At 35.6% G+C, this 144179-nt stretch overlaps 1 protein-coding gene across 1 annotated transcript; it reads left to right on the top strand.

Moving 5' to 3' along the window:
• Positions 1 to 99113: 99113 nt before the first annotated feature.
• LOC149187741 (uncharacterized) lies at positions 99114 to 99611 on the top strand. Its single transcript, XM_089409749.1, has one exon. It carries the CDS (start codon positions 99114 to 99116, stop codon positions 99609 to 99611), a length of 498 nt encoding a protein of 165 aa, XP_089265875.1.
• The last annotated feature ends 44568 nt before the right edge of the window (positions 99612 to 144179 follow it).

Below are 144179 nucleotides of genomic sequence, written 5' to 3'. Positions count from 1 at the left end.
CATTATAGATTTTACTTCTGATGCAAGAGCAAGAGGATCATTATTTTGTAATTCAAGGGTGAAGAGTTTAATCATGAGTTGAACAAGTTCAAGTGCAAAGTGTGAGTCATAGAGTTCCTTTAGTTTTTGTAAGGCTTCGAAAGCATTTGAAAATGATGAAATATGTTGACTCACCTCTTCACTTACTGATGTTGCAATCAATGCATAGGCCTTGTTGTTATTATTTTCCCAAATGGCGAACTCCTTGTCTGAGGTAGGTTATTCTGGCTCTTTGTCTCCGTCTCCAACACACACTCCTTTCCACAACTCATTGAAAATGAGGGTGTGTTTTATCTTCTGGAACCACTCAGGATAGTTCTCCTTGTCAGTGAGAACTACTCCCACAATAGATATGATTGAATGCATTGTAAAATCTGTGTACTGTGGGAAACAATACTTCTGTTGCAAAATTTTACTCCTAAAAAAATCAGATTGTGATATATGAAGACAAAGGTTTTTTTTATGTGGGGGAGGGAGGCCCCATGGTTATGACTGTCAAAAGACTTTATACCACAACAAACAGTGATATAAATACCACAAAAAATTCAAATTTCAATACACATTAAACCAGACAATGTTAAAGTATGGAATATATGTTGGAAGTTGGGTGTGGCAGTGTAAATATATGCAGACAAAGTATGTGGACAACATTATTGTGACAACGTTCTGTGTATGTAGCCTTTGGAAGCCGAGTAGTGAGGAGCAACGCTATGGGAGGAGGGACATGGAGGAGGGCCATGGAGGAGGGCCATGGAGTTGTATGGGAGCAAGGTATGCGTCACTGTGGGAGGAGGCTGAGTGCAGTTCAAAGGATAGCATTACAACCTATGGTGTCTTTCTATAATGGCATGTTATAATTGTGATTGTTACAATCAAAACTGAAATGCTTTCAGAGGATACCAATATTACAACCTGAATAGCGTTACAATGTAGGAGCAGCAATTCGTGACCAGGATTGAAAGGTATGGAGAGCAGATGGAACGCACAACGAAAGGGTATATACCACTGCGTAATTTAATCACACATCAGACTCTATTTAGTGCCTGAAAATAACAAGGTTCTAACATAATACCATTCACGTAGGAGGAAATCCAAGTCACCACAACACCTCCAGGCAGCAATTACGCCGCAACACCTCTAGGCAGGAACTACACCACAACACTTTCGGCTTCAATGCACCATTTGACTCCATCAACAGTAATGTTACTGTTGATTATGACATGTAGTAATGCACTTCAACGAATGTATTAAACAATGAATGAGATTTCGCAGGGATTTGACAAAGATGTCAGCCTGTAAAAGATGCAAAACATAGGCAGAATAGGGAGTTACAAAGTAGAGGGAAGCCAAAAATGGTGCTAGCTCTGATACCATGTAAGACTAGGAGGTAACTCCTCAAATCAAATCATGTTATTCATTCAGGTTGTTCATTATTATATACAAGAGGGAGTGACCGTTCACTTCATCTCCTGGTGACTCTCCATCTTTTCTATTATTTATTTACATTAATTACAGTTTTTCATGCAATCCCTATGATTAGGTGTCAACATTGCTGATACACAAGAACTGACAGCTGAAACGGAGTATCGCATAGAGAGTAACTTGGAAGTTAATACACCAGAACATTTGGATGACATTGATGTTACACTAGGACTAGCAGTGGAAGCAGAAGCTAACCAAGGGGCAAAAAAAGAAGATGATACACAAGAACCTTTGGATGACACTACTATTACACACGAACCAGTAGTGGAAGTAGAAGATAACCAAGGGGAAAAAGAAGAGGATGATAGACAATAACCTGTCGATGACACTGCTATTACACAAGAATTATTAGTGGAAGTGGAAGCTAACCAAGGAGAAAAGGAAGTTGTTACACAAGAACCCATTGATGATGCTGTTGTTACACAAGAACCAATAGCTGAAATGGAGCAGCTCCACCCTCGGGAGGCTATTACACCTTTAGTTTTTAGTGCATGTGAGAGAACACAGGGAACCGATGAAGGATGGTGTTCGGTAAGAATATTGTTGATACAAGAAGTACAAAAATGGAAACAACAGGAACTCTCTCTGCAAGAGGGAGCAATCTCGCTCAAGGAACATAAAAAATTGATGGATTCACTCTGGGAGAAGTGGTTAAAGAAAAATTTGGCGAAAGAATGGGAAGAGCAGAGGAGTAAATAAGCTTTGAAGAAGAAAGAGGAATAACTACAACTGTTACAACGCTAGGTTCTAGACCTAACAAAAGATAGGAAATTTTTTTATGAACTTTCCTTGAAGTTGCTAGGCCGCAAAAGGCCTTCCCCATCATATCCAATTTTCCTATGGGAATGATATTATTTGTTTCAATTAAAAGCAATTTTTGAAAACATATCATATCTGGGTACTTCTACCCACACTTTTCTAGAAGTTTTTCGTGCTTGTGAATTTGATGAACAAAGCTTACTTTGTGAGATGCTTTTACATAATATGATGTGTGAATATGTTAGTACAAAGATGGTGGCAACTATTTTATCTTATATGGGGGATTTGCAGTTGCGAGCCTTCATTTCTTTTATGAGGAATCAAATCGAATGGCACTTGGCCATGAAGTCGATTGAAACTAATGAGGAAAAAGCAACATTGTGGATTAGGGAAGAACGAGAATGGTCATTGAATTGAGACGTGAGTTCAAATTGTTCTTAAGTACCCCAGAAGTTAGGGAACAGTCAGCCACTTACAGAAAGAGGATTGTGGGGTTTTTCCTTAATCTTTATGCACAAATGAAAAACCGAGCACTAACAGGATTCCTCAACCACATAAAAGCTAGTAGTGCTGGATTACAAGAAGGGGATCCTTTCGGGTTCTAGAATTTTGTGACTACTGTTACATGAGTACCAGAATATGCCCAAGTGGTGAAAACACTAGGAGCCTTTTGGATTGGGTTTAGGTTCAGATATCCTCTGATTTGGTTACCAATGGAGAAGTACCAGTCGCATTACCACTTGTGTGATTATGAAGCGGAGTCCTTTCCATGATAGCTGATGGCTACTCAGGGATACAGGTATATTGATGAAGACACTGTTGGTGCTTATAATTTTACGAAATTACAACGAAGATATAGCAGTGGCAACTGAGGTTTTTCATGAGGAAATGCAATTTTTCAGTTGTGGGGAATGCTGGTTGTAGTTTTTGTACCTATCTTCTGTACTTTCTTTCCCCGTTTTTGACCTTTTTCCCTCTAGACGAAGAAAACTTTACATGTTAACTGCCCTTTTCCTTATTATAAACAACATATTTTTCCATCATGTTATTTTTCCATTTTTGCTAGATATAATGATGCAATATTCATTTTTATGGCTAACTGGGGTAAGCATTGGAGAAGTATTTTGAATCCTTTCCTCTTTTTTGGGTGTTACCTGCTAGAACAAGGTTATGGAATGAACAACTGCACCGATCGATCTAAGAGAAGGATGAAACAAATTGTTGTTACACTCTGTGTGCTATTACAGACCTTGATGTTACACCGCGTTGTTGTTACAGATCATTGTTGTTACACCCAGGGTGACGTTACAAGGTTGTTGTTATCCAGTGTTCCTGTTACATCCCAAACCGTTACTTTACTGCAGGGTACTATTACACCGTAGCTGTCAAAGCTGTGGGTACTATTCCACACAAAAACTATTGGAATTTACAAATTGTCTATTTAGAAAGTGATAGATCCAAGCGGTTATGATTTCAACCGATGTATTTGAATAGAATTCATATTTAGGAAATGGTTATAGCAATTTCTATTTTATGATCAACATGATAATCGTGAGATTCTCATGACTGATCTACTCTTAATTATTGGGTATGTAATTTCTATAAGAGAAACTTAATCCCTTAGGCACGAGGGACGACATAGAGAGTACTGTTATTTTGATCTTGTAACTTTTAATTATTCTTAATATTAAAGACATTGATGTTGTTGTTGTTTCCAAGTTGAATTCTTAACTAATCTCATGTTCATTCCCGCGCCCTTGCTAGGGAGGAAGGGCCCTCCTATTTAGCAGGGATTGCAGTGGTAGAGTAGTTGTATATTATTGTTCCTTTCTTTTAGTATTTGTATGGTTTTCTGTTGTCACTATATAATTTGTCGAATATCTCTGCTTCAATTCCAAATTTATGATATTCTGTTATACAAGTTTGGTTAGCAGTATGGTATTTTACCAACTGGTGTAGTTATCAGTACAGTGTGTGATGTGCCTTTGTTCTGGTAAATGTGAAGTGTGATTCCATTCCCGTAGAGTGTTTTTTATTTCTACATGAATGTTAGCTTATGCAATTTATTCAACAACATTCTTTACTATTTTCTATTTTCACTCTTGGATGTAGTGTATCAACATAAATAGTGCAGACTCCATTGAAATAACATACCTACCTTGGGTTGACAATTAAATGGTTGCAATATTGGTCAATTAGGATTGAATAATACAACACTACAGTTTTTGGGCCTTGCCCTAGGTCATTCTCAGGACTTTGGATGAGGTCGAGGGTTAGTCTAAATCACATTTGTAGAAAAAATAAAAAAGGGGGTTGACCACCGAACCGCCAACTAGAAGTGGGGCCCAATTAGTTGGTCAACTTCTTGGTCTTCTTGGCGTGAAAATTGGTAAGATGACTTTGACCCCCCACTAGTAGTTAGTCAGGCCAAATAAACTTGGTAGCTGCTCGACACAGGGCATGGTATTATAAATGCCCAAAGAACTTGAAGGAAGTGAATTCTCCAATGTAACATTTGGGATTACATAGTGATTTTTTTTCCAAAACAGGGGATTAATTCTACATAAGCTGGATTAGACTACAAATAGAGAAAGGATAAAATGAGGATATCCTTCCTTAGAAGTAAGGCAGAAGGTAATTGCACATCACAATAGAATGCAGTGGAAGAATAAAAGAACGGACCACCTTCATAGATTTGGGTAATCCTGGGAAAATTAAGAGGGCCTCTAGTGGGCCTACATTAAGTGGTATCAGAGTTATCTCATCTAGTTACTGCGAGAGCTACTTAATTCAGACTATAAACTATTATTTTAAATTTCCCATAGGTTTGGAAAATATCCTAACAAAAACATCATATGGGACATCTCTCCTAACACCAATGCCTAAATGGCCAAAACACCAATTCATCCAAATATCCTAATAATTGAATGATACATATTCTTTCTAGAATCTAGACACATGGCTCTATATCAAATTGTTGGCATTATGAATTATGTGTTATCCTTGATGGAAACCTACCTAATGAGTTGTCCTTAATGGAAACCTACTTGATGAGTTGTTCTTTGATGGAAACCAACTTGATACATATTTCAATAGGATGTGTCTACATATGTGACAGAGAGTTTTGACAAAGGCATAACAGTTACGAGGCAGAGGAATGGCAAAGCTGAAATTTCAAGAAGTATACGTTGGTTCTGTTAAGAAAACCGCGTACAAATGTGTGTATGAAGAAGCAAAGACGTGTACAGTTTCCTCACCATGGTAATCTAGATACCAAGGGTAGTTACCATGGTATTTCCATGTCGTATTGAGCCCAATAACAAAATTTTTGATCCTGTCTAAGAAAACCATCAGCTGGAGTATGGTTTTGACCTGTGGTATTGGATAAGGGCTCGACCATATAAGGAGATGAAGATCAAAGTGGTCTTAAGGTGTGTAGTGATGCATATCTTATGAATAATTATATTTGAATCAAATATGCATGTAATGGGCTAATTATGTTTTTCTTGCTATAAAAGTAAGTAATGCACCCAAGAATTTTATGATGGATTAGATCCAATAGATATGAGATGACAATCTTGATTATGAGGTGATTTGATCTGTGTTGATAGTGTGTTGATGCGTAATTTTTCTGTGTATGCCGAGATATGGGTATTTTTGAAGTTTTGTATTGCAACGAAGGTCTAAATAAGAAATTGTAGATATGTACGCGAGTTTTATAGCCTACAAGGAAATACACACACGAGTGTGATACTGGTAAGTCAACGTGGGTTTGTTTCCTGAAAAGCGCATATACACGTGGGTTTTCTTTTAGGAAAGCAAGTACATAAAGTAGGGTTTTGATGAAAATAATGTCTGATAAGCCTTGATGTGTTTCTGTTGTCTGTCAGTGGTCTTCTTGATGATTTGGGCTTAAATAATGATGTTTTGATTAAGGATTGATTGATTGAAGAATGATGATGATACTTATTATTTATAAGTTGATGTTCAATGAAGGTTTTGTGGTTGTTTCAAAATGATGAAGTAGATCTGAGTATGATTCAATATTTATTTCAGAATGGCAGTAGTTCAGTTTTCAGAAACTGGTGATTCAAGATCTTTACGCGGGTATGCTTCATGGAAAGTGCATACACACGCGGGTTTGCTACTATAGAGTAGCGTATATATTTTGATATATGGTTGATCAGGGTTTTCATTAACAAAATCTGGTTTCTGTGATATGCAGTATGTTGATTGATATTCTAGTTACTATGATATGATTGTTCTGGTTGTTTAATTTGATTGATTTGGGTTTCAGTTGATTGGTTGAGTTTTAATTGATGGTTCATTCAGTTGGGGTAGAGATTGATGATTGAGTACAAATATTAGTTTTAGTTTTGATATTTGATTTTGAGCTTAAATGTTGGTAGTGGGTCCAGTATGAAAATTTGATGAAACGTGGCCTATAAGTTGTGATGTGTTGTAGCAAAGGGTCCAATATGAAAATTTATGAAATGTGGTCTTAGAAGGTGTTAAAGGTTGGATCCTTAAATGAGGTAGTTGAATCTTCCTTCTAGTGGTAGCTAGTAGATCATATCAGGGGGTTGGAGCTCCCTTCTGGTGGGTGTCGGTAAATGAGATCAGGGGATTGGTGCTCCGTTCTAGTGGGTGTTGGAGAACGAGCGAAGGTTGTAGCCTTTTGTAGGCGAGTGCCTGCGTGCTGGTATGAGTCTACACTAGTACAAGATTTTAAGAAGTTTTTCATTATATTAAAAATAAGAAAGAGATGACAATGGTGGTGGTTTTTTTCCACATTGGGTTTCCACCTTAAATCTTGGTGTTCATGTGTGTTGATTATGTGTGATGGTTTATGTTGTTCTTATTGCACATGGTTATTTTTTATATAATGTTTAATGAAGTAACGATGCACTGGCTTAAGATAAACATAAGTCGAATTAACAAAAAATATGTTTTACAAGATATATGCTAGTTGTATGAATAACAGTCACGTACATAAGTGGGTTCCCTTCAGTAAAGCCGCGTACAAAAATTAGATTTCAAATTGAGAATTTTAATGATTTGAAAATATTGTCTCATTGCCACCTCCTCTCAGTGTTTTTCCCAATAAATGGTATTAGATCAGGTCCATCAGAAGAGGCTTGATCGCTTGAAGAAGATCTGTAAAGATGATTGGAAAGAAGAAGATTTATCGAAGAAGGGATTCAAAAAACTTTATAGATGTCAACAAATTATCAAGTTTGGGAGCACCCTGCTTTCTATTGATCAAGAATGAAGAAGACGAAGAATCACCAGGTATGGATTTTTGTTCAAAATGTGATCCATTTTCTTGTCTATGCAACAATGATAATGATGATGATAGTGAAAAAAATGAGCTCGTACTTATGGGTAAAAGTGAAAGTAAGCACTCTAAAGAGAAAACATATTAAAAAATGATGCCTCTAGAAGCAGCAGATCAAGGCAAGTTAGAATCAATGGACAATACAAATGTGCCTATGCTAAGCAAAGATAATTATCAACAATGGAAAGAAAAGATGAAGTATAATCTAATGAATCTCGATGTCTGGCATCTAGTGTGCAATGGTTACACCAAGTTTCCTCCATCAGACAAGGAAGTACAAAAGAACAATAAGTCTTTGAGTAACATCTTTTGTAGAATATCCTATTCAATATTGAATAAGGTTATGCATTATACTACTACAAAGAAAGTGTGGGATAAGCTACAAGTAACACATGAAGAATTCCCAAAGGAATATTTCTCAGGTAATATTATATCTAACAATGTGTCCAAAATGACAGATGGAGTTGCTAATTCAAAAGAAGACATGTTAGAAGAAATTTTTGATCTTAGAACAAAACTTGATCTTGCTTTGAAAAATATTGTTAATCTTAACGATAAGTTGCAGGCTTATGATAACAAGGATCATGCTGGTATGGTATCTAACCAATATTGTGAAGGTCTTGAAGCTGAGGTCATATTTTTAAGAGAATATCTTGAAAAATTAGATAAGCGGAATGAAGAACTACTTCAAGCATTTGAAGAACAAGAAAATGGGTTGAAGGAAGAGATTCTCAAATTAAAATAGAAAATGGAGGAAGGAAGAAAGGTTGAAGAAATTATGAAGAAGCAATATCTAGAAAAGGAAAAGCAATATCAGGTTGAGGTAAATATCCTAAAAGGTAAATTAGAAGAAAAGGATAAACATTTGTGATTTCAAGATAGTACTAAGATTTTGGATAATATTCGTAGTAGTCAAAGGCCTCCTGCCATCAAACCTAGTCTTGGTTTTCACGAATTTGTTGAAGGAGAATCTAGTTCACAAGCTAAAGCAAGGAATTCTAATGAAAAATATGAAATGATCAACAAAGAGATAAGAATTCAACCTCATCAACAACCAAGGAAATAAAATCTTCAAAGGAAATCATTTACTCCTAAATATAGAAGTGTTAATCATTTTTCTCCTCTGATCAATAATGTTGAACGTTCTATATGTCATAATTATGAAGATGTTGCAACCAATGTAGAAGTAGAATGTTTCAAGCTAATAACCATCTCACAGAAACATCATCAGCTTCTAGGTACTTTAAGGGATATTGTTTTTGTTGCAATATGTTTTGGTCACAAAGCCATTGAATGCAATAGAAGGAATATGAAACATATAAGGTGTTATGCTTGTAACAAGTTTGGGCATGTAGAAAAAGAATGCAGGAACAAGTCTATGGATCACCGCAAACAACATGGTAAGAAACAAAATAATAACATTAATGTCAGAAGACCTAAAAAAGATGGATCCACCAACTTTTCTCATAATAAGCAAGAAAAAGAAGAACATATAAGGTGTGGTCTTACAGATGAAGATGGATGGTACATAGACAGTCGATGTTCTCATAAAATGATTGGATATAAGAGTAAAATGGAGTCTCTCAGGAAGAACCAACATGGTAATGTTATTCTTGGAACTAATGTTTCAGCAAAAGTTCTAGGACACGGTAAAGCCAGAATTAATAAAACTAGAGTAGCTACTGATGTTTTATTAGTTCACGGGATAAAGCAAAATATTCTAAGTGTAGGTCAAATGGCAGATAAGGGAAATATAATTGTGTTTACATCAACCAAGTGTAAGGTTATGAATGAAGTAACCAAAAAAGCCATAACAAGAGGATATAGAATTCCAGAAAAACTATATGTGTTTGAAGAACGAAATTCTCATAGATATGAGAAAGATTTAGACTCAGAGTAAAAGAATATGGTGCCCATTGCAGTCCAATTTTATTAAATAAATACTTCTAATAGTGACTACAGAAGTTGTTAGAGGTACTTGACCTCATGAAAAGCAAAAGATAATTATCAGGTCCTCATGATCAATGATATGTAATCTCAGGGGAAATAATACATGTTTTGTCTTGACGATGAATCCCATGTTTTTTTTTTTATTTCTATGCTGCTTATACTACTGACAGTGCCTCTGGTGTAGTAACAATAAACATGGATAGACATAACAGACTCAGGGGGAGCTAAAGGTGTGAAATTTCAGTATTTCATTTTATGTATGTAGATCCTATAAAGAAAATTTGTGTGTGTACACGAGTTTTGAACTAAACAGTCACGCATATCTTGGTACGAGGAAGAAACTATGGGAGAGACTCAGGAAAAGGTCCTGATAGAATTCAGACAATTATCATTTGGCTTTCTGATTCTAATGGTTGATGATTACAATTTGTTGATGTTATTTGAAAGTTATTTTGGCTTGTATACGTTTTTTATGGCTTGATGGCTAACTGATTGAAGAAGATACTTTGATGTCCTAACTGATGGATGAGTTGATGTGATCAGATCTGATAGTGAACAATTGACGCAGGTTTAGGGGGAGCATTTTCTATGCCTCTAATAATGCATTTTTGGCGTTATGTTTACTTGGTACGTAATAATTCTTATCAATGGTGCATCATGCCATGATGAGGTCATGGATTTCCTATGATGAAATCATGCATGATACTTATGTATTGCTTGAGCCACATAGTTGTTATGATGCTACTGATCATATTTATGAATTATTCTTTTGATGATGCATATGGGACATATGTTATGTTGCTTACATGGTAATCTTCATAAGTTCAAGGAGATAAACAAAGTTTGATTATACAACCTCATTATTTGATGATAAGTGTCACTCATTACTTTTAGGATGTTGTCATTATGCCTTCAAAGATGCATAATTTGCACATGGCGCATTTATGGATGATTACTCCTATAGTATAGTGTTTTTTTCTCACATGGTATATTGTTTCTTTTGATGATACGCGTTACTAAAAAAGTTTGACAAATGATGGTGAGATCATGGTTTTCTTTTCTCATTGATGAGAAGAGAGATGGATACTTCTATCTCTGTGATGGATGAAATACAAATAAGGATCTTATGGATGATTACTTAAGTTGCATGTTGATGAAGTGATGTTGGTGTGATAGTTCTTCTTGTATGAGTAAAATGGGCCAAGAGAATGGTGTTACTGCAGGTTTCATGAAGACATGGCTATTTAGAGACGTGACATACTTAGTCACATATTGATGATGTTAAGGAATGATGATACTTATCCCTATCTTACTTTATGATGATATGCTTGTTGATTAATGCATGAGTTGCTAGTCATGGTTGATCCTTATCAGATGATGGATGTTAGAAAAATCTCTAGTGATGATACATGCATGATATGTTGGGGGTTGTTGTGGAAAGAACATGTACTAATTATTGCTATGATTATTTGATGAGGATTTTGTTGTCACAAATGATGACTATGGTGCTTACACATGTACATGATATGATGCAAATGGTTTTTGTGAAGATATGATTATTACTGCTATATCTATTGGATGATACTTGGAGACATGGCATATGCTTGGTTGATGCATGAAAGTTTATGCTTTGATGAACATGGATTAAGGATTTTTCTATTAAGGGAAAGAACAAGTTGGCCTTGATGAGGTCAAGAGAATGAGTTGATAGTAGACCTCTATGGAAATTTTATGTTGTATATCTTGTGAATTGATGATGGAAATGAAGAGGTTGTTTTTCCTGATGTTGCTGATAGATGCTTATGGTGCAGATCATATATGGTGTATGATAGTTGCTAATAACTATCATGGTCTTCTGTGTCTTGGTTATAAATTCCATATCTATCATTTGATGTAAAGGTCATGCAAAGATATATGATGTACTCATTGTAAAATTTAGTCATGTATGGACTATTACGATCAAGTCCTTTTGGACATATGATGTAATTTATAACCCCACTATGTTTGGGAAGTTGATGTAATATTGAAATAAAATATGTAAAACCACTGTGATTGGGTGATTAATGTAAGTTTGAGTCCTTGGTGATAGGACAAGTCATATGAGTCATAGGGTCATTATACATCCTTCAGAAATTTAGGCATGTGCTTAGGGGGAGCATGGTCAGTATTCAGAGTATTCAGTTCTCAATAGTTCAGATCTACAACACTCAAGAGAGAAGCCTTCATTCAACATTAGTCAGTCCTTTGCCCTTGATGTCAAAGGGGGAGAGTAACTTGGTGTTTGAAAAGAACTTGGTGCTTGTCTTGATGTATTTTACATGTATCTACAGGTTGTGGTGACCAAACACCAAAGTGGTTGCCATCAAGTCCAAAGGGGGAGATTTTTGACATTATGAATTGTGTGGTGTCCTTGATGGAAACCTACCTGATGAGTTTCCCTTAATGGAAACCTACTTGATGAGTGGTTCTTTGATGGAAACCAACTTGTTACAAATGTCAATAGGATGCGTCTACAGATGTGACAAAAAGGTTTTACAAAGGCATAACAGTTAAGAGGTAGAGGAAAGACAAAGTTGAAATTTCAAGAAGTATACATAGGTTCTGTTCAGAAAAGCCACGTACACACTATTGGAAATACTGAGGGGGGGGGGGGTGAATCAATATTCATTTTCAGTTTTTACTTTTACTAGTTATATCACTTATATTTAGAACACAAAATTAATAACAATAAGAATACATTCTTTTATTAATTTCTTCAATAAATCAAGTACAATATATGTAGGGCTCCAACCCTAGATGAAGACACCGATCTTCAATCTCCCAAGATCCAACCTGTATTTTCCAAGCACTGACTTTGACTTCCAAAGCTCCAACCTTGTCAATTCTGAGGCACCAACCCCAAGGTCTCCAAGCCTATATTTGGTTCAGGGTCCGACCTGGTTTCTTGAGGACTCTAATCCTCTAGGGCTTCAACTCTATCCTCCATAGCACCAACCTTGTCTTTTCTAGGCTCCAACCCTTAGCTTAACTTTGTCAAGATATGTTTGGCTATACTTCACGATTCCCAATGTCTTCTTCAACGATCCCTGTCAATATTCAGCTATGCCTTCCCTTAGTCTCCACGTCATGTCATCAATGCCAACCTTGTTCATCACATGAAGGTGTCTTTGTTGTTCTTCATGGAATACAATCAAATCCTTCAAGTCACCTCATGATGTCATCAATGATGCATCCTGGTATTCAACATTATCATCACAAGGTCTTCAAAGCATTTATCTAAGAATGCCTTCAACAAATGTCTTCAATAGTGTCTTCAAGGAATGGCTTCAATATGCTGCTCAGAGATAAGCTCCAAATAACCGCACTCTAAAAGGTATTCAATAAGTTATTTAATGAGACTACTTGAAGATCTTTATTGATTGCTCCAAAGATCTCCTTCACAAGTTCAGATTTGCATTATTAACAATTCTCCACAAGCCGAGCTACTCACAGGTTTGAGGCACTAATAGGCTTCCATTATTGTTGGTGTCGAGGAGGAGATTCAACAATGTCACTGTCCAAGATCTCTTCACAAATCTTAGTAGTGAAACTTCACCACATAGATATCCGAGCCTTAGTCACAATCAATAATGTTACACTTAAGCCAAGATAATGTACCCATTATTGAGTGTAGTCACATCACCGGGCCACTAAGGTTGTACCTTAGTTCGAGATTTTTCACATCATAGTCCAAGGTCCTGTTGCAACCCAATCAAATTTCTGCGTATTAATTCGAGCTTTTAGGCTATGTGATTGTTCACATTTTTTGAGCCTTCCTCGAGCCTTCCACAAGTTAACTTTGAGCTAAGATAATTGTCCAAGAATGTCATAGAACCGAGTTTATAAACTTGAGCCTTCACAAATTGTTGTCCATAGTTCTAACATATCACATGCTTGCAACTCTGAGGCACCACCACAAGTTTGAGCCACTCGGTGAATGTTCTTTGTAGTTCGAGCTTTTGCTTTGACACAGACCGAAGCTACAACAAGGGTTCCGAAAGGCAAGATGATGATGACACAATTTTAATGAGAAAAGAAACGAGCCACTGAAAAGAATTTGCTACACCAATCGAGTTATTGTCCAAGAATCCAAGGTTGCTTCCTTGTCACTTGTTCAAGAGTCTCTTGCTGTCACAGGTCTGAAGGCTTTGTTAGAAAGTTTAACCCAAACAAAAGAAAACAACCTTCAAGTGCTCCTCGGTGGTCTAGTTCACGAGTTGTGAACTGTTATTTATGTTTCTTGTTTTTCTCAACGAATTAATAATTCAAATTGAATTGTTCAAACTTGTATTTATACGAATTTGGGCTATAGAACGAAAGGAAACATCTTATGAAGAGTGACTGACTTACATAGCTAAGCTTAGGTCGACTAGATTAAAAAATAGGATATATAAACTTAAAAAATGGGGTAGCAAGCTAAGTGAGCTTGATTGTGGGGAAAACTTCACAATTAAGCGCGCTTGAGCTAGAGGCGATCTAGGATGGGTGACCTCCCGAGAAGTCCTGGTTACGACTACCTCTCATGGATATGGTCATAAATGAAGGAGTTACTCTCATGAATATGGTTATAAATGAATGACTATGGTCATAAATGAATGCCTTACTCTCATGGATACCTCTCATGGATATGGTCATAAATGAAGGACTTACTCTCATGAATATGGTTATAAATGAATGACTTACTTAACACACTAGATGAATGACTTTCATGAATATGGTCATAAATGAATGACTTACTTAACTCACTCGATAAATGACTTAATTACAATTACCTCTTATGGATATGATCATAAATAAATGACAATTAAAATTATTAAACTTATTAATATTAATCTTAATATTAATATTAATATTAAAATTATTAAATATTAATATTAATATAACTTTATTAATTTTTATCTTAATAAACTTTAAACCTATTAAAATTAAAATAGGATGAGATTAAACTATTAAAAAAAAATTTAATTTTTTATTAAAAATAAAAATAAAACACGAAAACAAAAAAAATCTTTTGAAAAATGACTCCTTTAAGTCACCATTTAATATCATCCTTAAAATTGTAATTAACTATGGGCAAAAGAGGATTACATTGAAAAATTTAAGGAATGAACTGATTTCAGTGTGTCGATATGTCAGTGAACTCGACTAATTGGAAAGGCTCACCGACAGGTGAGTTATTGATACTGAGGAGGAAATGATCCATCTATATTATGATTAATGGAAAACGTGGTCGGTTATTTTTGTCTTGTATTAAGTTTATAAATGGCCTTGGTACCAACATTACAGTTGAAATTATGGTTTTTTTTGGGGCTGCTTTGGTTAGCCAAAGGAAAACAGCTCAATATTATCAATATCTATGGAAACTCGAAAATTCTTATGGAAGGTATTTTGGGATACTTTGCATTCGACTCATTTTCACATGATCAAACAGGTGCTGGTCTTTGTCACTTCCTATTCCGGGACATATCTATTCAGAGAAGACAATAAGGAAGCAGAAAAGTTGTCAAAAGCAGGTTTTCAGCGGCCATATGTGATCATGCATTACAAATTTATAATAGATAATGACAATTTTAATAATATCAATTATTTTTTTTTTTTTTTTTTTTTTCTTATCATGAGTAACATTTCTGAAAGGCAATTAGATTTTCAATTTATTTTTGATCTATAATGCCATTAGAATTAGTATATATGGATTTCTAGCAACATTTAAGCACTCCTTTTTTTATATATTTGCTTTAATGTATGGATCGAGATATTTATAACATTGTTGCAGGTACTAGATTTTTAATATATATAATATATATATAAGCTAGTGTTCTTTCCTTCTTAGAAAAAAAGTTTTTTTCACTGTGAAAAGTGTTATTTTACATATTTCTGGTTTTGAGTTTTTACATTTTCAATTTATTGTTTTTTTAGCGATTTATTGTTTTTTAGCGATTTATTTATGTTAGTATTCCTTTTGGTTTTGGTTGGAATTTAAAGATTTAACCCATTAAATTTCTTATCAGAATTTTCACAGATATTCTTAATCGATTAAATTACGAGAAACAAGGTTTTTAACCACATATAGCCTTGATAAAAAAGAAACCTGACACTACTTGTGAAAATCTAACCAAATTCATCCAATTTCGTATCAAAAAGAAAGTATGTTCCTGTCATTTGTTATTTAATAACATACTGGGAAAATATTGGATGGTACACTGAACAATATTAGACCACAAACTCTTGTTGTCTGAAAACAACCACTTCACGAGGACAGAGGGTAGAATTTGCATACGTAGATCTTTCTTTTGAATCGCTATTGGAGGATTACGTAAGTGAGAAGGCAATCTCAGAGAGGCCGCTGCAGAACCCATGATGGGCTCCAGTGGAAAGTTGTCGCAATCAGAGATCTCAACCATGAAGCCATCGGGGTCATGGATGAATAGTTGATCCACATATATCCCTCCTTCCTCCACAATTCGTTTTACGTATTTGACGTTCATTTCTTTGAAGGTTTTTCTGCACTGCATGCAATTCCAAAGAAGTGGAAATGCTAACTACTGTATAGTAACTAGTGGAGATGTGAATACGTTAGAAATGATAAGTTAATATACCTGAAAATGTGATTATCTCTGGGATTGATTTCACTTTTCTTGGGTAGACTCTCTAGATCTGCCAAATGGATCTTATTCCGTAGTCAAACAGCCTGCACTAAAACAAAATACAAAAAAATTGTTCATTGACATTAAATTAGCAATATACAGAGTTGAATATGCTTTCAGAATCAGAATCATAGCCGTTAATAAATAAAGGGTCAACGAATGATGGATTTGAAGCAGAGGATATATATAGTTTATGAGGCTCCATCAAAGTTAAATTATTTTGGTTTTTTTTAATGTGTATAAATTTATTTTAAGAATGGAAAAGGACCAAATTGTTTTAAGTTTAAATTTTTTAGAGTGTAAAATATGTTATTTTTCATTTTTTAAATTATATTTTTGAATGTTAAATAAAGTATATATAAGATCAAATAAAAAATTTAATCATAAAAATACACATATATATGATATTAATATAAATTAGTTAACATAGATTTTTAAATAATTTATTAAAATCTATTATTTAATTTTTAACTTATAATTACTTCACAACATATTTATATTCAATATCATTTTTTATTTAAAACATTATTTTTGCTTGTTATTTTTATTTTAAAAAATATAAACAAACTTACAAACATACACATCTCCTCGTATTAAGTCACAAGTTCAAGCTTCTTCATAAAATAATTGTTTTCTCCCTCAGTTCAAGTTTCTTCCTTGTTCATAACTTCATTATGCACACAGGATTATGTCTTTTACCAACCTGAACTCCGTGGATGTGTTGGAACCAATTTATATCAATCTGCTTGAAATGGTCATATACTTAAAGTGAACCCTCCTATCTCCAAATGGAAATTGGAGTGTCTCGTTATTATTCCATTCCTTATATTCTATCCAAAGATTCCATATTCAGAACCTAAAAATCCATGGTTTAACTCTCTACACGCTCATTGCTTTAGGTTCCATATTCAGAACCTAACAATCCATGGTTTAACTGTCTATAAGCTCATTCCTCTCTCTGCCCAAAGATGGTGAAGAGATTTGGAACCAGTTTGACCTGGCAGCTAATTTACAAATTCATAGTATCATTTGGTTAAGGAAGATTGCAGGAAATGACCTTAAAACGTTCTCTGTACGGAATGCATTTTGTTACTGAGGATGATGCTAATTTAACACCATGTAAAAGCGTCCATAGTCTAATTTGTACAACAGTCAAATATCGATGTGATAATTTAACACCATGTAAAAGCGTCCATAGTCTAATTTGTACAACAGTCAAATATCGATGTGAGAATGATTGGTCACTCACGTAACTGAGTGCGCTAAGAAACACCGCTTATGGAAGCCGCCGTTTGACCCAATACACACATCGTTTCACGATGATCTTTATCTATTTATTTCCTTCGCCGCCATTGAAATTTCATTTATGGACTAACCTATAACTGTCTGCGTTGTCTGGTTTTACCGCTTTTGGTTAGAATTGGATGGGTGAAATTTTAATGTGTAGAGTTTAATTTGAGTTTTTGATTATTTTTTCTTGTAGAGTTTAATTTGAGTTTTTGATTATATATATATGGATTTAGTATTTTAAAATTTTTTATTTTTAATATATTTGAATTGTTTTAACAGGTAAAATTTAAATTTAAATTTAAATTTAAATTAATCCCTACTGAATTATAAACCAATTAAATTAAAAAATAAACCAAAACTTCCAAATAAACTACGGGTTAAAAATCACTCTTTCCCAACTGTACAAACATTTGAATCTTACATACATCTAGCTAAATAGCAAAATCACATTAACAATCCAATTGGTGGCAATTAAAAGAAAAAAGGTTATTGGATGATTAAAATAATATTCAATTATTGCAGATATCACTGTCTTCAAATCGCGCCCTTGATTTCTTTTTAAAACAAGAACATGGATAAATAAGAAAGCCTATTGATATATTAATTATTACATTAAGTTTGTTTTAGTAAATAAATTATTAAATGTAAATTTTAGTAAATTATTAAGTTTGATTTTTTTATTTTTATTTTTTATATATAATTGTAAAAGGATATAAAAAAAGATATGATAAATTTTAAAAATTAGAAAGGCTTAAAATTTTATAATACCTTAGAGGGAGGTAAGTGTGGAAAAAAAAATGTTATATATAATTGTAAAAGGATTTATGATTAAGAAATTAGAAAGATTAAAAAAAAAAATGTGATAAATCTTAAAAATGAGAAAGGTTTAAAATTTTATAATATTTTTGAGGGGAGGTAAGTGTGGATTAATAATTGAAAAATATATATAATAATTATTAGTTAATTAAGGTATATATTATTTTGTAGATTTTATTTAAAGTGTTTTTTTAATTATAAGAAACTTATTTATAATTTTGAAATATTTGTAATTTGGAACAACAATTAAATATGTCATATTTGAAGTTATTTTTAGTAATAATTTTTTTTTGCAAAAATAAATAATTTCATGTAATATCACATAATAACATATTGGGTCACTCTCAAGCAAATCTGACTACGCAAATTAAAAAAAAAACAAAAAACAAATGATTATTTTTAATTAATGAAAAACTTGCAGCTTAACCAATTTCCAAATTCTAAAGATGTCAATCTTTTTGTATCTCATAAATCTATATATAATTTTTTTTAAATGATTTTGGAATAGTAAACTATAAATTAAAAACTATTACAACTTCCTTACATTATAAAAGTGACTCTTCCCTTATATACATTTACTATTATTTTTTAAATAAATAAAATTTACCAAATTAGATAAATAAAATTTACTAAATTTTTATAAATAAATAAGATAACTTATCTAACTATATTGTATAAAATAAATCTCTTAAAAATACAATCAAATATTAATCACATTTAAAAAATGTTTCTTCAACGTACAATACTCAATACCCATGCAAGGATACCATGTTACATGAAAATTGTTTTTTAAATACAAAATTGAAGGCATTCTCCAACTAAAAAACGGACGGGTCCAAGGACATCGATGTCTTTTTTTTAAGAGTAATGGAAACAAGGACACTACTTCGACGACTTCTGCAGAACACACAAACCCCTTATACATCAACATTAACATAATATGTGGAGTACATCCAACACTTGCAATAATGAAATCGAAACCAAGGTCACCATGTCCACATAAGTCTCCAGCTGAGCTTCTAGTAACATTAAAAGCAATGGATGATTTCATTGGCCGCTTATCCCCTTTTATTAATGTCCCACTCGAAATTATGCTACCTCCAACCTGGCTTTTGCGAAATATGAGTAGAAAAGCGTTAAAATATTCGAGCTCTTTCTTTTTATAAAATAAGTAGATGAAATTTGACGTGAATATTATTTTTTTTTATTTTTATTTTATACACATAGTTGTTACATGTAATTACTTTCGAGAGGTGGGAAACCTGTTTGTATGAGAATTTTTCAGCGGAGTTGTAATGGGAGTTGGAGAAAGTTTTTTTAGCAGTTAGTGAAAGGTTTTTTTAGCGGGAGCTGCAATGGGAGCTAGGGAAAGTTTTGGGAGCTTTGAACACTGTTTTTTTGGCGCTGCAATGGGCCCTGGGGAATACAAACTCTAAGAAATATGTTGAGATGCCCACAAAACATGAGCCTATGTTGAAACCTTGACATGAAGAAAGACCAAATACATCCTTAACACCGATATCCTTAATTGAGAAACTTGAATGTCATGCTGATGAGTATTTCTTTTGCTACTTATATATATATATATATATATATATATATATATATATATATATATAGATAGCATAAGATTGTCTGTGCACATTGTACGCCACATCCCATAAGATTGTGTGCGCATATTGTATGTGGTAGTCAATGTTTAAACATTAGAGTTGCTTTACTTTTTCTCTTAAGAATAATTAGAGAGAGACCTTAGGGAGAGAGGCACCCATTAAATATATTTATATATAAGAGAGATTATATATTTAAATTGATTTTAATATTTGAATACTTTGATGGGGATGGAAAGAAGTTCCTCTTTGAAACTTTAGTCACTCCTGTTATCTTATATGGATGTGAGGTTTGGGGTTGCAACATCTCTAGAGAATCCTCGAGAAAGATTGAGCAAATCCAAAAGCGTGTTTTATAACGTATAACCTCAACCTATTCTCCTTATAGAATGGGTCTTTCCCCTATGGAGAGCCTAGCTATGACTAGGCTTGTGTTGTACAAGCACAAACTCAATGACATAGGAGACCATAGACTTCCTAACCTAGCTTTAAATTCCAGCCAAAACCACCTTAGGCTCAAACAAGGTTGGTATAAAGACAAGAGGGCATGGTTAAACCATTGGGAGAGACTAGAATGTTGCATTACAAAACATTAATAACATTAAAAATATTGTTACTTCTAAGTTCAAAGAAAAAATGTGGTGTGAGAAAGATTTAGCAACTAAAAGAAAATTAAGATTTTATAAGGAGGTCATCAACCCCACCCTAGAAAATCAAAAGTATCTCTCGGTTTTAACTAGCTCAAAGAAGAAAATTAATATAGCCAAGATTAGAACGAACTCTCATGAGCTGCATAGTGAAACGAGCCATTCAGCAGTTCCTAAAACACCATGGATGGAAAGGATCTGCCACCTTTGTGACAATATGAATATCGAGGATGAAAATGACTTCCTCTTAGAGTGCCTTGCCTACAACCACGTTCGATCTCAGTTTCATCTTTGCTGCAATACTGATCTTCGTAGCCTTATTGGAATGCTTCTTTTGCTGCTCTTTGATCACAGAAACAAGATTTTGAAGAATGACTTAATCATCATCATCATCATTAAATAATAATATAAATTAATATATAAAATAAATATATTTAAAAAAATAACTTTAAACATAGAATCTTCTTAATTTTTAAATTATATATATATATATATATATAATAATAATAAAATAAAATAAAATGATTACCTTTTAAATAATATAAATATTTTGTTTAAAAAAATTAATATAAAAATTTTAATTTCACAATAATTAAATTAAGTATCATTATGATAATTGTGTTTATTTTAAAATATATTTTTTAATTTATAATTTAAATAATATTAATTAATAGATAAATGATAGAAATTTAATTTCTATAAAATTTATGAAATATTTAAAATAAAAAAGTTTGAGAATTTTATCTTAAAATGATTATATTTTTTTGCTTTTCAATTATATATATATATATAACAAAACATCTATATAACTAAATATCAATCAATATATATAACACCTTAATTTTTTATATAACTAAATATCAATCGATATATATAACACCTTAATTTTTTATAATTAGTAAAATTAAATATATATATATATATATATATATATATATATATATATAAATATATATATATATATAAATACAATTGAGAAATGAAGTATTTATAGAGAATATAGTCGACCCAGAAGGATCCTTCCTATTTTTGTGTTGCCTATTCAACATTCGCTTGGTTAATCCATATCTGAAAAATAATTGGAGGACAACTCTGTTTCTAAATACTATTCAACGTTCCTGGTTAATGCCAAGTCAATACTCTGAAAAACTATGCACACCAAGCTTATAATATGACTGAATGGGTATTCATATTATTTGCGTAACCGAGTGCAACACGTAGAAGCTGTCATTCGACCCAGTAAACAATCGCTATCTATTCTATAGCTTTCGTCGCCACTAAGATTTCATTCCCATCTCTACCTATTTATAACGTTCGTGGCCATTAAGATTTCATTCCGGGACATACATATAACTGCGCGCACAACTCTCACTGACAGGCAGAGCGCCGTAAATAAACTTTTCGTGAGCACCACCAATCGTTAAACGTTATCAATCGCTTCTGCGTTATAATATGCAATCTGAAAGGCAATTCCTTTCTTCAATGTCGGCCTCGATGTCGTCTTCTTCGTGGGTAAAAGCAGACCTAATTACAGTTGGTCAATCAGCGGTGCAGAGAACAGAAGAAGCTGGAGATGTAAATAAAGAGACCACTGTTGGCGTTGGTAATAACGCAGGACAAATTAGTAACGCAGATAATGTGAGAAAACACACGGATCAATTTGCGGATGCGGATGTTGACAAATTAGCGGAAGAATTCATTGCCAAGATCCATCAGAAATGGGAAATAGAGCGACTACGATCGCTGGAGCGCTACCAGGAAATGCTTATGAGAGGAGTCTGATTATTTCTGTATAGTATTGCGATATATCATATGCAATATATTTCTTTGGAAAAAACCCATACAACATATTTATATCATTCTTCAGAGCCCATGTCAGCTCTATCTGTGTTGTGAAACATTGAAATAGCATGAAGTCGTCGTCTTCTACCATTAAATGTAAATATATAGTAAATTAATGGAGGGTTTAGTCTTCGTTTAATCATTGGTTCAACCCCTGTAAATTTCTTAAGCTCTATCTTTGTGAACATCAACATCTTGGCTGATGGTTGATTATTTGTGTAAAGTTGGCATATGGAGTGTTTGGATCTATCCAGATTTAGACTTCCCTCCAATACAAACTTCTGCTATAAAAATTCAACTAAGTTGAGATAGATAATTCTGTAACTATGTCTTGGTATTATTCTCTTTGCACAAGGCTATATTTTAGTGTCTTTAATATTATCAATTTTTGCATTTTGAGATAGACAATTTTGAATTCTTACTTGTCATAAACCATTTGCTTATGTATCCCCATTTAGATCTAAATCCTTTTCCTCTTCACTCCGCGTAGCATTGTGAAATATTAGAGTTCATGTGTTATATGGAGGAAACTGCGTGTGACATTATGAAATATTAGAGTTCACGTATTATACAGAGGAATAAGGCAATGTGGGACTCCCATGGTTAGCCCTCGGTGAGTTCATATTTATTCATGTATAAACTTTTAATTCCATATTTGTGTTGAACTTATGCTTTGATGGTAACATCTTTCTTGCTGGTGTAAATATTGTTATTTATTTTACTATGCAGAAATTTGGTAAGTTTTAGTAGTAAAAGATAAAATCAAGAAAAAAACACAAACTCTAGGAAGTTAAAGCCTAAGCCTATGTTTGTTTTCTTAAAAAATAAATAAATGTTATACACAATTTTGGATTTACGAAAAAAGGCCTTCAAATAAAATCTTTAATTTTTCCAAGTAGTTGAGACAATTCTATCCTCCTCCCATAGAGATGAAAAGATCTCACTTTGGGAAAAATGACCAAGGTAGAACGAGGAGGAAGCATGAGGCTAGAAGGAGGAAAGAAATAAAATAAACCTTGAGCACGAAGCTGCCAAGGTGAAGAGGGTGTTCTTGAGCTGGTCAGGAACTAGTGGAAACCCTTAGTTTACCCTGAAGCTAAGAGTTCTAAGAGTTCTTGACTTGACAAAGAGTCTTGAGGTCTAAAAATAGATATTGCCTATGATACAACTCTCGAAAATTGAAGAAGCTCACGGGGAGATTTGGACGTAATTGCCAATCTCACTAATGGGATGGAAGAGTTTCTATCCCTGTTAATTCTCTAATAATTTGAGTATGAAGATAAGTACACAATTTTGTATACATTTTATTTCTGCTATGAAAATCTTGAAAGTATTAAATCTTTGCATGTAACTCTGTTAAGGAAATGTGCCACAATTACTGTGTTGGAGATGTGTTTTCTAGTTATGAAAATACTAATTGTATTAAAGAAATGTGCTACAGATACTGTGTTGGAAATGTTTATATAAGTTACATTTTTTGTCCTCATTGTAATAGTCCTCTTGTGTATAAAAGGAGTAAGTGATCCGTGGATTGAAAGGGTCTGAAATAGTTTTTCCCTTTCTTGTCAAAAGGAATAGCGTAGAATAAATTAATGATGTGCTTTGTAAACAAAATAACTAACTAAAGTAGGTTAGCCTTAAAATTAAGCCAAAGGCCCGTTTTGAGGACATTCCCACTTCTATGCATAAGTGTATTATATCCAGAGTTGGTATGGACAAAAACTAGTGGTGGGTCGGGGTCTTGTCTATCTTACTTGGTACAATTGTAATTGTTGAGACTAAGTTTTAGGAAGGAAATACAGAAAACACATTAACATGAATAAATTAATAATAAAAAATAGACAACCATGTTGTTATCTAGTCAATCATCATAGAATTAACCCTTGGTAAGGTCCAAGGGATTACAATTTAAAGATTTGATTAAAATGCCTGTAAATGTGGACAATAGTGAAAACTCAAGTTGAACATTGGAACCATGATAATTAACTAAGAAAATTCTTGAACTATCCTTTAATACATATATACCAATTGGGAAAAGCAACATCTGTAAGAGACACATTCACACAATATACATGAATTCAAATTGCTTTGGCTCATAACCTCAAACAATATTTTATATCAGATTCAGTACAATAAGCTCATAGTAGAGCAAAACAAGCCCCCTCCTCTATCCAAGACTCTCTTAAAATACTGTAACTACTTAAATGTAGCATGACCTTTAACAATTAAACAAATGAGATAAGAAAAAAAAAACCCTCTAAGGGTATTTCGATTCTACAGGCATAAGACTCGACCAAAATTGATTTAGATTATTAACCGACTAGGGCCTTAAGCATGGGCCTGACAAACTAGAGAGTGGAATCACAACCCTTAACAAAAAAAGATTTAGTATTTGACATAGAACAATACCTAGAACATAATAAAATACTAGTTAAGGGTTGATTGCCGCAGAGTCATGTGTAACAATATTCAGAATGACTGTGAAGTAAAGCAATATGGAATCCCCTCATACCTGTAGGTGGCAGCGTGAAAATTAGCCATAATATTTCTGAATTGATAATAAAGACAACAATAGTGGATTTACCTAGGTAAGCAAGAGGAACAACATAAATTCTTCTCACATGAAGAATATAAGTTTGGCATAGCCAAACGACTTACCTGCTCTAGAAGAGAACCATTCCAAGCTTGTAGGAAAATAAACAATCTAAAAGAAACAAGAGATGGGCAAGGAATGAAGAACTTGGTTGTTACCTATAAGGTTGACATGGCACAAGAGTGAAAAGAAAATAAGAACCCTTTGACGGACCACTCTTTGAGTATCCTATCACCTGTGGCAGTAAAAACCCTCGGTAAATCTTCTAGAATGAGAAAAACAATGATACCAAAGAACAATAATCATTCTACAAGAGGGATGACAAAAAAAGCTTTAGAGAGTACCAAATTGTGGTATCAGTCCAGACATTGGAACCCTCGTTGCCTCAGGGTTTGATAGCTAAACTGCAGTTGCAAGATGGTGGAGCGAAAACGTGGGAGGGGAGCTCGAAAACAAAGCGGTTACGCTTAACTAGATCTGAAAAATGAAAATCGTCTGATTTTCACCAGGGATCATCAAGGGATGCCATGGAACCAGGTGTCCCATATAGAGTAAGCTGAAGTTAATGCTGAGTTCATTGAGAGGAAAATTAGAGAACCCATATGTCACAATAAACCCGAGGTACAAGTATGAATACATCATAATCTTAAAAGGTATCATAACAATAAATTCGGGTGTGATCTGACTGTCATCAAAGACTATACACATATGTTGCTATGTTCACCGCAATTTACTACAAAATGTTATATTCCAAGTAAAGAGTCATATAATTCTAAGAAATTGATAAGGCATATAGTGAAATAGACTGAATCATAATAGTTATTAAATGGTAAAATTAAAAATAATTTTTTATGTGTGATGGTATCTGGTTTTTACAAGTGGTATCAAAGCCAAGTTGCAAAATTGTGGCCTATTTGGGTAATCAAATAACAATTTTGAATATGTTGTGTTCACAAAGAAGGCACCATGAAGAGAGGAGTTGTGGGTGCTTAACTGGTAAGACCAACAATAGACACTGGTCCTAACCCATTGCAGGAGTTAACCCAGATTTGGGTACAATTAAGAGGAGAATACCAAAACCCCACTACCATGCTTTTGGAAATACTTCAACAGCTAAAAGTTGAAATGGTTCATCTATGGGAAGATAATGAGAGATTGATGCAAGATCATGAAATAATCCCAAGGAGCCTCTCTGATTGATAGAACCATAGACAATCCATACCAAGTTCAGGTAATGAAAACAGAGAGGAAGAGTAGAGGTTGGGAGATGAGAATATACATGTGAGGAGTCACACTTAGTGACCAGGAGGAGATAAGAATGAAGACTATGCAAACGAAGAAGAATATGATAATCCCTCCACCCCTAAGAAAAATAAAAAGTAGAAAGTGGAATTACAAGGAGAATTAAAAAAAAATAAACCCCCAACCTTTGATGGGGAGGTAGAGGAAGTCGTTGAAGCTTGATTGATTAACATGAACAAGTATTTTCAGATATATGAGTATAATGACAACATAAAGGCAAGATTAGTTTTTACCAGCTCTAACGGAAAGCCTGTAGGTTTTAGCCTTGTGCAGAAATTACCTGCATACGAATTCTAAAACATAGAAAATAAACAATGAGAGAGCATAACACATAAAACACATATACACAGAGATTTTCCCCTGGATCCCAAAACCGAGACTACCAGCTTGATTTTTCATTATGTTCCTTTCAATGTTATAATACATATTTATACATGCCGAAGCATCCAATACCATGGATCGAAAACCATTGTATCCAAAACCATGGACCGAAAACCATCGCGTCCAAAACCGTGTGCGAAAAATCATGCACAAAACCATAGGTAGGTTCGCCCAACTTAATATAGGGTCCAAAAACAAAATTTTTCGGGGCGCTGCCCCAGATCCCATAGAGTGGGGTTACCTACACCCCTCAAACCCCTTGTGACTCCCCCCACTATGCAATTGGCGCAACGAAGGGGGGGCTACGCCCCACTTCTAACCCCTTGGTTAACTATGTGGGCTAGTCGTGGAAAGAATATAACACAACCCAACATTATCCCACTTGTTTTTTTTCTTTCCATAGGGGGCCACAAGATACCTTAGTCATTTATCCAGCCCTACAATGCCCATTGTTTCTCTACACCAAGAGAACTTCTCAGAGCTCATAGATTTTGTCAATGCATCTGCAGTATTCTTCAAAGTGTCCACATTTACCAGCAACACCTTTTTGTATTCTATCATATCCCTCACAAAGTGATACTGAACATCAATGTGCTTTGTCTTTGAATGATATGCAGGGTTCTTTGCTAAGAAATTGCACTTTGGTTGTCACACTCTATCCTTATAGCTCCCTGTACTAACCCCATACTTGAACACATTCTCTGAAGCCAAACTTCTTCCTTGCTTGCATGAGTGGCTACCATGTATTTGGCCTCTGTATTTGATAGTGCCACTACATATTGTTTCTTACTCATCCAACTGACTGCACCCTCAAATAGGTTAAACACATACCCACTTGTAGATCTTATCCGATCCAGATCTCAAGCCCAGTCTGCATCAACAAAGCCATGAATATCTAACACTCTGTCCAATCTTGGTCTTCCTTGGTAGCACAAACCATAATCACTAGTGCCACGCAAATACCTGAAAACCCGTTTCACTGTTGTCCCGTGCTCCTTCCCTGGTTTTGACATAAACCTACTTAATACTCCCACTGCATGTGCAATTTTTGGTCTAGTACAAACCATCTCATACATCAAGCTACCGACTGCACTTGCAAATGGAACACGTGACATGTCCTCTTCCTCTTCTTGTGTCTTGGGACACTATTCAGCGGATAACTTTACACCTACAGGAATAGGAACCTTCACCAGTTTACTATCCTGCATATTAAACCTCTGCAATATTGTCTCGACATACTTCCTCTGGTTTAACCAGAGCTTCCTCTTTGTTCGATCTCTTTTAATTTCTATGCCCAAAATATAGTTTGCAGCACTAAGATCTTTCATGTTGAATTTGGAGGAAAAATGGCTATTCAAATCCTGGATAATTTCTTTGTCATTTCCAACCAGCAACATATCATCCACATACAAGACGAGATAAATAACAAGGTCACTAATTAATTTAAAATACACACAGTGATATGCTTTTCTTCTGGTGAATCCAAGTCCTCGTATAATGAATCAAATTTCTGATACCACATCCTTGGCGACTGTTTTAATCCATACAGAGACTTCTTTAACTTGCATACCAATTATTTCTTACCTTTCACTGCAAAGCCTTCAGGTTGCTTCATGTAGATCTCCTCTTCTAGATCCCCGTGAAGAAATGTTGTCTTCACATCCATCTGTCCTACCTCAAAATCAAAAGCAGTAGCAAGAGATAAAAGTAATCTAATAGAAGTTACCTTGGCAACATGAGAAAAAATATCACCAAAATCAATTCCTGGCACCTGGGAATAACCTTTTGCTACCAATCGAGCTTTGTATTTCTCCACCTTTCCTTCTGCATTTGTCTTCTTCTTGAACACCCATTTGCTACCAATGGGTTTCCTTCCTACTGGAAACTCCACCAGATACCAAGCCTTATTTTTGTGCAAAGATGCCATTTCATCAATCATGGCATCTTTCCAGAGTTTTCCATCCTCTAAATCTACTACTTCATTCACAGTTCTGGGATCATTATCAGTAATAGATAAAGCAAAATTTGAACAGAAAGCATATGGACTATACCTTTCTATCTGCCTTCTTTCTTGAACTGATCTTCTCACACCTCGAGTTTGTGGCTCTTCATCTTCTGATTCCTCCTCTGCCGTAGAGTCTTATTCTTCCTCCTTTAGCTCAAACACTATCTTTTCAGGTTCCTTTGGATGGACTTCATGTTTAATAACATCTTTCACCTCTCTAAACACCACATCTCGGCTATACACAACCTTCCTTGTTATTGGGTTCCAAAGCTTATAACCCTTTAAACCATCCTTATACCCAATAAAGATGAGCTTTTTAGATTTACTATCCAACTTGGTTCATTTCTTCTTTGGAACATGTACATATGCATCACATCCAAATACCCTCAAATGTGAAAGAAAGGGTTTCTTACCAGTCCATACCTCTTGTGGAGTCTTATCCTCCAACATTGATGAAGGTGATCTATTGACCAGGTAACATGTTGTCTCCAACGCCTCTGCGCAGAATTCCTATCCTAACTTGGCACCACTGAGCATGCTTCTTGCCCTTTCCATCAACATCTTGTTCATTCTTTCTGCACTCCATTTTGCTGAGGTGTATATGGAGTAGTCTTCTGTCATTTTATACCACACTTCTTATAGAATTCTTCAAATTCCTTATTGCAAAACTCTCCACTGTTATCTGTCTTCGACACCTTTATTTTCTTCTCTGTCTGGTTTTCCACCGGAGCCTTAAATTCTTTAAATCTGTCAAAGACCTTAGATTTCTTCTTAAGGAAATATATCCATGAATTCCTTGAGAAGTCATCTATAAATGATACATAGTATGCAGGCTTACCCAGTGATGGAACCTTCATAGGTCCAAACACATCACTGTGCACAAACTCTAATATCTGTTTCTTCCTCTTACCACTAGAGGGGAAACTCACCTCATTCTACTTCCCATATACACAATTTTCACATAAATAAAAATCCAGAGAGCTATTACTCATACCTTCTACCATACCTTTACCATGAAGTATTCAAAGGCCCTTCTCTCCAATATGTCCAAGCCTTTGATGCCATTGCATGGTCTTCTCTCCAGAGACCACTAGATTTTTTGCTCCACTTTCAGGAACCACATAACTTTTACGCCCATCAATAACAGTGATACCTTGCAGCTTGTACAAAGTTGCAATTCGAACTCCCCGCATTAATACCAGTACCCCTCGAACCATCTTGCAAGTATCCTTCTCGAACATTGTTTTTACATCTACATCATCCAGCTTGCTTACAAAAATCAGATTTCTGGCTAATGCAGGAATATGCAAAACACTTGGAAGTGTTCTAACCCTTCCACCTTGTAACTTCAACTTTACTTTTCTGCAACCAACGATTCTAGCCTTCTTGTCATCCCCCAAGAAGACATTACCACCATCTTATTTCTCATACTTGTAGAACTACTCTCTATGTAGAGTGAAGTGAAATGTTGCATCTGACTCAATCAGCCATGCCTCATGATCTACATGTGTACTTGACGAAGCCAAGTACACATCCCCACCTTTTTCTGAGGTGGTTTTCACCTCTGCAGAAAGAGAATCATCAAACCCCTTTCCTTTATCAGGAGCTTTATATTTACAGTCCCTTTTGTAGTGCCCTTCCTTTTCGCATTTCCAGCACACCACCTTTATAGGTTTTCCTGGAGATTCAGATCTCCCTCTAGATTTATATCTCCCACTCAATGAATTATTTTTGTTTTTGCTCTTGGACTATCCTCGTACAGACAAGGCATCACCATTCTGCCTCTCCATATTTTTCCATCTCATCTCCTCCGTCAGCAAGGATGAGACTATTTCATCAAACTGCAAGGCAAATGTATTGCTACCTATTGTAATAACTATACTATCCCACGAAGCTGGTATAGAACACAATAAGCTGATGCACTTATTTTCATCTGAAATTTTAATATCAACAGATAATAACTCACTTACCATAGTATTAAATGCATTCAGATGCTCTGTCACCGAGTCTCCATCTTTCTTCTTCAAGTTATACAACTTTTTCCACAGGAACAATTTATTCACTAGAGACTTAGATTGGTACAAAGTCCCTAACTTGTCCCACAAAGCCTTAGCCATAGCTTCCCCTAATACGTTCAACAATACTGAATCTGAAACACACAATCATATTGTGCTCTTTGCCTTCCGATCTAACTTCTTCCATTCTTCATCGGGCACTCACATTGGTTTAGTACCTGGATCTACCACGATCAATTGATCTTTATCCACCAACATATCCTCCATCTTGAGTTTCCACAACTCAAAACTCTGACCATTAACTTTATCGATCTCTATCTTTCCACTGCTCACCATCTTCTTTCACCGCTAGAATCGATCTCGTAGATCTCCCGCTGAACAAGGTCTACCACAGGCTCAAACGAAACCCTCAGCAACAAAGGCGTCCCCTTAAAGCCAAAACAAATTTGATACCAAATGTAGGTTTTAACCCCGTACAAAAATTACCTTCATATGAATTCTAAAACATAGAAAATGAACAATGCGAGAGCATAACACATAAACCATATATACACAGAGATTTCCCCTAGATCCCAAAACTGGGACTACCAGCTTGATTTTTCATTATGTTCCTTTCAATGTTACAATACATATTTATACATGCCAAAGCATCCAATACCATGGACCGAAAACCATCACGTCCAAAACCATGGACCGAAAACCATCGCATCCAAAACCATGGACCGAAAACCATTGCGTCCAAAGCCATGTGCGAAAAATCATGCACAAAACCATAGGTAGGTCCGCCCAACCTAATATAGGGTCCAAAAACAAAATTTTCTGGGGAGATGCCCTGGACCCCATAGAGTGGGGTTACCTGCACCCCTCAAACCCCCCGTGACTCCCCTCGCTACACAATCAACACAATGAGGGAGGGCTCCGACCCCCTTCTAACCCCCGAGGTAACTACGTGGCCTAGTCGTGGAAAGAATATAACACAACCCAACAAAGCCACACTATGGTGGTAAGAGATCAAAACAGTCCATGCAGTTGATGAGTAGAGAGTGAATTGGAGTGAGTTTCAAAAATACTTTAAGGAGAAGTACTTGATTAAATAGTTTTATGATGATAAGGCGAAGGAATCCCATGACCTTCAACTGGGACAATTGTCCATGGACGACTTTGTGACAAAGGTTACATATTTATTGAGATATGTGCCTTATATACATGAGGAAAAGGGTAAGGTACAACATTCTATGAGTAGTTTACCAGTATATATGAAAGAGCGCCTAGAATTCAATAATCCTAAGACCATGGAGGAAATAATTTGAAAGGAATGGATTTGTGACTAGAAGATGAAACAGAAAGGGGAAGGAAGTGAGAATTGGCCCAATAAGAAAGGGAAGAAAAACTCCCCTTGCATAAAAAAATGCTAAAGCGTAAATAATAAAAATGAATTTAGGGGACAGTTTAAAAAATCTGTGAGGAGGAGTCAATAGAAAATCAAGCCACATAACGAAACTAAAAAAATAGAAGTATCTAGAAAACCTAGGGAAAATCAATCTCAGCAACCTCCATTGCATGTTGGGGCTGAGGGAAACCTCATTACTACAAAAAATTCCCCTATCGCGCTAAGACAAAACAAACTTCTAATATTCAGGAGGATTCTACCATGGGTGAGGTGGCCAAAAGTATAACATGAATTAACACTGCTTTGGATGACCATCAACTTGAGTATCAGTCGGCCATGATTGAGTTCAAAGGAAATATGTATAACCATGTTGTCTCTAATATGATAGATCCAAGAGCAAGCTTGAGTTATATCCATCCAAAAATTGTAGAACTTTTCCATTTACAAACTCATAAATTTAAAAACCCTTGGCTGGTACAATTGGCCACTGGGGAAAAAGGAAGGGTGTCAGTGAAATTAGATGAACGCCCTGTAGAAATAACTAGCCATCAAATAAATGCAAATCTAAATATGTTAATCTTAGGATCATACTATATCTTGATTGGCATGGATTGGTCAGAAGAGCATTATTCCCTAGTAAACTACAAGGATAAAACCACCAGTTACCTTACTGAGGAGGGTATGAGACAAGAGATCCAAGGGGTCAAGAGACCCATCAGGTTGCAACCATTCACTACCTCCCATTTAGGCAAGTGTATTTGAAAATGATGTCAAATATATGTTGTGCAAGTAGGGTATTCCAACTCAAAATGTATGACTATTACTTTAGGAAACTTGCCAATTGTTCAAGATTTTGTGGATGTGTTTTTGGAAGAGATTCTTGGATTACCTCCCAAGTGGGACAAAGATGTTACCATAGAATTACTTTCAAGGGTTTCACTTGCATCAAAGACTCCTTATCGAATAAGCATACTTGAATTAACCGAGTTGAAAATGCAGCGGCAAGAGCTGCTTGAAAAAGGATATATTCACCCGAGTGTACCACTCTAGGGCGCTCTTATGTTGTTTATAAGGAAAAAGGATGGTACTATGAGACAGTGTATTTAATAAGTTAACTATTAAGAATAAATACCTATTGCCAAGGATTGATGATTTATTCGATCAAGTCAAAGGTGCCATGGTATTTTCCAATACTGATCTACGATCAAGTTATCATCAAATAAGGGTATGAGAAGAAGATATTCCTAAGGAAACTTTTAATACGCAGTATGGGAATTATGAATTTGTGGTTCTACCCTTTGGGATTACCAATGACCCCGCAAAATTTGTGAGCCTCACGAATGGAATTTTCCATCCTTATCTTGATAACTTTTTTCTCATTTTTATTGATGACATACTCAATATTCAAGGGTTTTGGAGGAGCACAAGAAACATTTGCAAATAGTTTTGCAAATATTGTGAGGGAATCAGCTATACACCAAGTACAATAAATGTGACTTTGATAAGAATTAAATACAATATTGGAGCATATAATTTCTGTGGAAGGGATAGTTGTTGATCTTGAGAAAATCAAAACCATTATGGAGTGGTCTATTCCCAGTAATGTCACCGATATTTGATATTTTATAGGCTTGTCTTGATATTACCATTGTTTCATTGAGGTGTTCTCTAGAATAGCATATCCTATCACTTCTTTGTAGAAGAAAGGAAGAGATTGTAGGTTTTAACCCCATATAGAAATTACTTGCATACGAATTCTAAAACACAAAAAAAAAACAACGTGAGAGCATAACACATAAAACACATATACACAAATATTTTCCCCTGGATCCCAAAATTGGGACTACCAGATTGATTTTTCATTATATTCCTTTCAATGTTATAATACATATATACACATGCCGAAGCATCCAATACCATGGACCAAAAACCATCGCACCCAAAACCATGTACGAAAACCATGCACAAAACCATAGGTAGGTTTGCCCAACCTAATATAGGGTCCAAACCAATTTTCCCCGGGGTGCTGCCCTGGACCCCATAGAGGGGGACTACCTGCCCCCTTCAAACCCCCTGGACATGGGGACTACTGGCCCCCCTGTGACCCTCTCGTTGCGCAATTGGCACAACAAAGGGGGTGCTCTTCCCCCACTCTAACCCTCCGATTAACTAGGTGGGCTAGTCATGGAAAAAATATAATACAACTCAATAGATATTTTAGGTGGATTATTGAGTGTTAGCATAGATTTGAACAACTAAAACATTTTCTAACTTCAGCCCTGGTATTGAAGATTGCAGATCCAAAGAAGGAGTTTTTCGTTTGCACTGATGCATGTCAAGAAGGAGTGGGAGGAGTATTAATTCAAGAAGGCAAGGTAATTTCTTATGAATCCCAAAAATTAAAAGAACATGAGCAAATATATTCTGCTTATGATATGGAATAAATTGTTGTGGTGCATGCCCTGAAAGTATGAAGACATTATTCATTGGGTAAACAGTTTGTGTTAATGACTAACCATAGAAGCCTAACTAGTTTCTTCCAACAACCTAATCTTGATGCATGACAAGCCAGGTGGATAAACTTTGTAAGTGAATTTGATTTTGATATCAAATATATAAAAGGAAAGGAAAACTGGCTGTTTGATGCATTAAGCAGAAAGCTACATTATATATATGAAATTTCATATAGTAAGGTGGAATTTGATTTTTCAAATCAGATCAAGGAAGCTGCGATTTGATACCCATAATATATGTTTATGTGAAAGCAAGCTAACCAAGCTAATAGCCTTGAAAATCAGTCAAATTTTGGTATAAATAATGACGAACTATTGACCTTTATAGGAATGATATATGTACCTAACCAAATGACTATAAGGAAACTAATTTTGGACGAATTCCATAGAAGCCCCTATGCTTCCCATCCTAGATATCATAAATTATTTTCTACTATAAAAATAAATTATTTTTGGCATGGAATGAGAAAGGACATCACTGAGTATTTAGCTAAATGCCTGGAATTTTAACAAGTTAAAGCGGAACACCAACACTCAATTGGTTTGCTCCACCCATTACCGATTCTGGAATGGAAATGAGAGGTTATTACTTTATATTTTATAACCAGTTTACAAAAAACTAAAAGGCAAAACGATTTAATTATGGTGGTAATTGATAAATTAAGAAAATAAACTCATTTCATTCCTCTACAATCCACATATAAAACTATACTAATTGCAAATATATTTATGCAAGGAATCTTTAGGCTGCATGGAATGTCGAAGTAGTGATTTCGGATAGATATGTCAAGTTTACATCAGTATTTTGGAAGACCCTTTTCACTGGTTTGGGAACACAAGTTCATTTTAGTACCGCGTACCAGTCGTAGACACATGGAAAAACTGAGTGGATGAATCAAGTGTTGGAATATATGCTACAGATACATATAATGCAACAACCAAGTAAATTGGAGGAATACATACATTTGGTGGTGTTCGCTTACAACAATAGCTATCATGAATCACTTAAGGTGATTCCTTTTAAGGTTCTATACAGAATAAGTTGTAAAACATAGGTTAATTGGAACAATATAGAGGATAAACTACTTTTGGGACCAGACATGCTCGCAGAAATGGAGCAAATTGTGATAAAAGTCTAGTAGAATCTGAAGGTTGCTCAAGATAGACAAAAATATTATGCAGATAGGAAGAGGACCTAAAAGGAATATCAAGTATGGGACCATGTATACATTTGAGTAAAACCCAGAAAGAGCACTTTACAATGGGATGGGTGTGCAAAATTAGACCCTTGATATTGTGGACCCTTCCAAATTTTGGAAAGAATTGGACCTGTTGCATACCAGATGATGTTACCCAACCATATACGAGTCAATAATGTGTTTCTTGTCTCTTTATTAAATAAATATGTGTATGACTCTATACATTTTATAAATTGGTAAGATGTACAGGTGAGAAAAAATAATGGAATTGTATATTATCTGATAATAATTACTGAAATTCATATGTATTAATGACATTGTATAATGTTGAATAGGTCAAGATGAACAAAGATTTCCTGGTATAACCCCTGAGAATCCTCGATCGGAGATAAACAAAATTACGGAAGTGAGCTATTCGAGTAAGGCCACCTGGGACGATGATAGCTTCATGTGAGAAGTTTACCCAGACCTGTTCAAAGGGAAAGAAGGAACACTGAGGATGGTGTTTCACTCAAGGGTGGGGGGGAAGATGTAACACCCTCCCTAGCTGTATAAATATTTTCATTTACTTTACTATGCAAAAACTTGGTAAGTTTTAGTAGTAAAAGATAAAATAAAGAAAAAAACTCAAACTCTAAGAAGTTAAAGCCTATGTTTATTTTCTTAAAAAAATAAATGTTATACTCAATTATGGGATTATGGGGAAATACCTTACAAAGAAAATATTTAAAATTTTCAAGTAGTTTGGATAGTTATATCATACACCCATAGAGATAAAAAGATATCACTTTGGGAAAAAGGGCCAAGGAAGGTAGAACAATAAGGAAGCTTGTGTCTAGAAGGAAGAAAGAAAGAAACCTTGAGCAGGACTCTTCCAAGGTGAAGTGAGGGTGTTATTGAGCTAGTTTGGAACCAACTCTGAAGCTAAGAGTTTTGGGTTGGACAAAGAGTATTGAGGTCCAATAATCAATATTGTTTGTGGTACAACTCTGGAAAATTGAAGAGGCTCAGGGGGAGATTTGGACGTAATTTCTAATATCATTGATTGGGTTGAAGAGGATTCTACCCCTGTTAATTCCCTAATAATTTGAGTATGTGGATAAGTACACTAAATTTCGAATTGATAATCTTTTTACTAGCAATGTTGTATACATTTTGTTTTTGCTATGAAAATCTTGAAAGTATTAAAGCTTTGCATGTAACTGTGTTAAGGAAATGTGCCACGGTTACTAGGTTGGAAAAATGTTTTCATGCTATGAAAATACTAACTGTATTAAGGAAATGTGTTATGGATACTATGTTGAAATTTTTATTTAAGTTACATTTTTTTCCTTACTATAATATTCCTCCTATGTATAAAAGGAGTAAGTGATCCATGGGTTGAAAGAGTCTGACCTGGAATAGTTTTTCCCTTTCTTGTCAAAAGAAAAGGTAAAGAGAAAACGTACCCTTATTCTTAATAAGATAATAAAAGGGGATTGGTGGGGGTGGGGGGGGGGGGGGGGAGGGGAGGGGTGGTATGGGTTACTTGGAACCCTAGGGAGTGGGAAGGAACACTATGAATCTAGTCTCTCAAAATTATTCTTGCATATTAGTCAAATAAAGGGATTGGGTGGGTTAGAGAAGGCCCTGATGTATGTAAAGGAATTAGTTCTTTAAACTGGAATAGCACATAAAACAGGAAAAAATAAAACAAAACTGCAATGAGAACCAACCTTTAAATACACCTCGGTAAATTCTAGAACAAATTGATGATGTTCATTGTAAACAAAATAACTAACTAAAGTGGTTTAGCCTCATACTTGAGTGAGAGCCTTGTTTTGAGGAGAACCCCTCTTCTAGGCATAAGTGTATTCTATCCAAAGATGGTATGGACAAAACCCGATGGGGTTGGGTCCCATCTATTATGCTGGTTACAATTGTAATTGTTGAGACTAAGTTTTTAGAAGGAAATATAGGCAAGACAAAAGCATGAACATATTAATGATAGAAATTTGAAAATGGTACCATTATGCAGTCAACCATCATGGAATTAACCCTTGGTAAGGTCCAAGGGATTATGGTTCAAATATCTGTTTAAAATTCCTATAATCATGGACAATAGTGAAAACCCAAATTGAAAATTGGAACCATGATAATTAACCAAGAAAAATCATGAACTATTCCTTTAATACATATATACCAATTGGGAAAAACAACATCTGTAAGAGACACATTTGCACAATATACATGAATTCAAATAGCCTTGGCTCATAAACTCAAACAATATTTTATAGTAGATTCAGTACAATAAACTCATAGTAGGGATGAAAAGACCCCCTCCTCTATCAAACACTCTCTTAAAATATTGTAACTACTTAAATGTAGCATGACCTTTGAAAGTTAAACAAAAGATATAAGGAAAAAAAAAACCCTCTAAGGGTATTTCGACTCTACAGGCATAAGACTCTACAAAACTTGATTTGGACTATTAACCAACCAGAGCCTTAAGCATGGGCGTGACAAACTAGAGGGTGGACTCACAACCCTTAACAAACAAAGATTTAGTATTCGACATAGAATAACACCTGGAATATAATAAAATGTTGGGTAAGGGTTGAATGTTGTAGAGTCATGCATAACAATATTCAAAATGACTATGAAGTAAAACAATATGGAACCTCCTCATGCTTGCAAGTGGCAGTGTGAAAATTAGCCATAGTCTTTATGATTTAATAACAAAGACAATTGTAGTGGAATTACTTAGGTAAGCAAGAGGAACAAAAAAAATGCACATGACATGAAGAATAGAGGTTTGCTGCAGCCAAATGATTTAGTTGCTCTAGAAGAGAACCGTTATGAGCTTGTAAGAAAATATACAATCTAAAATAAATGAGGTATGGGTGAGGAATGAAGAACTTGGGTGTAAACTATAAGGTTGTCATGGCGTCGTAGTGCAGAGAACAACATAAACTTTTAATGGACCACCCTCTTAGTATCCTATCACTTGTGGCAGTAGAAACCCTATTTAAGTGTTCCATAATGAGAAAAAAGTGATACCAAAGACAAATGCCATAAAAAATAATCATTTTGCAAGAGGGATGACAATCAAAGATTTAGAGAGTACCAAATTGCAGTATCAGTCCACGAATTGGAACCCTCATTACCTTAGGTTTTGGTAGTCAAATCACGGCTGCAAGATGGTGGAGCAATAATGCAAGAGGGGAGACCGAGAATAGAGCAGTTACCCTTAACCACATCTGAAAAACAAGAATCTTCTAGTTTGGACCAACGATCATCAAGGACTGCCATGGAACCATGGGTCCCATATTGAGTAAGCTAGAGTTAATGGTGAGTTCATTGAGTGGAAAATTCGAGATCCCAACTGTTACAATAAACCCGAGGTACATATATGCTTACATCATAATCTTAAAAGGTATCATAACAATTAATTCGGGTGTGATTCGACTATCATCAAATACTGTAAACCTATGTTTCTATGTTTTCCGCCATTTACTACAAAATGTTATATTCCAAGTAAAGAGTCATATAGTTTTGAGCAATTTTTAGGGCATATAGTGAATTAGACTGAATTGTAATAATTATTAAATGATAAAAAATGATTTATTTTATATTATTTCTACGGGTGATGGTTTATGGTTGTTACATTGATTAAGCTTGTTTATATTTTTATCTGATGGAAGTTTTGTATGTCTTCCTACAATGTTGACTTTGTCTACCAAAAAATTTATGAAGTTATCCATTTTCTGGTTGACCCCACATTGATTATTTGACTTTGTTATTTACATATATAAAACCAAATCTATGGGTTCATCCTATATAGTTCTGGGGTAAAATTATCACCATCTACTATTTCATTTAAATCTTGGGTGTACATATCATTATCGTGATTGTCTCCATCATGCGGACTTGGTTTATGGTATCAATACTTCAAATGGGAGTTTGAAACAAAAAAAAATAATGGTCGAAGATAATGTATAATGTCTGTAAGGTCTAAAATCATGGTTGAAGATAATGTATAATGTTAGCTGTTAAAATCATTCATCATCTCGACTTTGCAATCTACAAAACACATTTTTGATTATTTGTGTACAAAACAAACATGTATTATCATTTCCTAATTACAATTTTTTCATGTTGTAAGGAAGAGAAATGAGGTTGCTTCCTTCTTGTGCCTTTTTGGTAGGGAGGCTTTGAATATAGTTGTTTGAGTTTTTTTTCATTGTATGGAATTAGAAAAACGTGACTTGAAAGGAGTTTTCTAGATTTTCACAATACATTTTCTTGTCGATATTTGGTTTATTAACTTTACGATACAAAGTGCAGACAAGTTATTTTTTTTTTTTTGTGTGTTTTCCACATCGGAGTCATCACAACATCCAAACAGATATTTCTCGATTATCTAATGAGTCGTGCGAGCTTTGTTTGAATGCAAGGAATGTTTGCCAACAGCGCATTTAGAAATATAATGTTAGTTAGTTAGATAGAAATATAATGTTTGTTAGTTAGATAGATAGATATATAGATACGATTATATTATATAAGATTAGATTATATTTTATGAATATTTTGTTTCATCAATCTAAATACTAGCATATTCCCAAAGTGGGAAAAAGAAACACTAGCATATTCACAAAGTTGGTGAAAGAAAACGTCCAATTATTTTTTCGAATAGAATGCTTAAATATAAGAAGTGTTTATTTTAGATGATATGTGAATATTATTACAATAATTAAATAATAATAGGTGCTTATTTTAAATGATCGGTGAATACTAGGATAAGTTACAAAAAGAAAAACCTAGTATTCTGATTTTACAGGAAACAAAGATTTTGATTCACCAACTTGAAGACATCATAGAAAAAAGTAGGTTACCATATCAGGTGATGGGGCAAGATGCAACGGGCTTTGCAAGAGGACTCGCAATCCTGTGGAACCCAAATGACATTTCTATAGATAATTGGGTGAGTATGAGGGGAATCCTTTCTGGACTGGGAAGGGTTGTGGGAACCAAACATCAGGTAGTTATCTCAGGAGTTTATGGCCCCCCGACCCCTGGGAATAAGGAACAGTTCATTAACGGTGTTAAAGCGATCCGCAATCTGTACCCTGAAGCTGCTTGGATTATTGGTGGAGATTTCAATCTGATCAGATCCATGGAAGAGAAAAAAGGAGGGATTAGAAGGAGGGATCACTTTATGGACAGATTTAATGAGATGATAGAAGAGCTCCGGCTAGTGGATATCCAAACCATTAACGGGATATACACTTGGAACAATAGAAGGGGGGGCAAAAAGCAAATTGCCTCCAGGTTAGATAGATTTTTAGTGTCTGAAGCCATAATGAATAAAGATGTTTTTGTGGAAGCCAAGATCATTCCAGCTCTGGGATCTGACCATTGGCCGATTCGATTAGAGATTGACATCAAAAAGATTCAGGGAAAAAGGCCTTTCCGATTCGAAGCCTTCTGGCTAAGGGACCCAGAGTTCATCAAGAGAATCGAGAAATGGTGGAAACAAAGTAATAGTCAGGGCAGATGCAAAATGCAAACGTTCCAGCTAAAATTGAGAGAGTTGAAAGGCAAAATCAAGAAATGGAACAAAGAGGAATTTGGCAACATTTTGGAGGATAAACAGAAGCTGGAAGGGGAAATGACTGATCTCCAACAGAAGATAATTCTAGAAGGAAGAACGGAAGAAAGCGCTCTCAAGGAAGGGGTAATCCTTGGTAGATTGGAAGAGAGGAGGAAGCAAGAGGAGATCCTATGGCGCCAAAAATCTAGGATAAAATGGCTGAGGGAGGGAGAACGAAACACTAAATTCTTTCATCAGGCCATGGTCAAGCACAGGCAGGGAAACAGAATACTATCAATCAAGGACAGAAATGGGGAAAGAGTGGTTGAACAGAATGAAATTGAACAAGTATTGACAGATCACCATAAAGAAATTTTAACCGAACCTCCTGGTGACAGGACGAGAGCCATACAAGAGATCTGCTCTGCTATCCCTAGATTGGTCACAGAGGACCAAAATAAAGCGCTCATGAGGGCCGCGACCCTAGAGGAGCTGGACGAAGTTGTGAAGACAATGAAGAAAGGGACAGCCCCTGGACCGGACGGCTTCACTGTGGACTTTTACCAGGCTGGTTGGCACTTCTTGGGACAAGAAATTCTGGAGCTTGTTGAGGAATCAAGAATAAATCAAAAGGTATGGCCAGCTCTTAACTCTACCTTTTATGCTCTTATTCCTAAGGGAGACAACCTGGAGGAGGCTAATGGCTTTAGACCTATAGCTCTGTGCAATGTCATTTACAAAATAATCACATCCTTGATTGCCAAACGATTAAAACCTCTTTTAAACAACTTAATCTCGGCTGAACAAACGGGTTTCGTTGAGGGCAGGCAGATACTTGATGGTCTTGTTGTAACTCAGGAGGTGATCCACTCCTTGAAAGCTAAAAAGCAAAAAGGTATGATGGTAAAATTAGATTTATCCAAAGCTTATGATAGACTAAACTGGAAATACCTTGCTACAGTCCTGGAAAGATTTGGTTTTCACCAAAGATGGATTGCTTGGATCCACAATCTGATATCCACTCCTCATTTCTCTATCCTGGTTAATGGAAGCCCCTCAAAAACTTTCAATGCCTCCAGAGGGATTCGTCAAGGTGATCCGCTGTCCCCTTTTTTATTTATCCTAGCTGCTGAAGGACTAGGGAGATTCATCAAACAAGAAAGAACAGCAAATAGAATTAAAGGTTTGCAAATTTGGGGAAACAATTTGCCCCTGACCCATCAACAATTTGTTGATGACATTATGCTGTTCGGGGAGCCAACGGTAAGAGAAGTCCAAAATTTAAAGAGGATCCTTGATCTATTTTCAGCTGCCTCGGGATTAGAAATCAACAAAGAGAAATCCTGCGTTTTCATCTTCAACACAATAGAACAGGTCAGATCCCACCTAATCAGAATTCTGGGATTCAAAAGGGGGGAATTACCCACTAAATACTTGGGTAATATTCTTGACTTCACTTCTAAAAAGTTGAAAAACTGGCAGGGAGTGTTGGACAAGCTTAACAACAAAATTGCCAATTGGACGTTCAGAGTCCTGAATATTGCTGGAAGAGTTATTCTTGCTAAGTCGGTTCTTCAGGCTATCCCTATCTATCCTCTCTCGATTATGGCTGCCCCTGCTGGGGTTTGTGCAAAAATCAGAGAAATTATCCGAAAATTCATATGGAGTGGAGCTGATAAAAAGAAAAAGTGGGCTCTGGTCTCATGGAATCAACTCATCGAAAGAAAAGAACAAGGAGGGTTAGGATTAAGAGACCCAGAAATTCTAAACAAGGTCCTGGGAGCCAAGCTATGGTGGAGATGGCTTAGTGGAGGAAGCGATCTTTGGAAAACTATTTGGAGGACTAAATACAGAATGCCCAACTCTCCGGTTGATATCTTAAGACTACAAGAAATTCCCCGAGGCTCCACTATTTGGGAATTAGCCTCTCAAAACAGAGATCTGATTGACAAGCACACTTTCTGGGAAATCAGAGGAGGGTCAGAGGCAAACTTCTGGGAAGATAGCTGGCAACAACGAGAAAGGCTAAACAACATTCAAATCCTTCTCCAAGTCCGTGACAAAACTGCAGGGAACAGACCGAAAGTAAAGGATTATTGGAAAGAAAATGATACGCCGGAAGGTTGGAGGGTCTGGGAGGAGCCGACAAAATGGGATCAGGGTTTTAATTCTGATATCCAAGATGCTTACCGAAAAGAAATGGGATCAAGGAAACTCAGAGTTCGCCAGGGGCAAGATATTCTTCGGTGGGGGAGTTCAATGAAGGGGACTTTCTCTACCAAAGAGGCCTATTTTCTAATGGGGTCTCAAAATGGAGAAGTCAGGAATTGGGATTGGAAGTCTATATGGGAATCCAATTGGTGGCCTAAGGTGTCTATTTTTGTCTGGCTAGCCACAAAGAATAAAATTTTGACATGGGATCGTATCCGCAAGAAGGGGTTCAATGGCCCCTCACAATGCCATCTATGCAACAATGACGAGGAGGATAGAGATCATCTGCTGATTCGATGTCCATATACTGAACGACTATGGATATCGACTAAACAATTGTTCAACAAACCAGGGTTCAACATTAGAGAATTTAAGGATACAATCTTTCAGTGGAATAAGGAAACTTTCCATTGCCGGGTTGTCCAGAGGGCTTGGAACCTGATATCTACTTTCATTCTCTGGACGGTTTGGAAAGAACGGAATAGGAGGATATTCCAGAATGGGGCTAAACCTTCAGAAGTTGTTTGGACACAGGTGGTAGAGTATACAAGGGAGACCATCCTAGTTGATAAATGGGAAAGTGATGACTGGAAGACTACTCCGGAAGAACAAGGTATTCTGAACAAACTTAATTTAAAACTGGAAATGGTTCACTACAAATGCTCGGCCAGCAATGATATGAGAACTCAGAGTCCAGAGAAATTCTCGTACCCAAGGGATCAATTTATGAAGCTCAACTTTGACGGGGCCTCGAAGGGCAACCCGGGAGACGCTGGATTTGGAGGGATCTTTAGAGACAGTAACAATCAAGTGAGGTGGATCTATGCCGAATGGGGGGGACAAATGACCAATAATGAGGCTGAGTTTTGGGCCCTGCACCAAGGTTTACGAATTGCCATTAGGAATGGCTATACCAACCTAGAAATTACAGGGGATTCGCAGTTGGCTGTGGACATGTTGAGGAGACTCAACAATGGACAAGGATGGGAGAAAGTAACCAAAAGTTGGAGGACTGCAGGCATCGTCCAAGAAATAGCCAGTTTGATTAAACGCATAAACTACAGCATCATAAGTCATGTGCGGCGAAAAGGGAATCAGGTTGCAGACTGGTTGGCGAATCGAGGCTGCAATGGACGTGGTAGTTCAATTGATAGTCAGTGGAGAGCCATTGAAAATAATCAGGAGTGGAAGGAGCTGGCAGACCTCATCAAGATGGATCATGCTCAAGCCACGGAGGATAATGCGCGGTCCAGCGGATCGGACTAATAGGGATTCGTGGAGAGTCAGATGTAAGATTAGGATGAAATCAGGTTTTATCGAAATCATCATGCCAGACAGCAGGACGAAGGACTTAGCTCGGGGTGACAGTACTACGGTGGCAGGTGAAACGGTTGGGAATCAGTTCACCCAATGCGAGGTTATTATTGCCAGTTCTATGACTGGAGGTGGAGACGGCTCTTCAGGATTCACAGCAGAAGGAATGAATAATGACAAGACGGCAGGGAGTAGTGGCTCACCAGAGAGTGACCGGCGGTACTTGATAACCGGTATCTCTTGCGTCCCCGCGGCAAATGATACTCTTTATAATCGAAGCGGGTTGATGGTGAAGGATTTACGAGAGGTCACTATTTGGGCAAGAGGGGCGGGCTACATTGAGAAGCATAAAACAGCAGCGAACAGTCCGGGAGACCAGGGATTGAAGAGGGACGAACCCCTGGGAATTATGGAGACTAGGCAGAGACAGCGACAGGCGATGGAGCACCAGGGCGTCGGGGTGGAAACCAGCGATAGAAAGGGCAAGAACCTCATGCAGGAGGAGCCTTCCTTCTCTGTTTGGGAGGTTCAGGACGAATCAGAGGATGACATCATCCCGGATGTGACTACGGAAAGCGGACGCCAGCATGAGCACCTGGTTGAGGAAGGAACTGAGCAGGCGAACGCGAACCCTGCGGGCGCTGAGGATATGACGTTTAGGCGTTATGGGTTGAGGAAGCGCGGAACGGGTGATGACAAAGGTGAGGACAGGGCCAGCAAGAGAGCCCGTGGACGAAAAGACCAGGGAAAGGAGGTTCGGGAAACGTCCAGGCGGGGCCCGGGAAGGAGCAGGAAGATGAAAGAGACTGTGACGGACCGTGTGCGCAAAGCCGAACAGGCTTTCCTTCGCTTTTCCAACCAGGCGGTTCGTAAGGTAATGCAGAAGCTTGAAGAAGAAGCCACCCAAGACCAGTCTGATGAGGAAGTTGAAGACTGGACTTTCCTGCTGCATGACCCGGGTCAAACGAGAGGTCGCATGTCTCTTTATAAACAGTCCCTTCATCTCTACTGGGTGATGAAGGGAATCCTGGCCAAAGCGCTGCTGCAAGTGGCGAAGGAGATGGTGAATTTGGCTAAAGGAAGCCCAGACATCCGTCTGGAACTGAGTTTTCTGAGAGCTGCCATGCTGAAACAAGATGAAGCTATGATGAGGATGGAGGAGAATCTGAACACCATCCAGAACATGCTAACTCGGGACCAGCCGGAGCAAGCGGAAGAGGCGCTGCAGCAACCTGCAAAGGACCATGATTAACTCAAGATATGTTTAGAACTGGCAATAATTTTTGTGGTTTTAGCTCTGTTTTTGTCAAAGATAGGAGAATGCATATCATTCAAGGCAGTAGCTTTTGTAATAGTTTTAGTAAGTTTCAGGATTGCATCGTCTATTTAGCAAATTCCATTAGACTATGGACATATTTTTTTTGGGCTGCTATCAAGAATTACAGATGGCATTATGACCTGGTTTCCCCTAGAGGGCGGGCATATACTGTTTTATGAACTGATGTAATGTTCTTTTTGATCGAAGTAATAGAATGAGCACCACCTTAGCCTACAAAAAAAAAAAATGATCGGTGAATACTTAGTAATAATAGATTTATTCAACTATTCTATTTTTTTATTCATTTATTTATGTATTCAACTATTCTATTTTTTTTATTCATTTATTTATGGATTGCATTTATGTTTAGTGCTTCATAAATGAGTGTAGTCTTTTCTATTAAATTGTTCTAATTGAAGTTTTCTTTTTTGGGACATTTTGCATGTAATTTTTTCTTTAAACCCTTTTCATGTAATCAAATGAGAAACCTTTATTTTATATACATTTTGATAAACATTTTGCATGTAATCACATAAGAAGTATTTATACCACAACGATCACATAGAAAATATACAAAAAAAAAAGATTACCACAATAAATACCTCAACAAATATAGCATGATCTATTTTATTAATCTAGCCTTTTATTATAAGCTAGAGCATCCTGTCAGGAACAAAAATCAACTCTAAAAATCAAATGGATAGCCTTGATTGTGGCACAATTTGATAGGAGAAAGAGAATGATAACAGTGCTAGAATATCCCCTCTCCTAACTGTTAAAAGAGGTCATGTTGGATACACTGGTTATAGTAGATTGATCCTCCTTTTTATGCCACGAACTAGCAAGAAGTGCCTGTCTTTTATGAGTGAAATGTTGGGAATTAGCAACAATATATGAACCGAAGCAACCCCTCTAAATGTTGACAATGATAATTATAAATGAAAAATGCGGTCTCCACACTCCATGAACTTGATTTGTACCTGTGACTTGGCCAAAACAAGTGAATAAACCCTTCAAAGGCTAAGTATAACTCCTTAAATAATTCCACAATCTAGCAGTGATCTGATATGCCTCTGATACCAACATTATCTAAGATATTTTCTTCGGTTAATCTTAGAAAAATTGCATGAAAGAGAATGTAAAATCCATATACACAATGACACTTAAAAGAAGAAGCAACATAAATGAGACCATAAAGAGAATTCACACAAAAGTTTGTTAACGAAGTTTGTCCAATGTGGACTACGTCTCTGGGCCCTGCTTCAATAGTGGGGATGCCTCTTCATTCATCTCATCAAAAATAAAGGAAAGTACATGGAAAAATACATCATTATACCTCCAATACTAGGAGTGACTTGAAATTCAACTGCTCAAATCACAACAATCACAACACCAACATGATTGTCTCAACCTCCTAAGACTTTTGACTATAAACATGACCTAAGTTTGAAAGACACATTGTTGTCTTAAACTTCGTTCCCAACAATCAATGAAAAAAGAATGTTTTTGCCATGAACCCTGAAATTTGCTACTCAAATGAAAAACCTAACTGCATTATTGTGATCCTTGTGAAATTCTGATTAAAATGAATTAAAGTTAACCCCATTCTGACACTATCAATTCTAGCCCCTCAAAGAATCTTCAAGGTTCCTCACAACATTAAAATAACATTCTTTGGAATATACTACATAATATTCCATAGAATATTACCTCAAAATCTATGCCCGATGCGAGGTTCTGCTCTTGGTTCCATGCACTCAGAATTCCGACACTTCCAAGGTTTTGCGTGCTGTTCCAAACTTTGGGTTCTTCTCTGTGACCTTCATCCTCTACATGGTCGAATGAGTAAATAAAACTTAAGTATTATTATGTCGGTGGACATTTCAACCTCCCTGATAGATGGCAGGTTGGCTGCCACATTGCAATTAAAGCACATGGTTTGCAAGGTGGTCGGGGGTTTCAACCCCACTAACCTCCCAATTTCACATATAAAACATTATAACATACCCATTGGACTATTCGTCGTTTGACCGCTTTGTTAACCGCCAAATGGCTTATTTTCGGTTATAACCGAGACTTTTGGTGTTGGTTAATATACAACAATTATATATTAACCCAACCAACCATATATTTAATAATTCAGTGGTCACTTAATATAGTTCAACCAACCATTTATTAACCTCCCCATTTATGGTTAATAGTTTTAAACCTATTTTCCTCCAAATTTTTTTCTTTGGTAAACCTTTGACATAAACATTTTTAATAATATAACCATATGTATTTTGAATGAAATATGGATTCATTGCCCAATTTTTTCCTGTTATGGATTTAAAAAAAATATTTTATAGGTTTTGTTTTATATGGTTATATTTTAATATATTTTGTTTTTTTAGGCCCCAAGAATCCAATGATTTGGTGACAAATGTCAATCATTGGTAGGCCACTTAGTTGGTTGCCATGTAAGCCTGTGGGTCCCACCTATCCTACTCACTAGGATGCCATGTGGCACATTATGGGCGCCTCTTTTTTGTATGTACCGTAAAACTTCAAACTAAGATAAGTTTATCATACAAACTCATATTGAGGTGTCATTTGCATTGTTGAATTGCTTCTAATGAGCTATTCAACGTGGGATTAGTTTTGCTGATTTTTGAAAACTTCTATTTTTAGGCCATTAAGGATCCTTCTGGATAAAGAAATGAGATGGATATTCAACAATAAGTACCTATAAAATATCGATATCTAAGTGATATTTCCTCCTAATCAGGCAAGGTGAATTTGTTTCACCAACAAAAACAACCAAAATCGAATATGTTGTATGCCCAATGTGAGAAACCAGGTTGATCTCTCTAACTTACTTGCTAGCTAGGGTTAAACCATTCACAACCAAAACAAGAATTCCCTTATGGTTCAGTCCAAGGGTTTGAAGGCAACAACCTTCCAATGAACAATAAGATAATCAAGCATAATGAAATGAAGCACAAACTTTCCTTTTATAATTCTCTCATGACACTTCTAGAAGAAAAAAAATCAAATTTTACTCACTTTTTAATATTTTAAACTTTAGCCAAAGGGAAATAAAGTGATCCTCTATTAACTCACTTTTTAATATTTTAAACTTTAGCTGAAGGGAAATAAAGTGATGCTCTATTTATTCTTTATTGACACAAAAACAACCTAGATCCATCTTAACTCTGGATCTACTAAGCATCGAGAGGGATCAAATCTCTTTTCGCTCTAAAAGAGGTTTGCACCTCAAGAGATTTGATCCTTCTCAGCACTTGGTAGATTTGAAGATGGATATAGGATAGTGTGTATGTGTGTGTGTGTTTCTGTGTCTATATATATATATAAGAAAACGATGGAAAAACCATGGGTTTTCAATACCTTGAGTATATATATGTGTGTGTGTGTGTGTGTGTGTGTGTGTGTACTCAAGGTATTGAAAAACCATGGGTTTTCAATACCTTGAGTAAAAAAAGCAACTAATTGTAAATTGACTATTTTACCTCAATTTTATTTTAATCATTAAATTTAATTTTTTAAATTTAATTTTATTTTATTTTTTATTATGTAATTTTTTTGAGTAAAAATGTTTATGTAATAGGCTCACAGGGCATAGAGCAGATTGTGACAAGGTGCTCTGTTAAGGTACTCCGTGGTGTAAAGGTCATCAGTTCAAAACTCCTTTGGTAAAAAATACAACCATGTTAAGGGATGACATGGTCCAAGCTAGGTGCAATCTTAGGGTGATTTTGACAGCTTAGATACCCCTAGGTTGCAGCTATTCAACCATAAGTTAACCACATCAGTCATCTCAGGACTCACATAAACTAGCAAACAAAAAAAATATTTACATAACAGGACATGACATTACAACATCTCTTCCATACTAGGTTGGAGAGCGGCTCTTAGAGTGATGTCACTTAATGACTTTATATAATAATTAATATAAGTCATCTTTAAATTTACTTTATTTTATGACAATTTTTTTTTAATTATTACTTTAAATTTCAAGGTCAAATAAAAAATAAAACATTACAATGGATATATGGTGGGAGTATTATTGGATTAAAAGAGTATTGAGGACGATTGTTATGTATAGGAGTATTTTCATGGGTAACTAGTACAATTCAATTGGAGAATGCAAAAAAAATGGGTGAGATGGGACCAGTAGCCTGGAGTGCACAAAAATAAAATATGTTTCTCACTCACACATCTTCTATAATTTATGGTCATTTAAGTTTCCCCATCTTGAATGACAAATCAACCTCTCCACAAATCGCAAATACAATAATGTACTTGTAAATAATCAATGAAAATCCTCTAATACCTCAAGTTTAAGTTAACATAAAAAAACATGATCAAACTAAAATTCATTTAATATTGATGTGATTGTTAGGTGATTCTCCTCCAATTATATATAATTTAATATCCTTAACTCTTCCATGGAATATAGATCCCAAGCATCTTCGAATAATCCTAATTCCACAAAGAAACAAATCTACATCATTTAAATATATAAACTTCGAGTAAGTAGAATACCAATAACGTGTTTCATAGGAAAAATATAAAACTTCCTCTATACACATCTATGTATCCATGATCAAGTTATCAAAAAATATTGTCATTTAATAAAAGTACAATTTAAAGTACTCTTTAGTTTCCTTTTGTTATGCCATCTTCCCATGGTTCGCTATAATTCTATTTTAACAAGGAAGTGTTTGTGGTTATACATTTATCAAAGATATATTTTCATGTAGTTTATTGTTGAAGAGCCTCCACACACTTTGAGATGAATTGATTTGCAAATATTAAGATCATGTTTAATATTTCCCACATTTAACATATTATGTTCAATATAGTAAGTCTTAAAATCACATTAAAGAAGGGAATGAAAATACGGGGAAAGTCTCAAAGGGTTTGGGTTAATCATAGATGTAATTTTGGGTGCAAAATCAACATTTGATGTTGTAAAAGGACATTTTCATTGACATTATTGGGAAAACTCAACAAGTCATGTGTTATGTAGTTAGTTGCTTAAAGGTAGAATGTGAACAAAGATTATTAACCTAACAAAACAAGAAAAAAAGGTATGTTGTGGAATATTCTATTTAATCCAGTGGCCTTGGTGCACAGAGAAATCAATGTCGAACCTTTAGTTATGAGAATAGGAAAATTACCAAGGTTATAGATGATTAGTAAGTCTTCCAATGTTCTTTTTTTACATATATACTTTAAATGGTAATGTTGTTAGTAGTAGTACAAGCATGAGATTTTAATTAATGTTCAACAAATCAAAGCATGGTTATGCTTAAAATTACATATTATATTAATGTTTCATAATCTCTGAAAAACAAAGTTCCATCCACAATGCAACGAGTCGATGGAAAAATGAAAGAAAGTATTTAGTTGGAGAGGAAATCATGGGTAGATATAGGAATGTAGGTGGATAAGATTAAGTGGTAGGGGATTTTGAAATAATAATAGTAAATGTCAATCATTCTTGAGTGACAAAAAATTAAGATGATTAGTCCTTCAAAAGTCACATTTGACATAACTAACTAGAAAACAAATATTGACTTACGACACTAGGGAAACCAACCTAGTTTAAAGCTATTAAATTTCTCTAAAACACAAAAAACAATATGTCAACTCTCTTTTTGTAACGCCTCCTCCTACATTTACTCACTTTGACAAGATTTCGAGGGTAAGAATGATTTGAGTGTCACTATGATATACAACCTCCAAGTTCTTGTTATGGAAGTGAGGCCTACAAACCAGAAGTAAACTGACATCCCTCAGAAACTACAAATCACTCAGGAGCCTACCAACCACCCCAGGTGATCAATCCCTGAGATGGAACTCTTTTTTACTAGGTTTACTCCCCAACCAAACCCATAACACTTCATGCACGTGGCTCGTAGGCTATAACCGCACCCAAAAGCCTATATCCATGCGGTTATGACCCAAAATCCCATGTTATGTGCATGCATTCGCGAGATCTATGCCACATTTTCAGGCTACCCTCTAGACCACTGCCCAGAACTGCATGTAACTTTCCAGGATCATGACAATAAAAATGGCGTGACCCTCTGATATAAATGTTTCAGCTGAACACTATAAATAAACTCGATCGAAACATTATTTTCGCACTCACATTCCTCATATGAAACTTCTGAATTCTAAACTTCTTTGCATCTAATTTTTGGACTTTTTTTTTTTGCTGGATTTTTGAAGCGAGCTTTTTGGGCTAAATTTTGAAAGTAAGTCTTTTGGGGTAAATTTTGAAAATGAGTTTTTTGGGCCAAATTTTGAAAGTGACACTTTTGGGCCAAATTATGAAAGTGACTCTTTTGGGCCAAATTTTGTAAATGAGTTTTTTAGGGCAAATTTAGAAAGTGAATTTTTTTTGTTGGATTTTGAAAATGATTTTTTTTGCTGGATTTTGAAATTTACTTTTTGGGGTTTGATTTTAAAAATATATATAGATCGAATTATCATGGGAAATCAAAGAAATTGTAGGAGAAAATATGATCGAATAAGAGACATCGAAGCTCGTAGAGAATATGTTAGTGCAGAGATTGTCCCAGTAACTGAGGACTGGATAACCCTCCCTCTCTAGGTGTAGCTGCTGGTCCTCAAAACACCACAGGGGGTAACCCTATAATATAATTGTCAGATTTTCAATATGAAAATAGAATAAGACCAGGCGTGCATATTTTCGATGTAGTAAATAGTGGTGGCATTCATGAGAGGAAGGCAAATATTTGTTGATATACAATTCTAAAGTCAGATCCCCAGCGAGCAAGACAACAATAACAAGATATGATGATAATAAAAAGTGAATATGAGGAAGGTGGAAATATTAAGAAAAAGAAAATAAAGACATCAGTTTTAAAACAAAATTTCTCTCTGTTTAGATGAACACATGTGTAGCAGGTACATGCATGTTTATTCTACTCTATGCTAAATAAAAATTAATATTATATATCGGGATTCATATTCACGCAAGAGAAAAATGCGAAGAATTTAAAGCACAACATACATTTTTAAGATATAACAAACATATGAAAAAAATTGCACGCAGGTTATATGAGAATATGTGCATCAGGTGGAAGCATATTCATTCCACTCAATACAGAAAAATAGTTGATACTATATATCGTGACCAAGTTTCACGCAAGACTAAAACTTTGAAGATTTAGAGAACAACATACACATTTAAGATGAACCGAACATAACAACATAGTAACATGACACATAGAGTTACATCACTATAAAACATGAAATTATATTAATGAAAGATAAGTCTCAATCACAAATAACCCAGGACAATTCATCTAGTAATTGTGTTGATAATATGGATATCGGAACACATGACTAAATAATTAAAGTATAAACAAGATCAAGCCTCAGATTTAATTGACTATAATTTCAATTCAAAATAACATATGAAACAGAAACAAACAAATAAAAATCGCCAGGAATAGTCTTCAAAATTCATAATGAAAGTTTTTTATCATGTACAGGCAATTTTCAATATCTACAAAAGTCTCTTGCACACTTTCAACCACCCCCTCTCGAATGAGAAAATAGGGATTTTATACAAATGTATTAATAATTGTTTTAAGTAATTGTCTATTAAACAAATACATATTTCAGAAATATTTACAAATAGTTTCCCCTCTTTTGTAAAATGGTTTAAAAAGTTAATATTTCCCTTTAACTGAACTTAGGACCTCCACGCACATGAGCTTGAATGGTCATAACAGTTTCATATATATTCATTCCTTTCATACTTTCATAATATAACTCAAGTCATAGCAATTTGGTAGTTAATCCAAATTAGGATAAACAGGAAATATATATATATATATATATATAAATGAATTAAATTCCTAAATTTTCCTCATTCTCTAATTTTGCTTAAAAAAATGATAAGGAAAAACCTTATTCACATCCCTATGGTAAAAATCATTCTATCTTTAAGGATAAATTTGTAAAGAAATAAACAAGTTTTACATAAAACCTGAGTATCGAAAACACATGCCATGGTTTTATTAATTTTTATATTAATGTTTATATTAATATGATTTTATTCAAAACTTTATATAAAGTTTATATTTCATATGAGTTTTATAGAAAACTTAATATAAATATTTTTAAGTCTATTTTTATTTTAATAACCATTTCGATATTAAAGCCTCCATGAAATGTATTTTTATTTTAATAGCCATTTCGATATTAAAGCCTCCCTGAAATGTATTTAAATTTTAAAGATTTTAATTTTCACCTAGGGCTTAGATGTTTGAAGGCAAAGGTAAAAGTTAAAAAATGGTAAGAAATTCATGATAAGATAAATGGTGACATTGTGTCAGGTAAAAATAGATATTTTACAATCATGAAAGTCTATTTTCAATTTTTCATTACCTACTCCCAAATATATATGAATCAAAAGATAAATAATTCATTTATATATCTGATCCCCCATTTTTTGGACAATGTTTCCTTAATTCAGGGACAATGTTTCCTTATTTTTAGGGTTCTTAGTTATAGAAATAATAATTTAATTATGTTTTAGCCACATATAATAGTTAGTGTTATTTAATATTTTGATCATTTGTACTTTGTCTTTTATGTCATATATAGAATCAAAATAATAATTAAGTGCTTTATATGCATATTTATAGCATGTCATTTCTTTAATGTCACTTAGCTACAAACCTACTTATTTTTGTTCTAATTTCTTCTACTAATTTATTTTTTGTATTTTAGGAAGCGATTTGAATCACAGGAGCATGATAAGGAGTCGAATGGCAAGGAGACATAAAGCAACACCCTCATCGGCGACCTAGTTCTAAGGAGGGTCTTTTTTGGTGACATCATTCAGCTCCAACTAGGGATGATGCTCCCATATAGAGGATCAAGAACATAGACCAAAAGCCTTTGTATTGGGCATGGAGTCACAAAAAGAAACTAAAAAAAAATTGAATGTAATAAAAGGAAAATCTTCTGCATCTTAAAGGCTCAGTTGATTGACAACAAAAACGAAACAAGAATAAATGTGAGGCCCTAGCACATATAAATTAACAAGTTCAAAGATTATTTACATACATAAAAGACATCTGTTTGCATATTAAGTCAATCAGGGTAGTTAAAATAATGATTAAGGCAGAAGATCATAAAAATGATAAATGTATGACTTCATAAGAACATCTAATACCATAAAAAGTTACACCTACTCACAGCTAATGATTAAGAAATCACATAAACCAAGGAGCTAATTAAGGTACATAAGAGGGACTTCCATTTTTTGAATTTATTGAGACTAAGGAGGCTAGTTATTAGGGATTTTGGTTCCCTTTTAGGTCATAACATGAGTTTCCAAAATCGGATTTCGCTCCACTGCCAGCGAGCGTCCATAGCCCTGACAGAGTCATCCACTAACCTGAGATGAGGAACTCTCTGGATTCTTGTTTTCTCTTCATGCTAGAGGTTCTTCATTCAATTTATTTAGTAAATATAGAATTCACAGGATGGGAGGATTACGTACTAGACTTAGTCCAATACCACTAACCTTTCTCCACTGTCAGCGAGCGTTCATAGCCCTGGTGGAGATGTCAGCATACCCCATCAAAGTCACCTCAACAGAAGGAGTGGGAGGATTACACGCTAGAATTTAATCTAGCGCCACTGGCCTTGCTCCGCTGCCAATGAGCATCTATAGCCTCGGCAGATATACCAACATGCCCCAACCAAGAAACCATTGGTTCCTACCCCTAAGTTAGTATGTTGATGCGGAAGGTCTCATGTATAGTTGTGATGTGACTAACTAGTCCTACTAAATATTCAATTATATGTATGAAAGATCGATCTTATGGTTATAGGTATAGCCCTTATGACTTAATGTTATCCCTTAGTATTTATGTGTAAGTAGAATGGAAGAGGGATATGATGAGGAATATTCAATATGAAGGTGGCATCACTAAAAGATTAAGATATGAGCCTTTTAAATATGTTACCCCTTAAACATGATTTACAAACCGAATCTTTAAATATGTGTTTAAAAATCTTGTTAATATAGTTCATATAAGCACTCATATATGTGTATTTCATTCTACTATGATCACGCAAGACTCTTCAAGATGAAATAAATCCTTCATCTTTATACATTGTAAACCTACAAAGCATAAAAGGTTTATTTATATACATAATTTATATACAATGAGTTTTCAAAAGAAAAAATGTTCAAAAAATTCAAACAACGAGTGTAACCAAGACAATAATTTGCCAACTCCAAGAATCTTATCTTTAAGTTTTGAAAATATGTTCAGTAATTGTAAGAAAGGATAAGGTGTTTTTCTCATTCTAATTCCTAGAAGGGAGTTGATATCAACATAATGATAAAATGATTTTCTCTTATAGACTTCTTCCATCGAATATTCTACAAAATCATAATAATTTGTGTGATTATTTAAATTGTTCAAATGTTTCTACATTAACATATATACAATATGTTTATAGTTTACTTCCTTATTAAAACAATCTAAAATCATACTAGAATTTTTCATGTGGAAACTTATATGTTTTGAAATTCATGTTCATCATAATAAGAAGAATTGTGTGTAGTTTGGAAAGAGTTATTGAAGTGATGATGTATATATGGAAAAATAAATAAATGAATATTAGATAAAATAAAGTTTAAAATGATTTCATTTACATTTTCATGTACCATAACATTATCATGTGCATAATCACCATAAGTCAGTTCATTATTATTTACATAATTATGTTTATCATGGTTATTGATATGAAAAACATTATAGTTGTGTGAAATTAAACCTACAAATGAATAATTATTATCATATTCATCATACATAGGAGGTTTTGAGTAATCAACATGAACCTGAAATGAATCGACATTAGAACTAATGAAAACACCATCACATACCTCTTCTTCTCGGTGGTCGAAAAACCTTGATTCTCTTTCAAAGTTGCTTTCTTCACAATCATCAATATTAGCATGATAAAAAACATGAAATACACTAGGTATATTAGAAGATAATTTAGTTTGCAAACAAGTCCAAGAGAAATCCATTGGAAAATAAAAATAATATATATAATCTAGGAGTCGCCAGGTGAACTAAACAAATAAATATATGCTTTAAAACCCTTAAGGTGCATGCAATAGTGAACTTGTTCACTAGCAGGTCACAAACTTAACTGATTACTTTAGTTACCAATAAAACGAAACTTTAACAACTCGTTCCTCGACAACAACACCAAAAGATGTTGGTGCAAAGATTGTCCTGGTAACTAAGGACACCCTAATACCAAATCACTGAGGACTGGATATCCTTCCCACTCTAGGTGTATCCTCTAGTCCTCAGCACACCAGGCGTGCATATTTTCGATGTAGTAAATAGTGGTGGCATTCACAGGAGGAAGGAAAACTTTTTTCAGATATACAATTATGAAGTTATATTCCCAGCGAGAAAGACAACAATAAAAATATATGATGATAATAAAAAGTGAATATGAGGAAGGTGGAAATATTAAGAAAAAGAAAATAAAGACATCAGTTTTAAAACAAAATTGCGCTCTAGTTAGATGAAAACATGTGTAGTGGGTACATGAATGTTTATTGTACTCTATGCTAAATAAAAATTAATATTATATATCATGAATGATATTCACGCAAGAGAAAAACATGAAGAATTTAGAGGGCAACATAAATTTTTAAGATAAAACAAATATATGATCAAAATGGCGCTCAGATTATATCAGAATATGTGCATCATGTGCAAGCATATTCATTCCACTCAATGTAGAAAAGTAGTTGATAGTATATATCATGACCGAGTTTCATGCAAGAATAAAACTTTCAATATTTAGAAAAAAATATACACATTTAACATGAAGCTAATATAACAACATAGTAACATAACAGATGGAGTTGCAATCATTGAAAACATGAATTATATTAACAAAAGATAAGTCTCAATCACAAATAACCTAGGACAATTCATTTAGTAATTATGCTAATAATATGGATATTGGAACACAATACTAAAGAATTAAAGTATAAATGAGATCAAGCATCAAATTTAATTGAATGTAATTGAAATTGAGAATAACATATGAAAAAAAAACAAACAAACAAACAAATAAAAATCACCAGGAATAGTCTTCAATATTCATAATGAAAGCTATGTATCATGTACAAGAAGTTTTCAATATTTGCAAAAGTCTCTTCCACACTGTCAATCGCCCTATCTTGAATGAGAAAATAGGGATTTTATACAAATGTATTGATAATTGTTTTAAGTAATTGTCTATTAAACAAATACATATTTCATAAATATTTACAAATAGTTTCCCCTCTTTCGTAAATGGTTTAAAACATTAATATTTCCCTTTAACTAAACTTAGGACCTCCACGCACATGGGCTTGAATGGTTGTAACAGTTTCCTGTATATTCCTTCCTTTCATACTTTCATAATATAACCCAGGTCATAGACATTTGGTAGTTAATCCTATATAAAACAAAAAATTAGAATAAATACAAATAAACAAATATATGAATTAAATTACTAAATTTTCCTCATTCTCTAAATTCGCTCATAAAAATGTTAAGGAAAAACCTTATTCACATATCTGCCATAAAAATCCTTTTATATTTAAGTTACATAACATTTGTCATAAGGATAATTTTGTAAAGAAATAAACAAGTTTTACATAAAACCTGAGTATCAAAAACACATTTGTTGAGATTTTCTGTTTCATAAATTAGGCAAAAATCTCTAATGTGTGACAACAATAGGAATTGGTTGCTAGATTAGCTCCAGGTTGTTGGGAGGGAGTTAATGCATCCTAAATTTGATGTGAGAGGATTTATGAGGCAATTAGATTCTCCTGCTATAAAACAGGTATCCATACGGATTGTTTTTGTAGTGTGAGAGTTTGTGAGGATTTGATTTATGTAATCTCCTATTTGATTAATAAAGAATTGCCGATGCCTATGTTTGGTGGACGTAGGCCAGATTCGTTGGGTGAACCACGTTAAATTCCTGTGTTGCCTGTGCATGATTTTATTGCTGTGTATATGTTTTATTATTTGCTGTGCATCTGATCTCCAACAAGTGGTATCAGAGTAGTTGGAGGCGTGGCGCAGCTGGAGCGCATGCTGGAGGTGGAGCACAAAGGCGTGGAGGTATTACATCTGAGTGGTGCGAGTAAAGGCGGGCAGCTGTATTGCTGAGTAAAGCCTGCATGTGGAAGATTGAAGGGAAGTCGCTGCTGGGTTATGTGGCACAACTTGTCACCAAAACAAAACTAAAACGACTGTTGCGCGTGAAGGTTGCTGGTGCGTATGACCAGTGTTGGAGATTGCTGCGTGTGTTGAGGTGAATCGCCAGCGCGCGTGGAGGTTGCAGGTGCGTTGAATGGTGCGTGGTTGCTGTTCAACTGCGTGGAGGTGCGTGTTTTTGAACCTACGTTGTTGCTGTGTATTGATTGAGCGCTGCCTGGATTGTTGCGTGGAGGTGTTTCTCTGTTCATCGTTTTTTTTTGCGCGGCCTAGCAAGTGTATTGTTGGAGTGTTGCGTAGTATGGTTGCAGAAGGTGCGTTACAGTGATTGCTGCGTAGCATTGGTTGCATATGCGTTGAATCGGTAGAACAGCGTGCAGGTGGCATGGCGCTGTGACTGCCTGAGTGGTTTTATTATATGCAACATCCGATGCCAGGTACATGTGGCATCGATTGATTTCGCCAAGGTTATGCATTGATTTCTATTGGATATATATATTATATAGCGCGGAGACTTTACCACTACATGTTATACCATATTTAAATCTTATGAAGGTGAATAAGCTATGGTTGAATCGTGTGAAAATTATTGCCAATATTGCACGATAGAAAGGCGCATTGTTCTAGTACAATTTAATACTCAGTAATTCACACAGCAAAAGAAAAGATTTTTTTTTTTTTTAAGGCAAAGGCATTTTTTTTTAAAACACAAACTTCATTTATTTAAAGTTGGTTTTTTTGGAGATTATTGTGTTTTTTGGTTGATACAAGATGGCGAAAACTCAGAGTGCCCGGTTTGAAATTGAGAAGTTTAATGGCAAAAATAATTTCGAGATCTGGAAGGTGAAAATGTACGATTTGCTTGTCCAACATGGTGTGGCAAAGGCGTTGTTGGGCAAATCAAAACAGCCTTACAACATCACTAATAATGCGTGGGCCGAGATGGATGTAAGAGCGATAAGTGCTATTCGACTGTGTCTAGCTGATGATGTCCTGTTTAATATCGTGTCAGAGACAACAGCTGCTGGTTTGTGGACGAAACTGGAGAAATTGTACATGACCAAATCCTTAACCAATAGGATTCTCCTGAAGCGACAGTTGTATAGTTTGCGAATGAGGGAAGGTACATCGATTGCTGATCATTTAAATGCTTTTAATACTCTTCTTGTGCAATTACAAAGTATAGAAGTAAATATTCAATCCGAGGATAAAGCTATTAATTTATTGTGCTCGTTGCCCGAATCATGGGATCATTTTGTTACTTCTATAAGTCTTAGTTCATCAGAAACTATTGAGTTTGATGATGTAGTTGCATCCTTATTATCGGAAGAAACAAGGAGAAGGTCGCATTCCGAAACCTCTACATCAGAAGCTATGATGGTTAGAGGTCGTTCGAAAGAAAGACACTCTAAGAGGCCGAGCGACTCACGTTCAAAGTCGAAAGGGAAGAAGAGTAAGCTAAAGTGTTGGTTTTGTGGCAAATCAGGGCATTTAAAGAAGGATTGTTGGAAGCGTCAGCAGCAAACTTTTAAAGCAGATTCTTCGACATAAAAGAAGGAGGCAAATACGACAGATACAGGTTCGACATCTGGTTCAGGTATGAGTGATGAAGTATTATCAGTTAATGTGTCAAATCATGGTAAACATTGGTTGTTAGATTCTGGTGCATCAAACGACATGTGTATTCATAAAGACTGGTTTACGACATATAAATCAATTGATGATGGTGTTGTGTACATGGGTAATGATGTAACATGTAATATTGTGGGAATTGGGAGCATACAACTGCAAATGTTTGATGGGACAACAAAAATATTAACTGATGTGAGGCATGTACCAGATTTAAGAAAAAATTTGATTTCATTAGGAGCACTTGATTCAAATGGATATAAAACTGTAATTCAAGGTGGAGTAATGAAAATTTACAAAGGTATTTTACTAGTTATGAAAGCTAAGAAGGTAGGAAATCTATTTCAGTTAGAAGGAGGTACAGGGTTAGATTTTGAGTCTACGGTGTCTGAACATGACAGTAGTTCCATTCACTTATGGCATCAAAGATTGGGGCATATGAGTGAAAGAAGGTTAAAATTTTTGGCTGATCACAAGTTACTTCTAAATCTAAACTCTGGAAAGTTAGATTTCTGTAAGCATTGTCTGTTTGGAAAACAAAGTAAACAAAAGTTTAAAACAGGAAAACATACTAGTAAAGGAATACTTGATTATATCCATTCAGATGTTTGGGGTCCAGCCCCTACAACTTCATATGGTGGTTCGTCTTATTTGTATCATTTATTGATGACTTTTCTAGGAAAGTGTGGGTCTACATGTTGAAAAGGAAGTCTGATGTGTTTTCAGTTTTTAAGCAGTTTAGAGCATTGGTAGAAAACAACACTGGTAGAGCAATAAAATGTTTAAGAACTGACAATGGTGGTGAGTTTACTTCCAAGGAGTTTGACAGCTATTGCAAGGATGCAGGGATCGAGAGACATAAGACCACGGTTTATACTCCTCAGCAGAATGGAGTTGCTGAACGCATGAACAAGACTCTTCTAGAGAGAGCAAGGAGTATGCTGAGTAATGCCGGGTTGCAAAAGGAGTTGTGGACGGAAGCAGTGGCAACAACTTGTTATGTGATAAACCGATCTCCATCAACGGCGATAGGCTGCAAGATTCCGCAAGAGGTATGGAAAGGACACCCTTGTGACTATTCTAAACTCATAATGTTTGGTTGTGATGCATATGCTCTAGTGCCTAAACATCAGTGAACTAAATTAGATCCAAAGTCTAAAAGGTATATCTTTGTTGGGTATGGTGTTGGAACAAAGGGATATAGATTGTGGGATCCTACTACCCGCAAAATCATCATCAACAGAGATGTAAAGTTTAATGAATCCTCTCTTGTACAGTTAGATGTAGATAGTAGATTGAAACATGATGATGTATCTGACTTTCAGCACATTCAGTTTGATATCATTTCTAATGATAGTCATGATGACCATAGTTCAGATACTAGTCATGAACAGGTTTCAGAATCAGAACATGAACAGGGTTCAGGTTTAGATCATGAACAGGTCTCAGATACTGGTCATCAAGAAGTTCCTACAGATGGTATTCAGCCAATCGAGGAAGTGCCAGAAACATCCTTAAGGAGGTCGATAAGAATCAAACGGCCACCGAGAAGGTATGATGATTATGTTACTTCAGTTGCATTTACTGCTAATGACGATGAACCTCTGTGCTATTAGGAAGCAATAGAAGGTTCGAAAAGTGACAAGTGGAAAGCAGCCATGAAGGACGAAATGATGGCCTTAAGTAAGAACGACACATGGGATCTGGTTGAGCTTCCGAAAGACAGGAAAACTGTGGGGTGTAAATGGGTTTTCAAGCTAAAACGGGGTGTGAATGATACGGAAGACAGGTACAAAGCGCGACTGGTTGCAAAAGGGTTTTCTTAGAAAGCCGGTATTGACTTTCATGAGATTTTTTCACGAGTGGTTAAAATTGTTTCAATTAGAATTGTGTTAGCATTAGTGGCTTTGCTTGATTTAGAGTTGCAGCAATTAGATGTTAAGACTGCATTTCTACATGGTGACTTAGATGAGGAAATTTATATGGAACAACCGGAAGGGTTTGTTCAGCATCGCAATGAGAAATTTGTCTGCAGGCTCAAGAAGTCATTATATGGCCTGAAGCAGTCGCCTCGGCAGTGGTATAAGAAGTTTGATTCTTTCATGTTGAGTCAGAAATATGTTAGAAGTGAATATGATCATTGTGTTTATTTTAAACAGTTAAATAATGGCATATTCATTATCTTGGTATTGTATGTTGACGATATGATTTTAGCAAGCAAAAGCATAGAAGAAATCAACAGGTTGAAGGCTCAGATGGCAAGGACGTTTGATATGAAAGATCTAGGAGCAGCAAGACAGATTTTGGGCATGGAGATTTTCAGAGACAGGAGCAATGGTAAGCTATGGCTATCACAACAAAAGTATATTGAGAAAATACTTTTGAGGTTTGGTATGAATAATGTGAAGCTTGTGTCAGTCCCTCTCGCTTCCCATTTCAAGCTTTCTTCGAGTTTATGTCCTAATTCAGATGAAGAAAAGGAATTTATGTCTCGAATTCCATATGCTAATGTAGTAGGGTGTTTAATGTATGCGATGGTGTGTACGCGACCAGATATTTCACATGCAGTTGGGGTTGTCAGCAGGTACATGGCAAATCCGGGTAAAGAACACTGGTCAGCAGTGAAATGGGTGCTTCGGTATCTGAGAGGCACAAGTAGTTATTGTATCACTTACAATAAGAGTAGTGAATTTGTTTGCGGATATGTTGATTCCGATTTTGCAGGTGATTTGGATAAGAGAAGGTCAACTTCAGGGTATGTCTTTACTCTTGCAGGTGGAGCTATAAGTTGGATGTCAAAGCTACAGAACATTGTCGCTTTATCCACTACTGAAGCATAATACATTGCTGCTTCGCATGCTTGCAAAGAGGCGATTTGGTTGAAAGGTTTGCTTGGTGAGTTTGATAGGTTACAGGACAACATCAGGTTACTTTGTGATAGTCAAAGTGCAATACATTTGGCTAAGAATCCGGCCTATCATAGTAAATCAAAGCATATTCCAATTAAGTACCATTTTGTAAGACAGATTATCACTGAAAGGGGAGTCTCTCTTGAAAAGGTGCATACAAAGGAAAACTGTGCAGACATGTTCACGAAACCAGTTTTGTTGGAGAAGCTACGCTAGTGTTTGGCTTCTCTTGGCTTGCAGAAAAGATAAAATAATAAACAAACAGGGCATCAGGCTAATTGTTGTCAAGGTGGAGATTGTTGAGATTTTCTGTTTCATAAATTAGGCAAAAATCTCTAATGTGTGACAACAATAGGAATTGGTTGCTAGATTAGCTCCAGGTTATTGGGAGGGAGTTAATGCATCCTAAATTTGATGTGAGAGGATTTATGAGGCAGTTAGATTCTCCTTGCTATAAAATAGGTATCCATACGGATTGTTTTTGTAGTGTGAGAGTTTGTGAGGATTTGATTTATGTAATCTCCTGTTTGATTAATAAAGAATTGCCGATGCCTATGTTTGGTGGACGTAGCCGAGATTGGTTGGGTGAACCACGTTAAATTCATGTGTTCCCTGTGCATGATTTTATTGCTGTGTATATGTTTTATTATTTGCTGTGCATCTGATCTCCAACAACATTCACCTATGCAGTTAAATAGTTTTAAATACAAGAATTAATTTCACCTTAATGTAATAATGTTTCTCACATCATTCTCCATCCACGGTAAAACCTATAAATACCTTCAAACCATGAGAACATCTCAAGTTGTGGAGTGAAATTGTTTTATTGGAGTCTACTGTTGTAAACCCTCCTTAACCTACAAATAAAAGTATAGTTCCTAAAATCTATTCCGCATATAAAAATTCAGGCATACAAATATAAACCTTAACCAGAACATCAACAAAAATACCTAAAAAAAGAATTTAAGGTAAGGAAAACCCTAAACTTTGTTAAGGTGAAAAGCCCTAAACATTTTACGGGGCTCTATATATCTTACAAAGATGAATGTGGTTTCAATTACATTTATAAGGGCGTTGAATTTTACAGCAGCAATGTAACCATCTCGAGATGTGAGCCATACTCAATCAAGGGTCAATACTTGCCGTTGGATGGAGAGTTTCAGGGAGGTTAGGCATCATTTGAAATGCGATGACATCTTACGGTGGGCTTTATTTAATCCTACGATGGTCATTGCTCATCGGGTGGTAAGGTGGTGGTGAGTTAACCTCCATTATCCACCCAATAACCTTAGTATAATTGAGTGGGGGCTCATATTTAATACAATAACCTTTATACTTAATCGGTTATATTGAAAACTTAGTATAATGTTTGCATTTAATATGGTTTTATTAATGTTTATATTAATATGATTTTATTCAAAACTTTATATAAAGTTTATATTTGATATGAGTTTTATGGAAAACCTAATATAAAGATTTTTAAGCTTGTTTTCATTTTAATAACCATTTCGATATTAAAGCTTCCATAAAATGTATTTAAATTTAAAGATTTTACTTTTCACATAGGGCTCAGATGCGGCAAAGATAAAAGTTAAAAAATGGTAAGTAATTTATGATAAAATAAATGGTGACATTGTATGAGGTAAAAATATATATTTTACATTCATGAAAGTCTATTTTCAATTATTCATTACCTACATTCTTTAATCTTCCCAGATATATAGGAATTAAAAGATAAATAATTCATTTATATATCTAATCCCCTATTTTTTGGACAATGTTTATGTGATTCATGGACAATGTTTCCTTATTTTGTAGATTTTATGGAAGGTGTCTTTTTATTATAAGAGACTTATTTATCATTTTAAAATATAAATAATTTAGAACCATACTTAAAAATGTTATATTCGAAATTATTTTTAGCCAAAAAAAGCTTCAAAAATAAATAATCTATAACTAGAAAACACACAAAATTAAAGGCATTCTATAACTAGAAAACGGAGTGGTCCAAGGACATCGATGTTAAGAGTAATGAAAACAAGGACACATTGAATCCTACGACAGACCCCTTATACATCTACGTTAACACAATATCTGGAGATATATATATCCAACACTCGCAATAATGAAATCCAAACCAAGGTCACCATGTCCACATAAGTCTCCAGCAAAGCTTCTAGTAACATTAAAAGCAATGGATGATTTCATTGGCCGCTTATCCCCTTTTTTTAAATGTCCCACTCGAAATTGTGCTACCTTCAACCTGGCTTTTGCGAAATATGAGTAGAAAAGCGTTAAAATATTAAAGTTCTTTCTTTTTATGAAATAAGCAGATGAAATTTGAAGTGAATATTTTTTTTTTTTTTCCCATTTTATATATATAATTATAATTATAATTAATGTATAGAAAAATATTTGTAGTTAATTTGTGATATTTATAAAATAATTATATTTAATGTAATAATGGTAGTTTTATAAATTTTAGTTATATTAATTTGAATTATTTACAGTGGTTAAATAAAATAATTTTTATCTTATTTGTTTAGGTTTTCTGTTATTGATATATTTAACATTAAAACTTTAAAAAATATAAAAAATATTATTGTAATGGTTTCAAAGATGAAAAAAACACTTTTAAATGAGTGATTATAAATTTACATAATACCAACAACTTTACTTTTACTTTTAAATTTAGAAAATTCACAAATTTTTTTATATATAAACTTTTATTAAATATTCTAAATTTAAAAAATGCACATATGAAATGTTTATATAATTTATTCTTTATTATAAAACTACTAAAACAAATTTATTAAATAATAAATAATAATTTAAATTATATGTTAAAAATATATATTTAAAAAACACATAGCTTTAAAAATCTTTTTGATTTGTAAATTGTATATAAACTAAAATAAATTATTAAAATAAAATGATTACCTTTTAAATAATATAAATATCTCCTTTTAAAAAAAAATCATACAAAAATTTTAATTTCGCAGTAATTAAATTAACCATGATAATGGTGTTTATTTTAGAATATATATTTTTAATTTTAATTTAAATATGTAAATGATAAAAATTTAATTTGTATAGATTCATGAAATATTTTTAATGATGATGATGATGGTTAACCTCCGCCGAAACCAAATAATGGTCAATGGGACCTAAATAAACAAATTATCTATTTTGATTTAAGATTTTATTCCTATGCTCCAAAAGCTTGGAGAGAAGCCTCCCGAGCTCACTATAATTTTGACATTGTAAAAGGCTAGGAAGGTCAGTGTTGTAACAAAGATTGTGAAACTGAGATCTAATGTGGTTATACGCGGGGCACTCTAAGAGGAAGTGGTTTTCATCCTCGATGTTCCTATTCTCACATATATGGCAGATCCTTTCCGTCCATGGCGTTTTAGGAACTGCCCAACGACCTGTTTCACTATGGAGCTCATGAGAATTCGTTCTAATCTTTGCTATATTAATTTTCTTCTTTGAGCTAGTTAAAATAGAGAGATACTTTTGATCTTCTAGGGTGGGGTTGATGACCTTCTTATAATAACTTAATTTTCTTTTAGCCGCTAAGTCTTTCTCACACCACATTTTTTCTTTGAACTTAGAAGTAACAATATCTTTAATGTTATTTATGTTTTGCAATGCATCATTTTCATTGATCTCCCAATAGTTTAACCAGGCCCTTGTGTCTTTATGCCACCCTTGATTGAGCCTTAGGTGGTTTTGGCTAGAATTTAAAGCTAGCTTAGGAAGTCTATGATCGTCTATGTTACTGATTTTGTGCTTGTACAACAGAAACCTAAGCATAGCTAGGCTCTCAATAGGGGAAAGACCTGCTTCTATAAGGATAATAGGATAGGGTGTATTACTTTTAATTTTCATGTTATAAGTTATAAAACGCTTCTGGATTTGCTCAATCTTTCTCCATGATTCTCTAGAGATGCTGCAACCCCAAACCTCACAGCCATATAAGATAACAGGAGTGACTAAAGTTTCAAAGAGGAACTTATTTTTATCCCACATTACAAGGTTTGCTATTTTACAATTATTTTCAATACCAAAGTAAGCTTTCCACCCCCCATTAATCCTTTTCTCAATGCTATGGTTCCAGTTGAGCTTGTGATGAATATCAATTCCTAGGTACTTGTAAGAATACACTTCCTCCAAGTTATTATTGTCATACATAAAATTAGCGTAAGTGTCCTTCTTGGATTTGATAATCATAACTTTTGTTTTGTCAGTGTTAACAGTCATACCCATGGTAGAGCAGAAATCCTTAAGAAGCCTGAGTTGCTTATTAAGATTAGATGGGCACCTTGCCAAAAGAACAATATCGTCAGCATAAAGAAGAAGGATGATGACTATCCCAGCTAAGATCGTGCCATCACATCCTGCTTCCTCTAAATAGCCTTCGAGCTTATCGATGTAAATGCCAAATAGGGTAGGGGAGAGGGGGCAACCTTGTTTAACTCCGATGTTACACTTAATATCTTTCGACCACCCTTCATTGCTCTTTAGCTTGGCAATTACATTCTCGTATAACCTTATAGCGGTAGCTCTCAACTCGAGAGGAACCTTTAGCTCTTCTAATCTATTCCAAAGATTGTGTCCAGGAACTGTATCGAAAGCCTTTCTAAAGTCCACAAAGCAACAAAATAAATTGGATTTATCATTACGACATTCCTCCGCAATGATCCTAAGCGTAACAAGGTGGTCTATTGTTGAGTGATGCCTTGTGAAACCTGCTTGGCCTTTAGCCCGCTTACCTTCACTTTCAAGCCATATGCTTAACTTCTTTTCCAAAATATTACCATATAACTTGGCTAGGAGAGGGCTGATCATAATTGTTCGATAATTAGAGGGGTTATTTGTATCCCCACTTTTAAAAATAGGGATAATGAGGCTCTCAGTCCAAGGTTTAGGGAACCCTTGCTTGACTGCTTGATTGAAAAGCTTGTGGATGTGGGGGATGAGGACAGGACCTCCAATTTTTAAGATTTCCGCTTGGTAACCTTCAATGCCCTTGGCTTTCCCATTAGCGAGGCGATTAACCCCAAACTTAATGTCTTCTAAAGAGAAAACTTCTTTCGTTGTGAGAAGGGTTTCTAAATTATCCATGACATTTGGAAATAATTATATTGTTTTATTTTTCAATTTAATTAAAAAATTATTTTAAAATTATATATATATATATATAAATAACCAGACATCTCTATAATTAAATATCAATAAATATATAAAACTCATACATTATTTTATTTTTTTAATTAATAAAAAAAATATAATAATTTTTTTAAAGTAAAAAATAAAAATAAAATTATAATTATAATAATTTTTTAAAGTACAATTGAGAAATGAAGTATTTATAGAGAATATAGTCAACCCAAAAAGATTCTTCCTATTTTTCCCGAGCCTATTCAACCTTCACTTGGTTAATTCATATCTGAAACATAATTGGAGGACAACTGTGTTTCTAAATACTCTTCAACCTTCCTGGTTGAAGCTTGTTGATGAAGATGATGCCAATTCAACACACTGAAAAAATATGCACACCAAGCTTATAATAATATGTTTGAATGGGCATTTATCTTATTTACTTAACCAAGTGCATCACGTAGAAGCTGTCATTCGACCCAATAAACAATCGCTATCTATTTTATAGCTTTCGTGGCCACTAAGATTTCATTCCTATCTCTATCTATTTATAACGTTCGTCGCCATTAAGATTTCATTCCAGGACGCACATATAACTCTGCACAACTCTCCCTGACAGGCAGAGCATTAGCATTCACATTCATTTGCCTTCAATAAATTTCTCGTCAGCACCACCATCGTTTGACTTTATCAATATCTTCTGCATTAAAATTTGCGAACTGAAAGGCAATTCCATCCTTCAACCTTGTCCTCGATGTCGTTTTCTTCTTCAGTAAAACCAGAACTAATTACAGTACAGAGAACAGAGGAAACCAGAGATGTAAATAAGGAGACCAGTGCTGGCGTTGGTAATCACGCAGGTCAAATTAGCAACGCAGATAATGTGAGAAAAAACACTGATCAATTTGGGGATGGGGATGTTGACAAATTAGCGGAAGAATTCATTGCCAAGTTCCATCAGAATTGGGAAATGGAGCGACTAAGATCGCTGGAGCGCTACCAGGAAATGCTTGGGAGAGGAGTCTGATTATTTCTGTATAATATTGCGATATATCATATGCAATATCAATTTTGGAAAAAACCCATACAACGTATTTATATCATTCTTCAGGGCCCATGTCAGCTCTATTTGTGTTGTGAAACATTGAAATAGCATGAAGTCGTGGTCTTCTGCCAGTAGATGTAAATCTATAGTGTCGTTAAAATTAGGTTTATAGAATTAATGGAGGGTTTAGTGATTTTCGTTTAATCAATGGTTCAACGCCTGTAAATTTCTTAAACTCTATCTTTTGAGCATCAACATCTTGACTGATGGTTGATTATTTGTGTAAAGTTCGAATACGGATTCTTTGGATATGTCCAGAATTAGACTTCTGGACAATAAAATCTTTTACTATCAAATTTCTACAAAGGTGAGATAGATAATTCTTTTACTATGTGTCGGTATTATTCTCTTTGCAATGCTAAAATTTTTTACTATCAAATTTCTACAAAGGTGAGATAGATAATTCTTTTACTATGTGTCGGTATTATTCTCTTTGCAATGCTAAATTTTAGTGTCTTTAATATTATCAATTTTTGCATTTTGAGATAGACAGTTTTGAATTCTTACTTGTCATAGACCATTTGCTTATGTATCCCAATTTAGATCTAAAACTTTTTCCTCTTCACTCCGCGTGACATTGTGAAATATTAGAGTTCATGTGTTATATAGAGGAAACTTATGAAATATTAGAGTTCATGTGTTATATAGAGGAAACTTATGAAATATTAGAGTTCATGTGTTATATAGAGGAAACTTATGAAATATTAGATTTATGTGTTATATAGAGGAAACTTATGAAATATTGGATTTCATGTGTTATATAGAGGAAACTGTGTGTGGCATTATGAAATATTAGAGTTCACGTGTTATATAGAGGAACAAGGGTGCGATGCAACGGAATACCTACCGATTAACATTGCTTTAAACTAAATATTTGAATCGTTTGATAAATGGCCTTAAAGTCGATCAATGATGTTACCATGGATTCAAATTGCACACTGAGTGTCACTGCAAAGAGATGTCCAAAGCTATCAGCAGTGCAACCAACTGTTATATATTTCTGTGAAAATTCTCTATTATAATTTTATATGCATCCGTATCAGTTATTTATTATTATTTTTTTTCATGTTCCTGTCTCGATAACCATTTTAACTCTCATTCGAGAAAAGGGCATATATTTCTGTGAAAGCATTTTCTGTGAGCCAAGATGAATGTAACAACAACAAACCTAAAATTGTATTTTAGAGATGTAAAATAAAACAAATTTAAATTGTAAGCAAAAAAGATTGATTTCACCTAGAATTTTTAGGAATATTGATACTAGCTAGTGCAAGTAGTGAAAACAAAAAAATTGATTTCACCTAGAAATTTTAGGAATATTGATACTAGCTAGTGAAAATAGTGAAAAGAGTTGGTATTGTCGTGAGGTCGCATTTGTTGTATTCAACGATTACATTTAAACCAACCACTATACAGTTTTAGAGTATGAAGAAGAGAATTATCACTCTTAAATACAAAAGGCAACAAGAGAACATAAATAAACAAGGGAACATATATACAAAAGATAACCAAAGAAATTCTGATTGGGAAGCTTCGACCATGTTGCAGGCTGCAACCCATTTGAAATACATTACAAAAATGGAAACAATATAAAAAGACGTGCATAAAAACATTACGAAGAACCTAAAAAAACTAAAACTAATCAAACACGATGGCTCTACACCAAATACATTCCCCCATAAACCTAACACCTTCTTTTGAAAGCTTGCAAAACTGCTTCAACCTGTGAAACTGCCCTTCCATTACCGTATACAGCAGTGTCTGTAATGAATGCTCTTTCAATAAAACGATTATTAAAAACACAGGGCATGAGAAATCTAATGCATCGATAATGCTCTTTCATCATAAAAAGATTATTAAAAACACAGGGCATGAGAAATATAATGCATCGAACATGTCGGATCCCTTAGGCGACTCTCTCTTGGAGGACTGCACCTGAAGCATTCCATCCTATTGGCAAAGTTATGCTCATCACATCCTGACCTGTACACAAACCACCGTTTGTCAGTCTGGTTTTAATATAAGTAATTTTAACTGAGGAAATCGACGAAAACTCTATGAAAGAAATTTACCTGCCACAACTCCAATCACTAGATTTTCAACCGAAAGATAAGTGCATGGAGTGGATTATTGCCAGCAAAGCGAGAGGAATATGGTAGGATTCTTGCAATCCAGTGAGGTTGGTTAAGGAATTAGAATTCCAACCAAGCTAAATGCAAGATTTATAGAATTTGCAACTGGTATTATCTCTTCTACTTTGATGCAATTCAAGAGACACATATATGAATACTCAGGTGCCATTACAAATCATTGAGAAAACATGGATACTCGGGTGCCATTACAAATCATTGAAAGAACAACACGTAATAGTCAAATAGAATTATCAAAGTGCTATATGTTTAAATTGTTTAAGCTATAATAAAGAATGTTTACTTTAGTTATTGGATAAACACACTCAAACTTTGGCTTTTAAAAACCTTGAGATAAACAAAAACTCAAACTTTGACTTTTAAAATTTTTGTGATAAATGCAAACCCAATAAATTTGAGTTACTTTGGATAAACCCAAACGGATAAAATTCACTTTTAAAAACTTTGGATAAAGGCAAAACTTCCGTTAAAAGCAAGCTCGACGACTTCAACCAGAGGTTGCATGGCAGCTCGTCTTCAACAAGAGAGGTTGCATGGTAGTCCTGCTCAGTATGGGCAACTATCCAGAGTCTCTCAACGCATGTAAAAGAACAAGAAACAGGACAAGTAGCAAGAACAGCATCCCTGTCAGCAGATCCAACAGCAGTAGACCCATAAGCAGCAGTCCCAGTTACAGGTCCAACAGCAGATGTTCCAGTTCCTGATCGTTATAAAGATCCAGTTCCTTCTTCTGCAGATCGAGACCCAGTAGATGAAGCATGCCTAGTAGCTACGGCATAGGTATTAGAAACAGAGGCATCGTGCCCTTGGGTTAGAGATTGACCATGTCTAGTAGCTACGGCATAAGTATTACAAACAGAGGCATCGTGCCCTCGGGTTAGCGATTGAGGACCAGTCCTTTCTGTACGCACCAGATATAGTGTTGCACCTTTGGCCGATGAGATGGTTTGTATCATGAGGAGCCTTTAACCGATGAGATGGCGGGGAAAGAATAGAAAGGCAGGAATGGCACCATTGGCTGAGGGTTGCTTTGGGACTACTGCTTGCTTCTAGCAACACGATAATAAAAATGTTAAATCACTGATTGATAAGATATACTATACGATTCAAGCAAATATGCACAAAAAAGATATAAAATTTACTTTATGTCCCAATTAAACTCCAGCCTTATATTGCATGTTGAAAAATTGAAACTCGTTCTCTTAGAAGTTACTCCCTGTCATTGTCATTAGACAATGAAATATTATAGCAAAAGTTGCTTGGTTTCAAAATACGACCGACAATAAAGTTTACGCCACGTGCCTTCTGGCCCACGGAATATTAAGTCGACATACAAAGTGGAGAGACGGTGAAAGTGAATGAGTGAATATAACAAGTGGACGACAATAATGAAAGTGGAAAGCATAAATGTGGGCATATGTTCTGTTTTTTAATTTCCAAAGTAAATGGTTGAAATTGTCATATTTGTTCTGTAAATTGTAATTTTTAGATTTCAAGTCAAATCAAAGAATTGCAATTGATTTTAAATCAAGTAGTTAATTCTGTCTGTGAGGCCTGTTCAAATCTTGTTCATTAGATTACAGAAATGTTCTACAAAACTCGCATTCTAGTTAAGGCTTCAATAGGCGGGGTAGCAGCCTTAACTATATTGCATCTTGTTGAAGTCTTGTTTATAGGATTAAGTTTTGTTCATCGGATTATAGAAATGTTTGACAAAACTTGAAATTTAGTAAGTGGATTATTATCTGGTGAGTTCTTTCGAGCAACGTCTGAGTGTCCCTCTAATATCACTTTTGATTCAATGAGAAAAGGGTTGGTTTGGTCACTCTACTTTAGAGGGTTAATTTGACACAAACCCTCTCTGCCCAAACGACACATTGCAATGTTGACGTAGGGCCAAATAGTGTGGTAACTGCCACGCAGCCTTTCAAAAGAAATGGTGACCTTTCAAAAGGAATGGCGAGCCATTTTCTTCGCCACGCGGCCTTTCAATGGTATTGGCGAGCCATTCAATGCTTGGATGTTGTCTTCATAAACTGCCTTCCTGCCTTGAACCACTACCTTCCAAGAATTATTGATGCCGTAGTCCGACGCTGTGTACCAGGTAAGCTTCTTCATGCCTTATGATTTTCAGATGTGCTTTTATTTGCTTCAGATGGGGATATCAATATATTTTTGAAATTGAGTACAATATTTGGCATATGGTGTGTATATTCATTCCAAATATAAGTTAACCCATAACCACACTCTGCTGCTTCCATTTTATCAGTTGGCAACTTGGCACCAGTAGGTGTGGTTACAACATAATCTCGTAGCTGAGTTAGGTTGATAGTAGCTAAGTTGCCAGATACCAGAAATGGAAACTCTACGAGAAATGTCATTCGAAGGTTTCACAAAGAAGAAACGCAAACGCAGTTATACAAAAAATGAGGTCGGAATAAACATTGCATATTGCATATTGTAGATATTGATCAAAGACTCTCTTTAGCACCACGTAGTGTTCTTGTCCTGGATTTCACGAGAATATCATCGACATAATCCTCCATATCCGTATGCTTTATATCGTGCTTGCGGTCATCGTCCAGTTACTCATGCATTCTTCATACCGAAGGGCATGACCTTATAATAGAAGGCAAGGAGCATTGAACAAAGACTGATACTACTAAGTTTGACTAATATAACACCCTAACTTGCCGAAAGGATGACTAGTCCGCGAGTCATGCTGATACCAATTCTCATTCAAGTCTAAATGCCTTACTAAGTAGCCAAGTCGTTTAGCTTCTGCATACGCCTTCAATTACGATTACGAGTCGAGTGGCAGCTTGAGTGGCTTACCAAGGCTGTCACACAAAGTGGCCAGCTAGGTCGAAACGAAGGCTTATCAGAGTAGGTCCCAGGAGTCTGTTGCTTTATTAGGTGCCTACGTCTCATGAAGAGAACGAGTAGTAGGCCGCTTACCCAGGGCGTTACCTAGGCAGTTGGCAGGAAAAGGGTGCAAGTGACATGCAGCAAGTTACATTCGATGACGTGCCAGAGCCATACCGCGGAGAGTGATGAGCAACCCCCTTGCAGAGCAGCTACCATGATGAGCAATTGGTGGTTTTATACGATAAGGCTTTTGGGGCTGCAAAGGAGGATCGGAGGCGGAGAGCTTCAAAGCAATCTAGTCAGTAGGTGGCTCATTGTTGGGAATTTTCTGTTTAATTCCAAAACAAAAATATGAAGAGAACAAAGAATAATGCTCTGCTTTTACCAGGATCTTAACAAAGGGAAGCTAAATAGTTTGTTGGAGAACAGAGATTTTCACATGCACAAAAAACAAACTTTGCATTCATTAATAAAACAACAGCTATTACAAATTTCTTCCTCTCAGAGGGATTACACAGGAACACTTCAGTTCCACAAAAATTTACTCCGTCTTCTCTTTAAAAATACTCTGTCTCTGCTGCAAATATTTTTACACTGCTGTGTAAAAATATCATTCACTGCTGTGTGAAAAACTTTTACATTCGCGAGCTGCTGCTGCTCTCATTTCATTACATTGCATATTCAACCCAAGAAAAAACATTCACACTGCTGGAGATCGCATTTCAACAACAAAAAAAAACATACATTCGCACTGTTGTGCGTTTTTCCCTTTCGCGCTACTGTTGCGTGCTTACAGCTTTCATACTCAATGAACAACAAAAAAAAACATTACATATACGACCACCAAAAAACATTACTTCACGCTTTCACTTGCCATACTGCGGTAAAATAAAAAAACATTAAAATTTAAAAACTTTACCAATATTCTACCAACACAATTAATTTTATTTATGTTTTACTGGCGGTCAAACAAAAACTTCACGTCAACTCCATGGTGCTGCAGGCCTGTACACAGCTTGGTTTCAATCGACGGTGGACAACCAAGCTTTCAATCGAACGGCTATCGCTCGATCAAACCAAACGAACATTATGCTTCGATGAAAAGCTGTTTTGAAAAAGTTGTTGTGGACACGCATCAGGCAGTGAATGTGATCGGAGCCGTTTGAGAAAATACCACCATTGCGAGAAAGGCGGTGCGATGGAGAACAAGTGGTTTTCTGGAATTAAATGCGACAGGTGAAATTATTATTTCAACACTCCCCTTTAATTTTAACTGCTGGGTTATCAGTCATACCCAGACATTTCCTCAAAAATTCAAAACTTTTTTGCCCCAATGGTTTGGTTAGAATATCTGCAACCTGCTCTTGAGTCTTGCAATGTTTTAAAACAATTTCTCCATTGCTTACCAATTCCCTGATATAATGAAACTTTGTGTCAATGTGTTTCGTTCTCTTATGAAACACTGCATTCTTAGATAATGCAATAGCTGAGCTATTGTCACAAAAAATCACAGTTCCTTTTGTTTGCTCTTGGCATAAACTCCTTAACATTCTTCTCATCCAAACTGCTTGACATGCTGCTGCTGTAGCTGCCACATATTCTGCCTCTGCTGTAGACAATGCTACAATAGGCTGTTTTTTAGAAGCCCATGAAATGGCTCCTGAACCCATGTGAAAAACATAACCGGATGTGCTTTTCCGATCATCTACACTTCCAGCCCAATCACTATCAGTGTATCCAATTAAATCTGAACATTCTGAAGTAGTATATAAAATGCCAAACCTTTTAGTACCTTTAACATACCTCAGAATCCTTTTTGCTGCCTGCCAATGTGCTTCTTTTGGCCTCTCCATGAATCTGGAAATTAAACTAACAACAAACATTATATCTAGCCTAGTTGCAGTCAAATACATGAGGCTGCCAACTATGCTCTTGTACAGACTAGGATCAAAATCCTTGCTACTGTCCTCTTTGCTGAGTTTTAATCCCATCACAATGGGAGTGATTGCTGCTTTGCTCTCCTGCATATTAAATCTTTCCAACACTTCATTAACATATTTCGCTTGTGAGATAAAAATCTCATTTCCACTTTGTTCTACTTCTATTCCTAAGAAGTATCTCAGCAAACCCATGTCAGTCATTTCAAATTCTTCTTTCATGACTGTTTTGAAATTTTCAATAAGATAAACATCATTTCCTGTGAAAATAACATCATCAACATATAACACAACAATTAGAATTTTACCATCCTTTTCTTTGATGTAGAGGGTGGGTTCTCCCTCACATTTTTCAAATCCATTTTTCAGTAGATAATAATCTATCCTAATGTACCATGCTCTTGGTGCTTGCTTCAGCCCATAAAGAGCTTTCTTCAATCTGCACACTTTGTGTTCTCGGCCTTTCTTTTCATAGCCTAGGGGTTGCTCAATGTAAACATCTTCCTTTAACACTCCATTTAGGAATGTTGACTTCACGTCCATTTGGTAAACTTTCCACTTGTTTTGTGCTGCTATGAACAACACTACTCTCACGATTTCCATTCTTGCAACCGGTGCAAAAGTTTCTTCACAGTCTCTCCCATACTGCTACTTATATCCTTTGGCAACCAATCTTGCCTTGTGTCTTTCTATTTTGCCTTTAGCATTACTCTTGGTCTTGTAGACTCATTTAACTCCAATGACTTCTTTTCCTTTTAGTAGTTCAACTAAATCCCATGTCTTGTTTCTTTCTATGGCATTGATCTCCTCATCCATAACTTCTATCCATTTTTTATCCTTAATTGCTTCTTCGAAATGAACAGGGTCATCAACATGACAATATAAAGAAAACAAAGAATTCATACCTTCATTTTCTGCCTCTTATTCATAAATATCACTTAAATTTCTGAACTTTTACCTCTTTCATTTGGTGTACAAGTACTTGAAGAAGCACTTGAATTTCCTCCTTGTGGTGTGCTTGTAGAAGCACTTTCATTTCTCCTCAAGGGTGTCCCTTGCTGTCCTTGTGTTGGTGCTGCTGTTTGGGAACGTATTTCAGCCATCTCCTCATCATTTTCATCATGAGACATAGAGCTTTTAACATTTACTGTTTTCTCTATTCTTCCATCCCAAGCTTCCTCCTCAATGAACTGAACATCTCTACTCACAATAAGCTTCTTGGTGGATGGGTTATACAACCTGTAAGCTTTGGATTCCTCACTATATCCAATGAAAATACATTTCTCCCCTTTGTTGTCCAACTTCTTCCTTAGCTGATCTGGAATGTGTGCATAAGCCACACATCCAAAAAATTTCATGTGGGTGACTCCTTGCTTTCTCCCACTCCATGCTTCTTCCGACACTCTGTTCATGATTACTTTTTTAGGGCATCTATTCAAAATGTACGTTGCACAGTGTACAGCTTCAGCCCAATAATCATTTGGCAAATGTCTTCCTCTTAACATGCTCCTCGCCATATCCATCATTGTCCTGTTCTTTCTTTCAGCAACTCCATTTTGCTGCGGGGTGTACCTAGTGGTAAACTGCTTATGAATTCCATTTTCTCTACAAAACCGTAGAAATTCTTTGGAGATATACTCACCTCCTCTATCAGTTCTTAGGACTTTGATATGCAGCTTGCTTTAGTTTTCTACAAGTGCCTTGAAATTGCAAAATCTCTCAAACACTTCACTTTTGTTCTTCAAGAAATAAACCCATGTTTTTCTAGTAAAATCATCAATGAATGTTAATATGTAGTGGCTACCTGCAAGTGATGGAGTTTGCATCGGTCCACATAAATCTGAGTGGACAATCTCTAAGGTTGCTTTTGCCCTTATGCTTTTCCCAGATGGAAAATTTTCTCTGGGTTGTTTCCCCAAGATACAACCTTCACAAAGGTTGTCTGGTTTCTCTATCAATGGTAATCCTCTTACCATTCCTTTTTTACTCAACAAATTAAGACCTCCAAAGTTGAGATGTCCAAATCTCAAGTGCCACAACCAATTTTCATCCTTTGGTTCGCTTTGGAAAGCCTCTTGAGTCACTGTTGCAATTACTTCTTTATTTTTCAAATATGCTTTCATTTTGAGAGGGAACATCTTGTTCGTTGTCATCTTCACTTCAGCAATACATTGTTTGCTGGGTGCTCTATCCATGATGGTGCATACATCATTCACAAAGAAAACATTGTAACCCTTTTGAACAAGCTGTCCAATACTTAAGAGGTTACATTTCATTCCAGGAACATAACAGACATCTGCTATGGTTTTCTTTTCACCTTTCTTTGTTAAGACATTCACTTCACCTTTTCCCATAATAAAAACTTTGTTATCAGTCCCTAGTGTGACTTGTGACTTCATATTCTGATCTAACATAGAAAACAGGGCTATGTTTCCTGCCATATGGTTACTGCAACCGGAGTCTAGAAACCATACATCTTCACTCTTTTCTTCAGCCATATTACAAGCTAAAAACAAATTATTTTGGCTGATATTTTCTCTAGTGAAATTTGCACTAGTTCTATTACTAATATCATGCTGCTTCTTCCTACATTCATTTGCATAATGCCCATATTTTTTACAGTAGTAACATTGGACATTGGATTTTTCATACGTTTGTCCTTGAGCATGATGTTGTCCACTTTGTTGGTTGTTGCCTTGGCCTTGGTTCTGATTTGGATTGCTGTCTCTTCCTTGAGCATTTGTTGGACTATTTCTTCCACCTCTATTTTGGATTCTGCTTCTTCCTCTCTTGTTTCTTCTGCCTTGATCTCTTCCTCTTCCAAAGGACATCTGGGTCTTGAAGGCATGCTCTAGAGATGAGTTTTCATTTCTACTCAATCTCTGCTCATGTGTTATCAGTGATGCATGTAGTTCATCAACTGTGAAGTTTGTGAGATCCTTTGTCTCTTCTATGGTGGTGACAATCACATCAAACTTTGAGGGTAGGACCCTCAACAGTTTCTCCACAATCCTCCTTTCTTCAAGAATCTCTCCATGAGACCTTATCTGTGTGACTAGACCAATCACATGTGTGAAGAATGAGTCAATATTATCTAACTCCTTCATGCATAGGTTCTCAAAATCTCTCCTTAGCAACTGTAGTTTTGTTGTCTTCACTTTCTCCATGCCTTGATATGTTGTCTTGAGAGTTTGCCATGCTTCTTTGGATGTCTTGGCTGCTGCTATCCTTGGAAACACACTCTCATGCACTGCTTGATACAAAAATAAGAGGACTTTAGAATCCTTCGTCTTATAGCTCTTCAATAGATCTTTCTCTGCCTGAGTTAACCTATTAAACTCATTTTCATCTGTTGGTTCTTCAAAACCATCTGTTGGGTGAAACTATGTTCGTTTAATTCAGTTGTAGTACTTACCCAACTATTTAATTTATCAATCCGAGGTCCGTAGACTTACGAGACACATGCACTATATATGCAGGACTGAAGTGGAACTAATCTAATCTAATCTAATCTAAATTACTGAAATCAAATTAAAGCATTGGAACACTAACTAGGAAAGCATGAAATTGCATAAAGGAAAATAAATACAACATGTGAAGAAGTGAATGGCAAACAACATATGTGAGCTCACAAAAATAAAACTATGTCAAATTATATTACAAGAACTAAATTACAAATCATGAAAGAATCAAAGTTAATCTCCATTCTCTATTATTCATTATTCACCATCACAATGAAGAGAGAGCACTCTCTTATATACATGAGGAAGATAACCTTTCCATAATAAAATATTCTCTCAAGCACTCTCAACTAGTTTCCCATTATTACAAGATATCATCACACAAATCTCTCAAACATGATCCCATAAATCTCTCTCATATCTTGGATAAGATATGTCTTCATGATTTTATCCTTAGGATAAGATATGCTTCCATGATTTTCTCTTTAGAAAAAGATATGCCTCCATGATTTTCTCCATAGAAAAGATATGCCTCCATGATTTTCTCCATAGAAAAAGGCTTGCATAATTATCTCCTTGATATGGTGGAGGAGATATTAATTCTTCACATATATCCTACATCACAAAACTCACATATTCTTGAGATATATAAAAATATGTACATTTTCTATTAATTAATCATAAATTCACTTATAATACAAAAATGAATAAAATGGAAAATAAGAAGGTGAAACCCAAGTGTATGTAGGAAAGTGATATGATAACAGGTTAATGGGATGATGAAATGTAAGGAAAAGGTGGATGAAAATATGACATTTATGAGTCCCAACATCCTCCCCAACTGAACTTGTTGCATGTCCTCATGCAACCATGCATGGGTATCTTTTAAGAACATTTGGCATATTGAACTTTGGCTTTACATGATGATGTCTTAAATGTTTCCAGGATATGTGAGAGACATTGGTAACAATTTACATTTTCTTATGGTTGGTTCTTGTGTGACAACCATGAGTATGGTTGGTTCTTGTGTGACAACCATGAATACAAAGAATGTTGGTTCTTGTGTTAACAACATTCATTTCATTTTCTGTTCTCTTTTCTTCAATAATATAAACATTCACTGGAAATCATAATGTGCATAAGAAAGCCCTTTTTGTAATATTAATAAAGCATGCCAATATTGCGTATGAAACAAAGTGCAACAAAGTATCATTGGAAAATAAATGTTGGTGAATGTTAAATGGAGTGATAGTGGTGAAGAAATGGAATCATGGAAGTGAATATGTAGTGAATGTAGTTCTCCCCCCCTCAACTGAATTGGTTGCATGTCCGCATGCAACTTAACATGGCGCATGAAAGGAAATGTAGCATGGTGAGGGAATTTTCCAAAATATTCAAGTTAGCATATAAGGAATTGCATGATTAAAGATTAGAAAACAACATACCTCTACTTACCCAAGAATGATGAAGTATGCAATAGGAATGTAGCTGCTGCTGCTGTTGGATCGGGAAAATGTGACTGATGTAACTGGATCCTGGAGAATGAAGGAATCTGAACTGCTGATGCTGAATCATGGAAAAGATAAAAGCTGAAAGTGGTACTGTGGTACTCTCATAGATCAGAATGCATGCTGCTGTAACTGCTGAGGGAGTCATGAAAAAGTGTATAGTCTTCACCCGCTACAAACCCGATGGTACAATTCTAAACATGCAAATGAATGTGTCGATGTCGAGCATGAATAGAAATCATTGGATTACCAGCCATTGATGTATGCCGTTAACCAATGCGAGGCAACTCACCATTGATGTCAATGAGTGCCAAGGTACCAGAGTACATCTTGTGAAGTGCGAATGGATGTGTTGAGGTCGAGCCACTTGCAAGATCTGAAGATCAAGGGACATTGATGTATTCCCATGATCGCCAGCGAGAGAGCTTGCCATTAAGGCATGCAAGCCTCTAGGTACTCAAAATGAACTCTAGTCTATTTCCCAGATAAGGTGTTGATGTCGATGGGGCAAGACTTGTTGAAAGGTGGGCCTTAAGGAATCCCACATCAGTCAACGCGAGTTTGTACAAAAAGATTTGGTAGGACTATAAATGGAAAGAACTCACGGACAAGCAGTGTGGATCAACATGGCTAGGAAATCAAGGTAATGTGATCATGGAAAGGGAATGCGTTTTATTCAAAAGGCAAACTAAAAGGTAAAACTAAACTGAAAAGGATAAATGGATGTATGCGATTCAGAAAAATAGGCGTGCATGAAATTGTGAAAGATAAGGAAATGGAAGATGGGCTGCAACACAAGGATGGTGAGTAGTCATGACGCAAAAGGATTTTTGTGTAGTGGAAAATGTCATGATATGTGCAGTGAAGAATTAGTTCCTTCAAGCGTCCAATGATGCATGTTTCATTGTGATTTCGAAAAATCACTTTGCATACTCTGAAAAACTTAGCACCATTCCTGCATAAAAATTGTCATCTTCGTATGCCATCTCCATCGATCATTCCTGTATGAAGTGACTCAAAAACAAATTAGCGCATTTTCAAGAATTTACAAAATGTCCATTTTTTTTAATTATTTTTCGAAGTTACACTAATTGTGGATGAAAAAGGTGTCGCATCGTAATGTTGAGTTTTTTGCATAAGCTTCTCGTTGACCTACACATAACACCAATCTCATTTCACTTGTTAGTATATGCATCCTAACTTTTGCCCATAAATTCTCAAAAATATCCAACATACTTTGATTTCCCCCCAACTAGAAATATTGCATGTCCCTATGCAATGTACTCAGTGATAGTGCAATACTTTTTCAAAATGTTTTTATTGGTTGGCAGGAAAATTGATTTAAAACATTTGAAAAGGCGTTGTATTTGTTAGGGAACAAGTAGTGAGTTTATGAATGAATGAGGGCAAATTTTTATTATGATCATTTTTTTGTTTTTTGTTTTATTTTTTTATTTTTTTTTATTTTTTTTATGCAAACAAGCTTATATCTACCATATCCTACTTCCTGAACTTTTCAAAATTTATACAAAAACACAAAACATGAAAAGTGAAGACAGAATTTAATTTTCTGTTGCAGTGTTATTTAACCTTTTTTCCCCATATTCAGACTTTTTGAGACTGCTTGCATCAAGAAACCAACCTAGTTATGTGAATTTGGATTAGCTTGGAATGGAAGACAAAATGGCAGGTAATACCACCGAAAGATTACAATTTAGAAAAGTGATGAGCATAAGATTCAAACAATGTCCACAACCACCAAGCATCACACATGCCAAGGATCACCAGTAAGCTGACAAAACTCAAATGCAAGGAAGGATTAAACAAATGATTATTTTAGAAGTGATCTTGCTAAATGTTCCCGTGCAGATGCAAGTGCTTGAGATATAGTCTGCTCAGATAGGGGTGCGCCTCCACCATTAGCACCATGGGTCACCACTTTTCCAGCAATTACACTTGCTTCAGTCTCCAGAATTATTCCCCCATCAACAATCTCGTCAAGAAAAAGAACGATGAGATCTAAATTTTCAAGAGTTGTTCTTTTCTCCACATTGCTCCTGAGAAGAAGCGCAACCGCATCAAAGAAGTCGTGTTCATTTCTCCACATTGCTCCTGAATACAGCCAATTCCAATTCTAGGCGTTGCATTAAATTGATCAAGAAAGTAATTGTGGGCGTTGCATTAAATTGATCAATAAAGTAATTCCGTACGAGATATATCACCGCAGTCATTTGCATATATATCAAACTGAATTTGTTATCGCTTTTAACAGTCATGAAATTCACAGTGAAGGGGGTATGGCAGACGAATCGCAGCAGGCATAATAAAAATGCGGGGGTGTGGCAGACGAATCGCAGCAGGCATAATAAAAATGCTTTGAACGTTCAAAGATCAGACAACCTATAATTTCCAAAATATTTGTTGTCAGCCACAACGTCCTTGGTTGGCTCACTCAGAAACAGATGGTGTATTTACATTTGTTTAATTTGAAATCTGTCAAGTCAGAGCCAATGAATGCGACTTTCAGATAGAATTTGTCAAAACTCAGAACAGTAATGTAGCCAAAATCCATTTGAGCAGTGCCAAGATCCTTAATGATAGCGTTTTTGGCAGCGTTCACATTTGTGTCTGCCATGACGACATGGGCAGCGGAAATTGGGATTGGGGCGGGTGTATTTTGCTTCAGACATCCAGAAGTGAGAAAATGGGATTAGAGGGGCCGCCCGGGACTAAAATCCATGTGACAGGATTCACAAAGTTTCATGGAGTGGCAGAGAATCAGAGACAATTGTGAACCGGTTGAAGGAATATGTCAATAAACCACGAAAATCAGATCTGGCCACAAAGAAAATCGGATTTTGGCGCAATCTATCAAATTCGGTTCGAAAGAAACCCAATTTTCTCCTAAACCACTGCAAATTTCAGGAAATTTCTCGCAAGTCACCTAATTACCCCCATTCCGGAGAAAACCCATGTCTCAGTTTTTGTTAATTCATCCTGGTTTGTGCAAAAAATCCATTTTAAAATCACGTGTTGAGACTGGTGCGATTTCGTGAAGCTTGTGGTAATAAAAATCAATTGGCGTGGCTGGTGATGGAGTGAGCCATATGAAGGTAAAGAATTCAAGCCGTAGACCCCACTACTTCCAACAGAAGCAAAAATTGTTATGAGCATATGCTCTTGCATGTTAAATGGTCCGGGATTTAATGTGAAATGCCAGTTTGTTCCCGCAGTTGCACAATAATGGAACACCTATAGTGCGCTTAAGTGTAGAACATCACAAATGTGTGGACAGATTATTCGGGGGTGAGTAGATTGAACTGGAAATTGTTGTGTGGATTTGAGTGGGGTGGGTTAAATCTTTTTTTTTTTTTTTTTAATTTAATGAATAACTGAAGTTTAGAAAGAAACTAAACTTTTTCTTAATGTTTTTACAAATGGACATAATGATTTGCATATTGAAAGATGTTTTGATCAAGCATAGTGCAAACATTTATTTATTCCTGAAATTGGTCGCCTAAATCATCCCTATTTTTTGATCCTCAAGATCGTACAAAGACGCAAGAGGAGAGCATACTTATTCTAAGCAAAACTGAAACCTATTTTCTGATCCTCGAGATCGTACAAAGACGCAGGAGGAGAGCATACTTATTCTAGGTAAAAGCAGAACTGAAAATGAAAGCAAAAACTAAAACTGAAAGCTTACCTACTCTATACTAATTAGAATTTACAATTTAGTTACGTGTAGTTAAACTTCCAATGAAGCCATTCACGTAGCAGTGACAACAATAGATTCAGTAGCAAGTTTTCAAATGATGGATGAAAATATTTGACAGTGAATGAGTCTGGTTGCTGTAACTGCAAATCAACTAAAAAATTAAAAAATGAATCTAATCTAGTACTTACCTGGAACCATTGCTCGATGAAGCTTTGATAAGTACAGTTATTCTCACTCAGATTATGTTGTAACTCCTGTTCTTCTTCTCCGATCTGCTGCTTTTCTTCCTCGGTCTCCTGTTCGAATGGTTGTTCGCCATCAGATACGCAGGATTCTTCAGATGTTGAATCTTCATCTATTTCTTGGGGAGTAGTTGAACTTTCAATTTTTGTCAAGATCTCCTTTTCCAGGGAAGAGGAGATTCCGACTTCTGCAAGGATCTGAGTGAGTAGTTCCAAGCTGACACTCATTATAAAACCATGTTGAAAGAGAAAAGCAAATAAAAATCAGCACACTAAAAATTGAATTAAAAACAAAAGGACCACAGAAATAATCTTGAATTCAATACTCAATTAAACCCTCTTACAAGGACTGCTCATTAATTGAGTAATCGAATGCTTCAATTATAACCATGAGCCATGAATTCATCAAACACTCTTCACAGTTGCGAAAATCAAACACACTTGCAGAAATTAAAATTCACACTTACATAAATGTAAGCACACCCTACATGCCCTGATCCATAAGAGGTCGAGCCCATTACGGTATCTCGAATGTGATGTGTAGGCTGTTCCCCACGTCTTACCGCCTTAACACCTCGGAGTTAGGAACATGTCTAAACACACTTGCATAAAAGAAATCAAACTAAACTTCAATCCATCGTGCCTCCCCGGCAACGGCGCCAAAATGTTGGGTGAAACTATGTTCGTTTAATTCCGTTGTAGTACTTACCCAACTATTTAATTTATCAATCCGAGGTCCATAGACTTACGAGACACAAGCACTATATATGCAGGACTGAAGTGGAACTAATCTAATCTAATCTAATCTAAATTACTGAAATCAAATTAAAGCATTGGAACACTAACTAGGAAAGCATGAAATTGCATAAAGGAAAATAAATACAACATGTGAAGAAGTGAATGGCAAACAACATATGTGAACTCACAAAAATAAAACTATGTCAAATTATATTACAAGAACTAAATTACACATCATGAAAGAATCAAAGTTAATCTCCATTCTCTATTATTCATTCTTCACCATCACAATGAAGAGAGAGCACTCTCTTATATACATGAGGAAGATAACCTTTCCATAATCAAATATTCTCTCAAGCACTCTCAACTAGTTTCCCATTATTACAAGATATCATCACACAAATCTCTCAAACATGATCCCATAAATCTCTCTCATATCTTGGATAAGATATGTCTTCATGATTTTCTCCTTAGGATAAGATATGCTTCCATGATTTTCTCTTTAGAAAAAGATATGCCTCCATGATTTTCTCCATAGAAAAGATATGCCTCCTTGATTTTCTCCATAGAAAAAGGCTTGCATAATTATCTCCTTGATATGGTGGAGGAGATATTAATTCTTCACATATATCCTACATCACAAAACTCACATATTCTTGAGATATATAAAAATATGTACATTTTCTAATAATTAATCATAAATTCACTTATAATACAAAAATGAATAAAATGGAAAATAAGAAGGTGAAACCCAAGTGTATGTAGGAAAGTGATATGATAACAGGTTAATGGGATGATGAAATGTAAGGAAAAAGGTGGATGAAAATATGACATTTCTGAGTCCCAACACCATCTTCAACAAATTCCCATAAGTCTTGTGAGGCAAGCAAAGCTTTCATAGTTATTGTCCAGTAGTCATAGTTTTTCCCATCAAACTGTGGGAGTTGAGTATTAAACATACCCATGCTAGTACTGGTGTTGGAGCCAGCCATTCTTGCACTCTTAACTATGATTCAAATACCTGATTGTGTATTTAAAATAACTGACTGTTTCTTCAGCAGCAACACAAAAACTAATCTGAGAAATACCTTGGATTTTTTTTACTGAGTCTTCACTCTACTGGAGAAGCTGCTGCAGCAAGAATCTTTCCTTCAGCTTCTTTGACACCTTCAAAGAACTTGGACAAGCTCTGATACCACTATTGGGAATTTTCTGTTTAATTCCAAAACAAAAATATGAACAGAACAGAGAATAATGCTCTGTTTTTACCAGGATCTTAACACAGGGAAGCTAAATAGTTTGTTGGGGAACAAAGATTTTCACATGCACAAAAAACAAACTTTGCATTCATTAATAAAAAAAACAGCTATTACAAATTTCTTCCTCTCAGAGGGATTACACAGGAGCACTTCAGTTCCATAAAAAATTACTATGTCTTCTCTTTAAAAATACTCTGTCTCTGCTGCAAATATTTTTACACTGCTGTGTAAAAATCTCATTCACTGCTGTGTGAAAAACTTTTACATTCGCGAGCTGCTGCTGCTCTCATTTCATTACATTGCATATTCAACCCAAAAAAACATTCACACTGCTGGAGATTGCATTTCAACAACAACAAAAAACATACATTCGCACTGCTGTGCGTTTTTTCCTTTCGCGCTGCTGCTACGTGTTTACAGTTTTCATACTCAATGAACAACCAAAAAAAACATTACATATACGACCACCAAAAAACATTACTTCACGTTTTCGCTTGCCATACTGCCGTAAAATAAAAAAACATTAAAATTTAAAAACTTTATCAATATTCTACGAACACAATTAATTTCACTTATGTTTTACTAGTGGTCAAACAAAAACTTCACGTCAACTCCATGGTGCTGCAGGCCTGTACGCAGCTTGGTTTCAATCGACGGTGGACAGCCAAGCTTTCAATCGAATGGCTATCGCTCGATCAAACCAAACGAACATTATGCTCCGATGAAAAACTGTTTTGAAAAAGTTGTTGTGGACACGCGTCAGGCAGTGAATGTGATCGGAGCCGTTTGAGAAAATACCACCATTGCGAGAAAGGCGGTGCGATGGAGAACAAGCGGTTTTCTGGAATTAAATGCGGCAGGTGAAATTATTATTTCAACACTCATCACTCAATGGTAGGGTTACTAAGTCTTTCAAGCAATTGAAGGCTCAGGCTGAGCCAAAGATGAAAAACAAATAGTAGATCTATACGTCTCGCAAGTAGTACACTACCTCAAATCGTGAGTAAGTGAAGGTGTATCGGCATACTACAGTTCAGAACCAACTTCCTTCTGTTGTCCTTCAAACCAAACCCTCTTAACTTAGCCCTCTCTATTCCTCGGCTTTACTCAAAACAATTGACCTAAATATAAGTTAACCCATAACCACACCCTGCTACCCCCATTTTATCAGTTGGCACCAGTCGGTGTGGTCACAACATAATCTCATAGCTGAGTTAGGTTGATAGTAGCTAAGTTGCCAGATACCAAAAATGGAAACTCTACAAGAAATGTCATTCAAAGGTTACACAAAGAAGAAACACAAGCGCAGTTATACAAAAAATATTCAATCTAATATTGTATATACAAAAATTACCAAGTAGAGGAGGTCAGAATAAACATTGCATATTATAGATAGTGCAATTTAAACATTTAAAATGTTGTAAATGAAAGCCAAGAAGGGACATAATTGTTTGAAGAAAATAAATAAATATAAGCATGGATAAACTAATTTACAGAAAATAAATAAATTCAGTATTTTCTTTGGCCCAAATCTAACTTAGCCCTCTCTGTTCCTCGGCTTTACTCAAAACAATTGACCTAAAATTTTTGTGGATTCTACCAGAGACAGAAATCCTTAAAGACACTGAGCGAATGCAAAACAAAATACCTGATAGAAATCCTTGAAGAGACTGGACGTTTCAACATACTTTCCAAAGATGTGGGCGTGCCTGTTGTTCCATTCTCATTGAAGGCCAAGTTGAGACCATGTATGCTTGACCGTGAACAACTACTTACTAGCTTCAGAGGAAGCTCTCTTATTCCCATCTATATCAACTCAGCTCATGAATAAGGAAGCTCCGAACTCCCATGATTTTATCAGCTCAGTGGGTCAATCTTATTCAACTTACAATCAACGACTAACTCACAACTCAAGGTCAGGAGTGTGCTGGCCTTAGAACTAACAGGTCCGATGCCCAAGCGGACTAAACTGCAGATCTTTGGTTGAACTGCGACTCCCAGAAGAACTTAACTCGGCTAAAGAGGAACAACAGACTCTTAACCAAGTGGGTTATTTCATTCCATGCCACTTGTTTTGTTTTCATGCATCGCCATGCCACTTGTTTTGTTTTCAGAGATATCTCTGAGATCACTGAAAAAACAATAGTAAGCTTAAACAATTAAATGCTAGAAAACTAATGCTAACATTAAAACACAAAAGCGTTATGTTATAGAATTGTTGGGCAATCTAAGAAATATATCCTAAGTTGTTTTGAGTTTGGCGTCGTTATGAGGCCAAATAAGACAGCAAAGTCTAATTAAGTCTTTCATTGGATAAGAAAGAATATCCGTTCAAATGTAAAACTAAAACTTTGTTTTAACGGGAAAAAAATTGATTTGTTTATGTGTCAATTAATAACCACTCTAAAAACCGATTACTATAGTCCCTGCAGCCCCTAGGGGGAAGGGACTAATAAGACCCCAATGAATGGCCCATGAAAACCATAAAAAAAATTATTTAAATGATTTTAAACATTCACTTTTTGCTTAAAACTTTGGTTAAAGCATTGGATAGTAGTTAATATTTAAAAATTCCTATGAAATTAATTCATGGTAAAAGCAATATCAATCGCTATATACCTGCTACTTTCGGCAGGTATAATAAGACAATGTCAGCCGATATAATAAGACAATGTGGAACTCCCATGGTCAACCCTTGGTGAGTGCATATTTGTTCATGGATAAACTTTTAATTCCATATTTGTGTTGAATTTAAGCTTTGATTGTAACATAACATCCTTTTTGGCGATGTAAATATTGTTATTTACATTACTATGGAAATTTGGTAAGTTTTAGTAGGAAATTTGGAAATTTCTAAGAAAAAATACAAATTTTAAGAAGTTAAAGTTTATGTTTATTTTCAAAAAAATAAAAATGTTATAGTCAATTATGGAATTAGTTTATGTTTATTTTCAAAAAAATAAAAATGTTATAGTCAATTATGGAATTACAAGGAAAGACCTTAAAATGAAAATCTTTAATTTTTCTAAGTAGTTGGGACAGTCATATCCTCCTCCCATAGAGATAAAAAGATCTTAGTTTGGGAAAAGGGCCAAGGAAGGTAGAAGGTAGAAGGAGAAGGAAGCCTGGGGTTAGAAGGAGGAAAGAAAGAAACCTTGAGAACAACGTTGCCAAGGTGAAGCGAGGATGTTCTTGAGCTAGTTTGGAACTAGTGGAAACCCTGAAGCTAAGAATTGTTGGTTGGAGAGAGAATCTTGAGGTCCACGAACCAGTACTATCTTTGATACAACTCTGGAAAATTAAAGAGGCTTGGGGGGAGATTTGGATTTAATTGCCAATCTCACTGGTTGGATGGAAGAGTCTTCTACCCTTGTTAATTCTCTAAACTTTGAGTATGGAGATAAGTATACTAAATTTCTAACTAATAATCTTTTTACTAGCAGTGTTGTGTACATTTTGTTTCTGCTATGATTACTAGCAGTGTTGTGTACATTTTGTTTCTTTTTACTAGTAAATTAATTATTAATATAATTTTTGGTATACTATTAAGTTTTTTAAAAATTGTTATATATAATTGTAAAATAATTTATGATTAAGAAATTAGAGATATAAAAAAGATGTGATAAATCTTAAACATAAGAAAGGTTTAAAATTTTATAATATGTATGAGGAGAAGTAAATGTGAATTAATAATTGAAAGATAATATGTATGATAATTATCACTTATTTTTAACAAAGGTATATGTTATTTTGTAGATTTTATGGAAAGTGTATTTTTATTATAGGAGATTTATGTATTATCTTGAAATATAATAATTTAGAACCACAATTAAAAATGTCATATTCAAAGTTATTTAAAAAAACAAAAAAAAAAGAAGACAAAAACTTTGGAGAATAAATAATCTCATGTGATATCACATAATAACAAATTGAGTCACTCCAAAAAAAATGAAAAACACATTTCCAAATTCTAAAAGTGTCTATTTTTTTTATCTAATAAATCTATGTATAAAAGAGAATTAAGTAATTTTGAAATTGTAAATTATAAATTAAAAACCATCGCAACTTCTTTACATTATAGAAATTATTTACTTATACCACTCTGGAAGCATTTACCCTAACTTTTTAGATAAATAAAATTTACCAAACTTTTATAAATAAATAAGATAACCTAATTTAAATATTTTTATAAAATAAATCTCTTACCAAACAAACAAATCTTAATTGCATATGGGAAAAATCTTTCTCCAATGTACAATACCCATGCAAAGGTACCTTGTTGCATGAAAATTGTTGTTTGAATACAAAATTGAAGGCATTCTCTAACTAAAAAACGGACTGGTCTAAGGACATCGATGTTTTTTTTAAGAGTAATGAAAACAAGGACACATTGAATTCTACAACTTCGGCAGGATGCACAAATCCTTTATACATCAACATTAACATAATATCTTGAGATACATCCAACACTTGCAATAATGAATATTATGAGGATACAAAGAGCAAAGAGTAAATGATAGAACATTATAAAGATACAAATAGCAAAGAGTAATGAAAACAACATTATGAAGATACAAAAAGCAAAGAGTAATGAAAATAAGGACCCATTGAATTCTACGACTTTTGCAGGACACACAAACCCCTTATACATCAACATTAACATAATATCTGGAGGTACATCTAACACTTAATAATGAAATCGAAACCAAGGTCACCATGTCCACATAAATCTCCAGCAGAGCTTCTAGTAACATTAAAAGCAATGGATGATTTCATTGGCCGCTTGTCCCCTTTTATTAATGTCCCACTCGAAATTATGCTACCTTCAACCTGGCTTTTGCGAAATATGAGTAGCAAGGCATTAAAATATTCAAGTTATTTCTTTTTATGAAATAATTTGATGAAATTTGAAGTATATATATATATATATATATATATATATATATATATATATATATATATATATCAGAGAGAAAAGCATAATGGATTATATTAAGAAAATATAAAGTTCTTGATACATGGGATTCGATGGAGCCACAGTCCATCAGAATATTGTTCCATATATGGAGAGCATGATCCACATTCATACAGAAAATAGAAAGATTTTCTTGGATAAAAGCTTGAGAGCCCTCAAAATAGTTTATAAACCAAGATAAATGACTCATGAGAAAGCCTGTGGGAAGCTATTCAGCAGAAAGGATGAGGAACAAAATCTACAGAATCGTCCAAAATGGATAAAAAAACACAGATGATAAACACATGTTGCTTACAAAAAAAACGCCCCCCCATATGAAAATTAAAGCCATAGATTATTCCGATGAGGGCATGTAGCCTGAAATGGAAATCAAAATAGAAGCAAGGGGCCAACCGGAGTTCTTGAAGATGCAGTCATTCCTCCACGTCCAAAGGAACCAGCAAGTGAGAACAAAAAGGGATCGCCTGGAGGAACATTGGGAGCTCCACCAAGAGAAGGCTTCCTGTACAGAGGAAAAAGTCTCGTGAGAAAAACCAAAAATCAAAGATAGTTCGTACCAGATAGATGAAGATGCGGCACACTGGAAGAACATGTGTGCATTTGTTTCGACTTCGGAGTGGCACATTTGACATCTACCTGGTCCTTGCCAACCCTTTCTTTGAAGAACTTCCCAGGTGAGATTTTTATCTGAGAAAAGAAGCCAAGAGAAAAGGACCATCTTTAGCGGACAAGTTGCTTCCCAAAGTTTGTGAGGAAAGGAAGGAGAAGCCTGCTGATGTCCATTTGTTATAGCTGCATAAATATCTTTGACGCTGTAGGATGGAGATGACTTCTCAAGAGCCCAGATCAATTCGTCCTTGAGTCCTGATTGGGAGATACCTTTACCTGTAAAGTTTTTGACCACAGCTTGCCATAAGGGGCGGAGATGGGAGGGTAAAAAAAGTTCCGCCTCGTTTTTCCAAACTGGGCCCAGGGGAGACCAAGATTTTATAAGTTTATTCCATGTGCAGAGACCCCTGGAGAGGAGGAAGGAGAGAAAAACAGGGGGAATCATTGATTCCAAATTGTACATTGTTCGATATAAGCCTATGAAGATGTTCGAGCCAGTAGAGAGCCTCCATTTGAATTATTTAGAGCGGTTAAATAAAATAATTGTTATTTTATTTATTGAGGTTTTTTTAGTGACATATTAGACATTGAAACTTTAAAAAATATTATTGTAATAGTTTCAAATATGAAAAAAACTTTTAAATGAATTTAACTATAAGTTTCCATAATACCAATAACTTTACCTTTATTTTTAAATCTAGAAAATTCACAAATTTCTTTTATATATATAGACTTTTATTAAATATTTTAAATTTAAAAAAATGCATGTAATGCTCCTAGTAAAGCCATAGTATTTTAATTAACAACAGTAAATTCAACTGTTTGACTATTGTTACTTTTGGGGTAACTGAGTAATTATTACTATTACTGTTTGAATTTAACTGTGTTGTTAATCACTGTTATGTTGCTCATTATTTCTAATTAAAAGAAACAGATTGTCAATGGCTTCAGTGTCTCCTCATGAAAGGAGGATTAAAAATTAAGTATGACGCTTGCCAAAAAAAACAAAAAAAGGAAACCTAACTACTTTCTCAAACGGTAGAGGCTCTCACAAGGGGAGGAAAAAAGAAAGTAGACGCTACATCTGGTAATGACCAGATAGCGCTGGCTGAGTGCCATAATCTTATTGTAGATGCTAAGTCTGGTAATGACCAGATAGCGCGGCTTAGTAAGCCGTAACCTTGTAGAAGACGCTACGTCTGGTGATGACCAGATAGCGCAGGCTTGGAAAGCAGGAATCTTGTGGTAGATGCTAAGTCTGGTAATGACCAGATAGCGCAAGCCTGAGAGTGCCAGTACCTTGCAGAAGACGGTGGTTTTGCAAGAGTGCTTGGGGGTGGAAGGGTCGAGAAGGACCCTCCTAAGGTCAGGTGGTTGACAAGCGCCAAGAATAGGGTGGTTCTTGCCCTTGGAGTTAATTCATAGCAGAAAAATCTGAACTCAGGTATGGAAACAAATTGATGAGCTCAGCAAGAGTAGTTATGTTGTTACAATGATTAAATTTTCATGTCTATGAACACAGAGAACCGAATCTTGTTTATAATAGAATCTGGAAAATAAAGATAGCAGTTATTTACTCATGTATATAACCTTAAAGAATAGAATATAGAAAATAACGACAACCAATATTTATACATGTTTATAACCTCAAGAACAGGTTCTGGAAAACAATGACAGAAATCAATATTTACGTTTATAGTTTCTGAGGATAAGAAAACCATAAAATAACGATAGGAGTAAATTAGACACACTTGTATTCACAGGGTTCAGAATTCTTGAGTGATTGCCTATAGAGCTTTATCTACTAATGAATTCACAGAAGAAGTAGTAACGCAAATAGTGTATTTCAGGGGATGATGTTTGCTGGCGAGGACTAGCATCCACTCGGGAAGGAATAATTTATTATTAAGAGCTGTAATAATCCTTAGGAACCCCGCTCAAGACAAAGAATTTAGCTGGATGCCTCAAGAATCGTTAGAAAGACATAGGGTTTCTAAACCCGAAAGTGTAGGGTTTCCAACTCATTGTCGAAAGTTATACATGACAGATATAAATTAATAGAGAGTGAAACCCCGAAATATCAACAAGAATCCCAGCAACCCTGTAAAAAGAATGGATACCTAGAAAAGTAGTACTCCGCGCAATAAAATATATCTAACTTGAAATAGCAGACCGGTAGAGACGGGTAATAATTCCAATTTACAGCTAAACAAGAGAAGCCTATCTAAGTAATCAACGAGCAATGGCTGCATACAAGCAATACTATCATCACTACAGTATCTCAATAAATTATTCTTGTGGGAAAACAAAATCTGTTAACCGGCAAATGGAGGAGTAAACAACAGTTAAAAGACCTACAGACTAAATTGTCAAATAAGTCCCATTCCTGGGTTTAACCCACAGGAAGGTTAAGTTCTTAGTTTAGCAACAATATACATTCATAGTTGGAATAATAAACCGGCACGACCTAGCTTGGGTCTTGTAGCCAGAAGCTACCTTGAGGCAACGCGAAATTACATGAAAAACCCAAATGGTATGGCCTGCAGCCTCATACAGGAATTATTATCGACTAGTATTTCTCTCTAGAAGAATTAGACTCTGGCAAATGCCTGCAAAAAGGAAACCCAGTTCAGACATCCAACGAACTCAACTTTCCCGCCCTAAAGTCATCCTTAGAAGATTTTCTTACCCGGAAGGCACCTCGGGCTATGAAGCCTGAAAGGGTTGCCCATCCGGTTGCAGGTTTCATTGCCATAGAGGAGCACCTGCAACAGAAGAGACAACAACATATTAAAGATGGAATATATAAATAAATGAATTTAGCGAACCACTGTGCAACAAACACCAAGAGCATAAGGGTGCGCAAGCTTACTGTGACCACTCTCAGATGGTAGAGTCATAAACCCAGCCAAGAAGCCTCTCGACCTGTTGGAGACTGTGGACTACTGAGGAGCAGAGCCACCAGAGGCCTGAAGGAGCCGAGACCAAACCATAGAACAAACACATGAGGAAGCAAATGCGGCATAGAAACTCTCAAAAGTGGTAATATCATTCACGAAAGAATACTAACCATAGATCTAGCGAGCCAAATCTCCTCCGTTGAAATGGCGAGAAGATCCAGGAGAAGGACTGTTGAGAGCGGGCTACTCATGCTGCGTACAGGCAGAGCAGAGTTAAGTACCGAAGTAAATCTATCCTTATCAGCAGAGCCAGCTAGAAGCTATAGCCAGCTCTAACATAAGGAAAAGTATAAATATAATCTGGCATAGTTGCTATGGAATCGATGGTGGGGTACACTTTCCAGGTGCCAAGTAAATGGTGCAATATGACAAGGGTACAGTAGTCATAAAACACAATCCCGGAATTGATAACCCAAAATAGTTGCCCATGTGAAAGCAACCTCCAAAACAAACTATATTAAAAGCCATATAACTTGTATTAATTTTGTTCAAGCATGGAAGTTACCAATAGCAATTGAGAACTCAATAAAATCAACCTCGTTAATGAAAAGTTGTCATAATAAAAGAAAAAAAAATTATTTTACATGTTTAACTTGTTTAAATTTTATGTTGGGAGCTATTACAAGTGGTATCAGAGCCAGACTACAATACTGTGACCTCTGGCTAATAGTGATAATGAAATTAATATTGATAGGAACAAAAGAATACCAGACAATTTTATTCGAATATCTTTATCTGTTGAGGTTTACTAATCTGTTGAACTCTGGGAACTCAGGTGACAACAGATTATGAGGAGAACAAGTAGCGCTCCTCACAGGAATGTGGACAGGCCAGAAACCACCACCCACCCTCAGAATAATCCTGAAATACGGGTGCAATTGGGGGAGGAGGCTCGCAACACTAATTTGACTATATTGGAGACAGTCCAGGAATTGAAGAATGAGATGGCCCGTCTGTGGGAGGACAACGCAAGGTTAACCATGGAATAGGAGAAAATACTGAAAAGTTTGTCAGATAAACAAAATTAGCGCCAGCCGAATCCCAGTCCGGAGCATACGCATGTGTCAGAGGAACATGGTTATCATACCGATCAGGAGGAGACAGAAGGAAGGGAGGAGATTCGAGGGGAGAAATCCGACAATGCCTCTGAACATCGAACCTCAAAAAGACAACGGATAGAGTTGCAGGGGGAGTTCTGAAAGATCAAGCCGCCATATTTCGATGGAGAGTTGGAGGAGGCAGCGAAGGCTTGGTTAATTAATATGAACAAATATTTCCAAGTTTACGAGTATGATCACAATCTCAAGGCGCAGCTGGTTATTTTCCAGTTGCAAGGTAAAGCTACCTTATGGTGGGAGGAGGTCAAGATAGTACGAGGGGTGAGTGAGCAGGATATATCTTGGGAAACTTTTCAAAGATACTTTAAAGAAAAATATTTGACTGAACGTTTCTATGACGAAAAGGCGAGGGAATTTCATGATCTGCGGCTTGGGCAACAGACAATGGATGAATTTATCGCTAAATTTACCTCCTTGCTCCGCTATGTACCGTATATATGGGAAGAAAAGGCAAAAGTACAGTGGTTTGTTAGCAGTCTACCCCAGGCAATGAGGGAAAGAATCGAGTTTGACAACCCAGAAACAATGGATGAAGCGATATGGAAAGCTAGGATTTGCTACCAGCAGAATAAACAGAAGGGAGAAAATTTTGGAGAGCGATGGACAGATAAAAAGGGTAGCAGAATGACTATGGGTGCCAAGGGAGTTCGTGGCAGTTTCAGTAAGGGACTTTCCAAGGGGCCAAACAATAGGAACCAACCCAAAAATCAGCTCAAATTAAAGCCACCCAACGAATACAGATTTAGCGAGCAACCGGGCAGAGTTGATAATGAAGGGGCAGCTAGGCCACCAGTACAGTGCTGGGGTTGTGGCGGGCCACACTACATTAAGAACTGTCCTCACCGAAAGGGTAATGATCAAGTGTCACAGGTTTATGAAGCATCTACAGTGGGAGACGTGGCTCGATCCATACCAAGAATTAATGCTGCCCTCGAGGACTGTCAAGTTGATTACCAACCGACTATGGTGGAGTTCGAAGGTAAGATTTTTGATCGAACTGTTTCTATTTCAGTTGACCCAGGAGCTACATAAAGTTATTTTAGTCCCAAGGTTCTGGAAAACTGTAAATTGCAATCTGTTAAGTTTAAAAATCCATGGCTAGTTCAGCTCGCTACAGGGGAAAAAAGGCGAGTGTTGGCCAAGGTCAATAAGTGCCCACTGAAGATAGCAGGTCAGACTATGACGGCAAAATTGAACATACTTCCTCTCGGATCATATGATGTGCTGATCAGGATGGACTGGCTGGAAAAAAAATGGTCCATAATAAATTGTAAAACAAAGACAATTTCTTACCAAGACGAACTGGGGAACAAACAAGAGATCCAAGGTATTGTGAGGCCGGTACAGATTCGGCCAATTACCGCCTCACAATTGGCTAAATGCATAAGGGAAAAATGTCAAGTATATGTGATTCAAGTGGGTTATGCCAATTCAAAGGATAAAACTCATACTTTGGAAAGCATCCCAGTGGTGCAAGAATTTGCAGATGTGTTTCCCGAAGAAATACCAGGGCTGCCACCTAAAAGAGATTTGGACTTTACCATAGAACTTATACTTGGTGCAGCCCCGGTGTCCCGAGCACCATATCGGATGAGCGTACCGGAATTGACAGAATTACAAATGCAACTGCAAGAGCTATTGGACAAGAAATACATCCGCCCCAATGTATCACCCTAGGGAGCTCATGTACAGTTCGTCAAGAAGAAGGATGGAACTCTTCGTATGTGCATGGACTATCAACGGCTGAATAAATTGACAGTTAAGAATAAATACCCACTACCCCGTATCGATGAACTTTTTGATCAGGTGAAAGGGGCAACGATATTTTCAAAAATCAATTTGCGATCCAGGTACCATCAAATCATAATTAAGGAGGAGGACATAGCCAAAACCGCTTTTCGAACTCGCTATGGACACTATGATTTTGTGGTACTACCTTTCGGGTTGACCAATGCACCTGCGGCGTTTATGTGCTTGATGAATAACATATTTCATCGGTACTTGGATAAGTTTGTGTTAATTTTTATTGATGATATACTAATATATTCCCGGAATGTTAAAGAGCATGAGGAGCATCTCAGGCTAGTGTTACAAACACTATGAGAGCATCAGTTGTACGCCAAGTATAGCAAATGCGATTTCTATAAGGAGCAGATCCAGTATCTGGGACATATTATCACCAGAGAGGGCATTGCAGTGGATCCCGAAAAGATAAGGACCATAATGGAATGGCCAATACCGAAAGATATGGCAGATATAAGATCTTTCATGGGGCTGGCAAGATACTACAGGCGGTTTGTGGAAGGGTTTTCAAGCGTTGCTTACCCTATCACTTCTCTACAAAAAAAGGGAAAAATATTTAAATGGACTGCGGAATGTCAAAGGAGTTTTGAATAACTCAAACATCTGCTCACAACCGCACCAATATTGAGCATAGCAGACCCAGAAAAGGACTACGTGGTTTGCACAGATGCGAGTAAAGAGGGAGTAGGGGAAGTGTTGATGCAAGAAGGAAAAGTGATCGCCTACGAGTCCAGAAAATTGAAAGAGCATGAACAGAAGTATTCTGCTTATGAACTAGAACTAACCGCTGTCGTGCACGCATTAAAAATGTGGCGTCATTATCTATTAGGGAGTAAATTTTTATTGATGACAGACCACCACAGCCTGACTACTTATTTTAACCAGCCGACTTTAAACACTAGGCAAGCTCGATGGGTGGACTTCTTGAGTGGATTTGATTTCGAGATCAAACACCTGAAAGGAAAAGAAAACCGGGTGGCTAATGCTCTAAGTCGAAAAGTAAATTGCCTCTACGAAATTGCCTTTAGTGAAGGGCGGTCTACCCTCAACGAGGAAATTAAAAGGGCAGCTGAACAAGATCAAATTTATCAGCAAATAAAACAGCAAGTGCAGAACTTGACCAATCACATTATGCAACAAGGTTATGAGCTGAATGCAGCTGGTATATTGTATTACAGAAAAATAATATATGTACCCAACCAAGATGGCATTAAGAAAATGATTTTAGATGAGTGTCATAAGAGTCCTTACGCAGGACACCTGGGATACCAGAAGCTCATAACATCGCTTTGGAAGGAATACTACTGACCAGGCATGAAGAGGGAAGTGACAGAATATCTGGCACGATGCATAGAGTATCAACAAGTTAAAATAGAACATCAACACCCTACGGGGCTGTTACAGCCATTACCCATACCAGAGTGGAAGTGGGAGATCATTACTATGGACTTTATCACGGGATTACCTAAATCCAAGAGAAATAATGATTCCATCATGGTCGTGGTGGACAAGCTCAGCAAACCAGCCCACTTCGTACCCGTATAGTCTACTTACCGCGCGGCACAAATTGCAAATATTTTTATGCAGAACATATTTAAACTCCACGGTTTACCCAAAACTATAATTTTTGACCGTGATGTTAAGTTTACATTGGCGTTTTGGAGAACCTTGTTTGAGGGATTGGGAACTCAAATAAATTTCAGCACCGCATATCATTCGCAGACCGACGGACAGACTGAACGGGTGAACCAGGTGGTAGAAGATATGCTAAGGTCATATGTGATGCAGCAACCGTCCCGGTGGGAAGAATATTTACATCTGGTGGAGTTTGCATATAATAATGGTTATCATGCGTCTTTACAGATGAGCCCATTCGAACTGCTTTAAGGACGAAAATGTCGTACACCATCTAGTTGGGGTGGACCGGAAGACAGACTCATGTTGGGTCCTGAGATATTAAAAGAGATGGAAGAAATGGTCAAAAAGGTGCGAGCCAATTTAAAAGTAGCTCAAGATAGACAAAAAAGCTTTGCAGACTGGAAAAGAAACTTTAAAGAATACCAGGTAGGAGAGCATGTGTATGTAAGGATTCAAGCCAAAAATAGTACCTTACGATGGAAAAGTTGAGCCAAATTGGCACCCCGTTTTTGTGGACCTTTCCAAATCTTAGCAAGGGTTGGGCCGATGGCATATCAGCTAGCCCTGCCTAGCCATATTCGGGTCCATAATGTCTTCCATGTATCAGTGTTAAAGAAATATGTTTATGACCCTAAGCACATAATTAGTTGGCAGGACATTCAGGTAAGGAAATGTCTTAAGTAGCACAAATCAAAATTGGTTGCTAAGGGAGAAACTGATCAAGATATTGTGTGTTATAGGTGGAACCGGAAGGAGAATTTCTGGTCGAGCCAATGAGCATACTAGATCGGAGAAGGGTCGTGTTGCGGAAACGAGCCATCACCCAGGTTAAAGTGCAATGGCAGCACTTCGGGCCGGATGAGTCCTCCTGGGAGGGTGAATGGATCATGAGGGAAGCTTATCCTGAACTGTTTATGAGTGAACAACATCGGGACGATGTTGAATTTCAGGAGGGGGAGATGTAATGCCCCTAGTAAAGCGATAGTATTTTAATTAACAGCAGTAAATTCAACTGTTTGACTATTGTTACTTTTGGGGTAACTGAGTAATTATTATTATTACTATTTGAATTTAACTGTGTTGTTAATCACTGTTATGTTGCTCATTATTGCTAATTAAAAGAAACAGATTGTCAATGGCTGCAGTGTCTCCTCATGAAAGGAGGAATAAAAATTAAGTATGATGGTTGCTAAAAAAAACAAAAAAAGGAAACCTAACTACTTTCTCAAATGGTAGAGGCTCTCACAGGGGGAGCAAAAAAGAAAGTAGACGCTATGTCTGGTAATGACCAGATAGTGCTGGCTGAGTGCCATAATCTTGCTGTAGACGCTAAGTCTGGTAATGACTAGATAGCGTGGCTTAGTAAGCCATAACCTTGTAGAAGACGCTACGTCTAGTGATGACCAGATAGCGCAGGCTTGGAAAGCAGGAATCTTGCGGTAGACACTAAGTCTGGTAATGACCAGATAGCGTAGGCCTGAGAGTGCCAGTATCTTGCAGAAGATGGTGGTCTTGTAAGAGTGCTTGGGGGTGGAAGGGTCGAGAAGGACCCTCCTAAGGTCGGGTGGTTGACAAGCGCCAAGAATAGGGTGGTTCTTGCCCTTGGAGTTAATTCATAGCAGAAAAATCTGAACTCAGGTATGGAAACAAACTGATGAGCTCAGCAAGAGTAGTTATGTTGTTACAGTGATTAAATTTTCATGTCTATGAACAAAGAGAACCGAATCTTGTTTATAATAGAATCTGGAAAATAAAGATAGCAGTTATTTACTCATGTATATAACCTTAAAGAATAGAATCTAGAAAATAACGACAACCAATATTTATACATGTTTATAACCTCAAGAACAGGTTCTGGAAAACAAAGATAGAAATCAATATTTACGTTTATAGTTTCTGAGGATAGGAAAACCGAAAAATAACGATAGGAGTAAATTAGACACGCTTGTATTCACAGGGTTCGGAATTCTTGAGTGATTGCCTGTAGAGCTTTATCTACTAATGAATTCACAGAAGAAGTAGTAACACAAATAGTGTATTTCAGGGGACGATGTTTGCTGGCGAGGACTAGCATCCACTCGGGAAGGAATAATTTATTATTAAGCGCTGAAATAATCATTAGGGGCCCCGCTCAAGACAAAAAACTTAGCTGGATGCCTCAAGAATCGTTAGAAAGAGGTAGGGTTTCTAAACCCGGAAGTGTAGGGTTTCCAACTAATTGCCAAAAGTTATACATGATAGATATAAATTAATAGAGAGTGAAACGCCGAAACAGCAACAAGAATCCCAGCAACCCTATAAAAAGAATGGATACCCAGAAAAGTAGTACTCCGCGCAATAAAATATATCTAACTTGAAATAGCAGACCGGTAGAGACGGGTAATAATTCCCAATTTATAGCTAAACAAGAGAAGCATGTCTAAGTAATCAACGAGCAAAGGCTGCATACAAGCAATACTATCATCACCACAGTATCTCGATAAATTCTTCTTATGGGAAAAAAAAATCTGTTAACTGGCAAATGGAGGAGTAAACAACAGTTAAAAGACCTACAAACTAAATTGTCAAATAAGTCCCATTCCTGGGTTTAACCCACATGAAGGTTTAGTTCTTAGTTTAGCAACAATATACATTCATAGTTGGAACAATAAACCGGCATGACCCAGCTTGGGTCTTGTAGCCAGAAGCTAACTTGAGGCAACGCGAAATTACATGAAAAACCCAAATAGTATGGTTTGCGGCCTCATACAGGAATAAATATCGACTAGTATTTCTCTCTAGAAGAATCAGACTCTGGCAAATGCCTGCAAAAAGGAAACCCAGTTCGAACATCCAACGGACTCAACTTTCCCGCCCTAAAGTCATCCTTAGAAGATTTTCTCACCCAGAAGGCGTCTCGAGTGATGAAGCCTGAAAGGGTTGCCCATCCGGTTGCAAGTTTCGTTGCCATAGAGGAGCACCTGCAGCAGAAGAGACAACAACATATTAAAGATGGAATATATAAATGAATGAATTTAGCGAACCACTGTGCAACAAACACCAAGAGCATAAGGGTGCGTAAGCTTACCGTGACCACTATCGGATGGTAGAGTCATAAAGCCAGCTAGGAAGCCTCTCGACCTATTGGAGACTGCGGACTGCTGAGGAGCAGAGCCACCAGAGGCCTGAAGGAGCCGAGACCAAACCATAGAACAAACACATGAGGAAGCAAATGCGGCATAGAAACTCTCAAAAGCGGTAATATCATTCACGAAAGAATACTAACCGTAGATCTGGCAACCCAAATCTCCTCCGTTGAAATGGCGAGAAGATCCAGGAGAAGGACTGCTGAGAGCGGGCTGCTTGTGCCACGTACATGCAGAGCAGAGTTAAGTACCAAAGTAAATCTATCCTTACACATCAATAGAGCCCGCTGGAAGCCGTAACCAGCTCTAACATAAAGAAAAGTATAAATATAATCCGGCATCAGGTCTGGAATTTGACGTCCTGTGGGACGTATTTTTGATTTCAGGACGGATTTGACGGCAGCAAAAAAATCTTCCACGTCAAACCTGACGTGCGATATACTTTTCCAATCCGTCATTTTGACGTCCAGTTTCATAAAGAAAACGTAAAAATCTATAATATCTGTAATCAGAGTATGGGAGTCTGGGACCACGTCACCACCGGGAGTATGGGGTCTGGACTACGTCACCACCGGGAATATGGGGTCTGGACCACGTCACCACCGGACCAGCAGTGCTGCAGTAGCCGTGGTACACAATGCGTTACGCTGGCAGCTGCACACAGTTTAAAATAAAACGCTTTAACTGCATCACCATCCCACTGCGTACTACAGGGTACTTACCATTGAATAATCCAGCTAGCATCTGCCCGGCACTGCCGCTCAAAATTAAAACGAGACTTGCAATTTTGCAAATTGCAATCTGCTACTGCTAGTCACTAGTGCCGCTGCCGCAGACTGCAGTGCGTATTCTTCCAGGCTCTGCAGTGCCTATTCCTCCAGGGTCTGGTGAAGCTCAGGTTCTAATCTCGGGAGTCGGAGGGTTCACTGGAGTTCAGACGTGGATCATGGATGTCAGGGTATAAACAAAGAACCAGCAAACAGGGTAAGTACAGAAAGCGATTTTTTCATTTTTTCACAATATCACATGTAACGACAGTTATGGTCTGAAAGTAATGTCCCGACTCCCTTGGTTTTTCAAATAGTGAAAAGGATATATCCAGGGTCATATTCTTTTAATAACAAGAATTTGAATTGATGTATTTGTAGTGCTTTTAGTTGTATTTAGAAAAGTTCATAAGATCCCTTGACAAAGTTCATATATCCACTTCACGCCTAATAGATTTTGAGGTTAAGATTTATTTCTACCAGTTCTAAATACTTCTCTAATGTTGGAGAGTCCGCATTTCATCTTATTCTCTGATAGACTGTGTATCAATTTTCTCGCGTATCGGTAATATCGTCATTTTTTAACCAGAGAGCACTGTTCAGTTTCCCCACGGACCCCATGAGTAGTACGCTGTCAAATTGTTTTGTTCAGTTCTTCCTGAAAGCGCTCCAACAGTGAGTACTGCGCTGTGAAATAAATTTTTCGTGCACTATATTGGTGTGTTAAACAGGCCTACGACATTTTGATGAAAGGATCATTCAAACTTCTTATTTTGGATCAGATGGGTTTCGTCTAATTCTTAGTAAGTTAGGTTTTAAACATCATCCGGGAAGTTTCAATGAACTTAATTAAAGTTTTCACTCTTGTTTTGTTTTGATTTGATTTCGGAATATTTTTGGAATTTGAATTTCATTTGATTTTAATTATTTTTGGAATTTTAATGATAATAATCAAATTAGTTGTTTGATTGGGCTGCTTTATATCACATTTTAAAAATATTTCAAAATAAAAATAACTCTTAATGTTAAAACTCTAAAATTTTGATTGCTTTTGAAAATAGGGCTGAACATTCCAACAGAGTCCCACCATGAAAAGAAAAATTCAGCGTACTGAAACTTTAGTCCAAATTGAATTAATCAATTAGGACTTTGAGGTGAAACTTTTTCTAAGCACATGAAATTTTAGTCGAAATCGAATTACTCAGTTAGGACTTTGTGGTAAGTTTCAACGGATTCACTCAATTTTTAAATTTTTGTGTGCTTGGTAGAGGACCAAACATCTTAAAGAGAGTTCTGCCATGAAAAATTCTCTAACTCTATGGAATTATAAATATAATTTAATTAAAATGGAGAGAAAAAAAAACTGTGATTTTTTATCGGTTTTTTTTTTTTAATTGGATGGTAAATCTTAAAATATTCCAGGTTTTTTTTTAATATTATTATAGATTTTAGAATATTTTGAAAATATAAATATAAAGGATATTAATAAAATGATGAATTTTAAGTCATCGTTGCAATGGTGTTTTTGGGTAATATAATTTTAAGTAGAATTGTTACTTTTTATTGTTTAAAATGCATTTTTCTATGCATAAATGGATTCAGTGTTCTAAAAAACTAGTGAAACACTCTAACTCTGCTGCTTAAACAACATGAACTTATAATTTTTAAAAATCTCTTCCAAATTATAGACAAAATTAGAAAAATATTTAAAAAAATGCCACTTATAATTTTAAAAAATATCTTTAAGATTTGAACAAAATTAAAAAAAATATTTAGAAAAAAACCATTTTATCTATTAATTAAACCACCCATTCCAATAAATATGATGTGATTTAATACTCATAAATATGCATTGAAACTGATATATAAATTTATATAGATTTTTTTTGGTGTATAAGAATGTTATTAGAAAAAAGAAACTATTTAATTAACTTATATGCATTAGTGTTTTTTGAAATATTCTAGAATTTATAATGGAATTAAACTAAAATGCATTATCCCAGGCAAGGAAGCAACTGACCTCGGTTGGCATGCATTCATCCATGAGATGGAAAACCAGAAGCAATTAGAATTTTCCAAAACCATGATTATGCCACACTGAGGTAAGGCATACAGTTAAACCCTATTAGAGGGTTCTTGGAATGAGAGACGGTATGCGATATAGAGATATATTCAAGTATCAATGTTAGAATCTTGCCCTATCACACAGAACACGGAGATCAAACACCTACCGCGTGATTTCTTTTGTTTATTAGGTCGGTTGCAGGGCATGGGCCCTCAGATTTGATTTTTTAAACTATAATAGGGGGAAGAGGTTTCTTAAGTAAGTTGAGATTCATTACCCCCTAAGATCTTTCTGAATCTTTTTAAATTACTGTTTAAACTTTATACGGTTTAATATATAAATTTTATTCTATTTAATATATAAATTTTATGCTGTTTAATATATAAATTGATAGTGCTGGAGTCTCTGTTTGGTGTGTTGCATATTTGGGATGCAAATTTTAGTAGGCTGAAGTTTATTTTCAGATATATTTATGTTCTGCTTATTTATTCTACAATGTTGTCCATTGTTATATTCATTTTTGATTTAATGAATTTTATTATATATATATATATATATATATATATACAGGTGGTCACAAACCTACAAATGTCTCAAAAGAGAAAGATACAAGTTACAATTGGGGAAATGTATGGATGGACAAAAGGGAAAACTTCTAAGGCTCAACAGAATTCAGAAACACTTGAAGAAACCCATAATGCTCATGTGGAACAACAATTACATGAAATTTTTGGAAGTTCTTCTGAACATGATGTAGATGAAGAAACAAATGAAGTTGAAGAAGAGGTTGGTGATAATTCAGAAATGAAAGTGCAAACAAAAAGACAATTTCGCATGGAATGGTTAAATAAGTTTGTTTGGTTGAATTATATGAGGTTTGATGATAAAATAACTATGAAGTGTAACTATTGTGAGAAGTATAGGATGAATGGACCATGGGGTTTAGGGAACGGTTGCACCACATTACAACATGATGCTCTTGTTACTCATGAAAAATCACGGGCGCATAAAGATGCTAAGGAAAGATGGATTAATGCATTGGAGGGAAATATGAAACTAATTCCAAATCATATTAGACAGATGAGAGATGCCAATAAGGAAAGAGTGATTTCTACAATGAAAATATCATATTTCACTTGTCAAGAAGATTTATCTCTATCAAAGTATGAGAAGCTTTGCAAATTTCTAATGGATGCAAAAACTCCAAATATGCCAAAGTCTCAAGAGTACTCTTCATACACTAATCGTAAGTCTGCAAATGATTTTATATATTGCATATCAAAACATCTTGAACAGATTCAGATAAAAAATATGTTGGAAAGTCCTTTCTTCTCATTGATGGTTGATGAAAGCACTGATCGAACCTTAGAGCAACACCTTGTTATTTATGCAACATATTTAGACTCAAAGGGTCTCGGGCCACCTATCTCGCAGTTTATCAAGCTCAAAGATGTAGTAGATGGAAAAGGAAAAACAATATATGATAGTGTCAATCAATTAATAGATGTTAGAGGCCTTCAATATAAAGATTTGATAGCTGTTTCTACAGATGGAGCTTCAACAATGATTGGACATGGAAATGGCTTTGTTTCATTTTTGAAAAAGAACAATCCAAACCTTATTACAGTTCATTGTGTGGCTCATCGTGAGTCTTTAGCAGCAGCAGATGCTTCTAAGAAATTCCCTGAGTTATTATTTGTTGAAAAAATTGCAAACAAAGTGTATTCATGGGTTCAAAACTCTCCAAAGAGAAATAGTGAACTTAATGATTTGCTTAGAGTCATGCAAATTGATGTTCTTGATGTTCTACAAATACATTCAGTGAGATGGTTATCCAGGGGGAAGTTATTATAAGGCTTGTGAAGCTTATGCCAACAATTTTAACTTTGTGGAAAAATGAAAAAAAAACTGCATTTTGGTATGATAAGACAAGAATATATTCTGTCCAGTTTTGTTTACATATGCTTGCTGATGTGCTAGGGGAATTGAACAAGTTGAATGTGACTTTTCAAGAAGAAAATGTAGACATTACAACTATTGGGTTGGCTCTTGAAGTAACTATAAGCACATTATCTAGATGGTTTTTGAGAAAATAGACATTTGCAGAAGGCACAACTTATCTTTCAAAGTTTTTAAATGATTCTGAAAATGGATACATTGATATTAAAGATGAAGGGAAAGTTGTAGATAGACATGAGTTACAATACATCTCTATCTCAGCCATGAATATTGCATCCAATGAAGCAAGGAAACAATCTATGAAACCTTGTATTGAAGGTACACAAGAGAGTTGTCAGCAACTCACTGAAGGTTATATAGAGACTCTCATAGACTCTTTGAATGAAAGATTTCTAGACCTTCATCTTTTTAATGCAGCGAAATTGTTCAGCCCTTGTTATTATTCAGAAGAGCGTCGTAGTCGTGAGAAAAATTCAGAGCGTTGGTTTTTAAAACTTTTTCAACATTTGCAACATACCGTATCAAGTGATGTTGGATTTGTAGCTTTATTTGATGTTAAAGCTGTAAAAGAGAGTTGCACCCTTTTGTTGATTCATTAAATCTGGCTTGTGAGGGGTTTTCTATGAAAGAAGCATGGAAAGTCTTTCGTAACACAAAACAGTGGCACAAAACCTGTTCTAATATGATGAAATTATGGCAAGCTATCCTCACTATTCCTGCAAGTACAGTGGATTGTGAAAGGGGATTTTCCAAGCAAAACATCATCAAGGACATTAGAAAATCGAGGCTTGGGTTGGATACACTAGATGCTCTAATGAGAGTATCTCTGAATGGACCTGAATCATGTAATGTTGATTGGCATGCAGTATATGAGATATGGATAGATACAAAGTCAAGAAGGATTCTTGAGCTTTGAAAATTCTTCTAGTTTATGTTTAAGGGAGGATCTATGTATTGAAATATTCCTATTGATAAAAAAATTTGTAGTTTCTCCAGAAAGTTTGACTTTTAATGAAGTATAATAACTGTTTATTATTGCATAACTTTTCTGTATTATCTCTAGATGATTTATTTATAGTCCAAGATTTATTTATAATCTCACTAGATAATTTATTTATAGTCCATGGATTGTAAGTTTTTTGCAAAGATTTTATTGTTTAAATGGCCCCACCATAAATCTGAGCTATAAATATGATAGACTGCAAATCTGCAATTTCAATCTAACAAGAAACATTATAAACAACAGTGATTATCAGCCTCCATTTGATGACTTATTATGTGTTGTGGAATAAATTTACAAAAATTATTAAAATAGAATTTTCCGTGACACTCACATATTTAGTTAAAACGTAAAAAGAAGAGTAAAAAAAATACAAAAACGTCATCAAATTTTAATTTGACAGGAAAAAAAAGTTTGAAATTCCAGGCCTGTCCGGCATAGTTGCTATGGAATCGATGGTGGAGTACACTTTCCAGGCGCCAAGTAAATGGTGCAATAATGACAAGGGTACAATTGTCATAAAACACAATCCCGGAATTGAGAACCCAGAATAGCTGCCCATGTGAAAGCAACCTCCTGAACAAACTATATTAAAGGCCATATAACTTAGTATTAATTTTGTTCAAGCATGGAAAATAGCAATTGAGAACTCGTAAAATCAACCTCGTTAATGAAAAGCTGTCATAATAAAAGGAAAACAAAATATTTTACGTGTCTAACTTGTTTAAATTTTATGTTGGTAGCTATTACAATGCATATATGAAAATGTTTATATAATTTATTCTTTATTATAAAATTACTAAAACAAAATTATTAAATAATAAATAATAGTTTAAATTATATGTTAAAAATATATAATTTAAATCTTTTTAATTTTTAAATGGTATATACTAAAATAAATTATAAATAAAATGATTACCTTTTAAATAATGTAAATATTTCCTTTTAAAAAAACTTAATACAAAAAGTTTAATTTCACAATAATTATTAACCATTAATATGATAATGGTCATACTAATAATAATTGTGTTTATTTTATAATATAATTTTAAAATTTAAAATTTTAATTTAAATATGTAAATAGTAAAGATTTAATCTCTATAAATTTATGAAATATTTTTAATATTATTCGAAAAGAAATTGGAAAAAATATTTTAAAATAATTATATTGCTTTATTTTAAAATTTAATTAAAAAAATTATTTTAAAATTATATATATATATATATATATCCCAGAACAAGACATCTCTATAATTAAATATCAATAAATATATAAAACTCATACAATATTTTATTTTTTTAATTAATAAAAATAATTATAATATTTTTTTTTAAAGTACAATTGAGAAATGAAGTATTTATAGAGAATATAGTCAACCCAAAAGGATTCTTCCCATTTTTCTCTTGCGTATTCAACCATCGCTTGGTTAATTCATATCTAAAACATAATTGGAGGACAACTGTGTTTCTAAATACTCTTCAACCTTCCTGGTTGAAGCGTGTTGATGAGGATGATGCCAAGTCAACCCTCTGAAAAACTATGCACACCAAGCTTATAATAATAAGTTTGAATGGGCATTTATCTTATTTACGTAACCAAGTGCATCACGTAGCTATCTATTTTATAGCTTTCGTGGCCACTAAGATTTCATTCCTATCTCTATCTATTTATAACGTTCGTCGCCATTAAGATTTCACTCCAGGAGGCACATATAACTCTGCACAACTCTCGCTGACAGGCAGAGCAATAGCATTAGCATTCATTTGCCTTCAATAAATTTCTCGTCAGCACCACCATCGTTTGACTTTATCAATATCTTCTGCATTAAAATTTGCGAATTGAAAGCCAATTCCATCCTTCATTCCTATCTCTATCTATTTATAACGTTCGTAGCCATTAAGGTTTCATTCGAGGACGCACATATAACTCTGCACAACTCTCCCTGACAGGCAGAGCATTAGCATTAGCATTCATTTGCCTTCAATAAATTTCTCGTCAGCACCACCATCGTTTCACTTTATCAATATCTTCTGCATTAAAATTTGCGAATTGAAAGGCAATTCCATCCTTCAACCTTGTCCTCGATGTCGTTTTCTTTTTCAATAAAACCAGAACTAATTACAGTACAGAGAACAGAGCAAACAAGAGATGTAAATAAGGAGACCAGTGCTGGCGTTGGTAATCACGCAGGTCAAATTAGCAACACAGATAATGTGAGAAAAAACACTGATCAATTTGGGGAGGGGGATGTTGACAAATTAGCGGAGGAATTCATTGCCAAGTTCCATCAGAATTGGGAAATGGAGCGACTACGATCGCTGGAGCGCTACCAGGAAATGCTTATGAGAGGAGTCTGATTATTTCTGTATAATATTGCGATATACCATATGCAATATATTTCTTGAAAAAATCCATACAACGTATTTATATCATTCTTCAGGGCCATGTCAGCTCTATCTGTGTTGTGAAACATTGAAATAGCATGAAGTCGTGGTCTTCTGCCAGTAAATGTAAATCTATAGTGTCGTTAAAATTAGGTTTATAGAATTAATGGAGGGTTTAGTGATTTTCGTTTAATCATTGGTTCAACGCCTGTAAATTTCTTAAACTCTATCTTTTGAACATCAACATCTTGACTGATGGTTGATTATTTGTGTAAAGTTCGATTACGGAACAATAAAATCTTTTCCTATCAAATTTCGAACACGGAACAAGAGAATTAGACTTCCCTCCAATAAAATCTTTTCCTATCAAATTTCTACAAAGGTGAGATAGATAATTCTTTTACTATGAGGTATTATTCTCTTTGCACAATGCTAAATTTTAGTGGCTTTAATATTATCAATTTTTGCCTTTTGAGATTAACAATTTTGAATTCTTACTTGTCATAAAGCATTTGCTTATGTATCCCAATTTAGATCTAAACTATTTTTATCGGCACTGCAACCAACTGTTTATAATTTTATATGCATCTTAGTATCAGCTATTTATTATTTTCTTGCAGGTTCCTGTGTCGATAACTATTCTGACTCTCATTTTAGAAAAAAACATATATTTTTTTGAAAGCATTTTCTGTTATAATTTTATATGCATCCAGGTATCAGTTATTTATTATTTTCTTTCCTGTTCTTGTCTCGATAACCATTTTGACTCTCATTCGAGAAAAGGGCATATATTTCTGCGAAAGCATTTTCTGTGAGCCAAGATCAAGGTAACAACAACCAACATAAATTGTGTTTCAGAGATGTAAAATAAAACAAATTTAAATGGTAAGCAAAAAAGATTTATTTCGCGTAAAATTTTTAGGAATATTGATACTAACTAGTGAAAGTAATGAAAAAAGTCGGTGTTGTTGTGAGGTCGCATTTGTTGTATTCAACGATTAAATTTAAACCAACCACAATATTTTTTTAGAGTATGAAGAAGAGCAGTATCACCCTTATATACAAAAGGCAACCAGAGAACATAAATACAAAAAACAACCAAAGAAAATATGATTGGCAAGCTTTGACCATGTTGCATGGTGCAACCTATTTGAAATACAGAATAAAAATAAAAATAGTATAAAAACAGATGCATAAAAACTTTATGAACAACCTAAAAAACTAAAACTAACAAAACAAGATGGCTCTACACCAAATACATTCCCCATAAACCTAACACCTTCTTTTGAAAGCTTGCATAATTGCTTCAATCTGTGACACTGCCCCTGGGTTACCAATCAATTCCTTGGAGCATCATACAGTAGTGTCTGTAATGAATTCTCTTTCATCATAAAAAGACTATTAAAAACACAGGGCATGAGAAATATAATGCATCGAACATGTCGGATCCCCTAAGCGACTCTCTCTCGAAGCACTGCACCTGAAGAATTTCATCCTACTCGCAAAATTATGCTCATCACATCCTGTACACAAACCACTGTTTTTCGTCTAGTTTTAATATAAGTAATTTTAACTGAGGAAATCGACGAAAACTCTATTAAAGAAATTTACCTACCACAAATCCAATCACTAGATTAGATTTTCAACTGAAGCGATCTAAAGAAAACATAAGAGAAGTGTATGGAGTAGATTATTGCAAGCAAAGTCAAAAGAATATGGTAAGATACAGCTGAAGCAATCGAAAGAAAACATAAGAGAAGTGTATGGAGTAGATTATTACAAGCAAAGCCAAAGGAATATGGTAGGATTTTTGATGGGTAAGGATTAAAATTCCAACCAAGCTAAATGCAAGATTTATAGAATTTGCACCCGGTATTGTCTTTTCTACTCTGATGCAAGTTAAGTGACACAGATTATGGATACTCGAATGCCATTACAAATCATTAAGAGAACAACACGTAATAGCAAGTGGAAATATCACAGTGCTATAGGTTTAAAGTGTTTAAACTATAATAAGGAAAGTTTACTTTCGTTATTGGATAAACACACTCAAACTTTGGCTTTTAAAAACGTTGAGAGAAACACAAACTCAACTTTGGCTTTTAGAAACTTTGGGATAAACGCGAACTCAATAAATTTGAGTTTTTATACACTTTGGATAAACCCAAACGGATAAACTTCGCTTTAAAAACTCTGGATAAAGCCAAAACTTCGGCTAAAATCAAGATCGGCATCTGCAATATGACTCACAAGCTAAATGGCCAATGAAAACCATAAAAAAAGTATTTAAATGATTTTAAACATTCACTTTTTGCTTAAAAATTTAATTAAAACATTGGATAGCAGTTAATATTTAAAAAATCATACGAAATTAATTCACGATCAAAGCGATATCGATCGCTATATACCTGCAGGCATAATAATAAGACAATGTGGGACTTAATTCACGATCAAAGCGATATCGATCGCTATATACCTGCAGGTATAATAATAAGACAATGTGGGACTCCTATGATTAGCCCTTGGTGAGTGCGTATTTATTCATGGATAAACCTTCAATTCCATATTTGTGTTAGAATTTAGGCTTTGAATGTAACATAACATTCTCTTTGGTGGTGTAAATATTGTTATTTACATTACTATGCATAAATTTGTTAAGTTTTTAGAAGTAAAAGATAAAATAAACTTTGGTGGTGTAAATATTGTTATTTACATTACTATGCATAAATTTGTTAAGTTTTTAGAAGTAAAAGATAAAATAAAGAAAAACCACAAATTCTAAGAAGTTGAAGGTTATGTTTATTTTCAAAAAATTAAAAATGTTATATTCAAATATGGAATTACAAGGAAAGACCTTAAAATAAAGTTTTTAATTTTTCTAAGTAGTTAGGATAGTAATATCCTCCTCCCATAGAGATAAAAAGATCTTATTTTGGGAAAAAGGGCCAAGGCAGGTAGAAAGAGAAGGAAGCATGAGGCTAGAAGGAGGAAAGAAAGAAACCTTGAGCACGATGCTGCCAAGGTGAAGCAAGGATGTTCTTGAGCTGGTCTGGATCTAGTAGAAACCCTGAAGCTAAAAGTTCTTGGTTGGACAAAGATTCTTGAGGTCCAAGAACTAGTACTATCTTTGATACAACTCTGGAAAATTGAAGAGGCCTGGGGGCAGATTTGGGTGTAATTTCCAATCTTACTGATTGGATGGAAGAGTATTCTACCCTTGCTAATTCCCTAATAATTTGAGTATGCGGATAAGTACACTAAATTTCGAACTAATAATCTTTTTACTAGCAGTGTTGTATACATTTTGTTTCTTCTATGAAAATCTTGAAAGTATTAAAGCTTTGCATGTAACCGTGTTAATGAATTGTGCCATAGTTACCAGGTTGGAAATTTGTTTTCCTGTTATGAAAATACTAATTGTATTAAGGAAATGTGCTATAGATACTCTCTTGGAAATGTTTTTATAAGTTACATTTTTTTTCCTTACTGTAATATTCCTATTGTGCATAAAAGGAGTAAGTGATGTGTGGATTGAAAGGGTTTGACCTGGAATAGTTCTTCCCTTTCCTGTCAAAAGAAACAAGTAAAGAGTGGATGTGCTCTTATGATTAATAAGATAATAAAAGGGGGGGTTACTTGGAACCCTAGCAAGCGAGAAGGAACACTGTGAGTCTAGTCCTCTCAAATTTATTCTTGCATATTAGTCAAATTGAGGGACTATGTGGGTTAGATAAGGCCCTGATGTATGTAGAGGAATTAGTTCTTTAAACGGGAAAAACACATAAAACATGCAAAAAAAAAAAAAATTGCAATGAGAACCAACCTTTAAATCCACCTGGGTAAATTGTATAATAAATTAATGATGTGATTTATAAACAAAATAACTAACTATAATGGGTTAGCCTCATACTTGAGTCAAAGGCCTGTTTTGAAGACAATCCCACTTCTAGGCATAAGTATATTATATCCAAAGACGATATGGACAAAACTCGATGGGGTCTGGTCCCGTCTATCCTACTGGGTACAATTGTAATTGTTGAGACTAAGTTTTAGGAAGGAAATATAGGCAAGATATTAGCATGAACATATTAATAATTAAAAATTGACAACGATGTCGTTATGTAGTCAACCATCATGGAATTAACCCTTGGTAAGGTCCAAAGGCTTACGGTTGATTTAAAAAATGAGAATTGTCTGATTTGCACCAAGGATCATCAAGGGTCACCATGGAAGCATGTGTTCCATACGAAGTAAGCTAGAGTTAATGTTGAGTTCATTGAGTGGAAAATTCGAGAACCTAGTTGTCACAATAAACCCATGTAGAGATATGCGTACATCATAATCTTAAAAGGTATCATAACAATCAATTTGGGTGTGATCCGAATATCATCAAAGTATACACCCCTGTTGCTATTTTCACCACCATTTACTACAAAATGTTATATTCCAAGTAAATAGTCATATAGCTATGAGCAATTGCTAATGCATATAGTGAATTAGATTGAATCATAATAGTTATTAAATGGTAAAAAAAAAAAAAAAAAATTATCTGTGAGGGTTTGTGGTTGTTACAAGTGGTATCAGAGCCAAGTTGCAAAATTGTGGCCTATTTGGGCAATGAAATAACAATATTAATGTGTTTTGTTCATAGAGAAGTCAACATGAGGAGACGAGATGGGGGTACTCAACCAGTAAGACCAACAGTAAAAACTCGTCCTACACCCATTGTAGGAGTTAACCCGGAGATGTGGGTACAATTGGGAGGAGAACACCAAAACTCCACTACCATGCTTTTGGAAACATTTCAACAACTAAAGACTGAAATGGTTCATCTGTGGGAAGATAATGAGAGATCAAGAACAAATCTTGAAGAGCCTCTCTGATCGGCACAACCATAGACAATCCATACGAAGTTCAGGTAATAAAGACAAAGAGGAAGAGCACATGCAGGGAGATGAAAATATACCTGTGGGGAGTCACACTCAGTGACTAGGAGGAGATAAGAATGAAGACAATGCAAATGAAGAAGAATCAAACAATGCCTCCACCCCTAAGAAAAATAAAAAGAAGGAAGTAGAATTACAAGGAGAATTCAAAAAAATTAAACCCCCTATCTTTGATGGGGAGGTAGAGGAAGGATTTGAAGCTTGGTTGATTAACATGAACAAGTATTTTCAAATATATGAATATAATGACAACTTGAAGGCGAGATTAGTTCTTTACGAGCTCTAAGGGAAAGCCATGTTGTGGTGGGAAGAGATAAAAACGGTCCACGCAGTTGATGAGCAGAGAGTGACTTGGAGTGAGTTTCAGAAATAATTTAAGGAGAAGTACCCGACTGAATGGTTTTATGATGATAAGGCGAATGAATGCCATGACCTTCAACTGGGACAATTGTCCATGGACTAGTTTGTGACAAAGTTTGCATCCTTACTGAAATGCGTGCCTTATATACGTGAGGAAAATACTAAGGTAAAACTTTTTATGAGCAGTTTACCAATATATATGAAAGAGCGCCTAGAATTTGATAATCCTAAAACCATGGATGAAGCAATTTGAAAGCCACAAATTTCCTACTAGCAAATGAAACAAAAGGGGGAAGGAAGTAAGATTTTTCCCAATAGGAAAGGCCAGAAAAACTCCCCCAGAATGAAAAATACAAAAGTGGGAAATAATAGAAATGCATTCAGGGGCCAGTTTAACAAATCTGTGGGGAGGAGTCAACATAAAATCAAGCCACAGAATGAAACTAAAAAAAAATAGAATAATTTAGTAAACCTTAGGGAAATCAATCTCAACGACTTCCATTGCAATGTTGGGGCTGCGAGGAGACTCATTACTACAATAATTGCCCCCATTGCGCTAGGACAAAACATATTGTTAATATTCAGGAGGCTTCCACCATGGGTGAGGTGGTCAGAAGTATACCCAGAATTAACGTTGCTTTGGACTACAATCAAGGTAAGTATCTGTCGACCATGATTGAGTTTGAAGGTAAGATGTATAATCATGTTGTGTCTATTATGATAGATCCATGAGCAATATTGATTTATATCATTCCTCAAATTGTATAAATTTTCCATTTACATAATCATAAATTTAAAAACCCTGGGCTAGTACAATTGCTCACTGGGGAAAAATGAAGGGTGTTAGTGAAATTAGATGACTGCCATGTAGAAATAATTGGCCATCAAATCAATGTAAGTTTGAATGTGTTACCCTTATGGTTGAACGATATCTTGATTGGCATGGATTGGTTTTAAGAGCATTGGTCCCTAGTAAACTGCAAAGATAAAACCTTCAATTTTCTTACCGAGGAGGGTGTGAGATAAGAGATCCAAGGGGTCAAGAGACCCATAAAGTTGCAACCAATCACCACTTCCCAGTTAGTCAAGTGTATTAGAAAAGGTTATCAAATATTTGTTGTGCAAGTATGGTATTCCAACTAAAAAGAGAAGACTGTTACTTGAGGAAACCTGCCAATTGTTCAAGATTTGTGGATGTGTTTCTAGAAGAGATTCATGGACTACCTCACAAGTGGGACATTTATTTTACCATAGAATTAATTCTAGAGTTTTCACCTGTGTCAAAGAATCCTTATTGAATGAGCATACCTGAATTAATCGAGTTGAAAATGCAGTTGCAAGAGCTGCTTGACAAAGGATATATTCAACCGAGTGTATTACTTTGGGGAGCTTCGGTGTTGTTTGTAAGGAAAAAAGATGGTACTATGGGACTGTGTATTGATTACAAACAACTTAATAAGTTGACTATTAAGAATAAATGCTCATTGCCAAGGAATGATGATTTATTCGATCAAGTCAAATGTGTCACGTATTTTCCAAGATTGATCTACGATCAGGTTATCATCAAATAAAGATAAGAGAAGAAGATATTCCTGAGATAACTTTTAGAATGTGGTACAAGCATTATGAATTTGTGGTTTTACCCTTTGGGCTTACAAATGCCCCCGCAAAATTTATGAGCCTCATGAATGGAATTTTCCATCCTTATTTTGATAAATTTGTTCTCGTTTTTATTGACAACATACTCATTTATTCAATGAATTTGGAGGAGCACAAGAAACATCTGCCAATAGTTCTATAAACATTGTGAGAGGATCAGTTGTACGCTAAGTACAGTAAATGTGAATTTTATAAGAATTAAATAAAATACTTGGGGCATATAATTTATGTGGAAAGGATAGTTATTGACCTTAAGAAAATCAAAACCATTATGGAGTGGCCTATTCATAGTAATGTCGTTGATATTCGATCTTTTATGGGCTTGGCTAGACATTAGAGGAAATTTCAGCCTAAAAGCGACCTCCTAAGGAAAAATAATAAAATAATAGTGATGAAATTTGGAGGGAAAAGAAGAAAACTACTTTTTAATTGTCTTTTTGGCTTATCTCCATATATGTTTACTCAAATTTTAGGTGTAGACACTCATTGGATGCAGAATTAAATTCAGCATCCAACGAGTCCCATTATGCATACTTTTGAGAAGACCCACATTGATAAAAAAATGAAGATACATTAAAAAAAAGTGTGTTCAACGTGATTTTTAATGTACCTTTAATTTTGATCAATGTGGGTCTTCTCAAAAGTATGCATAATGGGTGTTCGTTGGATGTGACATTTAATTACGCATCCAACAAGTGTCTACACCTAAAATTTGAGTAAACCTATACAGAGATAAGCAAAATATACAATTAAAAAAGTAGTTTTTTTATTTTCCCTCCAAAATATTTACATGCACCTCTTTCTAAATTTAAAGGGTTTTTATTAGTTTACATATTATGTATGTGAAAATATCATGGGCATTTTTAGGCTAAAATTTCCTGTGATGTATTACCATCGTTTCATTGAGGGATTCTTTAGAATAACCTATTCTATCACTTCTTTGCAAAATAAAGGAAGAGATTTTAAGTGGATTGTTGAGTGTCAACATAACTTTTAACAACTGAAACATTTACTAACTCTAGCCCTAGTATTGAATATTTCAGATCCGGAGAAGGAGTTCATCGTTTGCACGGATGCATGTCAAGAAAGATTGGAAGGAGTATTGATGCAAGAAGGCAAAGTAGTCGCTTATGAATCCGAAAATTAAAATAACATTAGCAGAGATATTATGCTTATGATCTGGAAATAATTGCTATGATGCATTCCTTGAAGGTATGGAGACATTATTTATTGGGTAAAAAAATTGTGTAATGACTGACCATAACATCTTAAGTAGTTTCTTCTAAAAACCTAATCTTATTGCACATCAAGCCACGTGGACAACCTTTTCAAGTGAATTCAATTTTGATATCAGACATATGAAAGGAAAGGAAAACTGGGTGGTTGATTCATTAAGCATAAAGCTACATTATATATATGAAATTTCATATAGTAAGGTGGAATATGATTTTTCAAATCAGATCAAGGAAGTTGTGATTAAATACATGGAATATATGTTTCTGTGGAAGCAAGCTAACCAAGCTAACAACCCTGAAAATCAGACAACTTTTTGTATAAATAATGAAAAACTTTTGAACATTAGGGGAAATATATATGTCCCTAACCAAATGACTATTAGGCAACTAATTTTGGATGAATTTCATAGAAGCCCCTATGTTGCCCATCATGGATATCAAAAATTAGTTTCTACTATAAAAATAAATATTTTTGGCTTGGAAAGAGAAAGGACATCACCGAGTATTTAGCTAAATTCCTGGAATGTCAAAAAGTTAAAGTGGAACACCAACACCCATCTGGTTTTCTCCACCCATTACCAATTCCAGAATGGAAATGGGAAGTTATTACTTTAGATTTAATAACTGGTTTTTCCTAAAACTAAAAGAAAAAACGATTCAATTATGGTGGTCATTGATAAATTAAGTAAAGAAGCTCATTTCGTTCCTATACAATGCACATACAAAATTGTACAAATTGTAGATATATTTATGCGAGAAATTTTTAGGCTTCATGGAATGTCGAAGGTAGTGATTTGAGATAGAGATGTAAAGCTTAAATTAGTATTTTGGAAGACCCTTTTCACTGGTTTGGGCATGCAAGTTCATTTTAGTACTACGTACCACCCGCAAACAAAAGGACAAACTGAGAAGGTGAATCAAGTGTTGGAAGATATGCTACAAGTGTATGTAATGCAACAACTGGGTAAATGGGAGGAGTACATACATTTGGTGGAGTTTGCTTAGAAGAATATCTATCATGAATCACTTAAGATGAGTCATTTTTAGGTTCTATACAGAAGAAGGTGTAAAACAATGGTTAATTGAAATAGTCCAAAGGATAAACTAATTTTGGGACTAAACATGCTCACATAAATCGAGAAAAATGTGAGAAAAGTCTGGCTGAATTTGAAGGCTGCTCAAGATAAACATAAAACTTATGTGGATAGGAAGAGGACCTACAAGGAATATCAAGTAGGTGGCCATGTATACATTAGAGTGAAACCCAAAAATAACGCTTTACGGTGGGACAAGTATGAAAAATTAGCCCCTCGGTATTGTGGACCCTTTCAAATTTTGAAAAGAATTGGACTTGTTGGATACCAGCTGGCGTTACCTATCCATATACAAGTACATAATTTGTTTCATGTCTCTTTATTAAAGAAATATGTGTATGAATCTAGACATGTGATAAACTGACAAGATTTACAATTGAGAAAGAATAATTGAATTGTATATTATCTGATAATAGTTGTTGAAATTCATATCAATTAATGACATTGTATAATTTGGAACAAGTCAAGACGGACGACGAGTTCTTGGTAGAACCCCTGTGCATCCTCGATCAGAGAGAAACAACATTACGAAAGTGATCTATCACCCAAGTTAAAGTGTAATGGAGACACCTTAGCCCGGAAGAGGCCACCTGGGACGATGAGCAGTTCATGCGAGAAGCTTACCTTGATCCGTTAGAAGGGAAAGAATGAACACCGAGGATGGTGTTTCGCTCAAGGGGGGGAAGATGTAACACCCTCCCTGGTTGTGTAAATACTGTCATTTACTTTACTATGCAGAAACTTGGTAATTTTTAGTAGTAAAAGATAAAGTAAAGAAAAACACAAACTCTAAGAAGTTAAACCCTATGTTTATTTTCTTAAAAAAATAGATGTTATACTCAATTATGGAATTACGGGGAAAGACCTTAAAAATAAAATCTTTAATTTTTCCAATTAGTTGGGACAATTATATCCTCCTCCCATAGAGATGAAAAGATCTCAGTTCGAGAAAAAGGTCCAAGGAAGGTAGAACGAGAAGGAAGCATGAGGCTAGAAGGAGGAAAGAAATAAACTTTGAGCAAGATGCTACCAAGGTGGAGCGAGTGTGTTCTTGAGATGGTTTGGAACTAGTGGAAACCCTAAAGCTAATAGTTCTGGGTTGGACAGAGAGTCTTGAGGTCCAAGAACTAGTACTGTCTATGATACAACTCTGGAAAATTGAAGAGACTCGAGGAGATACTTGAACGCAATTTCCAATCTCACTGGTTGGGTGGAAGAGTCTTCTACCCTTGTTAATTCCCTAATAATTTGAGTATGCAGATAAGTACACTAAATTTTGAACTAATAATCTTTTTACCATTAGTGTTGTATACATTTTGGTTATGCTATGAAAATCTTGAAAGTATTAAATATTTGCATGTAACTATGTTAAGGAAATGTGTCATGGTTACTGGGTTGGAAAAGTGTTTTCCTGTTATGAAAATACTAACTTTATTAACGAAATATGCTATAGATGTTGTGTTGGAAATGTTTATATAAGTTACATTTTTTACTTACTGTAATATTCCTCCTATGTATAAAAGGAGTGAGTGATTTGTGGATTGAAAGGGTCCAACCTGGAATAGTTTTTCCCTTTCCTGTCAAAATAAACAAGTAAAGAGCGGATGTACCCTTATTCTTAATAAGATAATAAAAAGGGGGGTTACTTGGAACCCAAGGGAGAAGGAAGGAACATTTTCACAGTCTAGTCCTCTCAAATTTATTATTGCATATTAGTCAAATAAAGGGATTGGCTGGGTTAGAGAAGGCTTTGATGTATGTAGGGGAATTAGTTCTTTAAAGAGGAACAACACATAAAACAAGCAAGAAGAAAACAAAATTTCAATGAGAACCAACCTTTAATTCCACCAGGGTAATTTGTAGAATAGATTAATGATGTGATTTGTAAACAAATTAACTAAGTAAAGTGGGTTAGCCTCATACTTGAGCCAGAGGCCCGTTTTGAGGGAAATCCTACTTCTAGGCATAATTTTATTATATCCAGAGACGGTATGGATAGAACCCAATGGGGTCGGGTCCCATCTATCCTGCTAAGTACAATTGTAATTGTCGAGACTAAGTTTTAGGAAGGAAATACATGCAATACATTAACATGAACAAATTAATAATAAAAAATTGACAATGGTGTCATTATGTTGTCAACCATCATGAATAAATCCTTGGTAAGGTCCAAGGGCTTCAAATATTTAATTGAAAGGCCTATAAATGTGGACAGTAGTGAAAATCCAAATTCAACATTGGAACCATGATAATTAACCAAGAAAACTATTGAACTATTCCTTTAATACATATATACCAATTGGGAAAAGTAACATTTGTAAGAGACACATTTACGCAATATACATGAATTCAAATTTATTTGGCTCATAACCTCAAACAATATTTTATATCAGATTCAATACAATAAACTCATAGTGGGGTCGAACAGACCCCCTCCTCTATTCAAGACTCTCTTAAAATACTATAACTATTTAAATGTAGCATGACCTTTTACAGTTAAATTAAAGAGATAAGAAAAAAAAATAACCCTCTAAGTGTATGTCGACTCTACAGATATAGGATTCGATCAAACTTGATTTGGATTATTAACCGACCAAAGCCTTAAGCAAGGGCGCAACAAACTGGAGAGTGAACTCACAACCATTAACAAACAAATATTTAATATTTGACATAGAAAAACACCTAGAACATAATAAAAAGTTGGATAAGGGTTGAATGCCCCAGACTCATGTGTAACAATCTTCAGAATGATTGTGAAGTAAAATTATATGGAACTCCCTCATACATGTAGGTGGCAACGTGAAAATTAGCCATCGTCTTTCTGATTTAATAGCAAATACAACTTTAGTGGAATTACTTCAGTAAGCAAGAGGAACGACAGAAATGCACTTGGAATGAAGAATAAAGGTTCGGCGCAGCCAAATAATTTACCTACTCCATAAGAGAACCAACTTGAGCTTGTAATAAAAGATACAATCTAAAATAAATGTGAGATGGGTGATGAATGAAGAACATGGGTGTTACCTGTAAGGTTGGCATGGCATCAGAGTGCAAAGAACACCATAACCCTTTCACGGAACACCCTATGAGTATCTTGTCACATGTGGTAGTAGAAACCCTCTCTAAATCTTCCAGAATGAGAAAAATAGTGATACCAAAGAACAAATTCCATTAAGAATAATCATTCTGCAAGATCATAATAATCATTTTTTTTATGTGTGATGGTTTGTGGTTGTTACATTGGTTAATCTTGTTTATCTTTTTATCTGATGGAAGTTCTGTATATATTCCTACTCTGTTGAATTTGTCTACCAAAAGATTTATGAAGTTATCCATTTTCTTTTTTATCCCACATTGATGATTTGACTTTGTTCTTTACATATATACAACCAAATATATGGGTTTGTCCTATGTAATTCTGGGGTAAAATTATCACCATCTACGATCTCATATAAATCTTGGGTGAGCATATAATTACCGTGATTGTCTCCATCATGTAAACTTGGTTTATGGTAGCAATAATTAAAATGGGAGTTCGAAACAAAAAAATCATGGTTGAAGATAATGTATAACATTTGTAAGGTCTAAAATCATGGCCGAAGATAATGTATAACATAAGTTGTTAAAATCATTCATCATCTTGACTTTGCAATGTACAAAACACATTTCTGATTATTTGTGTACAAACCACACTTGTATTATCATTTCCTAATTATGAAGTTTTCACATTGTAAGGAAGAGAAATGAGGTTGCTTCCTTCTCGTGTATTTTTGATATGGTGGCTTTGAATGCAGTTGTCTGAGTTTTTTTTCATTGTATGGAATTAGCATAATGTGACTTGATACATGGTCACCTACTTGATATTCCCAGTTAGCCTACTCACTAGGATGCCACGTGGCACATTTTGGGCCCCCCTTTTTTACATGTCCTGTCAAACTTCAAACTAAGATAAGTTGGTCATACAGACTTAGATTGAGGTGTCGTTTGCATTGTTGGATTCCTTCTAACGAGATATTTAACTTGGGATAGGTTTTGCTAATTTGAAGACTTCTATTTTTAGGCCATTCGAGATCCTCCTTGATCAAGCAAAGATATGGATCTTCAACAATAAGTACTTTCACTAGGTGATCATGCAAGGTGAATTTTTTTCACTAGAAAAAAAACCAAAATCGAATATGTTGTATGCCCAATGTGAGAAACCGGGTTGATCTCTCCAACTTACTTTCTAGCTAGGGTTAAATTAGTCACAACCAAAATAAGAATGTCCTTATGTTTAGTCCAAAGTTTTGAAGCCAACAACCTTCCAAAGAAAAATAAGATAATCAAGCATAATAAAATGAGACCCAAACTATCCTTTTATAATTATCTTATGACACTTTTAGAAAACTTTTCAAATTTTCTTCACTTTTTAATATTTTAAACTTTAGCATTCCAAAAAATGAAAAATGTATCAAAAAATGAGCTCTGTGAACAGGAGACGCAAACCCTAGGGTTTGAAAACTTGCAAGAAACCTGTCATTACAGAGTAACGACCACACCGTAGACAACTGACTGAAGGCGAGGACATGTAAACACCAGAAGGGAGGGGGGAGAGATCCCCTCCTACTAGAACGTAGCATCTGGGGATTCAAGTGGAAATCCAACAAGCAACAAAGTTCCTAGGAAGAGGCAAACCCCAATAATGGCCATGTCCTAGGAGCTAGATGGCAAGCCGGGAGTAGAGGGCATTGCTTTCCACGTACAATGGAGAAACCCATATTTATAATACCCATTAACAAACTAGAGAGATATCGTAGCTACATGAAGGATCACGCAATGATCTACAAATTCATTGGTGTCTGGCCAACAGAGAAGGATCTGATCAAATGGATCCAGCAGAAATGGCAACCAAAAGGACATGTAGAATGCAAGCTAGGAGCCAAAAGGTTTTTTACAATAATCTTCTCAAACCTGCGAGATAAGGAAAGAGTCTTTGAAAATGGTCCATATTTTCATTATAATGCAAGATTGTTTATGAGGTATTGGGAGGAATGTTATAATCCTGGTAAAGAGAAATTCCTAGCAGCCCCTGTATGGGTGAGACCCTTCGTCCTCCCAATGGACTTTGGGGATCAGGAAATACTGGAAGGAATTGGAAACTCAATAGGACGATTTGTTAAAATCACAAAAACCACACGAAGGGGACGCTACACTTCCTATATCAGGATCTGTGTGTACATGAATATCTCAAAGCCGATCCCTGAATCAATAGAACTGGAGTAAAATGAAGAAATCTGGCAACAGACCTTGGACTATGAGAGTATACCATTCCAATGTCGTCGTTGCCATGAATATGGACACTTATTCAAAGAATGTTCGTTGAACCAAGAAGCAAAACAAATGAAACCCCCATAGGAGACAGATGAGGGATTCAAATAATTCAAGCAAAAAAGGAAGACCCTGAGAGGACATCAAAACCCAGAAAACAACCAAACGCAAACGAACAACAAGAACAGACATGAGGTATTACAGGAAGAAGAGGAAGGAATGGAAAATGAGACAGAAACAATGGACTACCAGGACTAAGAAAAATAAAGTAGTCGGAGTAAAACAAAAATAACCCCAAAGAGGAAATCCCAAATGGATCCAATAGAAAAGAAGAAAATGAACAAACAAATCTCACCATAATGGAAGTGGATGTAGGCAGGGGAGAGGAGTTAAGCACGAAAGAGGAAGTTCTGAAAAGACTGTTAAATGAATGGAGGCATCTGGATGAAAGATTCATCCCAGAGGACCAAAAGAAATTATATAAGGAAACCTTCCAGCAATACAAGACTAACCAAGGACAGATATGACTATAGATAGCAGATAAACTAGGCATGCAATAAGAAGAAAACCCACAAGAACAACACAACAGAAGTAAAGGAGGAAAGAAAAAAGGGAGAAGAAATCTGCAAGAGCAAATCCAAATAATGGGAGATATGTTGGTAAACACTGGAAGGGTTGTACCTCTCTCATCGGTATTCCAACAACTAAACAAAGTTAATCAATGATAGTACTATCATGGAATATAAGCGGCCTTAACAGCCGGGGAAAACAGAGATATATGCAGGAGAGACTAAGAAAGGAAAATCCTCAAATAGTTCTCCTCCAAGAAACAAAGATAATAGGTGAAAAACTAGAGGAGATTCTACGGAAAATGAAACCAAGATATGAAGCAGTTGCACTGGATGAAAAAGGGAGTGCAGGGGGAATAGTTATGCTCTGAAACCCTACACAGGTGATGGCAGACTACTGGATATGAATGTCGTGAATTCTTACTAGTCGTTTCCAAAAAATAGGAACTAAATAATGAATCGTAATCGCAGAAGTGTATGGTCCGCATATCCCTATAGAGAAGGAAAACTTTATACAAAGCATTAGGAAATTAAGCCACCTGCATGCAGAAAAGCTCTGTTTAATAATAGGGGATTTCAATTTAATAACCTCCTTGGAGGAGAAAAATAAGGGATCATAAGAGAAGAACCTGAAATGGAGCAGTTCAAGGATATGCAAGAACAACTCCACCTAGTAGATATCCCCACCAATAATGGAACTTACACCTGGAATAACCGAAGAGGAGGAAACCATCAAATTGCGTCAAGGCTAGACCGATTCTTGGCAACAAAGAATTTAATAAGTAGAGATGTTTACTATGAAGCATCAATATTGCCATACATGGGATCTAACCACTGGCCAATAATGCTGGAAGTAGATATGAAACAAAGGAGAAATAAGCGACCATTCCGGTTTGAAGCCTTTTGGCTGCAAGATCCAACCTTCTTAGAAAAAATAAAGGAATGGTGGAGATCAAGCAAAGAACAAGGGAGGAACTTAATGCATACATTCCAGTTATGCCCCAAAGAGCTCAAAGGAAAAATAAAAAAATGGAACAAAAAAGAATTTGGGAATATTCACCAAGATTAGGAACTGCTTCAGGCAAGGATGAAAAGGGTGCAACAACCAATAATAACAAATGGTCGATCAGAAACCCTAGTAGAGGAAGAAGGACAACTACTGATTAAGGTAGAAGAAAGGAGGCAACAAGAAGAAATATTGTGGAAACAAAAATCGAGAGTCTAGTGGCTCAGGGAGGGAGAAAGGAACATAAGGTTCTTCCACAAAGAAATGATACAACACCGACAGTATAACAGAATATTTTATTTATTAGATCAGGGAGGGAACATACTAATACAAACTGAAGAGATGGAGAACCTACTTTTTCATCATTTCCAAGATATAATGATGGAACCAAATCAAGATAGAATAGAGGAGATAGGCAAGATAACTAGGCATATCCCCAACTGGTCAGCATGAACCTAGCATTAATGAGAATAATAACCAAGGAAGAAGTGGAATAGGTAGTCAAAGGATTAGCAAAGAATAAAGCTTCGGGACTGGATGGATTTACTGCGAAATTCTTCCAGGCAACATGGCCTATTCTAGGAGAGGATGTCCTAGAAGTAGTATAGGAGTCCAGAAGAACAAGAAAGGTACACCCAGCTCTTAACTCAACCTTTTTAGCTCTTATACCTAAATCTGACCACTCCAAAAAGCCACAGGGGCTTAGACCCATATATTTATGCAACGTAATTTATAAAATCCTTTCAACCATCATGGTCAATCATCTCAAACCGATCCTCCCAACCCTAATTTCCCAAGAGAAAATTGCCTTCATTAAAGGAAGGAAAATAATAGACGGGATAGTAACAACTCAAGAAGCAATACATTCCCTCAAGCCCCTCAAAGAAAAAGGAATTATGATCAGATTAGATCTATCGAAAGCTTATGATCGGTTAAGATGGACTTATCTCCAAGGAATCCTGGAAGCCTTCAGCTTTGACCCCTGACAAATAAATTGGATCTATTGATTGATATTGACTCCTATATTTTCAATCCTCTTAAATGGATCTCCAAAAAGAAAAATGATGGCAGCTATATTATATTGTTATTGTATGTAGATGACATGCTTGTTGCAGGATCTAACATGCAGGAAATAAATGTTCTCAAAAGAAAATTGGCAAATTCATTTGCAATGAAGGATTTGGGTGCTGCAAAACAAATCCTTGGTATGAGAATAACTAGAGACAGGAAAAATAGAAAATTAACATTGTCTCAGAATGAGTACATACAAAAGGTGTTGAAAAGATTTAACATGCAAAATGCAAAACCAGTTAGTACACCTTTTGCTAGCCATTTCAAACTTAGCAAAGAAATGTGCCCAAAGACCCAAGAAGACATGGATTATATGTCTAAAGTTCCATATGCATCAGCAGTTGGAAGTTTAATGTATGCAATGGTCTGCACAAGGCCTGATATTGCACATGCAGTGGGAGTTGTAAGCAGGTACATGAACAATCCAGGAAAGGAACATTGGATGGCAGTGAAATGGATTCTCAGATATTTGAGAGGTACCACAAATCAGGCATTATGCTTTGGTGGTTCAAACATATCCCTACAAGGATATGTTGATGCAGATATGGCAGGTGACAGAGATAATAGGAGGAGCACTACAGGATATGTATTTACTGTCGGAGGAACAGCTGTCAGTTGGGTTTCAAAAATCCAAAGTGTTGTTGCACTCTCAACAACAGAAGCAGAGTATGTTGCTGCTACAGAGGCTAGTAAAGAAATGATTTGGTTACAAAGGTTTATGGGTGAATTGGGTAAGGAGCATGATATGGGCACGTTATACAGTGATAGTCAAAGTGCCATTCATCTTGCAAAGAACTCAGCATTTCATTCTAGGACAAAACACATACAGCTCAAGTACCATTTCATACGATCAGTGTTGGAAGATGGAGAGTTGAAGCTGGAAAAGATACACACTAGCCAGAACCCTGCAGATATGCTAACAAAAGTTGTAACCAGGGAGAAACTGAGAATATGCTCAGTTTCAGTTGGTCTTCAAGGATGACGATGAAGATGAGAAACAGCCAGGTCCAAAGAGGAGTCATTGTCCAGCAAATGGAGCAGCGGTGGAGTTGCTACAATCAGTCTCCAAGTGGGAGATTGTTGGGTGTGGAGCCTGATTATCTTCTATAGTACCGGCATTTTGGACCCCAGTTCAAAATGGGGCGGCAACGCCGCCCGTAAAATGATCGCTGCCGTGGGGGGTCCAGGGGGGGGGGGGCGGCAGCGACTTTATGGAGCCCCCCCCTGGCGGGGGGTTTCGGGGGCAGCGCCCCCGAAGCTAAAAACAGCTGTAAAATTGCCTTGTAAAAGTATAGTAATTTCTAGTCAATCTGGGCCGTTCATTAGGCGGATGATCTGATGGTAGAACTTATGTTTAGTTTAGGGTTTTTTGCCCTAGAAGGCAACCCCTCTCTTTATATGAGGGCATTGTATTTGAGGCTGTGATATATGTGTATTCGGTGAGCGAGAAACACAGAGGTGAGACTGTGAGAGAAAACAGAGGATATTACAGCGGTTTTGCTGTAGGTTGTATCTCTTCATTTTGCTGGATAATAGAAAGGAAGGATTGGGTGTTCGGGGTGGACGTAGCCCAAACTGGGTGAACCACGTATATCTGTGTCTCTCTTGTTTTGTGCGTTTTCTGTGTTTATATTTCTGCAATATTTTATGTGTTCCATTTGTCCGTAATATATAATTTTCTAACATTCAACACAACAAGGGGGCTCAGACAAGAAGATTTGATTTCCCCTTTCTTGTTCATACTAGCAGCTGAAGGTCTAGGCAGATATGTGAAAGCAAAGGAGCAAGCAGGACAGTTTAAATGCCTACGCATGTGGGGAAATGATCTGACCTTAACACAACCACAGTTTGTTGATGACATTATGATGTTCTTCCAAGCAAGCCTCAAGGAAGATAGAGCCCTCCTCGCCATTTTTCAAGACTTTATGAATGCCTCAGGAACGCAGATTAACAAAGAGAAGTTGGACATCTTCTTATTCAACATAACAACCCAATCCCAAACATTTTGGCAAGAACAATGGGATTCCGTATAGGAACCTTCCCATCAAAATATGTAGTGATTCCGTTAAACCTTCATCTAATTAGAGTGGAAAATTGGAAGGTACTCTTGGCACAGATCCAAGGCCGCCTACAGAGCTGGACGTTTCAGACTTTAAACATGGTGAGTAGATTTATATTGCTTAAGGCAGTGCTACAATAAATACCTATATACCAGCTATCAAGCCTAGAAGTCCCTAAAACTGTGTGCAATGAGATGACAAATATATTCAAGAAATTCTTGTAGAAAGGATCACAAATAGTCAAGAAATGGGCTTTATTATCTTGGAACTGGCTAATTAAACCAACCAAAGTAGGGGGGTTGGGCCTCCGGGGCCCGTATGCTCTGAACCAGGTCATCAGGTCTAAGCTAAGGTGGCAATGGATACAAGGAGGAACAGATCTATGGAAAGAGATATGGGGTAGAAAATATGGGATTCCCATGTCGACAGAAGGAAGACTGAGAACTTAGGAGAACATAAAAGGGTCGGAAATCTGGAACCTGGGAGTAGAAAATAAGGAACTAATAAGAACTCATTGCTTTTGGGAAATTAGAGGAGGATATAAATCAAGTTTTTGGCAAGATGCTTGGCAGTAGAGAGAAAAATTATTCAGTAAGCCTGACCTAGCTAAAATATTCCTAAACAAGAACAACCTAGCAAACCAAACAATGAGGAACTTCTCGGAAACGAAAACAGAAGCTCAATGGAGAATATGGAAGAGCAGACAACATTGGCCAGAAGCACCTAATTCTATACAGTGGGAAGATTATCATAAATAAATGGAAACTAAAATAATAGCAATTGTGGAAGCATATGATATTCTAAGATGGGGTTACAGAATGAAAGGGATGTTCACCATCAAAGAAGGATATTATCTACAAGCAAAACACCAACAACAACAATGGAAACCCATATGGGAACGCATATGGAAGGATAAATTGTGGCCTAAAGTAGCCTTCTTCCTATGGGTGGTTTACCATGGTCGTGTCTTAACATGGGATCAACTACAAGTAAGAGGGACACAGGGGCCATCGATCTGTTGCACATGTGAAGGACAAAATGAAACGATTGAACACCTAATGAATGGTTGTAGTTACAATAGAGTCTTATGGAAAAATCTTGAATTACTCTTTGACCACACGGATAGGGATCATTCAAGCACAAAAAAAACAATGGAAAAATGGAGAAAGAAAATATACTAGAGCTCTATCTTGAACTGAGCCTAAAATATCTCCTTAGGATTCCTTTTGTGTGCAGTATGGAAAGAGAGGAACCAGAGAATATTCAGAGGGGAAAAAAACAACAATGGAAGTGTGGGAAATGATAATTCAAAACATTTGATAGATGATTCTAGCTGAGAAATGGTACCCAGCTGATTGGGAAACCACACCACAGGAAAGACAAGACATGGACAGGCTAAACCTGAATTCACGAATGCTGATGCCGAACTCCTGGAAACAACAACCAATACACCATGACTCTTTAGCTCAATTCATGTTTCTTCCGGAGCACTTTCTTAAACTGAACTTCAATGGTGCAACTAAAGGAAATCCGGGAACATCAGGCACAGGGGGATGTTCAAAGATCACCAAGGCAACACAATTAGTGTGTTTGCAATGGATTGTGGAACAACAAGAAACAACGAATCAGAATTTTACGCGCTAAAAGAAGGGTTAGAAATCGATCGAAGAGAAAACTACCAGAAGATGACAGTGGAAGGATATTCAACACTAGTGATAGATATAATGAGAAAACTTCAACAAGGAACTCCCTGCGAAAAACTAAGCCAAAGTTGGAGAACAACAAGGCTAGTGCAAGAAATAGGAAGTCTAATAGAAGGAATAGCCTACATCATCCCGACACATGTACGTCATTCGGTAAACGTGGCAGTGGATTTCTTTGGAAATTAGGGATGTGGCAGACCTTGGAGCAGCTTGGATATAATGGGAGAAGCTATAAATCAAACAAAAGGGTTGAATAATTGTTATCTTAGTGGGTCTTGACCCAGGTTCAGAGTTACGTTTTCCAAACAAATCCCTACAGTATTGGCCCTTTCGGCATCAACTCGCGGAGCGCAGGATGAATTCTCACCCGAAGCAGTATCGGGGGATGTTGGAACCAAGTTTCCGCACCAAGATGTTAGTGTAATGTCATTTTATGCCCTAAAACCTGCCTTCATGTAGATCGATAAGCCCTTAGGGCTTATCGATATAACTTGCCTTAATCAGATTCTACACCTCCGCAGACATTCACGATTGTCTTTCGTGGACCCTATCATTAAAACTAATACAAATACAAGGTAAAAATTACTCAATAAATAAATAAATAAATATAATTGCAACAATTAAATTTATAATTATAATTATAATTAATAAATTTATTAGAACAATTTAAATTTATAATTATAATTAATAAATAAATTAGAACAAATATAATTATAACAATTAACAATTAAAAATTAAAATTTAATAGTTAATAAGAATAAATAATCAAAATAAATACAATCAAAACAATTAAAATTAATAAATAAATAAATAAAAACTAAATAAATGAATAAATAAATAAATTAAAATAAATATAATTACAACAATTAAATTTATAATTACAATTAATAAATATATTAGAACAATTTAAATTTATTATCATAATTAATAAATAAATTAGAACAAATATAATTATAACAATTAACAATTAATAATTAATTAGAATAATAATTAAAAATAAAGAAATAATCAAAATAAATACAATCAAAACAATTAAAATTTAATAATTAACAATGAATTAAAATAATAATTAATATAAACAAATAATTAAAATTAATAAATAAATAAATTCAAATTGTTCTAATAAATATATTAGAACAATTTAAATTTATAATTATAATTAATAAATAAATTTGAAGAAATATAATTATAACAATTAACAATTAAAAATTAATAGTTAATAAAAATAATAATTAAAAACAATAAACATCAAAACAATTAAAATTAATAAATAAATAAATGAATAAATAAATAAATTGAAATAAATATAATTACAACAATTAAATTTATAATTACAATCAATAAATATATTAGAACAATTTAAATTTATTATCATAATTAATAAATAAATGGGAACAAATATAATTATAACAATCAACAATTAAAAATGAACAATTAACAATTAATTAGAATAATAATTAAAAACAAAGAAATAATCAAAATAAATACAATCAAAACAATTTAAATTAATAATTAATAATGAATTAAAATAATAATTAAAATAAACAAATAATTAAAATTTATACAATTAAAACAATTATAGAATCAATATAATTGCAACATTTAAAATTAATAGTTAAAATAATTAATAATCAAAATAAATAAATAATTATAATTAAAATTAATTAAAATAGATAATAAGTAAAATTAAGATTAAAACAAAAAAATAATAAAAATAAAATAAAATAAAATAAAAAAAACTATAATTAAAATAAGAAATAATTATAATTAAAATAAGGAATAATTAAAAAATTAAATTAAAATAACTAAAATAGAAATAATTAATTAAAATTAAATTAATTATATAATTAGAAAATTAAAACAAATATAATTAATATAATCATAAAACCTAAAAGTAAAAAAGAATAATTAAATTTATGATATCTGTCGGCTAAGCATCTCTATATATAATTAGAAAAATAAGAACAGTCTTTCAATATTTTCACATCCTGAAGATGAACCACCGTTGCTGGTTCGAAACGTCGATGAAAAAGAATCCTTATGCGATGGATCCGGAAGATAATCTAAGCAATAATGAAACTCACAGAAACCTCAGAGACAAGAGACCCTAAACAAGTGAATCAACCACTTACGCACCTCTGTGATTACTCCTAACTCTGTATTTACCCAGATCAGATTAAGTTTTCAATAACTTTAACATGCAACAAGATATTCTTCACGTAAACAGTTATTATTACTTGCGTTCATATGACAATACAAATCATGTAAAATCACACAACAATACAGTATTAATTCATAAACCCATCATTCATCATAACATAATAGTGCATTCATTCATAACAGGAATAAATAGATAAACATAGGAATTTATGGAATAATCTCTTTATTAATACTTAAGTTCTTCTTACAGACTCCAGACTTCCCTGCGCACACAATTGCAGGGGTCCGTGCACTCAGCTACGAACTCTACTCTAGGCCTCTGTGCACATGGCTGCGGAGCCTCTCTTCTACTCTAAGACTTCTTCGCTCTTACTCTTAATGACCTATTACATTTGTCTTCATTGATATCTACTATGCCTTAGACTCTCTAAGACTCTCCTTTTTATACAATCCCATGGTCCGCAGACCATGGGTAGATCTACTAAAGCCGACACAACTTACATAAAAGAAGGGTAAAACCATTTATGACACTTTACTATCTACACGCTTCGCGACCACATCTTGCGGAGACTTTACATTATTTACAACAAAACTTGGGCTTTTTGCCCCAAAACTTGGGCTTTTGCCCCAAAATTAACGTAGGGGACCCTGTCCCAACAGGCCCCCAACATAAATATCATGACTCGCCCCTGAGTCACTCTGCTAGCATAGAGATCTTACTGCGAAGACCTCCCAACTCAACTTGTGCTACTGCTACATCATCCACGCTCTGCATGGCTACCTGTTTGATTTGCTCCACTAGCTACTCTGTTGTTGGTCCTGCACTGTCGTCCTTAATCTTCTACTGTCTTCTTTGTAGGTTTACCATCTTTTCCTCAATGGTGGCGGAGATAACATAGGCCTCATCCAGCCAAGGCCCCAATTTGGCCTTAAGGACAACCTCTTTCCTTTGCGCTGCCTCCACCTGTTCGAGCAACTGTTTTGCCTCATGCAGCTTGGCCAATCATTGTGATATAGTGACAGTGCGCGCCATCGCTCTTGCTTCATCATATTGTTGCTGCAATTCACAGGTGTTACAGATCCATTTGGGCACATCAACCCCAACTTACAGATCAGTACTATTAGGGCCCATCAAACCCTAATTCAATTGTTATATGCCCTAAAGAAGTCAACCATCAGAATGCTTAGCTTCCCAAGAAGTTCCATGACTGAAATCATCCAAAAACTGCCTCTAAGAAGATCAGCGCAGGCAGACCTTCATTAGGGTATGCTGCAGTATAGTCTAGTACACTATTAGGGTGCTATGCAGCACACTTGAGCCCTCTTTGGCCTGCGCTGGGCGAATTTGAGCGAAATTGCATTGGGGTTTGGGAATATTCTTATCCATTGGATGCATCTAGAAGTTTGCCAAGTTTATCTACTCCTTTGAGCTCGAATTTGGATGAGGTAGGGAGTTAAGGAACATCAATCCCTTTATCCATTCCTCCATGGAACTAAATTCTAAGTTTGGGAGGGCATTCATTATCACCATTTATGTCATAACTTCCTTCATTCACCTATAAAAAGACCACTCATCTAAGTGATCAGGGGTTGGAAATCATTGAATTATAAGGAGATGTTGTTAGTATGAGACTTGAGTTGATTTTAAGTATTGTAATGATGTCAAAATGTCCTGCTTGTTATGAGGAGAGGATGGGATTGAACTAGAGGAGTGATGTTGAATCAAGCAAATTGGGTTGTAATTTTTCCTTTTACTAATAAAGTGTTCAAAGTTTTTTCCATATGCTTGTGTTATTCATTGATGATTTCGTATGTGTACTATGTACTTGATTCCATGTTATTTTTAATCAATAGATCATTATCATATGCTTTGATCGGTTTTTGTCTTCTGTCTGTGTGCAGGTACTCTTCAAGCGGATTAAGTACAGAAAGGAGCGACAGAATTGGTCAAAGGAGATAATGAGCTAGCGAAAGCTTCAGGTAGGCTTCTTTACTGTCTTATTTAATCTATTGGTCATAGAAAAAGTAGAGAATGTTTTGCATTGTTGTTCTATACTTAGCTACTAATCTAGGGGTTTAAGTGTTTATCCGTAGACACTAAAACTTCCCAAAACAACAGGCTTCCTTGTTGAACCTCTACAGGTTAAGATCTTCTTGGAGCGTCATGACTACCTCCATGGACTCATCAAAGAGCGTGGTGCAAACTGCCACCGCATAATCTACTGTTGTGACTCCATCCTTTACAGCTGCTTCGTGTTTTTCTCTAACCTATGGTGGAGTTGAAGGTTGTGACTTCAACTCGAGCTATGTTATCTTCAACTAAACCTTGGCCACTTCTATTTTTCGTCGCGCACACTTGTAGCCAACTTCCTGATCTTTGCGTCCACTTGCACTTCCTCCGAGATATACAGTTTAGGGATTGTCTTGCATGCCTCGGCCACCACTGCTGCAGTTTGTTCATTTTGTGCCTGAACTATCTTCCATGCTTCCAGTGCTATTGTTTTTGCCACGAACATTTGTTCTTTATTGACCTTGTACTCATTGATCATGCTCATCGCGCGCTGCTCTCAGGCCTTAATATCTGCGATCACATGTGCTTGCATTATGTGAAGGAAATCACTGGGGAGCGCGACCAAGTTGAGGCCCACATTCTTTAAAGTGCTAACAATAGCCTTGTCAGCAGCTGCCTTTGCGCTCAAAGCTCCATCAGGTAGTGGACTGCCCGAAGATCCATTGAGCGAACCAGCTCTGCTGCTTGAGTGGTCCCTGGTGCCAAACTAGTTGGGCAGCACTACTTTGTCCTACACCTACCTGGAGTCTAGTTATTTTGATCTGCAACTCACACAAACCTGTATGTACGGCGACCAGTGCTTGCTTCTGTTGTTTCTCAAACTACTACAGCAGTTCTGCAGTTGTATCCCACACCTTATCTCCAATATAATCTAAGTCGCCCTCTATCAAGGTAATTAGATCGATCGATGACTTAGTGGGTCCTGACCCAGGTTCAGAGTTAAGTTTTCCAAACAAATCCCTACACTACTAGCCCTTTCGGCATCAACCCGCAGAGCGCAGTCTGAAGTTTCACCCGAAGCAGTATGGGGGGATACTGGAACCAAGTTTTTGCACCCAGAGATTAGTGTAATTTCATTTTATGCCCTAAAAGTGCCTTCACACAAATTGATAAGCCCTTAGGGCTTATCGATATAAATTTCCTTAATCTGATTCTACACCTCCATGAATATTCACAACTGTCTTTCGCAGACCCTAAACAGGTGAATCAACCACTTATGCGCCTCTATGATTACTCCTAACTCTGTATTTACCCAGATCAGTTTAAGTGTTTAATAACTTTAACCTGCAGCAAGATATTCTTCAGGTAAACAATTATTATTACTTGCGTTCATATGACAATACAAATCATGTAAAATCGCACATCAATACAGTATTAATTCATAAACCCATCATTCATCATAACATAATAGCGCATTCATTCATAATAGAAATAAATAGATAAACACAAGAATTCCCTGTGCACACAGCTGCAGGGGTCCGCGCATTCAGCTGTGGACTCTACTCTAGGCCTCTGTGCACACAGTTGCAAAGCCTCTCTTCTACTCTAAGACTTCTTCTCTCTTACTCTTAATGACCCATTACATTTGTCTTCATTGATATCTACTATGCCTTAGACTCTCTAAGACTCTCATTTTTATACAATCCCATGGTCCGCAAACCATGGGTAGATCTACTAAAGCTGACACAACTTACATAAGAGAAGGTTAAAACCCTTTATGACACTTTACTATTTATGCGCTCCATGACCACATATTGCAAAGACTTTACATTATTTACAACAAAACTTGGGCTTTTTGCCCCAAAATTGACCCTAGGGGACCCTGTCCCAACAATAACCTCACGGAAATACTGATAAAGGAGAAAGAGAAAGCAAAGAAACCCCGATCGGAGTGTGTAGGGACACGAGAGCCAGCAGGTGTAGGAAGTTTGGGACAGATGGACGTAGGACTAGACAAGTGGTAAAGGGAACAGGGGAAACTATGATAGCTAGAGCAGCTGGAGAAAGGTAGGGAATGGCTTGGGCAACCAATGGTCGGGATGTGGGCAACTCAATCGAGGACTTCACACGGAGGAGGAGGAGGCAGGAATTAAAAAAGGGAAAGGGGTAGGTACATTGGTAATGAGCACATGTAAGTGGGGGAGGAGGTTAAAGGAAAAGGTGGCAAGGAAGCAAGGCATTTTCATGCAGGGTGATCGTGCTGATGAAGAAGGTGGTGGAAGCCGGGAGAAGGAAGGTGACGAGAAGCAACTGGAATTCATAGGCAGAAACTGGTATGTAGTTACATAACCCTTCTGTCGCGATAGAGTAGTACGGCCCTGCAAATGGAGAAGAATGTAGAAAACAAGGAAAGAATGTTTGGTTTCTCTCGCAATAAGAATGTCTGGTTCAATTAGGAAAAGAAATGGAAATATTTGTAGGTTTAACTATAATTTCCTGCTAATGATATATGGGTTTGAGTGGATAGAAACCCTGGAAGGGTGGGGGAGGGATTTCTAACCCTGCAAGGGGCTTGAATGGTCTTGGGGCAACAAACGGCTATCCAGTCCTTCCATAGGGGAAAGCCATGATAAATCTCATGGTCTTAAGTATAGTATCTTCCTGGCATGGTGTGGGTATGATTGGATGGATATCTTGGATGGGTGTGGGGGGTTGGGGGGGGGGGTGCGGGAATTTGAGACCTATGAGAAACCTAGAAGGACTTTTGAAACCGGGGAGAAAACGAGATTGCCCACCACTCGAACTTATGGTCAAAGCGAGCAAGGGAAAAACACTAAAACCTCAGCGAGTAGAAAGGAAAGCTACCACCCCCAGAACCAGGGAAGGGGGAGGGAAAAAAGCCAGATGGGGGGAAAGATAAAAAGGAGATGGGAGGGATTTTCATTTCCTAAACAAAGGAAAATGACCTAGAGAGGGTTTGTCTAGGTAGAGAATGGGCAGGAAAAATGTAACTCCTATGAGAAAAGAAAGAAGGCCTCCATCCCGCTCGTCCATAAGAGGAGAAGGGGATACCTAGGGAATCCTTGGGGAATGGGAATTGGGGAAGGAAACAAGTAGAGAAGAGAGGCAATAAGAGAGAGACCTCAATTGGAGGGGGATTGAGCGATTAAAGAACAAACTGAGAATGAGAATGCTGAAAACCAAATCAAAAAACAAAGGAAGAATATTAAGGAGGATAAAATTTGTGGTTTTAATAAACTAATACTGGTTCATATTACAGGTATCATTAACCTAAGCACTCACCAGTTCCTCGAACATCGACATTGCAAACACGAAAAGCTGCGGGTAAGCAGAGATTGTGGTTGGAAAGAACAAGAGAAAATGGTAAAAGCAGGTGAGCAGGGACGGAAAAGGGGAGACAAAGCAAGAAAGAAGGCCACCAACGAGGCATCCACGAGCAGACCATCGAGGAAACGAGGAAGAAGAATAGGAAAGGAGAACATGCAAAATCTTATGCATGCCTACCATGTAGGAACTCCAACAGAGGTCAAGGCGGTGATAACCTCATTGGAAGCGGAGCTCAATACCAAAGTGGTAAAAGAAGAAATCCCAGAAACTGACTAGGAACACATAATTCAGGATCTGGGACACACCTGCGAGCACCAAACATTATTCTGACAGACCATTCAGCTATATTAGGTCATGAAAAAACAGTTGGAAAAGGTCATGACAATGTATAAAGACCGAGAGGATCCAGAAGAGGACAGACAGGAAAATCTCAGCTTGAAAGACATACAGAAGGAGATCCAATCAGTACAGATGCGGCAATACCACCACAAATTAAACTTAAAGAAAGTGGAAAAACAAATTCAGTTACTGCTGCAGAGTGAAGTGCCCGGGTCACGTGTGAAAGACCCGGCTCCAATAGACTCTTCAGATGAATGAACCAGTGATATTGTTAGTTAAATTTTGTCATGATGTCGATTAGCATTTACTTTTCAATAATTTATCATATAATAGACATAGCAACAAATGTAACATGGATGATAAGAATTAAACTATTTAAATTTTAGACAGCCTTTGATGCTGACCAGTGGCCAACAAACCTCATTTCCTGCAGGTAGGTTGAGGCCACCAGGTATATTTTGAAAGACATATATTAATACATGTTTATGGAAAATTAGTAGAAAAGAGACGAACTACCAAGCTTACACCAAAAAAAAATAAAATTAAACTTTAGCGAAATGGAAATAAAGTGATTCTCTATTTATTCTTCATTGACATAAAACCAACCTAGATCCATCTTAACTCTAGATCTACCAAGCATCGAGAGGGATCAAATCTCTTTTCACTCTAAAAGAGGTTTGCACCTCAAGATATTTGATCCTTCTCGACGCTTGGTAGATTTGAAGATGGATCTAGGCTGGTGTGTATATATATATAAGAAAACGTTTGGCAAAACCATGAGTTTTCAAAACATGGAGTAAAAAAAATGCTAACTGTAAATTGACTATTTTACTTCAATTTTATTTTAATTATTAAATTTACTTTTTATTTTTATTTTTAAATTTTATTTTATTTTATTTTTTATTATGTAATTTGTCTAAGTAATAATGTTTACATAATAGGCTCACGAGGCATAGAGCATACGATGACAAGGTTTTCTGTTAAGGAACTCCGTGGTGAAAATATCCAACCATGCTAAGGGTTGGCATGGCCCAAGCTAGGTGCAATCCTTGGGTGATTTTGACGGCTTAGATACCCCTAGGTCATGGCTAATCAGCCATAGGTTAATCACATCAGTCATCTTAGGACTCACATAAACTAGCAAACAAAAAAAATGTTTACATAACAGGAAAGGACATTACAACATATCTTCCATACTAGGTTGGATAGCGCCTCTCAACATAATGTCACTTAATGACTTTATATAATAATTAAAATAATTCATCTTTAAATTTACTTTATTTTATGATAACATAATTTTAATTATTACTTTATATTTCAAGGTCAAATAAAAAGGACAACATTACAATGGATGTATGGTAGGAGGAAAATTGGATTAAAAGAGAATTGACGATGATTGTTATGTATCAGATAATTTTCATGGGAAACCAATACAATTCAATTGGAGAATGCAAAAAAATGGGTGAGATGGGATCAATAGAATAGAATGCATAAAAATTAAAGATGTTTCTCACTCACACATCTTCTATAATTCATTGTCATTTAAGTTGCCCCATCTTGAATGACAAATTAACCTCTCCACAAATTTCAAACACACTAATGTCACTTGTAAACACTCAACGACAATCCTCTAATACCTTAAGTTTAAATTAACATAAAAAAAATCATGCTCACGCTAAAATTCATTTAATATTGATGTGATTGTTAGACGATTCTCCTCCAATTATATATAATTTAATACTCTTAACTCTTCCATGGAAGATAGATCCCAAGCATCTTCAACTAACCCTAATTCCACAAAGCAACAAATCTACATCATTTAAAGCTATCAACTTCTAGTAAGTAGAATACTAATAACATGGTTCGTAGGAAAAATATAAAACTCCCTCTCTCTACATCTATGTATCCATTATCAAGTTATCAAAAAATGTTGCCATTTAATGAATGTGCAATTTAAAGTACTCTTTAGTTTCCTTTTGTTAAGCCATCTTCCCATGGTTTAGTATAATTCTATTTTAACAAGGATGTGTTTGTGGTTATACATTTACCAAAGATATATTTTCATGTATTTCAGATTGTTAAAGAGCCTCCACACACTTTGAGATGAATTGATTTGCAAATATTAAGATCATGTTTAATATTTCCCACATTTAACATATTATGCTCAATATAGTAAGTCTTAAAATCAAATTAAAGAAAGGAATGAAAATATGGGGAAAGTATTGAAGGGATTGGGTTAATCATATATATAATTATGGGTGCAAAATCAACATTTGATGTTGTAAATGAACTTTTTCATTGACATTGTTGGGGAAAATCAACAAGTCATGTGTTATCTAGTTAGTTTCTCAAAGGTAGAATGTGAACAAAGATTATTAACCTAACCAAACAAGAAGAAATTGTATGTTGTGGAATATTCTATTTAATCCAGTGGCCTTGGTGCACATAGCCATCAATGTCGATCCTTTAGTTATGAGAATAGGAAAATTACCAAGGTTATAGATGATTAGTAAGTCTTCCAATGTTCTTGTTTTACATATATACTTTAAATGGGAATGTTATTAGTAGTATTACATGCATGAGATTTTAATTAATTTTCAACAAATCAAAGAGTGGTTATGCTTAAAATTACATA

Source organism: Pinus tabuliformis, chromosome 3_1 (genome assembly GCF_031772625.1).
Source record: "Pinus tabuliformis cultivar Carrire ecotype Pingquan chromosome 3_1, CPIR1, whole genome shotgun sequence".
In the NCBI taxonomy this organism is placed as follows: Eukaryota; Viridiplantae; Streptophyta; class Pinopsida; order Pinales; family Pinaceae; genus Pinus; species Pinus tabuliformis.
The sequence above is the reverse complement of the archived record's forward strand: the minus strand, read 5'-3'. Positions and strand labels throughout refer to the sequence as shown.

Bases quoted from the DNA above. Each gene is read 5' to 3' on its own strand.
- LOC149187741 (XM_089409749.1), top strand. From the start codon at position 99,114: ATGACGGCAAAATTGAACATACTTCCTCTCGGATCATATGATGTGCTG.